This window comes from Electrophorus electricus, chromosome 3, assembly GCF_013358815.1.
Source record: "Electrophorus electricus isolate fEleEle1 chromosome 3, fEleEle1.pri, whole genome shotgun sequence".
NCBI lineage: Eukaryota > Metazoa > Chordata > Actinopteri > Gymnotiformes > Gymnotidae > Electrophorus > Electrophorus electricus.
In genome coordinates, this window is record NC_049537.1 from 14,418,739 (window position 1) to 14,560,000 (window position 141,262).

General features: G+C 38.6%; 6 protein-coding genes across 7 annotated transcripts in view; 1 reads left to right on the forward strand and 5 right to left on the reverse strand.

The window, feature by feature from the left end:
* Nucleotides 1–46,076: 46,076 nt before the first annotated feature.
* On the reverse strand, nt 46,077–63,912 carry LOC113571591 (RNA-binding protein 6). The gene is made up of 23 exons (XM_027000616.2): nt 63,548–63,912; nt 61,715–61,827; nt 57,982–59,554; nt 57,518–57,607; nt 57,351–57,420; nt 56,045–56,118; nt 52,032–52,106; nt 51,615–51,912; nt 50,871–51,028; nt 50,236–50,336; nt 50,050–50,113; nt 49,865–49,925; nt 49,673–49,737; nt 49,427–49,574; nt 48,716–48,813; nt 48,288–48,584; nt 47,997–48,143; nt 47,785–47,853; nt 47,370–47,612; nt 47,202–47,276; nt 46,951–47,027; nt 46,767–46,818; nt 46,077–46,627 (listed from the first exon to the last, which is right to left on the reverse strand). The coding sequence occupies exons 2-23, from the start codon at nt 61,759–61,761 to the stop codon at nt 46,535–46,537; spliced, it is 3,975 nt and encodes a 1,324-aa protein (XP_026856417.2). The 5' UTR covers nt 61,762–61,827; nt 63,548–63,912; the 3' UTR covers nt 46,077–46,534.
* Nucleotides 63,913–64,519: 607 nt separating this feature from the next.
* camkva (CaM kinase-like vesicle-associated a) lies at nt 64,520–85,327 on the reverse strand. Its single transcript, XM_027000547.2, has 11 exons — nt 85,103–85,327; nt 69,990–70,097; nt 69,767–69,898; nt 69,535–69,609; nt 68,820–68,958; nt 68,278–68,398; nt 68,089–68,164; nt 67,287–67,423; nt 67,093–67,171; nt 66,882–66,969; nt 64,520–66,788 (listed from the first exon to the last, which is right to left on the reverse strand). Exons 2-11 carry the CDS (start codon nt 70,082–70,084, stop codon nt 66,516–66,518), a joined length of 1,215 nt encoding a protein of 404 aa, XP_026856348.1. The 5' UTR covers nt 70,085–70,097; nt 85,103–85,327; the 3' UTR covers nt 64,520–66,515.
* Nucleotides 85,328–106,094: 20,767 nt separating this feature from the next.
* On the reverse strand, nt 106,095–119,755 carry mst1ra (macrophage stimulating 1 receptor a). Its single transcript, XM_027000687.2, has 21 exons — nt 119,564–119,755; nt 117,480–118,747; nt 116,059–116,223; nt 115,827–115,952; nt 115,222–115,392; nt 114,581–114,741; nt 114,317–114,452; nt 113,912–114,048; nt 113,638–113,814; nt 111,938–112,031; nt 111,605–111,814; nt 111,286–111,432; nt 110,999–111,152; nt 110,471–110,557; nt 109,824–110,030; nt 109,341–109,421; nt 108,942–109,123; nt 108,615–108,724; nt 108,337–108,502; nt 108,052–108,188; nt 106,095–107,602 (listed from the first exon to the last, which is right to left on the reverse strand). Exons 2-21 carry the CDS (start codon nt 118,671–118,673, stop codon nt 107,356–107,358), a joined length of 4,089 nt encoding a protein of 1,362 aa, XP_026856488.2. The 5' UTR covers nt 118,674–118,747; nt 119,564–119,755; the 3' UTR covers nt 106,095–107,355.
* Nucleotides 119,756–121,793: 2,038 nt separating this feature from the next.
* On the forward strand, nt 121,794–125,591 carry gnat1 (guanine nucleotide binding protein (G protein), alpha transducing activity polypeptide 1). The gene is made up of 8 exons (XM_027000654.2): nt 121,794–121,899; nt 123,343–123,385; nt 123,562–123,703; nt 123,849–124,006; nt 124,113–124,241; nt 124,634–124,763; nt 124,938–125,091; nt 125,401–125,591. The coding sequence occupies exons 1-8, from the start codon at nt 121,794–121,796 to the stop codon at nt 125,589–125,591; spliced, it is 1,053 nt and encodes a 350-aa protein (XP_026856455.1).
* Nucleotides 125,592–127,422: 1,831 nt separating this feature from the next.
* On the reverse strand, nt 127,423–138,393 carry edem1 (ER degradation enhancer, mannosidase alpha-like 1). 2 transcript variants are annotated; one of them, XM_027000702.2, is made up of 12 exons: nt 137,778–138,393; nt 137,193–137,265; nt 136,717–136,820; nt 134,179–134,350; nt 133,614–133,797; nt 133,350–133,524; nt 132,965–133,085; nt 132,335–132,505; nt 132,091–132,164; nt 131,862–131,958; nt 130,286–130,447; nt 127,423–129,788 (listed from the first exon to the last, which is right to left on the reverse strand). In XM_027000702.2, the coding sequence occupies exons 1-12, from the start codon at nt 138,239–138,241 to the stop codon at nt 129,699–129,701; spliced, it is 1,887 nt and encodes a 628-aa protein (XP_026856503.2). In that variant the 5' UTR covers nt 138,242–138,393; the 3' UTR covers nt 127,423–129,698. The 2 variants fall into 2 exon arrangements, with proteins under 2 accessions (XP_026856503.2, XP_026856504.2); XM_027000703.2 differs by lacking the exons at nt 127,423–129,788; nt 130,286–130,447 and having other exon boundaries at nt 131,891–131,958; nt 132,068–132,164.
* A 402-nt stretch (nt 138,394–138,795) lies between these two features.
* Nucleotides 138,796–141,262, reverse strand: part of arl8ba (ADP-ribosylation factor-like 8Ba) — an 8,774-nt gene continuing 6,307 nt past the window's right edge. Inside the window, exons 6-7 of the mRNA XM_035524721.1 lie at nt 139,964–140,034; nt 138,796–139,818 (exon numbers count right to left, since the gene is read on the reverse strand). Coding sequence (XP_035380614.1) covers nt 139,769–139,818; nt 139,964–140,034 — 121 coding nt within the window. The 3' untranslated portion in view covers nt 138,796–139,768. The remainder of the gene's footprint in view (nt 139,819–139,963; nt 140,035–141,262) is intronic.

Sequence of the window (141,262 nt, forward strand, 5' to 3'; positions counted from 1 at the left end):
TTAGATAATTTCTGTTTGCAGTGCAAAACCATTTTACAATTTTTTATTTTTAACGACAATCTGACACGTGCCTCGGTAGATTCTGCCATAAATTATTTTCGACTGATGGCACAGCCAAAAATGCTCCGTAAGTTCGGCGAACCAAATCTTATGAGGAATGAGAAATGTTTTATTTCCTACTTGCAGGTAAATGCGAAGCACAGCGTTAGTCGAAGTTTTCTGTTGCATCTTAGTTATAACTCAGTAGACACTGCGCTGTTTTGTTTTTTTTCGCAGAGATTTCAAGTTGATTTTATTTTCATTTCATTATGGTCTCAAAGCCCCACGCTGTTTTTGCGCATCGGCGAAGCAGAGCCCCAGCGTCAAAGTGTTGTGTAGACTGCGCGCGTGTGTGTCTACGCCGACAGCGCAACTTGATGCTTTACCAGGGCAGGTTTGTGCGAGCAGCTCATGCCTATCCAAAGGGGTGTCAGGCAAAGCATTTGTTGGGTTGGATTAACTAAATCACACACACACACACAGAGAGAGAGAGAGAGAGAGAACGAGAGAACAGGGGAAAGATCTAGTGCAAGATCTTGCTTGCTTGTTCATGTAAAGTATCATTTAATCAGAGAGAGAGAGAGAGAAATATTTATTTTCCAAGTTGAGGGTGTGTGTGTATCACAGTGCTCATTTGATCCATTAAAGCTCCTTTTGAGTGCAGTTTGTCTGTATCTGATGTAGCTAAAGCACTTTCCTCTTAGCTATACAAATCTTACCATCCACAAAAGAAAAACAATGAAGTTCTCATTCATTGTTTTTCTTTTCATGGCATTGAAACATTATCATGTTCTAACATGCGTGTGTGAGCACTTATAGTCACAACTTACAATTATTTAAACTATGCTTTAGCAAGTAATAAAAATGTATATAAAAAATCCTGCTTTAAATTAACCACAAAAGAGGTGTAAGTCAATCAGAATATTCTTGACTTTGACATCTGATCTCTGTCCTTTTGAAGCTGGATGTCTGTGCATGTGTGTGTGTCTCTCTCTCTCAGATAAGAGAGAATTGAATAAAAGCCAAGACATAGATAAGATGAGGGGTGTCCTTTCTTTCAACAGCTAAGTGTCTGATGGCATTGTATATGTGTGTGCAAGAGAGGCTAAAGAAAAGCAACAGAAGTCCTCATGAGCAAAGCCTTGCAATTCGCCCGTGTTTCAAATGCCCTGGTAGTGATGAGCCATCAGAGCAATCAAAAAAATATCTCCGCATGAGATCAGACTGAACTGGAGACAGAGCTGCCCCACTGTGCCTGTGCAAGTGAGAACATCTCTGCTGTGCTGCAGTGTGCGCAGTGTACCAACTCTGTCAAGGCACACGCACACAACAGGTGTGAAACACGGAGACGGCGACACTCAGAATCAGAGCAGCCTTGATCTTCACACGCCAGCCGAGGCAATTACCACCCAGAGCTCACTAAAGTATCTCATTATCTTGGTACCACTTTTCAACCATCTCTCTGCTAAAGGAGAATAGGGATCCATTTAAGAGCTGGTCAGTGTCTGTTTTACACTCACTTAACTATAGATGACCTGACTGTATGAGAAGACTTCAAATCAGACATTCAAGCTGTACTGTATCTATGTAATTTCTTTTTGTAGGACGTATATCTATATGTGACATTATGTGTGACATCTTGTCATACATTCCCTGTATATATGTGACATCTTGTTATGTACCTGTATAATCTTTATTGGTGATAGGTCAAGTATAATAAGGGCAGTGCAGAAATGCAGACTGCTCAACAAGTTCTTTTTAAAATAAGTGAATCATGTTCCACCCCCCCCCGCCAACTCTCCAAAATCCAATTTACAATCTTTATCTTTTGGATGACAATCTAGCCAGATGCTGTACAATTTAGATTGAATCCAAATGGGGCTTAAGGTGAGAGAGATTTCTGCCCCTCCCCCAAATCTGGAAGAAATTACATTTGACAGTAAGTGCAACCCCATAAGTGGGTTCCTACTTCTTCAGATCACTCTGGTCCAAGGATTGCTTAAGCGGGTGGGAAAGGCAATGGATCCAGAGGAGGAATCTTTATTAGCCGGGAGACAGTTCTACCGTTAAACTGTCGGAAAGTGAAGGCTCATTGGAAAAGACTGTAGTCTTTTGTGGGTTCCACCAAAATTAGGTTGGAGGAAGAGTGTGACAGAACAGAGTAGAGGGAGCTTGTGGTGTGCCAAAGACCAGCAACAGTTTTATTGGTTGGTACTGATTTGGGAGGTAACCTGCCTGTGCTCACAAAATACAACTTCTAAACTGATTGGCTCAACATTGTCAGCTGTAGGCAGTGGATATTGCATATGTAGAACATGCACACAGGAACACAATCAGGATCCTAGCCCTCTGAATGATTTGTATCAGTCATGGACGTACACAAATTCAGAAAATATTTCCCTAGGGTATACAGCAGTACTACCAACCAACAAAATGCTCCATAGTCCCACATTAAGATGAACTCTGTAAGGGCACTAATTTTCAATCAAGGTCAAGTGACTTTGAGGGCAATGGTGAATGTGGTGCATGACTTTACAGTTAATGACTTTACAGTTGATGAATTTCCCCGAGATCATATGGCATGCAGAGTGAAGTCAATGACTGTAACAGACCTGTGTGGTCATTTGTAACAATGTGTGACAGGCAAGACCACTGTTAGCTTCACCACAAGCACAAGGGCTAAGGTTAATAATAGTGGGCAGACTCGTATGCGATTTATGGTCTCTTAAATCTAGCTCGCCTTTAAACTTGTAGACAGTGAGTTGAGAATTTCTAAAGGCGTGAGACACATGATGGTCACTATACTGTATTCTGTAAGAGAGGTAGTTTTGAACATTCAGTTTTAATGCCATTGTAGGGGAGGGCTGAGAAAAGCTTGCCCAAGGGGATAGTATTAACAGGGCTGTGTAAGGGCTGTGCATTCAAATAGCCTGCACCTTATCAGATGCAGGCTACTTCAATCATTCAATTAATTTGGTAAATTTTAATATTTAAAGGTGATTTATTTCCTGCCCAAATATGGGCTAACATTTGATTATATGCACACACGCACGCACACACACACACACACACACACACACACACACACACACACACACACACACACAGACACACAGACACAAGCAGATCGCCTCTGGTGAATTTAATGATAGGACATGTGCTCATTCCTCAACGGCAATGCGGAGCCGCTACCTTTCCGTGTGATAAGACGTTAAAAAATTCACAGCCTCCGCTGCTACTTTCACCACGGCAACCCAATGTTCATTAGCATTTAAATGGGAAAAAGATAACACAGCAGTTAGCTCTAAGTCGTACCTTCCGCACTGAGCCAGCAAACTTCAGCAGGACTTCTTTTTCTCTTATGAAAGTCCTCTTTCCAACAGCTGTCTCACATACCCCTGAGAGAAGACCACATCCACTCCCTGTAGCCATCTGGCATCACAAAGGATCCTATGATATAATCACATTATCAAGGTAAGTCTTGCAATAGATATGTGTGGGCACATTTAATGCTGGATGCAGGGAAACGGTTTCAGACCTTGTTATAAAGCAACAGTGCATCTGCATTAAGGTACTTGTGCAGATTTTTAGGAGTAAGAAGCATGGGGCAGTATGTGTCCTTAAGCCACTGACCTTGTCTCACTGACTAGACAGAAGGCGGGAGCTGTTGCCAGATAGAGATGTTGAGTTATTTTTTTTGCTATGTGCTCCAATGACCTCTATACCACTTTAAAAGTGACAATGAGTCATTAAAGAACTTCTGAAGTGGGCTGAGGGACATATAATGCCGGGCCTTTTGAATTATGTGGCTTTGCATGCACATTTTACATTTACATTTGTGGCATTTAGCAGACACTCTTATCCAGATCGACTCACAAAAGTGCTTTAGTAGTCTTACTCAGAAAAGTATTTTTACCTAGCATGCTTGTGCTGATCCTTCCACAGCTTTCAGTACTGGTCTGTCTTTGTCTTTTGTTGGTCTCTGTTATTGCAAGATTTGCATCTCATGTAGAAGGACCTGGATACCTAGATACAGGGTTGGGTTGCCCCAGTCTGAACAAAAAGAGGGTGAAACTTGTGCAGTATTGACTCTTGTAATAAAGTGCCTATGCAGAGTAAGTCTCCTGTAGAGATTAATTCATGTTTGATGATAAAATGAAAGTATTTCCAATAGCATTTGAGAACTCCACCTCAGGCCATGGTCATCAATAAAAACACTGAATTTAAATCATCTTGTTTTTTTCCCCCTTGATCAGGTATATTTACCACAGCAAACCAATGAGAATGAATCCATAGAAGTGGCTTGCTCACAGTCTTCCCAAAGCAGGTAGCATGAGACTCCCAATTTCTCAGATTTTCTGGGTTTGGAGATTGCAAGCAGTTAGCTGGTCCTATGACTTGCAAGCAGAATATGACCAGCACATAGCAAGTAAGAAGTTGTATATTCACTCTTGACACATGAGAACTGTGTTTGATCCCTGGTCATTACGGAAAAGTAACCTGAATTACTGCACCATTAAAGCTAATATGATTTTGAGGGAATACAACTGATGTCTGTATTACCTCTGGCTTATCAGCCATATTTTGTAATATGTTTATTGTATTCTGGATGGTTTGGGGGTTGTTATTTCTGTTTCACTTGAGATCTGTTGAATATCACAAAGGGATTTTACATGGCAGTGGAATATACTGTTTATGTGTAGCAACAATGGAATGGAAGTCAAACGAAGCGATGCTTTTTCCTCCAGAAGCGATGAGCCTTATTGCGGCAGTCACATATGGATGTAATCACAGTATATTTGAAACGGGTGTCTCGAGAGCAAAAACAATGGCTTCGTTTTCAAAATGCCCCGGCATCCGTCTTATAGGAACGCTCTTCTCACAAGTGTGGCCGGCTGGGTTGTGTAATCTTATTCCTGTCAAAGCTGGCTGCTTCAACCCCAAGTCAAACCCTGTTACGGCTCGTTGTCCCCCCAGAAAACCACAGATGGGCCCCTATTTGGACCAGAAACTGAGTGTGTAGTGAGCAGACATGTTCTACATCCAAGCTGTAGACGCCATGAACAGAATATCACACTGTAATGACGTGGGAAATGGACTGGAGCCGAGAAGGAGTCCACTGAGTTAAACCCAGGGTTTAAGAATCAGAAAAATATGGTTATATCATTTGGCTCCATGGGGGTGGACGGGTGTGGGTTTAGTGGTCCCTGTTCAGTTGGGATCATATGAATAAAATTTGACAAGTTGTTAAGCGAGGAAACACTGGCAGCACAGTGTATATGAACTCATATTATATAGTACAGCACATTATAGATTTAAATGCATTGAAGTGATAGGATACAGGATACAGGAAGGTAGAAAATCACCTAGATTCTTCACATAGGACATGCGCTCCATGTAACTAAAACTCAGCTTACTCTTTATTTGGATGGTCCCATACTAATACTTTACAGATGCTTAGAGCAAACAATCTATCTAAGATACATGTGATCTTTGATTATCACTACAATTTAAAACTAAGTTCATGGTGCAGATGTTTACAGAGGTTATGAAGAAGTTAAGCTACTGAATATTAATGACCATTTAGCAGAAAGTGTTCTAAACCATCTGCACAATTTACACTAAACTATTCAGGACTAGCAAAACCTGTGTTGTGGTGGTATAATATTGTAATATCATATTACAATTACAAATGATGAAAATATATGGTCAACTCTTAAAGGGGTCCATTGGTAAAATTTACTTAATATTCTCTTCAATCCTTTTGCTGTCCCATTTCAATATTCAGTTATTCTGTTAGCCTCTTGAATCTCTGTGAATGAAGTCACATGACACAGGCTTTCACACCACCTGTTAGGAAACAGAACACAAAGGCAGAGAGATGACAGAGTATGAAGTTTAATGAGCTTAAACAGGAATCAGAGCATCGAACTAAAAAGTTTGTGTCTGTTGGAACGAAGAGCACACATCCGTGGGAGTATGATGGGTATGATATATCTGAAACAGCTTTTAGCTGATTGTCCTGAAGGGAACTGCACTACATGCATCCTTCTGAAAGGAATCCTTCCTTTGCCTCATACACTACCCAAAATGTTTTCTTACAAGAGTCTAAATTTTTCTTTTCAGTCTTCATCTTCTTATTCTTTCTTCTTTCTCTTGCTCCCTTCAATTTCTAATACATTCTGCTTTATCAGAAGCGTTATTAAGAAATTTCTTTTTGGAAATATTTGCATCATGTTCCGTTCCATGACTGATTACAGACTGCAGGTGACATGATGAATTTCAGCGTATATCTGTGTGAAGTTAAACAAACTGACATAGTTTGCTTCATACAGCTGTGCATGAATGTTCCATTAGAATTCACAGTATCACACAATCCCTCCCTAGATGTTAGCTAGGGGTGTGTGTGTGTGTGTGTGTGTGTGTGTGTGTGTGTGTGTGTGTGTGTGTGTGTGTGTGTGTGTGTGTGTGTGTGTGTGTGTGTGTGTGTGTGTGTGTGAGCGTGCATGTGTATGCATGCATGGATATATGCAGGCTTGTTAGCGATAGGATTATATAGGCTGCTCTGTCAAAAAAAATATCAAACAACATGTGGCTCTGATATTACAATGGTGTTACCACTGCCCTTCAACTAATCATGAAGGAATGTCTCTGATTGGTTTAAATGTGTTCCACATCTTCTCCTTTAGAAACAATCACAAAAAACACAAGCCTCTATGCAACTTTTGCTCAAAGAAAACTGTTCCTTCACTAAATCGATGGTCTTATAGCTAGATTTCATAGTTCTTTCAAAGCAATACTGATGACATAAGCATTTATTTATGTTTAAAAGCTGAAGACCATTGGGATATTTCCCAGGAGTACACAAACATCTGCTGACTAGTACAATATGAGCTCTTAGATTTTAATACATCATTTCAAGTATGCAAGTTCTGTGGATAAATTATTTCAATTTATTTACTAACAGGAGGGCATTAAGTCCCAGCCCAGCCTATAACACTGAAAATAGGTTTTGTCACTGGGTGTAGACAAAACAGTGTAAACAAAGTCAGCAATATATTTTTAGAACACATGCACTTCTGAAGCAATCAAATCTACTTACCTCTGTGCAAACTGCATATACAAATTACAATTTTCTGTAAGCACCTGATGATGCACAGACAAAAAGTGTCTCTGTATGCTGCCTGGGAAACGTGAACATAAATGTCCCTTTGTCCTTATCCCTATTCCTGGTCTGTCTTTCCTCATTGTGGTTAAAGGTTTGACCCAAAATATTAGCACTACAAACAATGAGTGAAATATTTCTTATTGTATTCCTGCAGTAATAAGACAGCAGTTTTTGTTAAATGATTCATTTACATTCTCTTTTTTCCTTTGATTACTTCCCTCCTGCTGTTCTGCACTTTCTGTCTCCATGTGTGTATGTGTGTGCAGTGTTTGTGTGAGTGTGTGCATGTTTTTTTTTCTTTGTGTGTGTGTGTGTGTGTGTGTGTGTGTGTGTGTGTGTGTGTGAGTGTGTGAGTGGCCTAATCAATCAGTTGCTCCCCAGTGTGCTAACTTCAGTGTTAGATGAACTCTCTCATTAGAAATTCATCTGCTCGTCTGGTTGAAAATTAGCATGTTACTTTTAAAAAACAGGACCATGCATGCACCCATCACCAGTGAAAGACATTCATAATTCATATATATTACAGATTTCCCCAACTAAGATTTTCAAAACAGCTCCCTTAAACATTTTTACTTGTTGAAAAACACAGGTTTTGTGTTCAGTGTCACCTATGTCACTGCTTAAAACAAACAAACAAATGTGTTACCATTTTAGTATTTTGAAAACTTTTGACAGTTTTGGCAGTTAACAGGCCAAAAAGTGTACAGTAGTATAAGCAAACCTACAGGCCATACACCTTGAACTAAAATTGTACATCTTGAGTGTGCACACGCATGCGCGTGCACACAAACACACACACACACACACACACACACACACACACACACACACACACACACACACAAATTTGCCCACACATGCCCACAGATACACACAGACACATATGCATGCAAATGCGCGCACACACACACACACACACACATATGCCCACACATGCCCACAGATACACACAGCATGCAAATGCGCACACACACACACACACACACACACACACACACACTCACAGATCAGTTAGTACACACACAGCCTGTACTGGTGTTAGTACTGAGCTCCTTAATAAAAGGCCATAGGTCACTTTTTGATAGACAGCGAAGAATCACCAGATTAGCATTACACAGTGCTCAAAGCTTCCACCCTCCTTCTGCCCTCCCAAGAGGAAACAGCAGGTTTCCTCTGCCACCTCAACTTCTCCCCCACACCATTATACATTAACTCTACCACATAATGGAAACACTAGACAAGCGTATTAGCAAATATGCTTTATTTTGACCTATATCCTGTCGTTTGCAGCTAATCTAAATCCTATTTGTCCTTAAGTTGCTGCTGTTCCTCAGGAAAAACTTGATTAACTCTACATTGCCAAAAGAAGAAAGTGTACAGAAGAGGTTACAGATATTCATAATGTGTTGGCATGGTCACATGTTCTAGAAGAAAAGGTGACTAAACCTGAAGTCTTGCTCTTTGCTATTTGTGAGATGTTATTTCAATTTACAAGGTTAGCTATACATGAGGTGCTTTTCTCACTTTGAACACTCTTAATCTTTATACACGTCTCCTTTTCCTCTCTCTCTCTCTCTTTCTCTCTCTCTCTCACACACACACACACACACATACACTATCATGTGTACTTACCTCTAACACTCAACTTCTCTCTCACCCTTTCTTTCTTCATTGTACTGTGATGTCTGAGTGAGCAGCTCTCTAACAATAGCCCTGACACCTATAATATTTGAATTCCATTTTTACAGATGTTCTATGGAAGCATAATCCATAACATACACTACGTTTGATTGGCACCTAGAGAGAGAAACGTGATAGGATCATTTGGCCAGGAAGAGGAGACGTCAAAAATATTCTGGAGGGACTAGATGCAAGTCTTCTTACAGTGAACCTTTATGGTGTCTTCTGAGCTCTCTTGCGTACCCTAAAATCTGAAATGTCTGTCCCTATAGCATCATGGTTAAACAGCTACTATATTAGTAGAGTGCAATGTTTTTCTCTGTCTCACATGCCTCTAGCAGTTAAGAGATTCCTTTTTACTGGGCCCTGAAGAGAATTGTGGGAAATGAGATGGCACTCTCTTCAAAACCGAGAAGGCCTTCTTCTCAGCCATGGCACATTTGAAGGGGTGCGTGTATGTGTGTGGGTTGTGAGGGTGTGTAATTCAGACAGAACCCAGTTTATTCACTATTGAGGTTTTGTTTTATCCACAGCAAGAAAAAAGGTCTGTGAGCAGAAGATGAGGCAACAGTTCTATCTCAGTATGAAAGAAAAGATACAGTATGCTCTAACCAGACAAAGAATCAAATTGGGCATTAAATACAATGCATCAACCAAATATTCACCATTTGCAGTGTTGCCTTGTAAAGCAGTGTAAAGTGACATTGTAAAAAACATGACCAGCAACAACATAGCTCAGTTTCAATAACTTGGAGAACCAAAGGAGCTACAAAACTTTTCAACACATTTTTTGAGGGGTCTGGAGTGCTTCGAAATGATGACTTGAACATTTCAAAATGGATATAAGTTATATAATAAAAAACAAAGTCTGTCCCCACCCCCTCTCTCTCCCCTTATCTCTCTGGCTGTCAGTCACTGTGGCAGTCCTCTAATCAGCTGTTGTCAGGCTGAATGTGAGCTGAATGTTCCTGGCCACTGAGGAGATCAGGCATCTCGCTGCTGTCGACTCCTGTTAGCGCTCGCTGCCGTCACACTCAGACATCCCGCCCATTAGCAGCGTAGCAACATACATTATAGACACTGTATACGGGATTACATAAACTGGTTGCCTTGGGCAGAAACAGGGATCCATGTACACTAAGGTAGCTGGTCAGGCTAAGGAAGCATGGCCAAAACCCAGAAAAAGGCCCTAGCCAAGATCTGGGAACCAAAGGGCTAATAAGTCAGGCCAGTTGTAGATGTTTTCACATCAGACAATGACAAAGCAGCTTTAAAAGGCTTCCAGGTCTGGTCCACTAATGAGCAGGCCAAGGGCGCATATGAAAGTCCTTTTCAGTGTCAGTAATGACCACTGGCATAATTATGCGCCATCTGTGAGCATTCATTCTACTTCTTCAATGATATAAAAGACGTCATGCAAAACACAAGCACCATTTACAATTTATGACTCTACTTAAAACTGTATATTTAGTGATAATTTCATATCAAGAATCTATATGAAAAGACATTTTGATATCTATATAAATAGTTACACATTATTTTTCATTTTAGATAATTAATATTAATTAATACAGACTGCCAAAACAGTTGAACAATGAAAATGAAAATCTATATTTCTTTAAATGTAATATATTTTGTGCCTTCTCTGAAAGACTGTGAAACCATGACAATTTCCCATTGTCACTAGGGGCATTTATTTATCGTACAAATGTTCAGTCAGCAACAGAGAGAAACAGAGAGATATTTTGTTTACTTTATTGATATCTCATGTTCACACTCTCATTAGCATTATGAGTTGCTGCTTCATTGCCATCCTTGTGTACTGGCAGACAACATGATAATCTAAATGCTCCCCCCACTGCGCTCTGCCATAAGTCTAAATTTGTTATGAACTTTTGGGCCACCCTGAACTGATGCTGCTATGTTGCATTTATGCTTAACCAGCATTCATCACCTTAATTACCCAAGGGTGAGGAAAGAGTGGAAGAGAGACGCACAAACAGGCGGATTGAGAAAGACAAACCCACAGACTGGTGGATTGAGAAAGAGAACATCTAAACTGGAAGGCTGAAACATTCCCATAGTAGTGGTGATTATAATGGGAGCTGAATGTAGGGGTAAAAGAATGAATCCTAGTATGTTACTCAAGATATCATCTACAGCAGTATTACATACCAACTGGCTTTTTCCCCTAGAAATATTAGCCTTACAACATAAAAAACCCATTTTAAGAGGGCTGTAATTTGAAACAAATTGCACTGCTTATGTATTATACTTGCAAGAATGACTGTTATTTTGAACAGTTGCATTTGTTCTATCTGTCGAGTTAATTTTTATTAACGACAGTCAAATCTCCATTACCTTGCACATGCAATGTCATTACTATGCTCTCACACGTATTTAAGGATAACACAGGCACACAGACACCCACACATGCACATTTACACACTTGGCATTTGCTTTAAATAGTGGCTAGTGTCGGGGGAGCAGCTGTGATGTAAACAGTGTCATGTAGCTTGATGTGTCCACTGATCCTGTGGGCATAACGAGGCAAACCCAGGGGAGCGTGCTAACAACTGTAGGATTTTATCCCCCTAGCTTTGAGTGACAGCAGACCAACTCCACCATTTCAAATGGAAAACTCCACATCTTCTTGGTGCAAATAAGAATTCTGCAATAACTACTAATAACAAAAGGTTCATTTCTGTTGGGGAATTTTTTAAAGCAGCAAACAACAATAAATTCCAGTCGTTTTTTCTCATTATTCTGGTAGGTCTGGGGGGAGGGAGCTGCCTCTACTGTTTTACAGTAAGATTTAAACTATAACGGCTGCCTTGGTAAGAGCCATTAGGCAGGCAAGGTTTCACTCATCACCATTACAAAGTGTCCTGCTTTCACACTTGGACAGCTATTACCATGTTAGGCAGTGCACTGGTCACAAATAAGATTAAAAACTGCACACGACAGGAATCTTATTTTTTTTGCAGGTTTGTTTTTCTTTTTCTGGGAGGGGGGAAGGGGACTTAGAGTTGGATTAATTCTCCCTTTATCCATGTCGATTCCCTTTCTTATTCCGTTGTAAAGCAACCATCCATCATCATCTGCTGGTACACTGACATTTCACTGGGAATTTCATTAACAGATCCGAACCACCTGGGCTTTCAGTGAATACATGAAAACTCAATGAGATTCAGTCCTCTTGTCTCTGGGAGCCAGACCGAGCCAGAGAGACAAGAGGCGTGTGGACAGCGGGAGGAAGGATGGATGCACGGATGGCGAGAAAGGGAAGGGCAGCAGGTCTTACCTGCCTGTGTTCAATTATTCAGCGGTGTGGCCGGGAGGTTGTACTCAGGTATGGGGAGTGCTGTGGGCTGCCTCCAGGTAACCGTTGACCCAACTCCATTACCTGCTTCATCTATGGAGTCAAGCTGCCATGGAAATGAAATAGTAGAGAGACTGCAATTAAAAGGTATTGTGAGACAATCCAACACACAGGCATGCACGCACACATGTGTGCAGCATCATGAGCCCTCACTGCAGCTCCTCGTAGATTGTGTTTCCATAGAGACAGAGGGGCGAGCATTTCAATGACTAGCGGGTGAGGTTGGAAGAGTAAACATTGTTGAGCAGGACTCATTCAAAGGCCCTCTGACTCTCTGAACCCACTGCAGCATCTGTAATAAAGCCCAGCAAACCTGAATTACAATGCTGCATGTTTTAAATGAGAGGTATATACACAAAGTTGAATATTCACTCATGTATTATGACACTGACAACCAAAGATATAATCTATATAAAAATATTTGCCATTAGAGATTGTGAATAATTATAATGCATGGACTGACAATAAGTTGTTTGAGCACATGATAATCCAAGTATACTCTATGACATAGTACTACTCAGAAGTTGCTGGCTGTTGAGAAGGATATTGAATATCCTCTAAAATAGAACCTATGGCTCCAATAACTTCCATAACCTTGAGAGTGGCCTTGATCTGACTGGTATGATGTCAAGAAAACAACCCTAAAAATATAAGAGAATCTCAGTGTAGACTCCTAAAGCACTTGCCAAATGGTACCCCAACTTTCTCTATTTTTGATAAATGTCATGGAGGAAAAATGTACAGGCAGTGTCCATATTCATTTAAATGACCATTAAAAAAATCATAGTTGAGGAATATAAGCAGTTTACACTTTCTCTAATCAACTTTTTAGCCGATTGCTTTATTTTTCAAATCAAGGAATTCAAGGTCACGACTAGTGGTACCACTGCACCACTCATGAGTTTTTATGGCCAATTCTATTTTTTTTTACTGCAAAAATTGGTCAATGGCTGATCTTTTGGCCAATTTTTGTTTTGTTTTGTTTTACTTTGTTTTGTTCTTTTTTGTGGACTAATTAAATACATGAAATTCACTAGCACATTTCCAGTACCTTTTATTACCCACATTGAAGTTGCAACATAAATAGTATTACTTGCTATTCAACTAGCAAAATTAGTTAAATTCTTGAATTGAATATCGCTTGCTTATTTTAAGAACATTAAATTAGATAGTTACAAAAGTACGCCACAGTAGGCTTTGTAATTCGAAGAAACAATGTTAAACAGTGTAACAGTGTCATCTTAAAGAAAACAGGTTACCTTTTTAAATCTAAATAAACAAAAAGTGACATCAAAATTAAAATGCCATTGGGAGCACAGTCACTGTGTGAGTGAGTCAGAAAACTCTTGAGTATGTAGGACAAATTTAGCTAATTCGAAGTCAGCATCAATTCACAGGGCAGTTAAATGAAGCATCGACATTAGAATTACTCCATAGATATATATGGAGTTCCATATATATCTTTTGCAAAACTGACTGCAGTGGCATTAGCTTTAAGTATATTCTGGATATATTTAAATGGATATGGATGGTAGAGTATTGTACATTTCAGACAGTGCTAACATGAAGTCCATGACTTTGTAATGGCTTTTACATTATTTTGACCATAGCGTTGGGTTTTTTGAAATACTGCATTAATGATGATGGAGTAAAGGGCAAGGCTTTTGACTCTTTGCTGTTTTAAGCTAATAGCTTTATAGACTCATTAATTTCACTGCCTTTGATGAGTTTTCAATGGATCAATCAAATTAGTTGTACTGAAAGACTTGGCTGTAGCTCCATCTTGGCTGATACTGATCCTGCATCTTTAGTCATGACACTTAGATTCAAAGCCTTGCCTGCAGGAAAACAAAAGTACTATCATAGTGTCATATAAGACAACTTTCTTAAATGACCATAAGGTAGGGGAGGGTGCATGGGCACATATCCATGCATCTATTAAATCAGGGATTTTCAACTCCACTTCTGTATTCTAGACAACTTCAAGATTTCCCTACATAGCACATCTGATTAAACTGATGAAGGGCTTGATAATTAGCTAGTGGGTGAGCTGGATAAGGTGTGCTTCAGTACGAAAAACCTGAAATAATGCAGGGCCCCAAGACTAATGTTGAAAGTCCTATAAAGACATTCATTCTCTTACTCCATTACATCCCTTTTGACTTTGTTGTGCTATGTAACTTATGTCCTATTTATTTCATTTACCTGACACATTTATCCAAAGCAACTTACAATTATCTCTGAATACAACTTGAGCAATTGAGGGTTAAGGGCCCTGCTCAGAGGCCCAACAGTGACAATTTGGCAATGGTGGGACTTGAACTGACAACCTTCTAATTACTAGTCACATACCTTAACCACTGAGCCACCACTGCTAAATATGGGGAATTCTAAATAGACCACTGTATCCTCAAGGAAGCTCTGTTGTTATGGAGTAAACTTTTGAACATTTCATGCTGGCGGATTCGTGGTTGACCAGTTTACAGTGCAGATGATCTTTTAGAACGTTCATCTGTTCAGGAACTACTCGAAACATTTCAACACTTTTGTTTCCTGGGTCACATGCAAAGGACTTCCCGCTAGCCAGATGTTTTGACTACCCAGAACACAGACTACACTGGGTTTACAGAGGGGAGAATTGTCTAAAGATTGTATAATTTAATGCTTTAGGTGAAAGTTGTAATTTCTATGTAAAAATAAATTTTTATGAGTGTTGAATCACCAATTGCATTTTTAAAGCAAAATTGGAAAGGTTTGGACTACTTTATCATAGGACATTTTGTAGTTTTGTCTGGCTTGTCATTACTGCACTAATAACTCTTTGGGTAACTAGATCTTGAGAGGCCTAGTCCTTGGACCAGTTTCATGGACACTCCAGAGTATGTTATTACATATCCAAAGAAGCAGGAAGTGCAGGAACCTTGGCATGGTATGGGGACCATGTCTGGTCTAGAATAGCATGGAAATTGAGGAAGCACATACAGGACAAAGGTCCAATAACATTTCAAACATGTAAGCACAAAATCCTCATTTGCTTGACTTCAGTTTCATCTGGGTTGTCATGGCCAAGAGTTTAATGTTCTTTGGCTCAGTGTTCACACCAGGAACCTGGCACAGTGCAGTGAATGACACGGCAGTGATATCACCGAGTTTAAATTTCAAAACGTGTCCTTCTTTTAAAACTGCATTATCTGAAAAATCATCACCTGTGGTTACTGAGAGAGGGAATGCTGCTGTTCAAAACACTACTGCTGCTGTCCCAAAGGCTAAATAAATGGTGTGGTTTGAGATATGGGTAAATGAGTTCCTTTACCTCCCACAGACCAAAGAAATTCACCAACAGATGTTAGTGGAGCATTGGTGCAGTCACTCAATTGCACTGACCACAGAGGATGTAGCCCTTGACCTTTAACCCCAAACTGTTGCTCGCTGTCTGGTTCGTGTTTCCATGGATGTTCAAGGAGGCAGGCAACACAGACAGGATTAATGAAGGAATGGTGGTTCAGTTTCAGCAAAGCATGTTGGGAAGGAACAGCTCCTGCTTACATTTTTGCCCTGTTAACTTTGTCAGGGTAAAGCAGGGATCGAAGAGGACAATGAAAGAGTAATTAGATGAGAAGAAACAGCAGTAAAGTGAGGTTTGCCTTGAGATAAACATGGAAGGGAATGCATGTGTAAGTGCTTTAAAATCTTCTGCATACTTGGTGGAAAACACTGAAGCCAACAGTGACCAGTGTCAATATCAGTCAGCTTCACTAACTATTCCTGTGACCCAAACACACATTCAAACGTACACATACCACACATCATTACTCAAAAATAAATAAATAAATAAATAAATACCACAACCTTAATATCCCCATGACTACTAATTCCTTGCTAAATAACAATTTAAATATTCCACCCTTTTGTGTGAGGGGTTTTAATGTTGGTGAGGTTAAAACTGTCCATGTGTTTATTTGCTGGACAGTGCTTCCTTGTTGAAAAGTCCCCTTACTTTCCCTGACCCTGCCTCATGAGGATCAGGTGGCACTGACAGTCCTATAGTTTCTACCCGGCTACATTCAAAAGAGTGCAAAAGAGTGATATTGTACACACATTCACACCATCTCTCAATCCTTCATATTGTTTGCAGAACCAAAGGGTCAAGTGCTTATGAGAATTCTAAAGATGTGTTTAATCCTTGTCACCATTGTTAGCTCTGAAATCTTTAACTCCATTTTAGTGTAGATACCAACCATGCATCCCTGAAATAAAATGCAATTTGAAATAGCCATGCTTCTTAACTATGACTCTGGAAAGCTTTCTCTATATGTTCACTGTTATCCGCATACAGATATCCATGACACACAATATCTCCATGTACTCTTGTAAGAATGGGTGTTCCTACATCCTCTCCATCAGGGTTTGTCAGCTTCCCTGTGCTGTCTGATTGTTCCTCCCTTGGGAAATGATGTATCTCATTCCAGAATTCTTCACCTTGCCCAGAGTGTCAGTAACGTCAGGCTCAAATAGCAATGCTTTTATTTCCTGCTATCCCCCCGCATCCCAGTCTCCCTCCCAAGCAGTTTCCCTCCTAATATGTCTCACATGCTCCTTCCAGTGTTTGACATTGCTGTCTTTGCTTGACTTCCTTGGGGATGTTTACACAAGGGCTCAGGTTTAAGTCTTCTCACTGCTTCTCATTGAGTTGGCCAGCAGGGAGAGAGACACAATGAGCATCGTTTACCCAGAGAATGAGTTTCTTTCCTCCAGAGAGGACAGGATGGACAGCCACTGATCACAATGGGCAACAACTTTTAAAGAAGAGCAAGAATGTGTGCTTTGGGGATAAACTGAATTTTTAAACCAACTTCCAGTCCAATTGCAGTTCCCACTGGTTCAATGGGGGACAGACACACAGCAGTAAACTACAAATTCGGACAGTATTAGGTGAGAATTTTATGCAAACAAACCGCAGCTCCCAGTTGATTGCAATAGACACTCATAATCTCCATCATCACTAGTTGATTACTTTTACAGGCAATTACAAGTGGCTTACTACAGGCAATAAATTCTCATTTGACATGCACAAATTGTAAGGAATCAGCTGCACCTTCCAGTTCCCCAGGGAAACGATCAGCAAGCAAATGAATAATGATTGTAATAATACATTATTTTTGAACCTCATTACATTAACTGCATCCTACACCTCTGGTGTCGGTTATGTTTTTACAATTCACATAAACTCAAGAAGCCCTGGGAGCAGGTTTTTCTAAAATTTTAATTAATGAATTTTTTTTAAAACCATGTTTACTATGCTGTCCCAATGGGATTTAAACCTGGTCTCTGCTTGTATTACTGAGCTGGAGAAAATTGCTTTCAGCACAATGCCATCTCCATAGGGAAGTGATTAATTATGAGCTCCTCTCGCAGGACACATCATGCTGAGTGGACACTGTCGGCATGGCTCCTCCAACCCAGAGAAACAGGCATCGCGCCATTACACTCACGACAGGAACCCAGGCGACATTAAACGATCTGCGCTGAAAGTTCAAAGGGTTCCAAGTTGTGACTTATGCTCTGCGTGTCCTCCACCGAGCATCTATCTCTGTGATGTGCTTGGTACCGAGAACAGGACCCAAGTTTTTTGACAGGGTATGTACTAGGCTAGACTTTACCTGACCAACAGCAATGATTTGGTTTTGTTTTCTTTCATTATCAGCATTTTTCTGTGTGCCGTGCTGTCCCCCTCTTCTGCCAAGATTTATTTACAGCGTTTTATAAATGGTAGCGTTGATCAAAAAGGAGATTTTTTTTTCTTCTTTATTTAGTGTTATTTGTAGAGAATAACATTATTATGTATATGGGATTATGGGAAAATCATATTATGTGGCCTGCTCAAAGTGTAAAGCCATTTAGGTTTATCATAAGTTCAGCTGAAGCATCTGCATATTCCAGTACAGAGGAGCTGTGCAGCAGGCACAATCCAAAAACACGCAGACCAACATTTGGATATGGTGTAAATGTCATGGTAAATTTAGGATGAAAATGACATGTATTTTAACCCTCTAGGCTATTGCCTTTACAAAAGACAGAAAATTACAACAGATGACAAACAGTCTATATCAAAGTTAATCCTATCCAATTCTCAATAAATGGTAATACTTCTGTCTTTGAAACAAACTTGCTAATATTATTATTTTTTTTTATCATCAAATCATAATTATCGAGTGCCAACTGGGGAAAAAAAAGGGAGTTGTCCACAAACTCTCCAATGTCTACAAGATAAAGCTAGAAACATAAAAAAATTATGTTGTATTATGTTGCATTATATTTCAAGATAAGACACCACAGATAATTATAGATCAGTGGTCCAACACCACTAAAAAGCAGACAGACAACTAATGCAATACTTCCCAGAAGAAACATGGATATGTTAAATACAGTACTCAAAATATACACCATTCTCCAATCGCTCTCTTTAGGATATCCATTGTGTTAAACTGTCAGCACATTGGAAAGTGCTAAAACAACCACCAGCATACAAAGACATTAATCCAGGCCTACCATGTTCTGAAGCGAATTCAGACACGGACACAAGAAGAAAAAAGCATGCATCACCTCTTTGGTTCACAACCTCTCCCTGTTTGAGTGATATGAACATCTTCTAAGGGTCACCTGAGACAGGTTGCACCTGACCTTGCTTGTCAGAGCACCTCTCACCTTGTTGTTGAGTAGGGAATGGGAACCCTGGTTTGTGAGCTGAAGGGTGTCACAGGGGAAATTCAGCGATAATTACTAGAAGGGGGCTTGAGCAGCCCAGCTTTAATTTCATTTCTTCTCCAATACAGGCCAGTTAAGCATGGGTGGTGGGTGGGAGAGGACTGGCGGCTCCGGGTGGTGCAGTACTCCATGCAGTCCCAGGCTACGGAGACATGAGCACAGTGATTAGTGAAGAGTGATTGGATATGTCAGAGACAAGAAACCCATCAAGAGCTCATCATGTCCTTCACATTTCTATTTCTCTATCTCTCTTACTCAGTCCCTCTCATTCTCTTGGGTTCAGCCAATCACCAGTGATGGTGGAGATCCTCTACACTTTGCAGTGAACGTGAGAGGATTCCCTAGATGGTTACTATGTGCCTGTATGAAGCAAGCACGCTCACACACACACACACACACACACACACACACACACACACACACACACACACACACACACACACACACACACACACAACCACACCCACCAATGGTGACATTACAATTTAAAAAGGCACACGTTTCTAATCTAGCAATATTTAACTTCAAATAGTAATTGCTACTAATAACAAATGCAAGCATGTGCCAGATAGCATTACTGAAACATCATGCTAGCATTCAACTGATTGCTAGCCACATTTTTGGGTAAAGTTTTCTATTTAGATACCACTGTCTACTCAAATACTGGGATTATCCATATAGTGTCACTAATTCCAGAGTGATAGCAATAAAAAAAGAGATTATCTCAATGACATGCTAATTGTATCCCGCATTGGTGAGCGTGGTTTTGTTTTAGACCAGGTCGTTTTTTTTACCTATCTATTTGGGACATGATCTTGTTGATTACAAGGGAGGCATGAATCTAAAACAAAGCAGAAAGATGCACTGCCTTGTCTCCAGGATTCTTGCACTCTCACTGCATGGCATGCAGACTCGCAGCCAGGGCTGCCTTTGTTCTTCGAGAGGAATGAGGGTATTTGAGTTAGATCTTTTCTGATAGTGAGAGAACAAACCTAAAGAGTTTGATGGATTAGCCTGGACAAAGATCCTGGACAAAATTGTACATATACATTATATTCTACACACATAGCATACTTGAGAATATATGTAACTGATTACAAAATAAAACCATTAAAAGTGATACTAGTCATTTGGTGTTCTAAGATCCCTAGGCCTATAACTCAGCTAAAGCAACATAATCCACAAACTTGCCTCCCATAAATTTAAGGGAGAAACATTAACTTTATCATAAAGCACTGACGACTTCCTTTTTTAAAAACATTGACTACTCAATTTTGGACTGCTAATAACTGTATCAAACACAACACCACAAATAAATGACACAGAGGGTCTACATTTTCCCCCTTTGGTTGCGTGATTGGATGTGTTATTGTTGCTATCCCAGACTCAGCCGACAGGCAACAGAGGATAACTATGTTTTGATGACATCGAGCTGATATTGCTGCCAGCGCTTGGAGACTTGGAGAGTCACGCTATAGGTTATCAAATCATCTCTGACACATTTGATTGGTCTACTTCCACAGATAAAACAATACCATCCCGATTCTGTCTGCTTTCTATAGCACCAGACACACTTTGAGGTTTCAGAGTATTGCATGTGAGTAATCAAACATGTGATTTTAAAGTTGTTTTCAGTTGTTTCATCTTTTCTTGTTTCTCTCTAAGCCTCTTTACCTGTTATCTTGTCAGAATCAGCTGGGCCATCATCCAGTCTCAGCAGTCTGAAAACAGACACCTAAAAAATTCATCAAGAAATGATGATCAGAAAAACTACAGAATTTTCTTTGCTAAACATTTACACAAGTTGGTCATGTTCATAAATGAAGAGACAGACTGTTATGAGGGAGAAAAATAAAGGGACAATTACTATTTCATTCAAACTAACTTATGTTTAGAAATGTCAACAAGCAGTAGCCCAACGAAATGCCATGCATTTGCTGTACTTCCTTCAACAATAAATGCTCATAAATAGAAGATCCTGTAGCCAACGATCACTTTAAGAAGCATTTCAGCTGTATGAGAGTGAGCTGATACTCATGCATGGCTGGTCACATCCAAGCAAAAAGGAAACCACACGCTTGAATCAGCCTGTAGACACGAAAGGCATTTCTCCCAGATTACACACAAGTGTGAGTCTTCACTTCTCCTCACCATGTGATAATCTATTGCAACTTTCATGTTGCTAAGAAGCCTAATTTTTATTTGTCTTAACACTCCGCCTTCAAAGTAATTATCACAGGCATGTTTTCAATGTGGGAACAACTTCTCAGGCTGTGGCTGGTGTTCAAAACACAAGTGGAATGATTTCTGGAAGGCAAGCCCACAGCATAACAATATGAGGCTAGAAGTTCATGCTTTTCTGGCCACATCTTGATTGTGGTAGAACAGCATTTTTTTTTTTTCTCTCAAATGAGTCCTCTGTATGAAAGTCTACTTGCTTTATGTGCTTAATTTTATGGAGCTATTTTCCTCCTAGAAAATGGCATGTGGTCACATATTCTACAAAACATACTTCTTTTACTCTCACTGCTGATCTTCTCCCAGGCCAGAAGATAGCCATTACCACATCACTACTTTGCTATACAAACAAAAGCATAGGATACTACAGCTGGGATTTCCCTCTGAACCTTCTCAATAACCACCTCTCATTTGCAGTTCTCTCCAATGTCCTCTTTGTGTTCTGTTGTTCACCTATTTGTTTTTGCAGTGTAGTAGCACATTGCTTTCGCATTGCACCCCCAGCCTTGGCCTTATTTTTTGTGTCACCAAGGGAAAATTAGAGATTGATATGCTCTGGGCTGCAAATCTCCCAGAAGTGCTCCAACTCGCATCTGTCTCTGTAATGCTGAGCAGACACAGGCTGAAATCTGCCCCAGAACCACTTCTGGTCAAATTCTTCATCTTGTGCCAAAGCTTCTTTTACCAAATGCGGGTTGTGAGTACGAGTATCTCTAGTATAAGATATACTATCACTATATCAAGATTACCCTTGTTTCTCTTGTGCTAATCAAGCACTGTGATAACTAATCAGCCAAAAACAATTCATCATCTCAGATGGACATGTCAGTGATCTGCACAAAACAAGATAATGGGGTAAAAATGAGGATGAGGGAAAATAGAGAAAAAGAGAGAAATAAATACACTTTTTTTTCCAGAAGAATGAGACAAAGCAGAGAGGTTTGATGGACAGGCATGGCAGACAACAATGAGCGTTTTCTGCACCTATAGATGACAATGCACTGCAAATTCATACACTTCTATCTCAAGTTACCCATGGAGTGATCAGAGACATTGCTGTATACAGAGGCACCTATCTTCCATACATTCCTGCTTGAGAAGAAACACCCTATCTGCTTTCAGCTTCAAACAGAAGTGCCAACGGGCCTGTCGTCAGCTAGAATCTCACGGTGCCTCTGAAACCTGACCTTGGGGTAACAGATGGATGGGCTGAAGACTGCAATAAGGAACATGGAGAAGCCTTTCTACAGAGAGCAATGAGAAGAGACTGGGATTGCAGGGAAACTAGGGGATTGGTGGGGGTTATGTGTGTGTGTGTGTGACTGGGGCACATTTTGGATAATCAAACACAGTTATGTTCAGATGTGACACTGCCTGGTCTAACTGTTGTGATTTCAGAGGTCCAACGGAAAGGGAACAAACTTCAAGGCATTACAGGATGTAGAGTCTGCTGTCGACCCTAAGAGAACTTCTAGCGAAAGTTGCATGCCATCTAAGCTTCGTTTATCTTGGAAGATTCAGTAACACCTTTGCAATTGTGGATTTTCATATATATGCAGTGTGGAACTAATTCTGGAGGTGCTACAGGCAGCTGGGAGGAAAGGGAGTGACCCTGGACTTCCTGCTGAGGAGTTAGCCCACAGCCCTGTGCGGAGGCCCAGTCAGCTTTGAAAAGTGAGGCTTAGCATTTGCTAAGACACTTGAGTTTCACTGCAGCTTGTTGCCTGGTACTAAATAAACTTACGCATGCTTCATGGACAGTCAATCCCTAACCAAAAGGGCCAGCCATCCCAGAGAGAATCTTAACACCCACCTCCCTCTCCCCTTTATCTGGGTTCAGATGGCTCTCCTGCCCCGCCACACCCCAACTACAGAGTGATCACTACTATCTGCCTATCATCCCCATACACACTCTTATACCCATGCATACACTCACACAGTGCGCAGTTCTCCAGGGCAGCCTGTCAGTGCTGTGCTAACGAGACATCCTGCGGAGGTGCTGTCCATCTCCCCAGGCATGCTGGGTGGAGGAGCTTTGGACAGGCTGACAGTCAGAAGATACTAGCTCTTCAACAGTGTGAGAGTCCAATTGACTTGTACCTGTCAATCATCCTTGTCTTTGTCTTTTTTGTCACTTTGATAAGTAGGGGTCATTGTTGACTCAACTGCAAGCTCACAAGTTCACAAGGTAAACTACATGACTTTGACTGAAGCACAACATTCAAAGAAATTCAATATAATATGTGGCAATGCTTATGAGCATTCAAACATACAGTATTATTGATGCAGCAGGTGCCACAAAGCATTTTTACCATCATCTAATAACCAATTCAACATCAGCAGTGAAACATGCAGACCCACATTAATTATTCATAGGTTACAGAACCCGAAGAGATTACCTTGATCAATTGCATTTTTTGCAGCAGCAACAACCTTCACTATCGAATGGGGAGATTTAGAGAAACAAGAGCACGCAGCAGGCAATGGATTCATTATGATGAAGCTGCAGAGCAATCGATTTCACCAAGAAGAGTGGGTTAAATGCAGAGTCCAGTCTGAAGCCTGCTAACCCAGGCAGAAAGAGCAAACTCAAAAAATCGATAGCTCCCACCTGGCCTTCACCTAGAAGAGTGAGAAACAAGGATAATGAACTGAAACAAGGCCAACGAAACTAGGCTCTTTCTGCTCAAGTGCGGCATATAGCTGTCAGACAGAACTTTCAAGCTGGATGGTGTTGTTTAGTTCTTATTTCAAAAGGCATCAGAACAGCTGCATAGCAGTAAAGTCAAGCCTGCAGAGGAGGGAAGACACGACCCAGCTCTGTGAGCTTCTCCACACATCTGTATGGACGGGAAGATCTGGACCTACAAACGGTTCAAAAATACATAGATATGGAGGGAGCAGCAACAAAAAAGATGACAAGTTGATTAAAGGCATGAGGAATGCATACCCCGCCCCCCCCCCCCCCAAAAAAAACCAAACAAACAATAATACACATAATGAAACAACAAGAAATGTCAGAAGACAGCTATTAGATCTTTTTCAGCTTGTCAGCATTATAAGTAACTTTGCATTCAACCCACACCATCCAAAAAGGTCTTGCTATCTTATCTCTGTCTGTGGCCTGTTCGTCAGGCAGATGGCTCTTGGCTCCTGTCCTCGTTTAGACTTTAACAGCTCTAAGTTCTCTTGACAGCTGCTGCAATCAAAAGGATACAGGAATAACAACAGCTGGGTGTTACTCACACTGTCAAGACTCTCTTTCACCCAGCCATTCATCCATCCATCTGCTTACTGGGTTTCACTAGCTCACAAGGGGTAATATTTATTCAGCAGTACTCATTTTACTGACCTTAAACCACAAAGAGTGCACAAAACTTTCCTTCTCAATTTCTATGTTGTTTGGCTGTGGCTTGTGTAAAAGGTCTGAAGCTGTTATTTATTGTGTATCAGGTGAACAGAGCTGTTCTAAGGTGACTTCATTATTTCAGTTTAGTACCTGCTCAATAGATTAATCTTACAGTGTATGTTTTTAATTTGAGGATTATCTATGTTACATACAAACTTCAAATACCCTATCTCCTTTGTTATCTCTCTTCCTTACAGCACGTAAAATGCAAAACTGGACAAGCACTTAACACATTATTATTACCCGGTCAGCAAGCTGAACTTCACTCTATGTCTTCTGACACATGAGCTGGGGAAACAAAACCTGAATCTGTCTCTCCTGCTGTTCTCCCTGGGCCTCCCGTGCCCTTCAGAACCCTATGGTGGCATTCCGTACTAGGCCAAAGATGGACTCCTGTTGAGTGGGGCTTTGGTTCACAGAAGTGCCTCCCTTTTCTTTAGACACAGAAAAGGAGAGGAAAACGTAAGCAATTTCTCACACAGTCAAGAGGAGTGGCAGAGAAAGAAGAGGAAAGATCAGCTCAGCTGGAGTTAAGCCTGTCGCTTTGTTTTTGCGACCGTGGGTGTTGTTGATAGGAGGCTATTTTAACCCTCAAACCTTCCCTCTTAAGGACTCCCTGGAAACCAAGACTTCACTCTGTATCATCTCCATTCATTTAGCATCGAGTCAAATGGTTGAATTATTTATAAAGGCGCCAGAGCCTTTAATGGTTCCTTGGATGGAGTCTGTTGACACTTGATTGCAGGGGGAGGGGAAAAAAAGAAAGGAAAACAACAGACAACAACCCAATGTTCAGTCTTTAGACGCCTGAGAGAGTCAGCTAGTGGAGGATTTAGTGCTATACTTAGAGAGGTTATGTTTACGTTTAGGACAGGCATGAATGCAGACTCTGCAAAATGGTTGCAGCTCATTTCAAGATGAAATAGTTTCAGGTGCAGAAAAGACATTGAGTCACTCTTCCAGACTCCATGTTTAAGTAACATAGTAGCAACTAGCTTCAACTTTCTAAGATTTTTTAAAGACTTTGGCATTTCTGCTTCCATGATCTGCAGATAAGTGAAATATGTTGTTTCCTTGATATGAATTATTTAACTGCCCACAAGACATCAAGCACAATGTAGCCTTTCACATGTTTTCTGTCTTTGTGTGGCACCTGACAACAGTCAGATTGCATCCCAGGCTACATAAGATCCAGATGTGACAGTAGAACTCAGGAGAGATGGAGTGAAGTTTAGGGCAATAGTAGTTATAAAGTTGATTAGAGACTGCTGCAAGATAGCAATGTGTGACATTCTCCAAAGGGAAATGTGAAAAGATGTCATAAATAGTCATCTTTTTCTTCAGCAGAATCCAGTAGAACGAGAAAACTCCCATACTCACTAAGTTGCTAAAACGATCCATCAGCAGGTAAACAACTTCAGGTAAACAACTCCTGCTCAAAACACAACAGTCCTGAGCCAGCATGCTAACAGTACATATCAAGTAATTTCATTTTAAATCCATGCAACAAAACCCATCAACAGAAACTACTTGAAAATCAGACTGAAGTGTTGAAGAACAAGGGAGAGACAAGAAAGAGAAAATACTGAAGAGTCTTTGTCCGAAGGGAACACATTCTTTATTTAGTGCTGCTATTTTCTCTAATATGACAGGGCAGGGTGATATGGGATGTTTTTGTCAGGCACTGATACTTTGAAACACCGACAGAAGAAACCTAAGGGGATTGAGAAGTAGAAAAAAGAAGCCAGATGTCATGATTACTTTTCCATTCTAGTCCTGAGCTGAAGAAATGAATACCAGCACTGTTTGAGGTTCAAGAAGAAGAAAAAAGATGTGGATGTTAAATACAATTTCATTTATATTCTTGTTTTGACATGGAGATTTATTCAGTCTCCTTACAATTATTATTATTATTATTATTATTATTATTATTATTATTATTATTATTATTATTATTATTATTATTATTATTATTATTATTATATAATCACTTTCAACTCAAACTGGCTATCAGTAAAATTTCAGCTTAGGTTGTGTGTGTGTGGTGTATTATAAGGAATAATACCTTTTGATTTCTGTGGTAAAACTCTGAATTCTTGAATCCTGTAAGCATCTAAACAGACATGACCCTTCTAATAGAGTTCAGATTTTCATTTTGCAATGCAGATAAGAATATGCCAGTAGACTTTGAATAATCGTCTTAAACAACATTAACGATAGCCTTTTCTTGTTTATTTTCTAATAGAGATAAGAATATGGCATTCCTGTATTCAAGCAGACTTTGCCATGCAGGATGTTTATATGTCTTCTCTGGGACAAACACTGAAATAAAAGATTGAAGTCTGAGGTGCCACTTCAGGTCAAAAGTTTACAACTTTCATACGGACTGTTTTATGTGAATTTCAATTTGAGAACAGAGCAATAACCACAGAGCAGCAATAAATGATCTTAGCTAAATCAGGCAGGACACTTTCAAAGTTTACATGTCAGACCCATAAGGGCAGAATAACTTTGTGGCAGTGCCTGTTAGCATACAGTAGGCACGGTGCAGCTAATTGTGGCCTCAAGCTGTTAGAATTCAGTATTCAAACCCTCTAGCTACTAATTTTGCATCTAAGAAACATTCACAGCACACAGCAGCTATTACCCTTTGGCATGGCCTTCAGAGGAAAGCCTTTGTAGGTCTTCCATGCCCATAGAAGCATCTGGAATCCTACGCGTGAAGATCAGAGTTTGTGAAAGGTGAAAGAGGTTGTGACGGAATCATACTTTCGTTTCCTTAATTCCCCCTCATGAGCTGACCCCCAGTGCCTGGCCCTCCTTTTGTATGGGATTGATATTATCCAGATGGAAGCACTGCCTCAGTATAGCCCGGACAGGAGGGAACGGATAAAGGAAAGCTGGGAGGATCCTTCATCTTAGGGTGAGCGTTCAAAAACCTTTCACAACCAGATTGCAAAAATATTAGTATTGTAGACGTTGCTTATTTCATTTTAACACCCAACACCAGCAATCATATACTGGGGCTAAGGAGCAGCCCATTAAAAAGATCAAAATGCTAAAAACATTGAATGTCCAGAAGTAAGGAGTAGAATAGGGGTAGAGGGAAACTTTAGAGTGTGATCAATGTGACTCCATTATATGCAAGTGAAAGAAAGACATTCCTTTTACTGACAGGTCATTGAGATTGGGCTAAGAAGCATGTGTGCTTTCAAATGAAAGACTATAATGAGTTCTGATTTAAAGGCTGATAAATTTGATAAGCGTTCAGAGGTTGTATTCGCCATTTAAAGGACAACAACTGTTTTAGATCTGAAGGGTCACTGAAGGGCATTCTTAACCAACATTTCTAACAGACACACACACAACCAACATTTCTAACAACACAGCCTTGACACATTACTACTGATTATCAGGAGCTACTTTTATTTACATGAGCTAATGTTGTGGCTTGACCCCCTTTAAACTTGGAACAATAAATTGTAGCCATGTCCTAAAAATCTTAAATAAACACTGTTGGGCCATTAATTAACTATGGGGATAGAATGACCATAGAGTAAACATTACAATCTCTGCAAGGTAACACCATGCTATTTTAATTTACTTCTCATAAATTGCACTATTTAATACATTTCTTATAAATCATTAACCACTAAATCTGTCTGTCATACTGTACATGTTCTAAAACAATCAGCTCACCTATTGCAGTCCGGCATGTCACTTTGGGGCTAGGCCTGAGTTTGGGCTAATATCCTTTGCATGCTTCGTGTCTTCACGGCATTGGAAAAGCAGACTGGATATTCCGGAGGACTTTGCCTCAGGCGACAAATCCCAAAGACATAACAAGGGTCCCTTCACGCCGATGTTTCACGCAGACACATCTGTGGTGCACATGTAGACTTAGCTTTGGCGTGACGGTGAGATTTCAGGGTTCTCTCCAGGCATCGGACATTCTGAAAAGTACAAATAGTATTGTTATTAGGAAGCTCATGATGTGCCTGGTTAGATGTGGTTCCACCAGTGTTGGAAAAGCAAAAAAATGCACTGTGAGTAAGAGCAAGGTTCAGTCTCCCTCTGAGTATAGCATTTGAGTACAATTTTAATATAACCAACAATTTAACAAGTTAGTAGATTGTAATATGAGAACAAATTTCATATCTACAATGTTAATGGATCTTAATAAATTAGGTATATGGGATGTTGTGGAATTTTGACTGAAATGACTCTATGCTGAGAATATAATTGGACGCCTGAATAAATATAGCAAATGACCATACTTTATGTGTTTAATTACCTTATTAAAACTACCTTAAACTGATAAAATCCAATGTCTGGATGCTACCCAAGTTTTATAAATTCATTCTAATTAATATGAATCTTTCATTAACATAAAATTTTAATATGAATGAATGTGAATCTTTCAAATAAATAAATACTAAAGACATAGTAAATTTCAAACAATGCATACTGTCATAAAGGAAAAATTGAACCAATATGTTGTGTATGTGTTATAGTTGTGTCAAGTTGCAATGCCCAGTAGTTGACCTTGGGTGGTGATAAAGTGGGTGGAATACATAAATGCCCCCATTGTGTCTGTCAACAGCAACACTAATGAGCCACATGTACACAAACATACGCACACATACAAAGATATGAGAGAGAGAGAGAGAGAGAGAGAGAGAGAGAGAACAAACACTTCTGATTCATAATTTTCATTAATTAAAAACAACTGTTCCTTGCTGTACAGTAGGAACAGAGGTAACAGAAAGAAAAGAAAAAAAAGAAAAGAAAAAAGGAATAAGGAAGAAAAGAATGAAAACAGGAATAAGATTTATGTCTAGTGATGGAGACAGCAGACTCTTCTTGGGCAGGAAGTGGGTGCATTTGTTACTCATGCTGTCTGGCTTCAACTACTCTTTCAGAGTAATCTTGCTTAATTTTGACTTGAATATTAGGTATTTAGAGCATGTCAAGGAATTACAATAACAAAAGTGACACCAACATTTATTTAAAAAAAAACAACGTAATTAATAAAGAATAAACACTATCTGTATATTGCCATTGGACTGTTTTGCAGCAATGGATAGATAAAAGAAGAGGGCTTGCAGGAAAGAAATGAGAAAGGCAATGACAATGAAAGGCATCAATGTGCCTTATTGATAAGAAAGAGTGCGCACACTTTTATGGATGCACTCTCAGTATGCTGAAATACTGTTGCTGTTGACAGAGAACTCTTCATATAAAAAAGTAATAAAAAAAAGAAAAATGTACCTATTACTTGTTCCCATAATGCTGTTAAACTTCTCTTTCCACAAAGTCAGCAGGATCTAGTAAGACCTTTAGGTTAAACTATTTCATACAAGAAACACATATATTCCCTTATATAGCATAGTAGACATTAGAAGTTCAAGTTTGCATTGTCATCTTTCAGTGTGAACTTTCCTGGATTAAAATAAATATGCAGACATTCTACAGGTCTCTACCTGCTTCTGAGCGCACAATTATTGGGGCACAAACCTTTGCCAGTGAGCACTGTACCTGTGACACACATCAGTATTCCACAAAGAGCCAAATTCTATCTTATTCTGACGTCAGTGAGGGCGACGGCGGTAATTAACAGCCGCAGCCGAGCCCGGCGCCCTCTCAGACAATGACAGTTGACACCTAAATTACTGTGAAGTGCAGAGCAATTTCAGGCGCCCGTGTCAGAGCACGCATATCTGTGCGAAAGCAGCCTGACGAGGTTCATATCAGAACAATGGAGGGCATCAGGAGAGACTCTAGGCCATGGAATAATGGCGGCGTCACAACAAAGGAAGGTTTATGCAGACGGACAGATCAGATGGTGCGGTTTTAGGGAGATGACCTTCGCAAGGGATGCGGCAGTGTAAGACAAAGTGAAGGAGGATAAGGGTTTACACTGTACATAATTGCCAACACATTATTGGTTACAAACAAAAAAGAAAGAAAGAGTAAAGTGATCTTCCAGTGGTCCCAAGTCTCAGTCTGGATGCCAAGAGTGGCACATGTTTTTGCGTACCCCCTTCTCTAACACACCTAATTCAACTCAGGTAATTAGCTAGCACTTCATGAGCACAGTGTTAGAGCTGTGAGTGTTAGAGCAGTTAGTGCATTATGCACAGGCCTCCCTTGACTTGAGCCTAAGCACTGCTGTTCCCTTCCAAATAAAGGTAAGCTACCAGTGTCAACCAAACTCCTGTCCTCTTAAAATAAAACACAGCAAAGAATAGCAGGAGACATTTTTCAATGGCTGTGCACCCACTGCACTTTTGTCATAGTCAGAAGTGGTCTAGTGCACCCTAGGAAGGCAAGTCCAGACCCTGGAGAGCGGCCACGTGGAGTCGATCGCTGGATTTAATGCCGAGGACCTCTGCAGGTATGGGCAGAGACCTTTGTGCTGCCCTTGCTAATACCTGATCGGGTTTCTAGGCGTGATTTATATGAAGACAGCTGTAAGCATGCTATGTGCTTTCCACACAAACTGCCGACATAAGAACACTAGGTGAGAGGCTGCCCTGTAACTCGACTCTCAGGCTTAGACTACCAACTCGTTCCCAAAGTTCAGAAAACGAGTGATAATAGTCCATGAAGGTAATTGTATTTTTATGAAGAGAGTTTTAAAGAATCTTCAGTAATGCTGGCTTTACACCAAATGGCTTTTCACTGTCGATGACAAATTTCCAATGCTAGTATAAAATCAGTTTTGCTAGAAGTGTGGCACATGCCTGTCATCTACTGTAAAGTTGTCACGATAAGTTAAGTCAGCGTTTAATCTTTTTTCTCATCTTGGTCTTCCTATAAAATCATAGTTTAATATTATCATGAATTTTTAGACTTAGTGATATTACATTGTCAACAAAGGGTGAGCTCTCTCCAGCACCAAACAGGAAGCAGCAAAGTGAGTACAGGAACATCTCTCGTAGGTAGAAGAGACATGAGAAATGGAGGAGACTCCAGGGAGGGCTCAGAAGCTGCGGTTCTGTTTTTTTGGCTAAGAGTGGCATGGAATTGGGTGAAGTGCCATCAGCGATTAAAACAATACTCATATACAATAATTTCAGTGGCTCACTGTAACCCCATAGGCCCACCAATACACAGTCTGATCTAGTACCATACCTGTTCACTTACACCTTAAAACCTGAGATGATTACATCATAAATGCCCACAAACCCATTTATTTGCAAACCTCAATGCAAGAATTGTGTAAGAATTGTGATTATGAATTAAGGAAAAGGCTCTGCGTTGTGAAACACTCCTGTCTCACAAAAAGTATCTGTGTACATCCACGAGAGACCTAGGCTTAGGGCAGCCAAAGGCCCACAGATGTCTACTGCTGAATCAGATCAGATGTTCAGGTAAGCTATAAGCTGTAACATGGAAGTAATTTCTAGCTACCTCAATGGTAGTGAACTGTATTACCACAGGCAAAAAAATCCCAGTCTCTTTACTATCACATCTGACTAAGACATAGCATTTATAGGGGCTCAGTAGTTAAGGTACTTGCCTTGTAATCAGAAGGTTGCTGGTTCAAGCCTTGCCACTGTTGGGCCCCTGAGCAAGGCCTTTAACCCTCAATTGCTCAAATTGTACTCACTCATAATTGTAAGTCACTTTGGATAAAAGCATCAGATAAATGTAGCATTTAGCTTCTATGCTACTCTTAGAACCAACTGTCAGTGAATCTTAGAGGTGCATAGATAATAGACATTCTCAAGACTAAAAGCCTACCTATTTGATCAAACTTTCAGTTAGGTTTAAGGCAATTGTCATAACTTTAAATTGTAATTCTTTAAAGCATATATTCTTTAACATTTATTATTAATTTCTGACTTCTTCCAAGTGTTATTTATAGCCAGACTGTACTGGGACAGGAAGGAACTGTGCTATGCTTTCCAACCATTGACAATACAGCTAGCTCTCAAGGAAACAGCAGACACAGTATGGCTCAACTGGGACTCAAACTTGGATCACAGCAGCAGAGTTCCCCTCTGCATTATAGAAATAACCGCCCGAGTCCTATAACATGAATTATATGCAGTAATAATAACTTATCCCATCCTGTGTTCCGGTGACACCCCATACACACATATACACACATGCATGCACGCACACAAAGTTCAGCACCCTGTGTGGCAAGGTTGGCCTCGAGGGTCCACTTATTCTCACTGTGTAGTCCCTGGTGCCCTGTTCAGATTACGCATAGTGGGAGGTCAGCCAAGAGCAGGAAAAGTGGAGTCATTATCCCCTTTTGACCCTGACGACACCTCCGGACTCCTGGCTGATCCATCAAACACACGTTCCCATTCCCACAGTACCAAGACATGTGTCCCTGCACTCACACATGCCTGCATGTATGCATGCACACACACACAAAACACACGCACACAGAGTTTTTGGCATGTTTGCCATCCTGACCAGATTTGCTCATAGTGGACCGGGCACATCGAGTTCACTTTGCTTTACCCTATTAAAACCTCATAAGAAACTGAAATTTGTGAAATATCACCTATGTGAAACTGCTTGAGATATGTCACAATCTTTTTTTAAACGTTAATTAGTACAAACGCAAGCAGAGCGAATTCCAGAATTTATTCGTTTTGTATTGAGGGAAGGGAGAAAGAAGAGGAGAAAGGAAATAAAAAAAACTGAAAGAATGCATGAATTAAATAGAGGGATTTCATAGCCACCAGAGTTCTAATGAAGGCATAAAGATACACACACCTAACTAGGGATAATGCACTGGTGAATGTGACAAGCATGCTAAGGGTTTTGAGTTACATAAATAAGACCGAAAAAGAGAACATATTTACTTAGGCTTCCAACTGTCACTATGTCTCAAAATACTGAAGCATTCACTGAAAACCATGGTCATATGCATTGGAAGAGGCTGGACAAGGCCATTTTCAAATATACTTCAGCAGGCAGGTATCTTAAGCTGTCTCCAAATTTTCAATGGGCAAAAGCTACCTTCATCTTGACTTACATTATGAATACAGACTGTGAAACCAGGGCCTCAATCTTTTTGGCTTTTAAGCAGGAGGTGTCAGAAAGGTTACAGATTTGTGGCCTGTTCATAGCAATGTCACATTTTGATCCTTCATTATCATCTTACTGTCAGTGTGAAGCAGATACAAAAACACTGCCATCAAAAGCACATCTCTCAGTAAATCTAGGCTCATCAATGCTACACATAAACCTAAGTGACCACAACAATAAGTTACCACATGGATAAGTTCCTATGTCATTTGTACTCTGTTAGGCCGGCACATCTGCAAATCAGTAGCCTCAAGGCCCGAGAATTAATTCTAATTAAGCAGACACAAAACACTCATCAAGCATAATTATGGAAGAGGTTTACTATACAGTCATGGTCAAAAGTTGAGACTGACACAAATTTTGGTTTTCGCAAAGTTAACTGAGGCAGTATTTTTTTTTCAGATCGTTTTGTCGGATAGAGAAATTCAATTATAAGCATTCCATAAGTAACTTTTTATTGACAAATACATCCAGTTTACAAATGTTGACCCTTAATTTTTTAAGACGTTTGCAATTTGCATTGGTATGCTGGATATCAGCTTCTGGGCAAAGTCTTGACTGGTGGCAACCCATTCTTGCCTAATCAGTGCTTGGAGTTGATCTCAGTTTCTGTGTTTGTTTGTCCACCCCATTTTTATAGATTGACCACAGGTTCTCAATGGGATTGAGATCTGGGGAGTTTCCTGGCCATGGACCCAAAATGTAAGTGTTTTGTTCACTGAGCCACTTGGTTATCACTTTTGCCTTGTGACATGGTGCTCCATCATGCTAGAAAAAGCATTGTTCATCACCAAATTGCTCCTGGACCATTGGGAAAAGTTGCTCTTGTTTTTATACCATTCCTTATTCATGGCAGTGTTCTTAGGCAAAATTTTGAGCAAACCCACACCCTTGGATAAGAAGCAACCCCACACATGAATGATCTCAGGATGCCTCACTGTCAGCATGACAGGACTCATGGTAGCACAAATCATTTGTCTAGATGTCCCAAACACTCTGAAAGGGAGCTTCAGAGAAAATATCTTCACTCCAGTCCTCTGCAGTCCACTCCCTATACATTCTGCAGAATGTCAGTCTGTCCTTGATGTTTTCTTGGAGAGAAGTGGCTTCTTTGCTGCCCTTCTTGACACCAAGTCATCCTTCAAAAGCCTTTACCTCACTGTGTATGCAGATGCACTCAAACCTGCCTTCTACCATTCCTGAGCATACTCTGCACTGGTGGTGACACGATCCCATAGCTGCATCCTCTTTAGGAGACAGACCTGGCACTTGTTTGACTTTTTTAGGCACCCTGAAGCCTTCTTCAATGCCATTGAACCTCTTTCCTTGGAAGTTCTTGCTGAGTCAATAAATGTTTGGTTTAGGTGCTATCTTACAAGCAGCAATATCCTTGCCTGTGAAGCCCTTTTGATGCAATGCAATGGTGACTGCACATGTTTCCTTGGAGGTAACTATGGTTAACAGAGGAAAAGCACCACCACCTTTTTAAAGCAACCAGTCTGCTCATCTAATCAGCATAACAGAGTGATATCAGCTGCCTTGTCCTCATTAACACTTTCTCCTGAGCTCATGAGAAGATCACTGAAAAAAGGCCATTTTCTGGCAGTGCTGAAATGCAGTGACTGGAATGCAGTAATGTTCGTGATTTAGTTCATTTTCACGGCAAGGAATGACTTCACAATCTAGAGTTAATGCAAATTGCCTCCATAAAAACAGAAGTACCAAACTTTGGGGAAACCAAAATTTGTGCTAGTCTCAAAACTTTTGGCCATGATTGTACATCATTCACCTGTTAAAGTAGTAAGGTAACCACACATAAATATAGTCAGATTTATGGCTTAAATTTTGAGATGATGCCGAAAGTTTAAGGCACGGGTATTACAAGTTTTGTAATGTACCCCTCCCCCCACATCAGCATCATCACACCTAGGGAAGGTAGACTAGGCACTAAGGGTTTTTAATAAAGACCTGATGAAATACTTTATAAAGCTATAAAGTATATAAACACACTGAAATGAAAAAGTTCTGGCCTTAAAATAGGGATTGCAATACCAATCTTTGCAAAAAATAAGACAAAAAAGTCCCCTCAGGCTATTGTGATAGCAATCATTCAACGAAATACCTAACTAGTGAGGAAATACTTTAGAAAAAAGTTCATGCAACTTAGAGTCAATATATTCACAGAGAAATGTTGTCACAAGCAGCAGGAGTTACAAAGAAATTAACTGTGGACAAAGATGGTCTTTGAGAAGGCGTCATTTTATGTGCCTTTAATAGGTGTTATTATGCTCCATTTGCAATGATTAATAGTGTGATTTTCTAAACTCCTGCAACTTGTTTGTTTTGTTTAGTATTGTGCAGCTGCGGATGGCTCTAAATTACTAAAAGGATTGTGACACTGATGTTACAAGCACATGAAAAGGCCTGTAGTGTAACTTTCAAGATCTGTCAAAGAGGTTACCAAAGCCAGCATTTAACCCAAGATCCACAAAGAAACTTACAAATGAGATGGCATTTTTCCTTAAATCCACCCAGAAGGACCAAGTTATGAATGACTATGATTAAAATCTTATGCACATTTGCAACCATCACAGGGGACAGACCCCTGAGATGAATCCACTGACCCCTATTACAGGAAGTTCACTCCAGCTCAGGACGCTGAGCACTTAGAGCGTACCTGAACTAGCCTTAAGCATCAAGTCTATAGGTCTGTGTCAAGATGGGTGGAAAATTCCGAACTGCATTTTCAAAGCTGTCAGATACATTACTTCAGCTGCAGAAAAATCTTTTAGATGACCTGACATATGAGAATGGGTCCCTAGAACAACTTCTTGCCAATACAAACAAGTACATACTGTTTCTCAAGTTACTAATCCCATAAAACACCTACTTCACTGAGATCATTCTAAAACACTCTCTCCATGGAGAATGATCTCTCTTTTCTTCTAAAAGGCTAAACGGGATACATGGGGAAATCCTTTCCTGAGGCTTGGGAGGAACTACATGTCAAGAAGCAACCTAACCACAGGCTTGACAGCAAATGTAAAGAGTACAAAAATGAAGGCAGTCAAGACTTAGACACACACAGGTAGGTCATTAGAATGAGAACACTCCAATTTTACATGGTAATGAGATACCTATTCTGGGTCTTGTCAAAAGGAAGGGACCCAGAACAATAGCACTCTTATGTAACCTTTACCTTTAACACTGAAATACATGTGAAAACTAACTGTTAGACTGACTGCATTGAAAGGTTATACTGTAGTTAAGAGGGTGGTCTTTGGCAGAACTGCTCTTAACACTCTAGGGGTCATTTACGGCTGTCATTACAAGTAGCAAGCAGTGGTTAGAGTATACCACTTTAATGGCCAATGCTTATCTTTGGATCACACACTAGTATGGCATCATACTCCCTAGCTTTTTAAACCCCATGGCAGCAACTCATATCCCATAATATCATAATACGCTTTTAGCAGCTTCTCACTACGACAGCAATCAAAAGAAAAAAAGAAAAAAAAGGAGTGAATATGAAATGGAGGAATTTTGCATCCAGTCACCTATCCAGCTGTAATTTTATCACTATGGTGATGTGTACCACACACATTGCAAACTCAACCTCCCACACACACCACATTCAGCCCCTTGAACCTTTTACAAACAATTATGAAAGAACATGCTTCGGTAGGCCAAAACCACAGCAACGTGAGAATCCAAGAACTCAGTAGTGAGTCTGTGTGCATAGGACTAAGCCCTGTGACACCTTAAATAGACACAAAAAAGTCCAACAAGACCAGTGCCCCTACAAAGTGTTACCAGAACCATTTAATCTGCTCAGGGATTATGATGTGTAAAATGGAAGTGTTTTTAGTATTTGGTTATAGAATACCCCTCTGTTAACTATAGCTTAAGCTCATGTTTTAAAATCCACTGCAGGGAATGAGAAAACATTGTGAATAGGATATAGGATAAGCAAACATCAAGCCATGGAATTTAGTCACAGAGCCCTTATGATCATCCATGCATATTAATTCATAAACTGCATTTCTTAATAAGACAAACAAATTTAATTACAGGTTTCAGTACAGCCACCCCAAGTATATATATATATATACATACACACAGGAAGCACAAAGCACTAGCTCTGTTCTGATTTACTATAAGTTATAGAGATATTTTTATAGAGATATATAGAGATATTTTTACTATAAGTTATAGAGATATCTCTCTCTCTCTCTCTCTCTCTCTCTCTCTCTCTCTCTCTCTCTCTCTCTCTCTCTATATATATATATATATATATATATATATATATATATATATATATATATATATATATATATATATACATACACACACACACACACACACACACACACACACACACACACACACACATTTTTCAGGCTATACTCTCAGGTGACAGGAAGAGTTTTCCAATCCAAGGCATTCTAGAGAAAAAGCCAGAGAGAGAGAGAGAGAGAGAGAGAGAGAGAGAGAACAGTGAACAATTCCATCAGAGTTTTCTGCAACAATCTTCTCCCCTGGACAGTGATGATAGATTTCTCATCCGTGGAATGATGAATCTGAACAAGATGATAAAACCTTGTATGTTCTTCTGCCAGGGCAGCAGAGCAGAGCAGAGCAGAACTGGCTTGTTTTCAGCTAAGAAAGTCTAAGGTGCCATGTTACTTTCCCTTCTCTTTCAACCCATATTTTTTAAATTCCTAGGTAGCTTTAGGCACTGTTGGCAGACTCCCTTTAAAGTGAAAGACCTGTCATTCTACACATGCTCACTCTGTAGGTGCAGCTAGTAAAGTAATGGCAAACCAGGTCATTGAGGCTTGGTTTGGGACGCAGCCTTAAATGGAGGCCTGCTGCTCTAAGCCCTTTTCAACACTTGCCTTATTTGGTACATGTTTAGGGGCCCAATGCAGTTAGGTACAGGCTTGCAATGCAAGCAATGGGGCCTGAGTGTCAGCCATTTGTGAGAGAGCCTCTCACTCCCTTCTCACTGCCTCCCTCGTACATACACACATAGGGATTAACAATTAGTCCATCAACACAAGACAGAGTTGCAAAGCAATCCAGCAGCTGTTGTGGGCTATAGAACAAATGCTAGTGTCAGGAACTAGCCCCGTGTGCATTACCTCCACTCTCCAAGATTCGTAAAGACAAAGAGCCGGATTGGGTTCGCAGGACTTAAAGGGGTTGCAACAGTGAGCTGAGAAAGAAAGTCAGTGAGAAGAGAAATAAGGAAAGCAAATAGGAGACAGAATTTGTACTTTTCTTTTTCACAATTATAACGCTGAATAATGTTTTTAGTGCACTCGAACACATCCAATCTTAGAACGCAAAAGTTTGACAAATTACTGGGAGCAAACAGCTCTGTGTCTGTGAAAGAGACAAAAAATGTTTAGTGATGTTTCAAGTGACCCCGTTTAACCCATACCCATATCAATTTGGCATGATGACAGACTGCGGGCTTTCTTTTCTCTTTCTATCCCTTCATACATCTCCCCCTCCCTTCTGGAGTAGTGTTAGGGCAGGGAAAGAGGTGCCATTAATCTCCTGTCAGAGGAGATTATGCTTCATTACAGAAGGCCAAAGCAAATAACAGACATCAGACTCTTCACTGACAATGGAGTTGGCAGATATGATTTCTTTACTTCGGTATTACTTTATTTACACTCATAACTGTAGGTGTGGTAAGCATCTACATGTTTTAATCAGAGATAGGTTTAAGAATTAAGATGCAATGCTTGAAATTAATATAATGGGCAGAGCTGGCTATTTCGCACTCAAAAACTGAAAAACATATTTGATTTTGTAAAACTGAAAAAACAACCTTTTTGTGTATCCCTGCGATCCACCAATATTTATGGTGCACTGTTTTGGGATTCTGATTTCTGATTCTCTTACATGGCCAAAGTGGGATACACCCCAAAGGTAATGGAGAATGATCATACTAAGATCCTGTGGGACTTCCAGATATAGACAGACAAAAATGGTAATGGCTAACCATAGTAGTGGTGGATAAACAGCATAAGAGGGCCGAAGTTATAGATGTGGCTATCCCAAACAATAACAACATCAGGAACAAGGAACATAAAAAGCTTGAGAAATACCAAGGGCTAAGAGAAGAGCTGGAAAAGATGTAGAAGATGAAGGCAACAGTAATCAAAGAACTAGGGTCTGTGTCCCCAAACTGGCAGAATGGCTCCAGCAGATCCCAGGAACAACACCTGAATTTTCCATGCAGAAGAGTGCAGTCCTGGAAATAGCTAATAGCGACTATGCTGATACTACACTGAAGGCTGGTGACATTGATTTAATTAATTTTTCAAATTAATTTATTAACTTATTAATTAAATTAATTTATGTGTTTATTTACATATATACTGCAGTACATAAATTGTGAGGATTTGGACCTTTGTAGAGGAAAGATGTAATTGCAAACAGTGCCAAAAACTCCTAGGCAGTCGAAAACTCCACCCCCAAATCATCTCCTAATACATTTTCTTTTTTTATCCTATGTCACGGGGCCCCTACGAGGCATGGGGCCCATAGGCTGGAGCCTACTCTACTTATTTGGTAATCTGGCACCAATTGCAAGGACGTCGCTTAAGATTGTAGAGAGTGCAGTTTTACTTTAAAACTCAAATGTTACATAGTATATTGACGTTAACAATAATAAAAGTCATAAACCGTAATATCCTGTTGAGAAAGAAAAAAAAACAACTAAAACTCCATGTCACTCTTGAATGACTTCAGGTTACAGAGATTTCCTTGCCGCTGAAAGCCCAAGCCAATTTTAGCTTTAGCTTGAGCTCTGTTGCTTTTTCGCTTTGTCCATTTGCTTACTGGCTGTCTGTAGTTATAGCTAGAGTGTTTAGTTGACCTCGCACAAAGCCACATTAAATTCACTAAACTGTCATTTATACCAGCACCGTTAGCCATGTACCCATACTTGGGTATGATGAAATCAAAGAAAAATGGAGTGGACCTAGGTTTTACATTAGAGAATCACAAAAATGAAAGAAAACCATTTAGTAGATTTTCATCTATTAACTCAGTAAAATGGTGCTCTGGGGTTGTAAATCCAATATAACTTCATGCATATTCAAGACCACCAATAAACAACAAGAATGTGAGCTTTTCACATTACAATAGAGAAAGCAAGTCTATGCTTACCTGATTGGATTTTGAATGTAATTAAGTAATCTAATGCACTTATCACATTAAAATCAAGGTTTGATTAGGCTCAGCTATGTAAAAATTGTTATGCAGTGAGCTAAGCTGCTGTCTTTACCAGATTCCAGTAAGAGAGCAGAATAGTTGCACTACACATTATATTATACATAGCAACTAAAATGACAGCACTGTGACAACAAAGACAGGACCCTGATTTATGTGCATATTCAAAAACAATTAAAAGGCTTTATTACTCTGGTCATAAAACTGATTGACTGGAGAAGAATTTGATCAAAAAAACATACTGAAAAGATGCATATAAAATAAGAATAAAAATGCATCCCACCATCAGGGCTTCTCTGTTCTTGTGTTAAAAACCATTCATACCAGAAGTCTCAAAACTTCTTCAATCATTTTGACTTCATCTGAGAGCCTTAACATGAGCCTTAACATAAGTGCCTACTGGATCCAAAGTAAAACATGTTATATTGAATTTTAGATTATTAGAAGTCAAAATTTGACTGCCAAACATTCCCCCTCAATCAGAGTTTTGTCACACACCCACTACAATGTGCTGTACAGTGTGGTCTCCTATCCTCTTCTCATACAGATGTACACAAGCTTGACACCATTCACATACATATCCCTAACTATTTGCTTCTGGATCTGGGTCTGGATTCCACAAGTGACAATGTTGCTATACATAGACATTACATCCGCTATTATACATCAGTACTGTGACTCTCCTACTACAATAGTTTTTACTCTGACTTTACACCAACAAAGTTGGTGTAGCAGAAATTATGAAAACTATTGGTCCACTATGACATCAGAACAGTGTTTTTTTTACTAAGACTTGGAATACTGATGACAGTTGTGCTTATATCTTAATTTAACTTGGCACAGGGACCTGTGGCCAAGGCCTTCCCAATTGCTAATGAAATATCAATGTGATTTAAGGAAAATTCAAAGATATTAGGCTTTTGAAGCTCTATTATGTGTAGAAAGTCTGGTGTTTCACAATGACTTCATCGTTTGGGAGTTTTTCTTGATATGAACAGACCAGAATCTGCTGGATAAAAACAGCCAGAGAATGACATTTCAAATATTGTTCATTTTTGTGACAGATGCCTCTACCTATTAGGAGTGGGGATGGAGGATGGGGAACAGTAACATGTAAAGCACACAAGAGTCAAACCACATGTCAATTTAAATTGCAAATGCTTCTTCAACGAGAGCTATCATTTGGTTTTCGTTTTCTGTCCCTCTAACTGTGCGCTCTTTTGAGGACCACCTCAAGGCTGGCCGAGGACCCCCTCTGGTCTCCGTCTCTCTCAGAGAAAAGGAGCTTTGACTGGGGATAATGAGGCCCCCCGTACAGCCTCCACATACACTCCTGCTGTCTCAGAGAACTCAACAAGCACATGTGATGGATACAAAACCCCCACACCCCCAAAGTCACTCTCCCTGGCCCCCTTCTTTCACCCTACACTCTGAAGGTCTTGGTTTGTGCTGAATCCCCATAATTTGATCTTCTATGAGATAATTAGGAAAGAGGTGCGATATTTGTCTCACCAGGGAGAAAAGGAGATGGAGATGATAGGAGAGATGCAAATGATTATGCAAAGCACACAACAAAGCCAAATGAGCTACATCTCACTGTTATATTCTGTTTACTCAGATATATATATATATATATATATATATATATATATATATATATATATATTTATTTACTTATTTATTTTTTTATTTTTATTTTTTTATTGTGTGAGGTCTTTATATGTGAATAAACCCTTGTAAATACTAACAATTTCTGCCTACTTGGGGAGCTCAGAACTCATTAATTCAATTAGTATAGGGAGAAAAATGCTAATACTACCAAAGAAGAATCAGGTTGCCACAACACATTATAAGGATGTAACCAAAATTGATGACCAAGACTGGAACAGACTAAGGGAGAGACAAGAGACAAGAGACCAGATTCATCGTATGGTCTCGCACTATGGAGGAACCCAAGTCCTATGGTCACTGCTGGGGCATAATGCATGAAGCTGAACTAATGGGTTTTTTTGTTTTTTTTTTACTTTAGTATAGAAAAGCTTAAGTGGCAATTTAATCAGAAAAAAAATGGTAACAGACAACATAGAAGAACATCACACCATGCTAAAGGCAGGAACTAAACTGGTAAAATTATATGAAAGAACAATTCACTGAAGGTGATGGGGAAAATATCACTCTGATTCTGATTCTGTAGCAGCCTTCAACAGTGAGCCCCATGTGTAGAAGAGATGCTAAATTGAGCAGAATGCAGGAGAACAAAATGGTGGGAGCTCATCAGATGACTAAAGTCCTTTTCTCAAAAACACCTTGACCAGAAGAGATGCTAAATTGTTTGCTTTTAGTAATGACTAATTAAATAGCCTGTAAAACTGATCTTTTCCATTATTTCACATTATACACTGTTACCAGCAAAAGTCATCTACACATTAAAGGAAATGCTGAAAAAAATGTAGAAAACCAATACTCATTCTGCAAATCTGTATAGCCTTATTCCACTAAATCAATTAGATGAGATATATCCAGGACTTCACTCTTCTGGACAGAGATCTAAGATGTTGTTCCTGTTATCTGTTAGTGCCATTCTCCCAGTTCGATGGTCCCAGCCTCTGTTGCTCCAGTTACCACAGGAACCAGCATTGCCTTCACCTTCACTTTTCCAGCTCTTCTCTCAGCCCTTGGTATTTCTTGAGCTTCTTGTGTTCCTCGGCTTTGATGTTGCCATCACTTATAAAATGTATTTATTTGGAGAGTAAAAGGGTAGTGGTGGTGGTTGAACTAAACCAAATCAAGAAGGTGGACAGGTTCAAATCTCCACTCCACCCCTTCAGCTTATTTACTTTTCTTTTCCCCCCATTTTGCCTTATCAGTCATTCAGACATGATCACAAAAACAACAGTGTGAAAGTGCACATTCTTCTCATTCAGCAAGCAAAGCAGAATGGATGGAGTGCAACATTTGTATTCGCTGAAGAAATGTTCACTCACTTGTAGCATGATTGGGGGCTTCTCTTGTAGCAGGAATTGGCAATGTATTAGCAAATGACCACCCTTGACCTTTACCCTAACTGCTGTGACTAAAGATCCTGGAGCCTCTGCTCTCTTTGACTTGTAACATGTGTTCATTATGTCACTGCTTCAATTGCTACAAACATGTCAGGGTACAAGTGACCTGCTAAAAACAAGAAACATGAGGCTCATTTAAGGAACATTACCAGACCCTGTTCATAAAACAGTGTTTCATGATTGGCAGAGCCTGAAATATGTTAGTATTTTTGTGCTACCCCTAATTATACTGGGAAATAATACTAAATTTCAAAAAGAAAATACAAGTAATTTACCGGGGACTGCACAAGACCCATCTTGGAGCATTGGTCTTCACTTCCAGCCATGGTGGGCCACCGACTGTGTAGTTCACTACACTAGCAGCATTCTGAGCTCAATTAGGGGAAACACTATACTGCAGAGGCATAGACCTCCAAATCTCAAAAGAACTCCACCTTTAACAGTAAGGAATTCACTGGCTGTGTTAAAAAAATTACAGTAGAATTACATGGCTGTATTTCTTTTTTGTCCAGATTGCAAAGTAAAATACCATTAGTTTGCTTACATCATGATGCCAATGGTCTTTTAATGCAATAGACCTTTTAATGCCAGGTAGTGCACAGCAGAACAGCTCATTACTGACACCCAGAGGAGAAATCAGGAAGACATCAGCTGCTTGGCACTGATATGTGCAGGGGGGTTGGTTTCTCAGTCTGAAAACTGTGGAGCCATATTAAACAGTATATGTTGATCAGAAGTCATTACTTATTGGCACCAAACATAAACAATGACAACATACATGTAAGCTTTTCTTGGGCCCCTGTCTTGTATCCGTTATTTTCATCCTTTTTTGAAAATGAACAAGAAGTACCATCAGCCACTCTAACAGCCTTAATGTGGGTGGCATCTCAAGGGCACTGTGACGATCACTATGACAAAGAATGCTTAAAGTTATCTTACAGCACATCACTGTTGTCCAGCCTTTATCAAGTACAAAAACCAGCAGCCCTACTGTCTAAATGCTCATGCTAAGGTATTAGGGGACCCAGGGGGTGTCAAGAAAACATTGCAAACACCATTCCTCCACCAGCCTGATCTGTTGATACCTGACAAGAAAGGATCTATTAATGCTACTTGTGCCAAATTCTGACCCTCCCATCAGCACAGTGCAACAGAAATCTGGATTCACCAGTCCAGGTGTTTTTCCACTGCTCAATGATTTCTGTGCCGTTTTGTGCACTGGAGTTTTGGATTTATCTCTCCCTTAGACACCAATAGCAATCAAATAGGCTGTCTGCTGTTTTAGCCCATGTTAAGGAACAAGTTGTGGGTTCAGACACATCAGTTGGAGCACCAGCGTTGTATTTGGCTGTAATCTGCTTGACTTTGCACTGCCTATTTGTCAAAATGATTCTGACATATTACCGTCTCTTCTGTCAACATGTTTACAGGCATGGGAGCCTCTTTTGCTGCATGTTGTTCCTCGATCAAACCACTCTTGGTAGACTCTGGACAACCATGCATGAGAAGACCTCATAAGTATAGCAGTTTTTGAAACACTGGCCCAAGCCAGTCCAGCACTTATGACCATACCTCATTCAAAGTTGCTCAGATCACTCAATTTCCCCATTCTAATGTGGATTCACACTCAAACTGATCCACGGAAAACTTGCTAACCTGATTTTATGCTGCACTCTGGAGTCAGGTATCCAAATTTCATAGTGGAAATTTCCAATCTTCAAAAGGACAGTTGTCTCTAATAAAGCAGCCATTCAGTACATGTTAACTCATTACCCAAATATTAGACCATAGTTTTTTTTTTCTGGTCATAGCCACCGCCATCCTGCCCAAGTCACTGATGATAAAAATTCCAATCACACAGTAAATTCAGGTTGTGAGTCTAAGCAGCAGTAGAAAGAAACACCAGAGATGAGGTTGTTCTTTGTTTCCTTGAATGCTGCCGACATTCCTCAACATAGTCATTCAACAATCACTTGAACATCTCTATAGCTAAAAAAAAAATTAAGATCAGACTTAAAAAGCAGATGTTTGCAGTCACATGGAGACAGTTTATTCACACATGGACTACTACAGTTGTGATAGTTTTATGTGAGCTGTGAACTCACACTTGCATTAAAAAAGAAAACGAGAGAGAGAAAAAAAAAACAAAAACAACAACAACAAAAAAAAAAAACCTCACACCACCACATGATAATGTTGAGATCAGGTAAGAAAAAAAAATTAAACGTTTAAAAGCCCTGAACAATAGAGCTACAAAAATGAACTGAGAACTTTTGGCGACTGGGAGAAAATGTATTCTTAACAATTACAGGCACACAGATATAACACAAAATGGGGATCAGTCGAAATGATTCACCAGGAATTGTCTGTTAGCGGACAAAGTAAAGCTTGGAATGAGCTGCCTACAGAAATACTTTCTACTGTGTGTGTCTGCCAGTCCGTGTTTAATCCATTTTTAATCCATTTATCTCCCTTTACGGCAATCATTCCAGTTCTTTAAAACGGGCAAACATAGCCTTTCGTACGGCTTGCTTGTATGTGGCATAGTTCCAGACAACCGGTTCCTTCTTCTTCGGCTGTTTTAGAGGGGGACCAAACAAACAAAAAATACATGAGTACGCAGAGAGGAAAAGATAGTCCAAAAAGGAAACTATAAACTGCAATAATAGGTCATTTGCTTTCTTCAGGGCATGAAACCCATGGGAAGCAGCTCACCTCACTGGTCTCCAGACCTAGACCTGGTCTCTCACTGACTTTGTGTGTGTCCCTATAAAGCACAGAATGATTAGGTCTAAGGTTAGCAGCTGGTCCACAGACATATCTCAAAATAGCCAAAGGCAACCAATTGTGGTGCATCACGCACTAATTGCAGCTAAAAATGGTTCCTTTTAATGTGTACCTGGAACTGCTGCCCCATGTGTTCTGTGGTTTTCGTCTCTTCGCCTCAGGTGGACTGTTAGTCTCCTTCATACTCAGCTAAAACACCAGACTCAGAGTCAGATGACAAAGCCAATGTCAACTAGACTTTGCTTCAGATAACCGATTCAAGAAATAATACTAATTGGCCACTGTTTATAAAGTTGTTATACGTTATAGGGAAAGATGTGATCACACCACTGCACCTTAAAGCACAGAAGTGAAACCGCTTACCTCTTTTTCTTGATTTTCCAAAGCTTCAAGCTCCCTTTTTGATCTTTTAATCTTCTGATGAATCTCCAAATTTTGCTACCAATAAAAAAAGGTGAGTGAATGAAGAGGAAGAAGTCAAAAAAGCAGAAGGTGTTTGTCTATAGGCCACGGAGATGAGCACGCAAGTACCTTGTGCAGGTCTGAGAGCTGCTGGTGGCGGATGAGGGCGTCTTTGTTGGGGAACTGTCTCCTGCACAGTAGGCAGGCCATCTTCTTCCAGTCCGTCAGCCGGTCTTCCTTCTCCTCTGGCTGGCTCTTGGTAGGCCCTTCATGTTTCTCTGGCTTCTCTGGTTTCTCTGTCTTCTCCTCTTCCTCTTCATCGCTGCCTGCAGCATAATCAGCTGCTAGCATTCCCAGAGAGCCCATAGGGCGCTGCCAAGATAGGGTTTGAAAAAAATAGAGGAAGAAGCGCTTTGTAAACAACTCTGATACAGTAATATTTAATGCCAAACATCAAGCTTGGTGAAGTTACTTATGAGAGCTTTTTTTGTGTTTTTTGAGTCTGGGGTGTGACTGTGTGCATATGTGTATATCCAAAGCTCACTTTTGATCCTTTCTCCTCTTTCTTTGGTGGGGCAAGAGGCTTTTTGAATAAGTCATCTCCAACTGTGGCCTATGCAGGCAAAACAAAAGGGGAGAATGAAGTAATTACCACCTACTGGATCACACATTGAGAGACTAAGGGACCAAGGTACTAAGGGATCAAGGGACTAAGGGACCTCTTAAAACAGCTGTAAAAATCAGAGATCCCCTGACCTTCCGCTCAAAGACGGCGAAAGCTGCATCGGCTGCCTTGGAGGCCTTCTTGTCCTCTGCCCCACTCTTGAGGACAGGAGATGGAGCTCGTACACTCTCCTTCTGCCGGTTCTGGATTTTGGCCCAGCGCTCCATGTCTTTCATAATCTGATGATATCCAACATAAGAATTCAACACCAAACACACTGGTTAGTCTGTCAGTCAATTACATGAACACTGGAGTGCAATTAAAAATAAAAGCTTCTTGAGTTTGAGTGCAGTAACAGGTTTAGGACTGATATAGGATTGCACCTTGAATGCTGCCAAACTCCTGGGTTTGTCCTCCTTCTCTTTCTCTTTCTTTTCCAAGCGTGGTGCAGCATCCTCATCCTCCTTCCGCTCTGGCGTTCCATCTGGAGCCACCCGGACTTCCTCGACCAGAGGTATGGCTGGAAGTAGAGCAACCTCAGGCATTGCTGCCCCATCCACAGAAGCACTAGCCTCCATATTCGGCTCATGGACATCTGCACTGGAGCCTTCCACTGGTATGTAGGTTTTCGAGGTGCTGTCCCAGTAGAGGTATTGCTGACTCTGAGCATTGTAGAAATACTAACACACACACACACACACGCATGATATAGCCTTTTTAAAACAATTATAAATTCAATTACTAAGCCCATACCAACAATAATGCTCTCAAGTGCAAGGATCTAAGGACATAAAGCAATACATCAACCTACTCTTGAGTTGGGATCATAGTACAGTGTTGTCTGAGGGTCATAGTAGAACCCAGATGTAGCATCATACAAAAATGCAGACAAATCCGGTGTATCTGAGCCTGAGGAAAAAGACAAAAGAAACCTGAGTAACGTTATTAAACAAAAACATGGGTCTGAAGACTGATAAAGTAACATGCCCTGTAATGACCTTTTCTTTCCTCCCTTTTTTTTTTTTATTATTCCTTCCAGAAATTAAACACACATGGAACACTTCATGCCAGCTCAGCTACGCCTCCCAGTTCAAGTCATTGCTTTTGTTGAAAAAGTGAATACTTCTACTGAACATCCAAGAAACCCTAGGGATAATTTACAACATGTATTCATGTAACTATTTGTTGTGGAATATTTCACAATAATGAAATAAGTATAAATTTCAACCCAATCCATTCAATAATAGGCAATCTGTGATGCTTATAATACACAGGCAGAGAGTTGGAAAAGTGATTAAATTTAGCTGAGAGGGCCATGGTCTAATGAATTTAATAGAAGTTTTCACTTTTTTAAAGAAAATCCATGATGAACTGGAATGCCTAATTAGCATGGAATGACCTATATACAAAAGTCAATATGTAAATAAACAAATAAAAATACAATGACACAAAGGCAACCACCATATGATTTTTAACCCAAACATTTTCTATCAGGTGCACTTCAGACTGAAAGGTATCTTACCATATGTGTAGGCCTCAGATCCCTCTGCAGGGATTGTGAGAACAGGGTCAGGTAAAGGTAAAGGTAAAGGTAAAGGTAAAGCTACAGCCTGGTGCTCTGTGGCCTGCTCCAAGTGCTCCACTACAGGGGTCTCAGAGTACATCACACCCTGCACAGTGCCAGAGAGAGGGCCATGAACCTCCACTTCACAGAAAGCTTAAATGAGACTTGCTTCTAAACAAATGTGTGTGTGTGTGTGAGACTCACGTGTGCTAGGTTTGAGCTCTGGAATGTAACTGAAGCAGAGGAGGAATCTGTCCCAGCTACACACACTGCGTCAGCAGGGGTACACACCCACCCACCCACACACACACGTTATGTTTTGTTCTGCAAATACATGTCGGAGGAAGTAGTTTAATTTCAAAAGCATTTTAAAGGCATGCCCCGCTGGCCCCATACCTTGCATGGCAGGTGAGACACCCAAGACTGTGTGGGAAGGCTGAGAGTAGCACTGCTGCTGCTGTACCAGAGGCAAAATGATAATTTGTAAGATTGTATTGCTTTATCTTGAATGTAATCATTTGATTTCAGATACCAAAATATTTGTTGACTAACAAGAGCTGCCCTTCAGCCAAATTACCAACCTCCATCACATCAGGTGGGTATCCTAAGAGAGACGTGTTGGATTTATCATAGTCCCTCCGGTAGCTGTAAAAACAAACAAATACTATTTTAGTGTTTTTTTAAGAGAAGGAATGAAAGAAAACAAAAACACCACAGATGTAACTAATGAACTCAAGTCTCTGGTTATGTCTGATATTTGAACTCACTTCTGATTCTTTAGAGGCTTGGCTACCTCTGCATATACTCTGACTCCATCAATCATAATAGGCCGAGGTTTGGTCAGCAGCTCCACCAACCGTGTCACATGCTGAAGGATAGTAACGATACAAGGTTGCAAAAGCAGTATATAAAAGGGCCATGGCTAAGTCACGTGTTTCATTTACAGACTGCATATTTATTACACACATGGTGGGTCACCCTCAACAAAGCATCAACACTGACAGGGTATTGGTGAGCTATGTGTACAGAGCTGGTACAGGATTTATCCAGCACAGCAGTGTTACTTTTCTTTTTCCGTGTTACTTCCACACGCACCATATTTAAAATGTATTCATCCATTCAATGTATTTTTAATTTTTATTCTAACTGTGGTCCTGTGGTGAGGAACTTAAAGGACTAGAGGATGGCATCATAATATTATGCATGGCAACAGACTTCCAAAAGGTTTACCTAGGAGTGTGTCTAAAAGTGGCAGGTCTGTGTGTGTGTGTGTGTGTGTGTGTGTGTGTGTGTGTGTGTGTGTGTGAGTGAGAGAGAGACTAGAGCCTGATTAGATTAATAAAAAAAATAATAAAAAAAAAACAACAAACAAATGACAACTACAATTTAAAAAGGACTCTACCTCATGGGAATCCATATCGACAAAGCAAAAGCATTTGGATCCAGGTGCTTTCCCTTTGACCAGACGGACATTACGTTCATCAAGGTAAGCGAAGGGATCCAGCACCTTCAAGATTGTCTCCACCGTAGTGGTGGGTAGAATGTTCTTAATGATCATTGCTAATAGGACAAGGCAAAGAACAAAAAATGGTAAAACATTAGCTCTTAACAGTTTGACATGCTTTTGCTTTTTTGCCAAAAAATAAAAAAAAAACCCTCCAATGTCAAAGAACAGTTTAATCAGCATTAAAAGCATTAACTTAATGCAGTTTAATCAGCATTAACTTAATGCAGTTGAATGAGTGAACTAGAACCTCGGCGATTAATTGTGAAGGAGTCAATGAAAACTTGCAGGATGTCCCTGTCTTATTACTTGGTACGCTGGACAAGCACGATGCCTTACCAGTCCTGCTTTCTTGCCAAATCCACATATTGCAGCTCATATGTTCCAGTGGAAAGTGATGACATGCATTAATAATAATCCATTAACATTCAGACAACCCCAGAGCAGTAAAACATGATCAGGTCAATAACATTTATAAGCTTTCTGTTCTTTATCAATTCTCAACATAAAATGCAATTAACAGATGTTGGTGAATTTCAAGTGTTGGTGAATTTAAAATGACATTGGCAGTAAGTTAGTTTTTCCAAAGAAAAAAAAAATGTCTCTAAACACTTGCAGCATATCAACAAAGCTTTTACTCACTCTTACTCTCTTTGAAAATCGGATCGGAGTGCTGTAGGTTGTGCTGGGAAACTCTCTGGCTGGCCCAGTCCTCAGTCTGCTTCTCGGCCTCCTGCTGCTGTAACTGCTTGTCAACCTGCTGTTGCCAGGCCTCAGGAGTCAAAGTGGAACTTCTCTGCCACACACCCTGAGAGTCAGGGTCACTGGATGGCTTGGAGTGGCCTTCCTCCTTCGCGCTCAGGGGTTTCAGCAGGACTGGACTTGGTAGCAGGCCATCCTGGCTTGTTGGAAGGACTTTAGGTGGCAGATCCTGATGTTTCTGTCCAAAGTTAACATTTTTTCCTATTCAACTTCAAGTGGAGCCATCTGACATCCATCCACCACATATCCATTAAACCATTAATCTACCATCTTGGTACACAAAAAGGAAAAGTTTACCTGTTCTTCTTTCACATTTCTCTCTGGCTGAATATACTTCAACAGAGCAGTCTTGCTACCAACTTTAACAGACCCCTGTAAAAGAGGAACAGTAAGTGACCATAATCTTGTCAATGACTATTTTTCCCCCCCTACATATGTGTCTGGGTAAGGCCTGTTCCAGAATGCATCAGGTCTGGCTCTTTAAAAAGCCATGAACAAGGACACATTACGAAGGGGAGGCAGCTGTCACAGGATTTGGGATCCTTCTTTAAAAAATAATGATAATTAAAAAACAAAACAAAACAAACAAACAAAAAAAAACCCCCAACAACACACCAACTTTAAAAAAAAACCAAACAAAAGAAAAAAACAAAACAAAAAAAACCCCCAAACCCCAGCCCTTCTGACATTTTAGGAAATTAATATCCCATTAGTGTAATTGCCATTTCTTGTCTCTATTGGACAAGACACATCATCAAGCATAAACTGAATGAGGAGCATATGAAGACCTGTGTAAATTAATAGTGTGAAGACGGTATGGAGGAAATGAGCTAACCGATTCACGCTGTAACGAGACAAGCAAGCGGTCATGAAATCTGACGCCATGTTTAAAGTATCAAATTTCTGGCTTTGCATGAGACCATCATAGAATTCAAGAAAGAAAATTAAGAAAGAAAAAAGTCTGGGAGGTAGGAGACAGTTGACAGTTGGGTTATATCCAAGGGGAATGAAAGCTCCAGGCATAATATACATAAAAAGGCATTATAATCTATAAACCTAGAACTTTGCAAAGAAATATGATCATTTTTTAGAAATCCATATGTATTCTTTTCAGAACATTAACTGTTATGAGATCTGCAGATAATTGAGCTTGTGTGACCTTAAATTAGACTTTGTTTAAAAATCTAAACGTGTACTTCTAGGATATGACATTATGATGTGGCTCACGCAGGTGTATTAAATTATGCAGACTAAAAAGTGATAACACTAGTTATGTATCTTTCTCAGATATCTGAGAATATGTTGTTCACCCTTGAAAGGGAAATATCAAAGGACAGGGCACAGATTGATCATTTCAAAACTAAAAAAATGAACAATTAAGACAAATTCACATTATGAATTTCCATTTGAAATTTTCTCTCAGAACATAACATTCTGATGCGGTCCTTTTTTCTATGAACAGCTTTAAAACTTTTTTAGGCACCAAAAGACCTAAGCACTATGGCCTTGGTTTAACTTTTCAAAACTCCTTTTGAACATGCATGCCTAAAGAACACAATTATTCAGGCTCATTTTCCTCTGGTGTACACACCCTAAAAACAGAAGCATGGAGTGCAGCATGTCATGTGCTCCACATAGCAATACATTTGTAAAATATCCCAAACCTGCTTTTGCAATGTTCTAGGATACAATTGACTGACTCTGGCTCCTCAAGTCCCCTTAAAGGTTTATATGTCTGATTGCCCTAATGAAGCCACTGCAACATGTTAACTTTAATCATCCTGTTCCTACCTGATTCTGACTCTATGGTGAACAAAACACTACTAAGCATTCAAATATTAAATAAAACATATGATAGCCATTACAAACGATTCTAAAAATAATTGTTTATTCATTCAATCAGTCTATTAAATTAATTTACTTTTTGCATTTGATGCATTTGTTTATTAAGATAAAATTTAAAAATAAATAAAAAAAAAAAACAAAAGGCAACTGTAAGGCTGTATGTATATAAGAATGCTACTACATTAACCCTATTTTGGCCAATTGCAATAATAAATAAACAAACAAAACGCTGACCTGTACTTCAAAATGTAGGCTTTAAACACTCCTAGTTCCCTGTATCCAAATCAACCATTTCCAAAGTGCCCAAATGTCAGAAAAACTCCTTAGAAATCTTTAAACCTTCCACATAAAAGAACAAAATGCCTATTTTACTGCTAGCTCAACAAAACAGTAGTCTACTTCAATCAATATTTTAAATGACGACAGTTTAAACAGTGCAATCAACCAAGAAGCATTTGATTTACCCATTATAGCATTGTACTGCAGTAAAATATGAAACTGTGTATTATAGTGATTGTTCCAGCAAGGTTAGCCTGCAATACCATTATTTCATTGCTGACATGTAACGAAGATTTGAGGAAGGTGTAGCCTGCCAGTAAAATATATGAATCACCCCAAACCTAACAGTTCTAATTTTAATCCTTTTGTAACAAGCAACAGACAGAGCTCAAAGATGGAACCAACTGGACACTGAGCTCACCTTGAAAGAATACTTGTATGTACCATGCATACCTTTTGTCCCACAAGATAAATTCAGTACCTATTCACTTCACTTAAACTCTTAACACTCAAAATGTCTCAAGACAGGCAAAAGGTTGACTAAACAAAGATGCATGAATGGAAAGTTAATAAAAAGGATCTCAGTACCACGAGACAGACATTTCTAGATAGGTGACCAGATAAAAGTAACTTGCCTTTCTTTCACCATTTTGCCCTGTGCCTTTTGCTACAACCATTGCCCTGTGCCTTTTGCCCAAACCCTTGTTACTGCAATTACTAAACAAGAAGATAGAAACATTATAAGAACACTACACATTTAGTGGTTTGCTAGCAGATGTTAAAACTAGTAGACAAATTGTTAAAGAAAATCCCTATAGGTTGATACTTGTCCAGCTAACAGGAACCATGAGGACATGTATAATTTCAGCGACCATGTGTAAAAGAACCATCACCACCAAAACTTTAAAACACACTTCACATCAGTATCAAAAATATGGGGGGGAAGAACAGCCTTAGCTTTGGAAAAATGTTAAATTCACTCATTATAAGTATAAAACCAAATAATATAGTTACATACAAAACCAACAGATCTCAAACTGAACCCTTAAGGAAACATACTGAGAAACAACGATCAAGCCATTCAGGGCAAACAAGAAAAGCAGAATTCCACGTGGTTAAAGGCAATGGTTAACAAGTCCTAACTCAAAAGGAGAAAACCAGGCTGATTCAAGTCTGTGGTGGCGGCAAAGGACAAGAATAAACCAATAACGAAGGCCGAGTTCACCAGTGCACTTTGTACCATGACAATACTTTTGAAATACAGAGTGAGGTCAGAAAAAGTGACAGAATTGCAAAGAATCAAAATGCTGGTTATTAAAACGATGAAAGCGAACAAGAAGTTGAACAAGAAACTGGCAGGATATGTAAAGAATGACTGGTACCACAGTACTACAAAGAAAAAAAGCAGCACATCACTGCAAGCAGGAAGGCTTCAGCCACAGATGGTTCAGAAATCAAATGTAGTGCCAGTTTAAGATAGGAAAAAACAAGATATAGATATTAATCCCAGGAAGTCCATTGCCAGATGACATCCAGTAGCCATTTACCATTTTTTCCATGGTAAACTTCAAAGAAGTTAGGAAAAATTATAATGAAATTTCTTACTTGTAGCCCAGCTAAGCCACAATTTCTACCAAAAAAGATAAAGTCTAATACATAATGTTAAAAAACAAATAAATAGTTGACAAGATGCCAACATTTAAGAAATCGAAAAAATGGGATACAATATCCGTTTATGAACGACATTACCTTGAACAGTTCTGCGTCAAATCTTATTTGTTCGGTACAGTGTTTGTGAGCAAAAAACTTGCAATATCAAATAAAAAACTGTCGTTTCCATGTCATGCACATTTACCAACTCATCCAAGTTCTGAAAAGTAATGGCAAATCTAAATCTCATTTTATTTATATATATATATATATATATATATATATATATATATATATATATATATATATATATATATATATATATATATATATATATATATGACTGCTGCTTATAATTATATTAAATTTCAGAGATTGTAAAAGCTCTTAATAACTCTAACTTAATCATGTAGCGAAATATGACTTTTCCCTTCCATCCCATTTGCTGTCAACCACCCATTTTATCCTTGGCCCTGCCCCAGCCCAAGCCTTCTTCTTTTGAAGACAGCCGCTGTAGAGGGACAAGGATGGGCCACCTGGTTGGACTCCATGAAGTGGACAGCATCCTCGAGGTTTAAAAACTCCACATAGGCCGTATCGGAGCTGTAACCTGGGGACAGCATTTGAAATACAGATGGGTTTGCGTTAGTTAATGCCAGTCAAAATAAGAATCGTGAAGAAAAAAAAACTTTCGAATCACGGAAGTTATAATAGCGACTTGTTGTTTAATGTACATATACTTGGGGTGTCCATCAGTACTGCGCGAGTAAATTTGCTTTCAGTATATGCAATTGCACAAGGAACTGTTACAGCTCATACCTTTCAACATACCCAAAATAAATGTATTAGGATATTTTCCTTGTGTTCATCATGTCTGATGGGTGCTTGAATCAGTGCAATATATGATGGATTACTAGACTGCAGCTCACTATAGCCGGCAGAAATACACACGTACAATGTGTGAGTTAATTAAAAATTTCTACTGTAATCTAAACAGCATTCAAGTCTCCAAAATTCAACATGAAATACACCTTATATATGCTCGCTACCTGAATGGTCTGTTGTTGAAAACCACAAAATTGACCAAAACCTCATTGCAACATGAAAAGCGATCTGTTTGTATATGCAAACAGAAATCCCTTTGACTCAAACAAGCCTGCAAGTTCTATTATGTAAAGTTGCCAGTTTCAGAGGTTTTTGGTATTCTGGAGCAGACACAATGGAGAAGACGATATGAAACCATGTTTTCATGTTTAAAATCACTTAATGTGTGACCCAAAACAAAAATTCACATAAAGTAGTATTAAGTTTATGCTTTGGTACAGGCCCCACTTTGCCTTTGGTCAAGCAAAAAACATGGAACCATTTCCAGTATATATATTAAAAGTATACGGAGTGGGAAATTATTCACATAAATCGATAGCTAACGATTCACAGCTGAACCAAAAAGAGGCCACACGTGACACCCGTACACCTTACTAAGAAGCAGGGATGTCACATAGGTGTTTTGGCTACAATAAAAAGAATTGTTGATAAAGGGAACCATGTTAGGACATTCTGAGTAGGGTATTGGAAGGTCTTAACCCACAAGCCATTTTAAGATGGAAGGTGCTCAGGGAGAACTGCACAAGTTCCAGCACAAGAACACAAAGGATGGACAGGGAACCATTTGTTTTAACAAGAAACTAGCACAAAGAAAACCAATCAGCATTTTTTTGAAGTCTCTGTCTCTAAGGCACAGAAAACAGTGTCAAAAGAAAGAACAAGGATGAGCGTAGGATTCAAATAGCGAAAAGCGAAATGTTGCGAATTCTACAGAAGTTTCCAAATGCAAAATCTCACCTGGAACAACATCCCTTATCTTCATTCCTTGCATTGGCACTCCATCACGAATGGCAAAGGCATCCAGTATCTAAGAAAGAAAACTTTTTTCTAATTAGAATCTATAACACTGTCCTCTACTGTACTCTGTTACAAATATCAAGATTGACATTAAAAATCTAGCATACCTGCTGCATTGTAGCAGTTTTAGGAATTCCAGAAATGGCAATGGTATTTGAGACTTTATCCTGAACACCAGCACTCCTGTAATCCTGGTCCTTTGGTGTAGAATGTACAGAATTGTTCAACACCAAACTTCATATTGTAACAAAAATAATGATTGCTGTCAGTCAAGAACCAGCCAGTTAAACTTCCTTTGTTAAGCGTAAATGCAATTACTTACAAAGACCAAGGAAAATAAACCCCCCAAAACAAACAAAATGCTGTAAAAGTAACTCATTTTTTTCCATAAATTTGTTCAAGATATCTTCAATAAAAGGTCCAAGCTTGTAATTCTCCAGGTATACATAAATCTCTACTCTATATTAGAAATAGTACTACATGCATGGAAGAAAAGATAAATATACTACATATAAAATATTACTATGAACTTCCAGGACAAATAGCACAGACATAAGACTTATTCTCTGACCTGCGAACTAGAGTCATTTGGTCTTTCAGGTGCAGTCAATTTAGATTCTTTCAAATTTTTTTCTGCCCCTTGAAGATCACCAAGGATGTAGTCATATTTTCGCCCTGAACTCGTCCTATAGTCAATGTCTCTGTAGTCCTGGTCTTGTCTTTCTCCTCTGTTACTCTGAGGGTCCCTGGGTGCTGGTGGCAGATTCCCTTTCTTGGGGCCCTGCTCAAGAGGCATATCCTTAGATCCCTTAAAGGTTCCTTGATCAGTCAAGATTTGGTTTGGCAGACTCTTTTCTGGAATGAATGAATGTCTTCCACTTAATGGTAGAGTGTTTTCAGGCTTTTCATCTCTTGACCAGACCTGACCATCACTGTCTCTGCATGGATTTTTTAGTGCTGGAGCCAATGGCAAGAGTGGTGGTTTCTGAATAGTTTGAGGTGCATCTCTAGCTGGAAAATCTGTAGGAATATTCTTGTCCCAGTTTGGTACAGTAGAACCTTCTCTTTCTGGTCGAGAAAAGACAAAGGTCCCACGATCTTTTCCTGGTAATACGACAGGTGGTCGATCTATATCTTTAAATTGGGAAGGCTCTCCTAACTCACCTTCCTTGCCACGTCCAGGTAGAAATCGTTCTTTCATATCTCTGGGGAAAGACGAACTATTCATCATTGGTGAAAAACCATCGCGATCACGCATGCCATGCTTGCGCCACTCCTCTGAGAGTGATTTGTTCTCATCTCCTCTAAACTCTGCTGGGTTTTCATTTGGCTCAGGGAACTCCCTGTCCCTTAGAGTTGGTTCACCTACTCTAAGCATAGCTTTCTCTGGATCACGGCATTCTAGAGGCATGTCAGGTCTTGCCCTGACATCCATAGGAGTGCCATTATTGTCTCGAAACATTTGAGGAGATCGGTCCCTAAAATCACCTGAGGATCCCATACGATTTCTAAAATCCATATCTGATTCAAACCTTCCTCTAGAATTCAAAGGAGGTGCAAAGCCTCGTCTCTCAAAGTCCATCCCTGATCTTTCACGTGTAGGCATGTCTCCTCTGAAGCCATTAACATCATTCCTGCCTATTTGTTGCCTCTCTTTTTCTCTTAAATTGTCATTTCTGTCCATAGGCTCCATAGGAAGTCTTCTCCTAATATCCATAGGAGACATACCGAAGCCAGGCATGTCCATTCGAAATCTGTCCCTCTCTCTCATGTCCATAAATTGATCTTCAGAACCCCTCATGTTCCTAGCCTGCATGTTTCTGCCACCCATATCCATAGGTGGCCTACCCTGACCCATAAAACCGGGAGGATTTTGTGGGTTGTTTCTGAACTCCATGTCAAAACGTCTTCTAAAGTTCATGTCAACTTCATTTCCAGGCCTTAAGAAGTCTCGGGGAGGGTCTCGTCCTCTGTCAAGAGGACCCATGTTTCGTGCCATCATATCAGGTGGACAATCAAATCTCCTCATATCCATAGGTGGTCTGTCCTGAGGCCCTGCTCCCATGTTCATGCCATCTCGTCCTCTAAAGCCAGGCATTGGTGGTCCACCTCTTCCTTCAAACATCTCCCCTCGAGGATCCCCACTGCAATGACAAGTGGCTTCATCACAAACTGTGTTTTTGGAAATGTCTATCAAAATTTACTTTTTCAAAAATGCAAATAGATTACATGCATGATATAAAGCTTGTCTGCAACAACCCAGGTCTTGTCAAGCTGTAAAATGAAGTTGAGGTTAGTGGCAAACTGGCAATAACAACGCCTGAATAAATGTTTTTTTTTTGCACAATAGCACCTTCTGAATTTACAAAATGCTCTCACAAGATTGGAAACACAGCAGTACCTGTGTTCAGTTAAGTTATGTAGAATTAATTTTCTAACAGATAACAGCTCTTTCTATTTGGGTTAAATCCGAAATGGAATGTGAAAACAGAACTTCAGTAATGTGTTTGGTTTCTTTATGAAGGGTTTCTAACAACTACCGTATATTAAAATGACATTTTAGAGGCAGGGTTGTCCTTAATAAGAGAAGTACATCTAGGGACCTCAAATTTAGACTGGACTAAAATTTACTAGTGATTCACAGTAGTGATGACTACTTAATTCCAAACTGCCATTGATTAGCCCATACCCAACAAATACCGAAAGATCTACCAGTCATGACCTTTAAGACATGTAGACATGATGTATTATTCAGATAAATAATTTTTCATTTTTATACATAAAATAGAATAAAAAGAACATGGCTTGGAATAAACAACTTGTGTCTAACTGACCAGAACATCACCAACATGTGTAAGTACTATTTACTAATTATGGCAGCTACTCTCCAAGCACAGGAATTGCAAACTCTTTGGCAGATCAACTGCAGCTGAGCAAAGATGAGATAATCACTGACAAGATAGTGAATATTTGGAAAAACCTAATCTCCAATACAGATGACCAAATACTGGAAAAAACATCATTTGGAAACTTGACAACCAAGTACCTGGGCCTTTTTAATGTTTTTATGCATTTGACGCAGTAGAACAATAGGTTAATGCAAGGATTTCCTGCGCAGATAATAGTGAGGTGGTTCATGCAAACATCAACGCCATTCAAAAACAGTGCAGACAGGGTGTTGCTTAATACTCCACGTGCACTAATTTTGAATGGCACTGAGGACAGCATGAGATGTGACAGGTCAGCTCTATATTAAAAAAATAAAAATAAAGGCCACAGAGATACAGCTCTGAAGAGCATGCTCACCATGCCCATTAAAAATCACACATAGGTCTGTCCATATGAATATACAGAAAATAGTTTTAATCAATAGCACTTTCCAAAACCTTTTTTAGTTATCCAAAGCTGTTTTCATGTGGACAGAGGGCCAAAGTGTAGAGAAAATCTCTCTACATTTTCAAAAACATCCATGTTTGTTTGTTCAAGCAGGCCTGTGTTTATTAGTATACATTCCACCCAGATAAACATTTTGCTGTGTACCTTATCGCTTGAGCCAATGCTGCTCATTATATTTGCTAAACTAAAACAGATTTAGTGATGTTTTGACTTCTGACTACAATTTTAATATATCACCATGCTGCATTTGTGAGTGCAGTATCTGTGTTTTCTATCAGATCCTCATGCCTGACTTCCATGACACAATGCCAGGCAAGCTCAGAATTACACAATCTTACAATAAACCATCTTTTAGATAACAAAAGGGGCTAAATCTGTGGATCATTAATGACTTTATACTGTAGTGTCCACTACAGCCATTTTACCTCTTTCAATCACATGACTGAAAAGGAAGGCCATTAAGTCATTAATCAATAACATGATAGTTGCAATCTATTGTTGCAGCCCTAAACCTAAATAGAATGAGCTAATTGAGGTCTCATCTCACTTGCTACAAAATGTTACACCATTAGCATAGCTATTTTAAACATTAAGAAAAGTGTTTCCTTTATTTTTAAAACAGTCTAATTGCTAAGTGCAGGCTACAATTCAGGGAATGTGTGTGTGTTTGAGCTGTATTCTCACTTTGGATATTTTTAGACAGAACCAAAAAAGCTGATTTTTACTTGCATATATGAACCTGCTATTACCTAGGTCAGTATTTTCCAGTGTTAATTGTGGGGTATTATATACCCATTTTAAATACATGTTACTGAGGAACTCAGTCATATGTCATCAAAGAGAGAACATTAAAAAGTGCATTCAAAGGAAATTACAATGTTTTGGCATTGTGACATATGATTCCTTACCGAAATGGCATTCCTCCGCGTGGACCAGATCTTGACCCGTTCCACATGATGATCCACCTTCTATTGGAACTCACCTTTAGCTTACACAACCCTCGAGTATACAGTTTGTTTACCTGCAAACATGCTAATATTATTATTATTTTATTTTTTTATTATCCCCCCCGCCTAAGTCCATAAACATTCCAACTCTTCAGTCTAACAAATGTAATGCTCACAATTTGTATGATGGCAATTGACCGTGTTTTAGCCTAACATTTACAGCTACATGTTAAACAAACAAGCAATTACACTTAGTCATCTGTCTGTTAATGACCTATAGTACCACAGGCACTCAAACTAGGTCCCAGCAACTATGTACACCTTTACTTTGAAGCAATGATGGGTTAAAAGGGTTTAGACTTAGCTTCATTTATAAAATCTCTTATTGGGCAGCTTAAAACTGCTGCATGCGCGCGCACACACACACACACACACACACACAAAAAAAAAAAAAAAGATATGGGGACATCACATGCTACAATTACATTTTCACGCCCAATGAAGATTAGTTACTATAACTAACAAATGAATGAAGTTGAACATTACTGATTAGATTTCAGATTTCAGTTCAATGCATGTATATTTCTTCCAGGGTAGGCTTTCATATTGTTCCACAGTGAAATGGGGCAACTCAAGTGACAGTTGTCATTACTGAAGGAGACTACCTAAAACACATTTGCCTTTAGGCCCAATATGTTGTCTTCTCTCATAACACCCTATAGGCTAGCCTATAAATGTTAGCTTGTTGTTTTTAAAAACATGACTCGAGTAACAAAGTTACTTTTCATGGGTGCAGTGAAATATATAGTGGATCAATACTGCATGGTGTACTTTCCATTACAAACATTGCTACATTATAGCTAGCCTAACCCAGCGTTAGATAAGTTAGCCTATATCCATCCATTTTAGTTGGAGTTTTCCTTCTTAGACACGCTGCCGTGACTATAACAAAACCTAGCTAAAATAGCTAACCTAGGTTAGCGAAATTCGAATTGCTTCGCTTCTAGTGAATGTATTTTCAAGAAATATATGCCAGGTAACGTGATTAAGCAACAATACATGTAATGTTAAGTTATCTGTCTAGCTAGCTATCCAGTAATGTAGTTAGCTAAGCTAACTATCATAGCTAGACTATCTAGCAAGTATAGTGACGTACAATGAAGCAGCTAACGTTACTGGGCTAGCATTGTCTCGACCAATATGTTTGCTTGTATGTTACGTTAATTTCTTAACATTTAGCTAGATAATGTATCAACTTGCAAACGAAGCCCCGAATGGTAATGTTAACTAACTAGCTAGCTAATAGATCTGTGTTTATAATTTGCTAGAACATCTTGCTGGAACTGTAACCTAGACAGCTAGCCAGCTAACCAGCGATATCAAAGATAGCTAAACTAGCTAGTTAGCTTTAGTTACGTACTCAGCTAACGTTAATCAACTAGTGCCAAGTCAAACACCACCAAGTGCAGAGATACTAGATACCAACATAAATTAGATAACTGACAGACGTAAAGGTGTCAACCAACTATACATTACATTATATAGCTAGCCAGCCGGCCAGTTGGCAGAATTAAAACTTTGGAGCCAACCCAACTGAACAGTTAGCCAGACCGCTTGCTAGGTAGCTAGCTCACAAACATTCATGGCCCCTAACTAGCTAGCTAAATTGGTTATAATTATTATCCACGGATAATACATTTCTATTCAATCGTTACTGGCAGTATCGTCCCTCGGGAATCGGGGGGGGGGAAAAAGTGACCTTAATCTCATGAGAAGATGCATTAATCAACTCACCCTGGATCCAGGTTATAGTATCTATTTAGCAGGCGAACGGAAAGAAGCCGACTAAAAACGCTCCAGTTCCGGTGCAAGAACACTGTTGAAGCGAGATCCACGCTGGAGCAAGTTCAGCACATAAACATTTCAGTTAGCTGACATCACGCACAAGCAGGTCAGAAAGATGTGTGTGGCCAATCTTTAGATGCGAAGTTCTTCATGGAACTGGGTTGTAAATCGCTCACATAATCAGTCTTAGTAAGCAGTTGTGCCGTTGCGGTGACACGGTGATGCCTCACATCAATACTGTCCTTGTTAAAGAAAGTATCCTAGTTAAAATGTTTGATAAGCAAACTGGACAAATACTGCAGCTATTTTCGTCACGTGCATAATATGCATTTTAATACTAAGTTTATGTAGACAGCTATGCAAGCCAGCTAGCTAAAATTAAAGGTGGTATGTTGGTTGGGTTGGAACAGGTTACTGGCTGCTAGCTAACAAATTGTTTACAACAAAGCAAAGCAAAACAAAGCAGAAGAGTTTACGACAGCATGGCAGTATGAATCCATGTAGCTAACTTTAGAGTTAGATATTGAAATCGAGTCTAACAGAACCTTTAAAGTGTGGACGCAGAGTATGAGTAAAACTGAGCATAGGCGATGAAACTTAATGCCTCGCCGTTACACATTTTCGTTACACCGCTTTTTCCAGCAGTGTGTGTATGTGTGTGTGTGTGTGTGTGTGTATATATATATATATATATATATATATATATAATTTCATTTTTATTTTTTGCCATTGTGACATACCAGAGGACTGGCTTTTGATACAATCAGTAGTTATGCCAATCCTGGTAAAATTACAACACCTTTTAATTAACTTTTTGTAACGTATTCATACCAAAACGTAGATAAACAACTTATCAATGCCTGCAACATCTGTCCACATCTTCAGCTCTCCATCTTTTTAATAGGTCGAATAACAATGTGCACTGAACACTTAAGCAGTTCCTTTATTTAAGATGCAATTTAATCACAGACATGATACATATAAAATGAATATGGTTTTGAAAGTGCTTTAAAATCACTGTGTACATAAAGAAGATAGACTCAGTGTAGATTAAAATAAAGTATGAAAAACTAAGCATCTGAAATCATAGCCAACAAGAAAATAAATATCCTGACCAAAACTAGTGACCAAATAAAATGGCCACATCATTACCGATCCATTGTTTTTGCAACTGTGGAATGAATTTGATTCTGAGGGAAACATAATCAAAATAAAATCACTGTGAAATGTTTTAAGTTCATATTGTACAACCAACTGTGAAATGTTTTATATCTTAATGTACAATTAAGAAGGAAAGCTGAGCTTGCCAGAAACGATCTGAATGAAATGGCAAGTGACCCTCTACATCAACAGTATGGCAGTTTCACAGTATCACAGCAATAGAGATATTGCTCAGTTTGTACTGTACATTAAACAGAATTCATTAACAACCCAGTGATGGGCTTTTTTTACTAGTAAAATACACAACACCTACTGTATTCCGTATATTATGAAGTGCTCTGTAAAATACAGTACATACATCTACAGTTCACGTCTATAAAACACAGATTTATGGTCAAATTCAATCAAACCAAGTATCACTCTGAAATCATTGTGTATTTGACCCAAGTAAAAAATACTTGGTTCAATGGTAGAGAAACCACCAATCAGGTCAATGATGGTGTCAACTATTATGTTAGTATTCTTTGCTTGGTTATCTTACATTATGTTAAAAGTACTATGACATGTTTTATTGAGCTGGCAAATGTCTTAAAATTTCATTAGTAAACTGAATTGATTGAATTAGGCCTTTTAAAATAATTGAGAAAATATATAGACATGAAGACAAATTTTTCCTTCTAAAGCATAAATTCGTTACAAAACACCAAAATCAAACAGGACAAATGCACATTTTCTTTATTATGCAGTCCTCTCTTCAGTGAGAAATGCATTTACAGCTGGCCTCTTTGAAAGCCATGAATTTGTCATAGGTTTAGGGCACATGTTGATGTGCAATGTTTTAGGTGGTATGCCATAAAGACACTGAGAAAGGCATAAATATGAGATGAACAAAATAAATGGCATTTATACAGCAATAAAAATGTATAATAATACTGGCAATTAAAGGTGCGGTATGCAGAATTTTTACATTTATGCTTAAAAGTAATCAAATCATTAAATTACAGTCGCTAAGTGACATGTCTTGTTGTTTCTAAGGAAACTTTTGCATGGCTCTTGGTAAATGCATTAAAATATGAATGTGTTTATATGTATAGTCACATAATGAACACTGACTAGGTGTTAAATGGTGATCGAACTAGCTCAAATGCTGCCACAGAAAGTTTACCTGGCAACTCTAAAATTGTGCATTTTAGAAAGAAAATATGTTTATATGAACTCACTGAGGAATTCCATTTCTTGCAGTATCATAGTACAATTAAGATTAAATTTAAGCAGGCAAGCACTTAACATTTACCTTTGTCTATGATTTGCTTACTAAGTAATGTTCGCTTTAACATTTAAAAACAGCTAGATGTCAACAAAACCTAAAATAAATTATATTCATTGGTAATTGAATGGACTGGCCTAAGGTTTTTGCTTGTTAGCTAAAAATATTTTGTTGCTGCGAGTAGTATATATGATAGGACAAAGAGTAACACATTCCTCATGATTGAAAACACCTTTTGTTAAAATGCTAAATAATCTGTTCTTTTTTTAATAGAAACACATAAATCTTATAATTTTATCAATATTACAAGTAATTTTCTAAGCAAATATTAGCAACTCAAAACTTTATGCAGGAAGCGAACTAAAAAGGGAAGGATTTTCACAAATGTAATGGATGTGGGTAACATTATAGCTAGGCCTGGCCATTAGCTTTCAGTGTGTCTTCCTATGTACAGTGTGTGTGTTTGCGTACATCTGCATGTATCGCCCATTAGCCGTTCTGCTCCTCCCTTGTCTCCATGTTGAGCTGTGGAGGGGACAGCATCTCTCCATTACACCGAGCCACATTAGTGGTATCCTCCGCTCTTGCACCCTGGACCTCCAGGGAGGTGTGGGAGGGCTCAGGAGTGGCAGCCACAGGAAGAGGTGTGATGTTGGGAGTGACGGGCCCTGCCGAGGCCTCCGGGGCTGGACTGGAGGCCCCAGAGTCACTCTGGTCTGGTGCTCGCAGCCTCTTCATTAAAGTGGTCACTCGAACTGCTTTCTGCATGCCACAAGTTAACATAATGTATGTCTTAACTCTAGACTTATAGACAGTGGCTACACACAATGGCTTGAATGTTGATTGCTGTCTCACCTTCCATTTAGCTTTGGCAAAGTTCTTTTCAATCTGAGCACACACACCATCCTTGATGTTCTTGTCTGAAGCAGCATTTCCAGATATCCTAAAGAGTGAATGTACAAAAAGAAAGCCATCACATTACCACAGTATTTAAAAGGTCAATGGTCCAAATGGCAGCAATAGGGCAAAAATCAAAGCATCTAATTTATCTGAAGATGGTGTCTACCATTCATGGTTGATAGCCTCCTGTGCAGTAAGTCTTTGGTCCTGGTCCACTTCCATTAAGGATGCAACTAAGCTTTTAGCTGAAATATAGAAAACCCATTTTTACTGTAACAGTTCTGAGTGGACATGGTTAAAAGTGTTTTAAACTGTCAGCTATTTTTCAACTTAATTATAGACACAGCGTTGTCACCATACCAGAATCAGAGATGTCATCCCAGTAGGGTGAGTCAAACTCATAGTCTCCTGAAAGAATTTTCCGGAACAGGTTTTTGTCGTGACTGTCATAATCATCATCATCTGCCTCATCATAAAAAGGAGGGTTTCCTGACAGTCTTTTAAAAAAGATCATAGAAACATCATCAGAACATTCATTTTAGCAATGATTCCAGATGCATCACATTAAAAAGGGGTTCATAACAGTCTTTAAAAAATACTAAAAAAAAACAAAAAAACAAAATACTAAAACCATTTTAAATACATTACTTTAGAAAGGAATACAAATGAACAATAAAAAGAATAAGAGTGAAAAGTACATATAAGATATAAATACATATACAATGACCAATAAACATGTTGCATGTACATGTGTGTGCTGTAAATGACATCAGAAATCATGTAACCCCAAAACAGAGCTCCTTATAGATCTTTGTAATACTAATATAATAAATGATGAATGAACATATACATGAAGCCAAGGCAGCATCCTTTTCCATTTCCATAATTGCCCTGGACTCTCGGTTTTCTTTAGATCTGTCCTCTTATTGGCAGGCTGAGTTCCGTGCCATGGCCTCACATAAATTATCACATAAGTAACACTGTTGATACCACTGTAGATGGTTTAAATATCTGTGTATTTAGGTTTGCTAGTGGGAGAAAAATGACTATATCTCTGCTGAATGACATCCAGAGTATGTACATATGGTTGATGATTGAGAATACAAACATACACAGACAAATAAGACATAGCCCTGATGCAAAGAAACTGCTTCACACTCACAGGATGTACATGACTACTCCAATGGCCCAGCAGTCCACTGGTCTGCCATATCTTTGTCTGCCAACTACCTCTGGTGCTGAGAAAAGCAAAGACATCATGGTTGAATAAACAAACATCTTCATATGGATTGTTACTTATGTGTGTAACCATATATCTGCAGACTAATAGTAACAGCCTGACAGTTTTTACCCAGGTACTCTGGAGTGCCACATGGCTCTTTAATGAGACCGTTCTCCAGTCTGGCCAGGTGAAAATCACTAATGACAATTTTAGAGTGCTTCAGACGATTGTAGTAAACAAGATTTTCCAGCTAGAAGAGAGAGAAAAAAATAGGCCATGGTTATCATAGTTTGACATATTTAAGGTGCCCACCTCCAGTGCTGGAGATGCCAGAACAGCAGAACAGCTGTCCTGAACAGCTTGGTGATTTCCCTGATCTAAAGAATCTTCTAAACTTTTCATAAATTTATGAGTTGAATCAGGTGTGTGTTACCATGGTAATCACCAAACTGTGCTGAGTTGTGCCCTGCTATGGCTACAAACAGGTATGGAGAAAAACCTATATATATATATAGGTTGTATATATATATATATATATATATATATATATATATATATATATATATATATATATATATATATATATATATATATCAGGTATTGTGTATTGCAATGGGTGTGGATAGTACTACCACCTGTAACCACTTGATGGGAGTAAAGCAGCAAGCTACCTTCAGGTTTCTGTGCACGATGCGGAGAGAGTGGAGGTAAGCCACAGCCTCCAGCACTTGTCTGATCACATTGCTGGTGTCACGCTCTGAGTAGTAGCCCTGGTCCAGGATCCAGTCAAACACCTCTCTGCCTGTGGCTCTGTGAGAGGTATCAAGACATAAGAGAGTGTGAATAGAACTAGTCTTAATCATCATCCACAGATTCATATTTGATTTGACACCCTATAATGAAAGAAATACCTTTTATTTATGTACAATGAGATACAAAATGTTGACCAAAATAGAATACTTATTTGTTTATCAAGACAAACAACATTTATTTGCTCTTCAAAACATCATTTGGTTATTATAAAAACAGATTATATTAGCTGCTTTGCTTTAAAACCAGGAATATTGAAAAGAACAAGTCTCCACATATTAGTGACAGACAAATGAAGCAAAAAATGAAGAAAAATGTTTTATTCTTTTCCTTTAAACCTCTACACTATAATAAAATGACAAGAGAACTCCAATTATACTCAAGAACTGAATAGAAGTCGGTTATCTTATACCTTAGTAACAGCTTTATTTAACACATAATTATTAGCTGCAAGAAATGTTCACTTACATGGGTAAACTGACTCAGAAAACCACCCAGAAACACACACACTTGTGCAAATTCACTCCACCCCCCCCCCCCCGCCCCAAAAAAACCACACACTTCCATAACACTCACAGTTCCAGGAAGAGGAAGTACTCTTTTCTTGTCTCAAAGACATCGACCAGCTGGAGGATGTTATGATGCTTCACCCTGTGCGGATAAGAGAGCAAGAGACAGCCTGTGACTGTGAGACAGGAAGCAGAAGAGAAAGAAATGCACAAAGAGAACAGTAATCATTCACAAAACAGGGGAAATAAAAAAACATTCCCAATATGCTCATTTAGAAATTCCAGCACCACTATCTTACATTTTTAAGATGAGGATCTCATTCTTGGCAGCCTTCCGCACTTTTCTCCCATCTTTTTTCAGGAATTTCTTGCAGGTGTACATTTTTTGTGTGTTCTTGTCTTTCGCCCGAAAGATCTCACAAAACTCCTCCCTGTTTGTAAGGAGGAACAAACCCATAAGAACCACTGCAATTTAGCTGCATGTGGAAGGGTGTAAATGAGATTCCCGTGGTAAATACTTACGATTTTACTACCTGTCCAAGGTCATATTTATCAGTGACCTCAGAAGGACTGTTGTAATCCTTCTTCTCCCCAAAGGTCAAACAGCCAAATGGCATGGCTGCGCTGGTCCTTAAATAGAAGAAAAAATAATGTTCTATTTTCCTACAATATTCATAAGAGGTTGTCAGATGCTGAAACAGTAATTACATAGGTATTACATAATTGCACAGGCATTGCATAATTACATTCTAAAACATAAGAAATATATCAAAAACATGAAAAACATATGGTAACCATAACACTGCATAGCTATAATATACCACATCACAATTAAATAAGATCAAGCCATAATGATCTCTTTCATAACATAAAACAACAATGTTCTCAAAGTAGTAAAAGCTAGCTCAAAGCACTTTATACAACACCCAATGCACAAATTTAAGAGGCTGAGAAAATGTCTTCTGTATGATGCTCTCTCTTATAAAGGCTAACAAACATAAAATCAAATCAATCACATGGATTGTGTGGAAAGCTCATAATTGGAAAAGCAATCTTTACACTCAGAATCCAAGGATCTGCTCATAATTGAAAAAAGCGAAAGGATCTGAGCCTTCATCATTCATTACCTATTGTGATACAAGGAGCTTTCTTTTCATTGAGCAGTGAGTCCATTTTGTGACTCTTTCCTTTCTCTTGTCCTCTAAGCAGGAACCCAGCAAGTCTGCAGTGCTAAGAAATAACACTTATTTGACTGAGGGTGGGAATGGTTAGTTTTGCACATGAGTTTACTCTGAGTTTTAAACTGAGTTTACTTCAGTTTACTCAAAAAACAATCAGCTCATTGACACTGGACACTTACCTCTTTGACACATGATCTACTAAATGAGCCCTTTTTGCTAAATAGATTGTGGTAGAGACAGCAATAAAGCAGTTGGGACACCTTTTAAGTGTCACTGATGCTTGAAACCAGTGAAGAAAACTGTGGATTTATGTCAGAAAGTCAGAGGCTAAATCCTATTCTACTGCTCCACTGCTCTTAGTACAGTATAGTCTTACAAGCATCCTCCAGCCTCCATTCTGGTCAGTGATATTTACCAACGCCTGTAATGCAAATTCACTATAAAACTCTATTTTCACTTCTGCTATTTTGATATTAGCCTTTCCCTCAGGGCATCACTGCCTAGACGGCTAAAACTGAAGAGTCTGCAGCAATCTGAGGGAGGAAGCTAAATGAAACTGACAGAGAGTGTGTGAAAGAAATCCAATTCTACGCAGAAGCATCTCTGTCTGCAGCCTGCTTCCTCTGTCACTGGTGGCCATTCCTTTTTCCTGGTTTCATGGGTGCTGACATATCACATGAGGGAAATCATCAAATTTCATTTTCATTTGGCATTGGATTGGTACAGGTTTTTTTATGAAAGTGAAAACCACCAGAAAGCTTCAAACCATGATATGCATAATTATATTTATTTAGTGCAGGCAGGTTTAATGAATTGCAGACTTGCAGTGGAAACAACAGCCTTGTTTTCACTGCCACAGCCGGTTATCTAACAATCCAAAGTTTTGCTGCTCTGCTCTCCCCTGTATTAACCTCCCCTCATTCTCTGGCAGGCTCTGTGCTGCAGGCTTCCGTATGCTACAACCCAGCCAGTGGTTGTCTCGTAGAATTTCTGAGAAACTAGACATGCAGCTCCAGAGTATGCAAGTAAGACACATGAAGATCTTAATCCTGAAAAAACTGGAGGCTCCATGAACCCTACATGCAGCAAGCAAGCGGACAGAACAGGCTATTAAGCACTAACACATTTTCACTTTTCAAAAAACTCTTTCACAGATCTGTACAAAGTGAAGCCTCAGTTCAACCCATGTGGCCAAATTCAGTAAATGTAGGCTAATGAATGTCACTACCACAGCCAGTTCATCTCATCTGTCAAAACCTACCCTCAATCACAGCTTTTGGTTTCTTCTAAAAAACAAAGATGGATTAATAATGTAAGACCATGGAGGATATCCACCATCGATCACTGCATGAAAAGAGAGCTCCAGAAGGCTTTCACAAAACAAGTCTTTTTGTTTTAGGCATACCTTAGCCTCCATAACAGTACACCCCAACCTTTAAGCCCAACTGCTCAACTACAAGAGAATTCTTCTCGAGTTTCTGTAAATATCTTTGAAGGATTTTTTTCCACTTGGAAAAACAATTGGAAAACATTTCCAATGTTCCATTTGGAAAAAAATAGTCTAAAATTGGATGCTAAAGGATTTTGCAATATGACCTTATAAAAACTGGATGGCATTCATGAAAGTGTCCAGATTAAAGGAAAACAGCTTGAGATACAAGAACCATATTGGTTAACGTAAAAAGAAAAAGGATGTGTAAGCTCCAATTGCTGTCTTTACTCTGACATTTGAAAAACATTGATATAATCAGGAATAATGTTTGTCCAAATTGAACTAATATGTGGCTTTTTCTTTGCCATGAGCAAAATCCAGTAGCTAGCAAAATATCCATATTGTCAGCAGCTGAGTAGTAGCATCACCAAACAAGGAATTACACATGTTCTTATGTATGTTCATGTTCTCTTGAGAAAATAAAAACAAACAAACAAAAAACAATCCTAATAAGCATTGGCTCAAAATTACTTTTCTCCAGTCTTTTCTGAACTGATATACAGGTCTAGTCTACTCTTAGAATAGCACCCAGGTAGCAGGAGTACTGGTATGCATCAGTGCTGCTCTGCCAATGCTACATGTCAGATGCATGGAAATGGCAATTTCTGAAGTCTACCAAAAAGGAAGCAAGTCATTACATAAACAGTTAACTCAGAGACAGGAGAGTCACATTGCTTGTCAGATGGGCTCTGGGGTCTTTAATTAATCGTCCTTTTCACCCATTGCTAGGTCCACTGATGCATTGCAAGTCAAGAAGAATAGCATTATAATGTTGACATTCTCCCATATACTCAGCATCACAATCTGCTACTTTGCCATTTATTTCAAGGCAAATAAAAAGGAAAAGAGGCATCTCCAGCAGCGTGTGTGCATACATGTTTGATGTATGCATGGTTTTTCCACAGTAAGCTGTCCTCATAGAACAGCATTCGGTTCGAAGCCCTCTGTCTCTGCAGAACTGCCAGCCTAGCCTCAGCTTGCTGCCACCCAATCGTGTCTGTAGCATATGTTACTTTATCTATTTACCTCTTCCCCTCCACACAGCACTGAAGGATTCCGACTTTGTAATCACTTTCTGTGTTGCATTTGTTTGGATGCATGCATCAGTCCTCTGCTATTACATCAGCCCTCTGCTATTATCTCTTCCTCCATTGCTAATTCACTGCATGTTTAAGTCAGGTCCATGAAATGCAGAGCAGGCAAAAACATATTTTTAGTCCTAATACACATGGTCATGCAGTCATAGACAAGTACTCAAATAGAAATCATACAGTTTGTTCACAGTATTGTTGTCTTATGCCACTTTAACTTGTCCTGTAATCAGGCTACTAAGTGCTCAGTTTCAGTTATCTGTTTTACTTTCAGCTCTTCTAAAAAAAACAAAAAAAGCAAAAACAAATACAAACTACACTCATATTATTAGAATCAAATGATCAAATAACATATATCAATTTTCAATGTAACTTCCACATTATCCACAGCCATTATTCAAGACTGTAATATGCTAATAGGCATAAGAACAAACATTCAGACATTATTCAGGTTTTCTGTCAGTTGTCCCACCACTGATAGGTTGTCCTACCATAGGTGTTGCCTTAATTGACTGTAATGGACTGAGGTCACAAAGTTACACTTTACAACAAAATGACTTTGCAACAGCATCAGGTGACTTTCACTGTAACACAAATATACCAGTCTTACCAGAAAGCAGCCATGATTTCAAAATACTTGAAAAGAATAGTTGAAAAGTCTCTGTAGGGATGTCACTTAGTCCTTGAAAGATTCAATCTGTGCAAGCCCTCTTTCTGAGGGGGAGAAAGATCAATTGTACCTACCTGAGAGACCTAGAAACCGGATTGATGTAAATTTATATTGAATTAACTAAAACGGAAAGGTACACAATGAAGTTACCCAAAAGCCTTAGATTTTTCATGACAGAGAGGTTTACCAGAGGTTTCCTCACACTAGTTGGTCAACCAACAGAAAGCCAATGATAGAAGCTTCCTTTACAATACAAGTTAATACATTACTGAGGTACAGTCATGGATACAATGATATGAATCACACTATGATGTTACTGTTTTGATCCAACTTGCAGTATGCCACTTGGGTTTAATAACAAAACAAGAGGATGTTAAAAACAGTAGAAATGTAATCAACACATCCAATGTTTTTAAAAAGACCAAACTGGCTGGACCATTCACAGCCATTAACTGTGTTTTATGTACAGAGAGGAGCTCACATTTTACTCTAACAAGATAACATTGAGAGATTGTCCTTGGACTGCCATTCTTTCCCTCAAATAAATCAAATAATAATAAAAAAAAGTTAGATAAAAAAAAACACTTGTCCTTCATGGAATTATATGCAAATATAATGTGAACATTTGAAAGTCAAAGCAATATCAGATTTTCTTTTTTTTTAAATCAGAGAACTATCTGATGTCTGAAAACATTTCAGCAGTGATTCATTTTTAAAAGTTTTTCATGTTGCTAGACTAAAATCAGAACACAACATAAGTAAGCAAGATGAAAGGTTTTCTTAAAATCCTCTGTAACTTCTAGACAAATCCAAACATGCCTTTTTATTATTTACATTAAGAAGAAATAAAAAATTGCTTATTGACAGAAATTACCAGAAATTTGTTTCAGAGATTAGCATTCAATTTCTCAAAACTCTCTCTCTCTCTTGTCTCAGTTTTTCTTGTATCTTGTGTAATTTCTTGCAGAAAAGAGAACATTAAAAGGAACTTCCTTTTTAATTCATGAGTTAAACCTTTCTCAAATCACATCTCATATAAATTCTAGATCCTAGCTCTTCTCTCAGGTCCAGCTCACCATCAACAATTGCAATTGTCTAATTTTGCTGTCAATATATGTTAAATGAAAATCACAAACATAAAATTTATTTTTGCTACAGAAAAAGGTATAAATTATAATTCATTTTATTAAACAGAAGCACATATATAACACATTTCTAAGTTATATATTTATGAGACATTTCTGAGTTATATATTTAACTAGGAAACAAGCAGCAAATAGAAAGCAATGCAGGTGACAAGCACATACAGACAACTGACTATGGTATGCTAATTTGTGTTCCTGTAGCTCAACTTACAAGGTGCTAGTTATATAAGCAATATATTTAAATAAGAATATGAAGCACTTTGCTACCACAGCTGATGAAGGACGTCTGTCCGAAATGCTCTGTTTCTTTGGAAACCTTGTGTACTTCACTGCAAATTTGACTAATTATATATATAATTGCTATAAAAGAATTATGGTCCAGTAATATAAGATATTCATAAATGTGGGACAGATTTTATTATATTCTCATTGCTTTCCATTTAAAAAGGTTGGTATAATGTAGTAGGTAATCACGCTGCTTGCCCTGTGTGGGAACAGGTGTTCAAAGCCCATCTGGGCCAGTGCTGTATGCTATACCAATAAATCCTTGGACAAGACTCCTAACACTTATAATGTGTAAAATAAAAAATCTCAGGTATGACTTATCTCTCAGAATTTCAGCTTTTTTTTCATCTCTTTATTGCTCATGAGAAGGTTAGGTAAGTTTTAAATGAATTCTAGATTATCCTAAAATTTGGAGGATCAGTCATGGGAGATCAAAGAGATATTAGTGAACACACTGTTCCTATGGCTAAAGTGCAGTTTCACATGATATGCTGCACATTCCCTTTTGTGCAGTTGCTGGCAATTAACAGACAGTACAATGGAGGCCATGAACATTTTTCAACAAACCCCTCCTCATTCCATGACGCAGTCCCGTGTTTGGAGCAGAGTCTTGAAAGCCTTTTTGAGCACCTATAGAGGTCCATCAGTGCCCACGGTGGGTCTGGCAGACAGCAGGGTCTTTGGACAGCTTCAAAGGCTGAATGTTATCAAGCTGTGGTGAGACAGTGCAGATGGCTCAAGATGGCGCCAAGCTGCAGAAACCTTTTGCTTCATGATCTCACAAGACAGTAAAGTTGGTGCTCTTTGATCATTACTTTCTCTTTGGTAAAGAGGTCAGAGATGTGGCATCTTGACAGGGGAATACAGCTGCGGTCATGGCAAGCTGCTGTAGGCAGGAAAGATTAGCAAGATTAGCACTACCAAAATATAGACAAGGGCAGCCCAAGAAGGAGCTGCTCATAATGAAAACAGTCCATTTCACCATGAACAGAGATGTGCTTAACACTTAAGAGACCGTGTCAAACCAAACGTACAAACTGAATCAAGCCTAAGATAAGATAGAACACAGATTTTGAGGATGGAAGAAAAGACATAGGAAACAATACTCACCAAGCTGTTTGAGCCTTATAAACTCCAATTTTCTACTAAAACAATAAAACCCGCACTCCACCTATCGAGCTCCCACACATGCCTCTTGTCCTTATAAATGGATTTTTATGGACTAACTGTTTTTATGTCTTATGTCACTTATAACACTATTAAGCATTAAAGGGTTTCTCACAACTTTCACAGAGGTGACTATGTGCTATCCTACCAAAACTTGCCAGTCTGTGCAAGACTGCTGCAGACTACATGTCTGACTGAAAAGCCTTGTGAGCCATCTACCAGTACCAGCTAACAGGGAGAGAAGTATGAGCTTTAATGTATTAACAAGCTTTGCTTCTCTTTAGACCCAGGCGACTAATCTGACCATTCTGTTTCTGATGTTGTTTGTTGCCTTGGTTACCAAGCCCTACAGAAGCATCTGCAGCAGAGTACAGTATGTTTCTTTGAGAATAAAGCCAGCTCCAAGAGGAAGGGTGTGTTTGTGTATGTTTGTGTTTTGTGTGGTTGTCCATCAAAATAGCATCATATAGCCTAAGGAAGCAGACAAATTCTTAAAAATTAGGACATGTCATGTTCACATCTCTCTATGGGTTCATTGGAAGCTCACCAAAACTCTAAATTTTGTCTCATTCTCTCATGACCAATAGGAGTTAGCTCTCTATCTGTGAATGGTTCAGGAATTGTACTATTTATAGAACTATGGCATACTACTGCATTTTTCTCTTTCATGTACACAGATGAAGAACTGCAGAGATTGTAGTTGCCTCTTTTTCTGTGCCATTACACACGGCCTATCATCTGCCTTTGTGCCAATTTTCATAGTTTTGCTACTCTCCTACTTCTAATCAGCAGTCAAAGAAACAAAAACACCTCAGCTCCTCATAACCAATATATTTTCTGTTACACATTAAAGAGAGGAATAAAAAGTAGCCTCTGTACTGAAGGAAGAGTTTACAAGAGGGAAGAGGGGAGTGTTGCTCAATTAACTTCACCTCATGACTTTCCTGGGCATGCTTCCATTAAAAAACACTGAAGGAGGAGGGTTGCTTGACGGCAAGCAACTGCCTCATAATAACATGTTTCCCAGGCAACAAAAGGGGTGGGAAAAGCAATAGTGGATTCCAACAGACTAGAAAAGACAGCTTTTTTAAAATCCCCATGGGCACTCTCACAAGAATTAGCAAAGACTGAACTTACTGTGTCTGAAACAAAATTTAGCTGCTGTAGCCTTGCTCTTAGCATGATATCAAGTTGTGTACTCAAGCTATGTTAGCATTAGCAATTGTTCATTGATGTTGCATTGTCCTATTCTATCTGCTATTGACTGATAGCAGCATTACTTTATTGCCTCCCTGTGACTTCTTAAAAAAGTTTTATATTTCCACTGCACCACGGACTTATTGGTTAAAAGGCACCATAGCCCATGAGCAAATTCAAACAGCTCATATTCCATCTCTCATTGAAATGATCCACATAAAACTGTCACAAGTATACATACAAAATCAGGCACTGTAATGGAATCTCTTAGAGGTTTCAGTAGTTCATAGATCCTAATACTCCACCAAACTCCATCAATAGTAAAGACTTTAAGAGATTATTGCTACCATCTCTGTGGTAGTGCACTGACTGTGCACTCACTGTGTTCGTTAGCCTGCCTTCACTAGAATTGCATGAACTGATGCATCACCAGATGGGCATGGAAACGTTGACTGTGTAGCAGCATGAGCTGAGAAGGCGGGTGAAATATTCATTAACATCTCTATTTCATATTCCCCTTTATATCCATCATCAGATGGCCAGTCACTTAGGCTAAAGCCCCACTTTGAAGCAAGCTGCTACCGCCATCAACAATTTTTAGTCATGACTTCAGACCTGCTTTTGATTTATATTCAATAGAGCCATTCACCTTTACACAAACTAGGGAAATAAAGTATGAAAATGAACATATCCTCTTGATTGTTTTACTGAATTCAGTTGTTTAAACATTTTTCAGTATTGTGGACAGGTGTGAAAAATATCTCTAATAACCCGAAGTGAAACGAAACACAATTACAAACACCACCTTATCCAGACCTTGTTTAGACCTGAGTCTAAATTTTGAACTTTCAATTTAACTTTTATAATGTTACTTGATCTCATTGGTTAACTTGGTTAATTTTGGTTAATGTTGGCTTTTGGGTATTCCCAAAACAAAAACTACTGAAATACATAAGGAAACGATCTGCTGAGGCCCTGCTCAAACTTCATACCCTTATCAGGTGAAGGAAAATTCATCACACAAGCATTTAGGTTTGCATGAATTTAATCAGCAGCAGTTACATGATTTTTTCCTGAGTAAACAGAATAATATAGATGCACCGCCTTTGTAAAAAACTATTTATTGAGATAAACAAAGCATTTATTGAGATAAATCAAATGTGACATCTTCAGCACTTAGACCATAATTTCTATATTAGATATTAGTTTTAATATTATATATTATCTTTGGTTGTATTTGTATGCAAAGGCATTGGAATCACCTTCTAATCACAGAGGTAAATAAATACAAAGTAATTTCTTCACTAAACAATATTGAGAGTTTTGTTCTATATTTGGTATATAAAATGGTATATCCAGGAACAGCAGAGTGTTTAAAATGAAAACAAAACATGCAGTAACACAGAATGTAACAGTATGTAACAGAATGTAATATTTTTTCAGGAAATGTTCAGGCAACCTTTCTTTTTTAACAACTGTACAACCTTGATATTAGTATATTTAGTATATAGTATATAGTATATTGATATATAGTATACAGCATTTTATTCTATCATGCACAGCTAAAAAACAGCACTAATCTATAAGAGTTAAAACGCCAGATACATTCAGTAGTGTCCACTCTGAGTCCACTACCAAAAACTTGTTTATTGAATAATTTATCAAAAATGAATATAAAAGTTTACTTAATTAATCATTATTATTCATAAAGCCATTATTTAAAGGAAATTCCATGTTTAACTGTTTACGAAACGCCCTTATAAAATTGAATTTTATCTGAATATTCAGTCTGCATATCATTTACTTCAGTTTGCTGTGAAATCAAATATTTAAGTTTGTAAAATGTGTATGCTGCTAATACTGTGTTAATAGTTGTTACATCTTAATGACTAACACTATACAGGAAATCAATTGTTATGTTTTTTCTCTGTTACTGGGGCTACTGCAAGGTTTTTAGCCGATTAAGGGCTTTCAGCTGTCAAATTAGCTTTGTGAAACAGTCTAAGGCCAGTTTGTTCTCATGAGTACAGAAGAACTACCAACAGCAAACTGTTCAGTAGTGGATTCAGTCTTTTGAACTGTACTTTTGTTGATTTTAGTTTTAAAAAAGCACAGGTAAATATATGTATTTGAGTAAAAGTAGGATATTTTGAAATACCCAAATGACCCTAAAGTGGTCCAGGAGATGTCTTTAGGAGAAATGATTCAACACTGGAATCTTGGTGAGATAATCCCTGAAAACAAAACAGGCAAATAGTCAAGGAATGCCAAACTTTGTAAATGTATTGCTGCATAATCTACCTATCTGACAAATAATCATTCGGATTAACTGAAATTCTGTAAAGATTTTTGTGCTCCTTTTGTTTGTGCATTAAATCTAAGGCACAGATCAGACAGAGGAATACATCACTAACAAAATTTCCCAGAATAACACCTGTTGTTTCTAAATTCAGGTTAACTCAACTTTATTTGTACGGCACTTTTTTTTTTAGGACAGACATTGTCACACTGCAGCTTTACAGCAGTCTGGGTCTAATGAGCAACCTCAGGGTGACAGTAGCAAAGAAAAATCACACAGCAAGGGGAAGAAGCCTTGAGAGGAGCCAAATTCAAAAGGGAACCCAACCTCCTCTGTGCAACAGAGCGGGATTGTGATGTGAAAGACTTTCCCAACCCATCCCATGTCAAATCTGTAAAAAAGGTATGAAAATAGAACAACCAAAACAGGAAATCTGTGAATGTGATAACACCTGTATGCTGTCTAGGGAGCTTTCCTACACTCAACATCTATAAAATCCTTTACTGAAAAAAGCCAGCAACCTGAAAAGACAAACTAGTGAGCAATACTACTGAACTAATGTCCACTAGGGATATGCATTTAATCTTTTAAAGTACTTATCTGTCTGTCTACTATTCTGAGCTTTTTATACCCCAAGCATACAAATAAGTAACAAATACAATTATACTATGCATACAATATGATATGGCAGAAATGACTGTATCCATTGAAAAATGACCATTTATATATTGTAATACATGTCATTAAGCAAAAAGAAGCAGATAAAATTCTTTAGTCACAAATGTATCTAGGATTAGATTCTGCATGTGTACTTTACCTTACTGCTTATCAGTGGCATTAATTGCCACCCATGGGAATACTTTGCTCCTCTGGCAATAACAACTTTGTATTGAGACATGAGTCTTGACTTTAGCCCTTTTTAGGAATAGCTCATCATTATGTTTTTCATGTCAAGGTTTAAGTACAGGTATGTAGAGGGTAAAGGTAGAGTGAATCTACTGGTCATCAGACAGGTATGATTAAAATGGAGCTTCAGTTAGCTGCAGTTTGCAGAGCACTCTTGCGTTGGCATTTCTCAGACTTATTTGCATTTCTGTGCCTTTGCTTTGTGTGTGTCTACTTTGATTGCATTAGAAAACCTTTCTCAGATATCAGCAAGTTACAGAAAGATTAGTTTCTAAAAACATGTCATTTGGATCAGTGGTGTTTACCATCAATGGTAAGGAAAAGCATAACTGACAATGCTAAATGTGATTTTAATATGCCTCTGTAGTTAACCATATCACTAGAAGACAAAAAGGTAGGTGCCTAATTGATAGGTTTGGCCATTTTTAATTGGCAGACATTTGGAAACCAAAGCTGGTGTTAAAAAACACTTAAGACATAATGAGTCTAAATCTCATTCTTTAATGCACTCAAAGAAAGCAATATCATCTGCCATGTTTTCTTTGTGCTTTTGGTCCATAGTAACCTCTGGGTTCATGATAAACCATGGCTCAATTTTTGATTAGAACTTATATAATAAGTACTATAGGTGCTCTTATTACTGATTCATTTAGAAGCAACTTCATTTTCAGATATTTTGTAGAAACCCTTTACACCATTTACACCAAAACTGGCAGTACTATTTGTTAATACTAAATATTGATGGCTTGATAAAGGCTGCCTGAAAACAAAAGGGTTTAAAATATAAAGACTAACACCAACTTAAACAAAACAGTTTTGGGGGGACTATGATAGTTGGACATATGACTCTACTGTTTAATTTTTCCTGTTTTACTTTGTTTTTTAAAATTACTTTTAATGAATGTGACACAGAGGCAAACAGCTAAAATGTACACAGTACACACTGTATACTAGAATAGGACTACAAACAAATCCTACTAAATATTTTTCCCTTCAGATACAGTTCCGTTTTGCATTGCTTGACATTTAAATGACCAGAGGTTATATGACCAGAGGTTATATAATCTGGCTGGGTCAGATTAATTTAATCTATTTCATCTTCCAAAATAAACATCACATCTATTACATAACTATTGTTCTTAGATGCTATAAATTCTATCTATCCTAAATAATTATGTGTTCAACAGCAGACTAATACTAGACTCAAATGAAAGCAATCATCGACAAATCATCAGCCAATGGGAGATTCCTATTAGTCTTAATTCACAGGTAAGGAAACCACCTTAAAAATAGGCATTATTAAAAAAATATGATGTGGCAATAATTAAAAAAAAATAGCCATTTGGGAAATCTCCTATTCAGAAAATTATTTATATGAAATAAAAACAAACTAACAAACAAATAAAAAACAATACCTGTGTTTTAAAAAGACATTCTGGGGAACATTGCAGAATGAAAAGCAATTTCAATATTTTTCAACATTGAATTTAATAAAATAATATAAATGTATTTTTATTTAAATATGTATTATTTTCAAGGTCTATTAACTCTGTGTATATACACTGATGTACATATGATTTTTTTCTTTCATTATTTATTTTTTCTGTTTTTAAAATTGGCACAAATGGCATTCCATAGTTTGTTCCTTTTGTTAAGCATATCTTAGCCAGTGCTGCATGGTGGTGGAGGTGGGACAGGTGTAATATTATATAAGGGGATGACAGGCCTTGCTGAGAGCCCTACAGAACAGGATGAAGCTTCTAAATAACGGCGGTGTGGGTGGGTGGTGTACTGCTCTGTGGGCTGCATTCATACACACTGTCCTGTGTTTGTCTTCGTGCTTTTGTGCATGTGTGTGCTGATGTTTTATGAGAACTATCATAAGCCTTGGAAGACCTACCTTGCAGATCAAATCATTTCAACTCTCATACCACAAAGCATTAAAGTAATTTCTTAATAAATGTAATAAAAAATGTGCAGGTTTTCTAAAAGCACATTGTTGATGACAAGCATTGAAAAGTCAAAGGAGGTGCATTCAGCATAATGCTCCAAGTGACTCCAAGACCATTAATGGATTGATTTTATCACCTATGCCTAGCATTAAATTGGGAGAGATGGAGCCAATCAGATGTCAGTCCAGGTAATTCAGTCATGAATTAAGATTCATGATGTGGAAATAAAGAAGGCTAGAATCAAGATGGAAGTGATGCAACAGCCATTGTCTGTGTGTACACAATTTTATGAACACTAACAAACAATTAATTGTCCTCTTATTTATTATTGTCCTCTTTCTAGAACAATTCTGTGGAGTGCTTACTGTTCATAATGGGGACCAGTACCTTAAAAGCACTATTTTACAATAATGGAAAATACAGTGTACAATGCACAACGTTCAAATACATCACTCACATTTTAACAAATAGCCTGGTTCTTACGTAACACATAATGGCCATTCTGGAACAGTATTTTTAGGGGTGTGATGAGCAAAAGTGATTAATTTAAATAAAATCCAATGCTAATTATATCCATTATTAACAAAATCAGATAATAAATTCCTGTATGTTATGTGATATAAACAATTAAAATATATAATGCAGGAGCACAAGAAAAAACACAACATTTATAAAGAATTTCAATGTAATGGAATAATAATTATTCAATTTGGAAACAATTTTTTTAGCTGCTCTGTTCAACAGTAAGCACTTACTGACAATTTAACAAAATGGTGAATCATCATTCTGTTAATGACCAGATTAAGTAAATGCCACTACCTTTCAGCATTATGCGTCCAACAAGCTGTTTAAAATAAAAGGTCATAATGACACCAGAAACAAAAATAAAACACAAACAAAGCTCAGTCCATATGTGTGTGAGAGAGTTAGCAACAGGAAAGTTAACTTGTACAAACAATATCACACAGCCATCAATAATAAAGACACATGGCCTAAGTGTATATGACATATACATATACATATACATATACATACAGTATATACTATTTCAACCAATACCACATACACACTGACAATCTGACTTTATACACCTCAATCACAAGGCAAGTTACCATTACACATCACCTCATTATTACAGCACTGCCAAAGGCCAATTATTTATTTATTTTTAATAAGGGTTCAGAAAAGAAAGAAAAGGTTGCCAGTAGAAGGTAAGATAACCACAGATCCAGACAGCAAAAAGGACACTGCCATCTATCCTTCCCTTAAAGAACATCATATTTACTTGAAGAATACCAGTCCAAGCAGCATATGGCATGGCTGTGAATTGTACCTCAGCTGTATGACATTACACAATGCCTAATAGCCTGCTTCATGCTGCATCAAGAGGAAGCCATAGCACCTTTGCATTTAAGCAAAATTAAACTTTGTTCTAGTTTATATGAATATATTACATTGAATCTGTGTGTGTGTGTGTGTGTGTGTGTATGTATGTATATATATATATATATATATATATATATATATATATATATATATATATATATATATATATATATATATATATATGAGACGTTAATAATCATTTTCTGATTCAGGCCAATAACTTATGAATCCATATTTCACTTGCTCTGAAGTGCACAGTTAAGTAAATGACACCAGGTATGTTCATCTCCCTTGCTCACCACAGAAATCAGTAATCTGACTTCCAATCAGTGACATTATGGGCGGAGATCAATTTAGTAAATTTGGTAAAAAAAAAAAAAAAAAAAAAAAAACAGGTTCGCAAACGCAACAACTCATTATGTCTCCAGGACATTTTTGTTGCGACGTTCGCCATCCGGAATATGTATGCGATAATGATCTACTATGACTCAGTATGATGTCTGACTTGTAAAAGCATTTAGCTTTACAATGGTAAATTCATACTGGTGTTACGTGTTCTTTCTTGTTTTTTCACTATTACCAAGCTGGCCTGTTTGAACATTCGATAACTTCCAATGCGAAGCTTAATCCTCGAAGTTCTATTTGCTGCGCGCGACGACGACCGAAAGTTCTACGTCTCTTTTATTTGGCACAGCTCCGTAGTCACAGGTGTATTGCTCACTAAAAGAAAGCGCTATTTGCGTAGAATTGTGAAGACTACAGCCACTCTGCGAGAAAGTGCAATCATCGAATACAGAAACAATTCGTCGTGAGACCCCCCCCCCCCCAATTGTAAATTTCAATTGAGATATTTATTTTACTTACCAGATTACTTGCAAATCTCGATGTAAGTGGATTTAGTCTATCCGCGCGCAGTGTTATCCTGTGGTCTTCTCTCCTGAGGAGCTCCTTAGATTTAAACCATGGGATTAATGTATGGAAATTAAAGAAATATTCCGAACTATAATTCAATCGGTGACGCACCTCACAAACCAACTTCGACTGTGAAATGTGCGCAAAGGGCGAGTAGCACGCCTCTCTCTGTCTCTGTCTCTGTCTGTCTCTCTCTCTCTCTCTCTCTCTCTCTCTCTCTCTCTCTCTCTCTCTCTCTCTCTCTCTCTCTCTCTCTCTCTCTCTGCGTGTGGTAGAACAGCACAATGCACATGGAGCTGCAGTATTATTCAGTTCACAATACTGATGTTCTTTCTGCAAAGTAGCCAGCACCCTAAACTAAATTTTGAAGGGGGAAAGTTAGATATATCGGAAGGTTTCTGTCTACACAAAGTCCATGTAGCAGGGCTATGATAAAATGTTTTCATTCCTCTCCTTTGCATTCAGCAATATTCACCTCCATCCCAGTGCCACAGAATATTTTCCAAAGTGCAAGGAAACATTTTGACCTAAAATGCCATGCCACCCACTCCCAGCTGCCAGCAAAATGGTGGTAAGAGGGTTTGAATAGTTAGGACCCAGGGAGTGTGGGGAAGAAAATCTGGAATTTACTCCTCTTAACGATGACTCTTCTGCAATCTCCTGCAATTATCACTCCAGAGGGCAAGACCTATTGTGATGTAAAAGAATGGCTCTGTTGCTTTTTTCAAGCTTAAAATTGAGGCTCTGTGGATGTGTTACATGGGCGTAATTGTGGTATATGTGGCATTTATTTGCTGTCCCAATTGTTTTCTTGTGCGGTGACTTCTCTGCACTGTTGGCAGTCTTCCTGTTGGAGGAGCAGTTCTAAGTATATAATTTAAGCACGTCATAACGATAAGGTTTTCCAGATGAATGTTAAGCCAAGCCTTGTCTAACATGCTCTGACAATGGCATTTTCTCACTGAAAACTTGACTAAGACTAAAGCATATTTTAACTTTGACATATAGTAGGAATATGCCACATATTTGACATACCTATTCCTGCAAGACATATACTGCAACTTGGAACTAATAGGTTGGAAAATGAACAGGGCCATAAAAAGAATCAAATAGCAATGCCCTGAACCACCTTAAGCACTGGCAGTTGCCATACATTTATGGCATTGACTCAACAAGGGTCCAATCTGACCATACAGGTATCTTATTGCAACTGCTCATGTTTGATGGGTGGGCTCTTACATATGCTGCATATGAGTTCATGCCAGATCTGTTACATGGATCAATATTGGGATTATATTGACCCACTACCACATCATTTCATTTGAGTATTTCTCAAACCACCCTTGGACAATTCTTGCACTATGATAGAGAGTTTGTTATCTTATATAATTAATTGCCATAGGATTCATGTCCTTAAGGATATATGGTGGCCATGAACAGATGAACCTGGTTTGCTACAGCATTTGGATAGCAAGGCATTAAGGCACTGATCTACAGTTAACAGAACCACTGTATGCCAGATAAATGTCACTCTCAAATGCCCCTGTACAGCTGTAACCATGACGGCTCCATCACCTAATGAGTCTAAGAGCTGGAACTGAAATTCATTAGCCTGGACAAGCATTTTTCAGTCATCAGAAGTCCAGTGGTAATATTTTTTAGCCCACTCTGTGGTTGTCTGCTATTATACCCCATAAAGGCAAAAGTGTGACAATACTGCTCATTAAAATAGAAATACTTCCATATGTAAACTTAACGAAATGCATCTCTACCTGTAGCTTTCAATCAAATGCAGAGCTGTAAATCAATCTCAGGTATATATAATATACACATGCATTCTATTATTATATAATATACAGATGCATTATTATATAATATACACATGCATTCTATTATTTATCAGGTATCATAAAATAAAATAAATGGACATATGTGCAAGTCTAAGTACATCATACTGCATAACAGGAGTACAGAGAAAGCACCACATGAAACAACTGGAACAGTAAACAAATGCTACATAATACCACAATTGTAACGCATCACATCTGTTACATTGCTACATTAAACAGCATATATGTTAATGCATTTTGCAACCATGGAAGTCTGTCTGAGATTATAATTGCCCAATCTGTAACTTTAAAACCAAGTATCTGCCAAATAAACATGGCAAAAGTATTTTTAATTAAAGTGGATGTTGACAAAATTCATGGTTTTAGGGTTTCAAATCGGAATATTTCTTTGATGGTGTCACGGAATGTTCGCGTTTCGCGAGTCGCGTGGTTTGGCCAGCTACGTGCTGTAGGAGGACCCTCGTTTATGGCCACGCCTGCACACAACTGTACCTCGTTTGTCTATGTTTATTTAAACCCACTTCAGGGTGTGCAGCGTCGTTGGTCATTGTTAATGTCGCGTGTTGATGCTATATGTTAGCGTCGTCGTTACTACAAGTATTCCTGTTTATCGTGTCTTGTTTATTGTTAACCATTTCATGTTTGTTTGTAATACGTGTGAATGCCGTTGTGTTTGTTTAATTTAAATGTTCGTCGTTGTCGAGGAAGTATGTGCGTCCTGCCTCTCGCCCTTCGGTACTGGGGCCACAAAGCGTTACAGATGGTACTACTGTAGCACTGCAGTTTACTATTACGGCGTATGCCACCCAACATTTCCCATGTTCATTCACCAAGGGCCGCCTCCCTTATAACACACATAGAAGCCACTCTTCTGACACCCACGAATGGGCCTTCTTTGCGGTAGTCCGTTAGATCATGCTTTTATGCTCATTCTCATAATCTGTTCAAATGCCAAGTAAATGTGATAATGAAGCTGCGTTTGCATTTATTTGTTTACACAGTTACACATATGCAAACAGGGAGAAAGAGGGGGCCCAATCTTTTGCTGGCTTATATATTTGTCTGGTTGCTGAGTGTATTTTGGCTTTGATGTTTTAGTATTTGCATTTAATACTGTGGGGCACTGAATGTTTCTAAAAGGTATTCCTATCTGCTGTAATGATAACTATAAACAGTGTAAAATGTGACCTATTATAACATTCCGGTAGAGACTGTATAAATCTGCATATTGCAGTTGTAACCTAGCACGTTTAGCAAGGAGATGGAGGAATGCTATGAATATATACAGAATATCCTTCTCTTACAGTCAGTTTCAGCAGACATGTTCTATTGGGACTAGCCTGAAGCAAAGAATTACACATTTAGTCATGTCATTTCACTGCTGAACATACACAGAAAAAGTCTGTGAACTCTTCAGAATTACCTAGATTTCTGAATTTATTGCTCAAAAAAGGTCTTATTTCTAACAGTTAAAACAATAGGCAAATGCTTTTTCTTGCAAATAATGAATACATAATTTTAAAAATTGCTAGCACAGGCTCTAAAAACGTATATGAACCATTTCACTGAGTAACTGATATAGCCTTCTTTAGCCAACCTTCTTTAACCTCTCCTAAACCTTTGCTAGAGCACTGACTTCGACCTGTACAAGGAATTGGACATATTTTAGATTATTCTGGCAGTCGAATAGTAATAGTATATTGGAGACATTTCCCTTTAAATTTCACCTATGATGTTTGCAGGTTAAAATTTGCATTTTGTCCTTGATTTTTGTCCTGTATGATACACTTATATCACCTATCAATGTGTTTCAGTGAAAAATCACTTATTTGACATTTTTATTAGATGCTGTCTGGGTGGTGGAGAATAAATGGCAGTGCTTTGATGGTGCAAGCAGAATGTGTTCAACTTTAGGATATCAGAAAGCTTTGAGTATAATGCTTTTTTCACACACATAAGGACTCAGAATCCTTCCTTGACAAACACGCATACATTACTGCTTCTCCTTGTTTTCCACATTGATGCAACAGATTCAGCTATACACAGTGTATATGCACAGGGATAACAATGACTCAGAATCATGTCTCTACATCCTCTGATGGCTTCAAACTGCAAAAGAGAAGACAAAGATCATTTTGTGGATAGCATTTTAATAACACTTAGTACCAATGCACCAAAGCTTTAGTTAAATATAGATTTAGTTTAAACTTTAGTGAACATAGATCATTAGTTAGCATGGGCAGCACATACTCCTTTTGGCCTCATACAATTAAATTTGCATTTTCCAGACTGAATTTATGTTTGCCAAAACTTTCTCCTCTCCTTGTCGTCCTCCCCCTGATTTGGAGATGTTTTGTTTGGATCTATTCCTGTGAAGCCAGTTGGAAGCAACAACAGTGTCAGGGTAGCTCGCATACACGTCAGCATAGTAGGGCACATAAAAATGGAGTTCTCAATTATCATGATCCTGTGGTTTAAGTAAGTCTGTTATAGCCTGCTAATGTATTTATTCAGCAAAGAAAATTCATAGTGTGTCATTTTGTATGGACACAGTTGGGAATGTTGTCTTATGGACAAAGTTGGGAATGCTGTATTATGAGACAACAATGCCTCAATGACAAACATGTGAAAACTAAAATGAAAAGAGTTAGAATCTGAAATGGAAGAATTGCTCTGAATGTGTTTTCAGCTTGACTAATAACCTCTCTAATTCCTGAAAGATTTATAAATGTAATAGATAAAAGGAATTCTGACATCGAACATGTTGATTCTACTTGTTGGCATTTCAACACATCAATGCATAAAACTTTCTTTTTAATACTTAGCTTTTGTTTTATTACATTGGGAAACTATAGGAAAGAATATCAGAACTTATAATAGAGGTGCTATGAAGTCATGCCACCCATTTCCCCAGTTCACTACAACTCCCAGCATTCTGATTACAGCCCAGAGGAAAACCCAGCCAGTCATCGACAATTCACAAGATCTTCATCACTGGACTATTAACTCCACCTCTTTACTCTATCTATTTATACCTGCCATTTCTTTAAACTCCTTATTAAGCATTGCCACTGTTTCCTATAAGTCCATATAGAGTGTTCTATCTGTATGTCTTAATGTATTGCTGACCCTCTTCCAACTGTGCACTTTTGATTTTGCCTGCCACCTGTTTCGATTTGTCTGCCTGGTTATACTATTTTCTGGAATTATGACCTGGACTGTTCATTTACTCTGTGATGCTCCCTGGTTCTGTTAATCCCAAAGTGCTGGTTCTGACCCTTGACTACCATGTTGGATTGCCCTCTTCTGAATAAAAGCACACCTCTTTTTATCCGCAAACGTCTGGCTTTATCTGAAACATTACAGAAATGTGTAAGTGTGAAAACAGTTATTAATGCTTGACTCTCTCACCTTGTTCCCCCCCCCCCCATTTTTCTTTCAGAAGGGCCAGATGAATTTCAAGATAACATATTTAGATGCACAATCTGATATAGTCATGAATGTCAACACAAGTTAATAAAATTGGAAGTCTTAGAAAGTTTCTAAAGCTGTTATTTGTGGAAATTGCCAAATATTTTATGACACAAGCGGTCTTGTGGCACAAAATGATGACTACTACATATCCAGTAAAACTGTGTCAGTAATCTGTGAAATTCAGTATTGAAATAACTCTGTATACTAAGGATATTGATTCTGCCATAAAATAATTCAGAAAGCATTTTGTTTCTGGTGGTATACTATTTAAAGTGCTTAATATAATTGGTCTGGTGCCACTTCAACTGTTGACTGAAGAACTCAAAACTAGTGCTGCTGGTTTTATTCTTTCCGCAGACATGCTACTCACACACACACAAACACACACAAAAAAAACATCTTCCAGTACATGATACAAGGTGAAAGACATATAAGGCACTAAAAAAAAAGTTAAGGAGAACATATAGATATATATGCTTAAGTAACTGTTGTTATTTCCTGGGCTAGTAAACGAGCCCCTTTTTCAAATGATATCATCTGGGAGCAATGGAGACTGCATACTTTCAGAAATATTTATACATCTATGCATAATTGATGATGTAGTGTGTGTGTGTGTGTGTGTGTGTGTGTGTGTGAGTCAGCTAGTTGGTAAGAGTTTTTCGGGGGTTGGCCACCTGTGCAATATAGGAACAACGTGGGTGGACTTTGATGATGCGTACCAAACTTGTTTCACTAGTGACACCATCCTCAGACCTTCGTGTGTGTGTGTGTGTGTGTGTGTGTGTGAGAGAGAGAGAGAGAGAGAGAGAGAGACAGACAGACAGAGACAGACAGAGAGAGAAAGGGAAAGTGAATTTTTTGTGTGAGAGACAGAGAAGAAGATTTTGAGTGACAGAGAGAAAATGTAAATCTAAATTAAATATAAGAGTGTTAAAAGAAAGTGCACTGAAGCGCTAAGATATTGATACCCCTTCTGCAAATATTTACAGTCCATGTGATATGTTTCACATTATACCAATTTCACAAGTTAGGCACTTGAGATGAACAAATACCAATGTCAATTACATGGAATATGGAATTAGTAGAGGACATTGAATATCGTGTTGATACTGACAATACTCAAAGATGTGTTAATTTTATCTTATGTGATTTACATAACTATTGATACTGTGACTGGGGGCCAGTGATTAAAACAGAAAAGCCATTATTGTATCTGTTAGTATCTGTAGTTGACATCTGCATGCTCTTGAAGCTCAGTAGTTGTCATCATGCCCTACTCGACATAGGTATTTCACAGTCCCCAAACTTCTCTCACGTAACATTAGTGAAATGTAAGCATTGGAAGTTCATTTTTCACTTCAAGGAAAGATTAAATATTAGACATGAAGTATATGTTACAGTTATCTGTAATCACAGAAGAAATCAAATGGATAATGGTATGGATAATATATTTCTACTTGCATCAGTTTAGATTTGATTTATAGAAATTAATTTGGGTACATTAACATTTTTTTCCTGAAGTATAATAACTCTGAAACACAGAAGATCCATTTTATGGGGTGAATATAAATATTCTTTTTAATTTATGAGGGAAAGATTATAAATGAAGGAAGGAAAAACAGTCTTCACAAATCAAATAAAAAAATCTTAAAACAACAACAACAAAAACACACAGTAATGCTTCATAAAAACAAACCATTCTGAAGGATTTCCAGAACAAATCACTTACAGGAGCAGAAGAACAAGTGAAGCATCTAGAATGTGCCAGATACTGGCATGCTGTCCACACCTGGTCCAGCCATTACAGGACACCAGATATGAACTATTTTGCCAGGTATATTTGGCACAGGAAGAATGTAGTGTGAGTTCGAATGTTTAACAAAGACTCAATTATTAACAAAGTATTTTTAATTTTGTAGATTATTCAACACTTTCCAGAACCAAACACCAATATCACTCCACTATCACAAGACATGTGCAAAGACAAGACATGGACAAGATATCTGAATCTCGGTGAAATCACCTAAACATGCTTGCTGTATGCAAAGTAACCACCTGCATGTTTTTTTGTTTTGTTTTATGTTTTGCAATTTTCACAAGGTTCTGGACAAGGAAATACAAATTAAGATTGCAAAATCCACCAGAGCAACTGTGATTTGAAATGGACCATTAGAAACATCCACATCTCCTCATGCTCTCAGGTAAGAAGTACTTTTGTTGGCATGCATGCTAGCAACACACACAATACAAATATTCAATCCATTTTTACTAAAGCATCAAAATGTGAAAGTACAAGAGTAATAGAGCTAACAAAAATGTAGAACTTAAAACTATTTCAGGAAGGCACACGTATGATCACAGGATATAACCCGCAGGATCCATGTAGTGTCAGAGCTGCTCAGTCTTCTAATCACCACCTGTATTTCCCACGGGTGTTAATTCATTCATTGACAATTCACAAGTGATATGGAATTAAATAATTCATAAATTTTCACTGGCAATTACTTTACAGCTTGTAGAATAACCTTTAGATTGTAATAATGCCAGCAATTCTTTACAAGGATGGAACAAGATAATAGAAACACCATATGAAGAAGGACTTAAGCTAGGACTTAAGCTTTAGATAGCTAGAGGTCTGATACTCAGTACTTTGATATGTGAGTTTTCAAAACTAAATGAAACAACTAAAAGAGTTCCAGAGACATTACAAACAAAACCTGCATTGACAAAGAAGAACAGTTTTTGCAGTTTGAATGTTACCAACTGGGTAGATAGCTATTTAACAAGATAGTTTCATTATCACAAAATGACATATGCAAAAATTAAAAACACAATGAATACATCACCTCTATTATTCAGTCTCAGTGCAGAAGTTGCCTGTGAGGCATACACACAAAGCCACAGGTCCTGGGGCAGAAGTCGAAAACTCAGATGCCTGAGGGATGGAAAAGGGAATAAGGCCTTTTTCATCCATCTTATACACTTTTTCCTTCAAACAGGTTAATTTGGAGAAAGCCAACAGGTACCTTCATGAACCCCCAAAGACGAGCTGTGTGCTGCTGTACATCAGCCCAGATGTTTGAGGCCTTTTTATAAAACTAGATGCATCCGGGGTGCAAACACTGATGCCTTGTTCCCATGTTCCAAGATGACAATGCTGTCATGCATACTACTTAACAAATTCAACAGTCCATGAAGCTCATGAAGACCAGAATGAAGTTAAATGCCCTGCAACTCATCAGATCTAAACCTCATAGCACCTCTATTATAAGTTCTGATGAAAAAAATGCCAGCAATTTTCTACCTCCTTCATTTCTCAAGGACTGGAGGATTTCTTCTTGAAGAACTGTTTAATATTCCTCTAATGCACACAGGGCTTGTTTGATGCATTTAAGGGAAAGGGTGGGCTAACTGCTTATTAGCTGCTTTATATTTAAATATTGTGAGGTTAATTTATTTACCCCCTAAGTACAGACAGAAATAAAACTTTTTTTCTGGCCATTAGGAGTGTTACATTCAAGAAATACAAAACTGGAAAAAACCCTGAATATGGAGAGAAATAAAACTGGCCATTACCATAATTTTCAAGGAAGATCTAACACCAATTTTTTGCCATAAATTAAAATTTTTGTGCAATAACTATAAAATCTTTTGTGAAGATATCTGTTCACAAGATGCAGTATATGTTATAACTTCCTTTTCTACTTGTATGACAATCATTATGAGACAACACTTGAGCCTACAAGCCTGTGGTGAGACGAATAGTACAGCCACTCATTATAACCTCCAGCTTTTACTGTTAGCATTACTTTTAAAGTACACAGGCTAGGTCATACTTATTTATGCTCACTGAACACTGGAGTATATGAAATTACATTTATTATATAAATAAATCTTGTGTGTCACGTTTCACAGCTTTTGTTTTTCAAGAATGAAACAGTCTTTGCTGTTCTGTTCTGGTAGGGTGCTCCAGGCAAGGGTTGCATATCTCCCCAGGAACAACACACATTGGGGGTCACCAAAAGGCACCCCACCACCCCCCAAATCCAACAACTCTCTCTGAGGAAGAGCTCAGGGGGTCTCTCCAGTTCCCTCTCTCTCTTTCTTTGCTACTCATTCACTCACCTCATTCACTTATTCATATTAATTATGGCTTCTCTGTAATTCAATCAGATGAACTGTCACTTACTTTCAGTGGTGGATTACAGACAGGGACATCAGTCTAGAGGGAAGACATGTTCCATCAGTGTCATATTAACACTCCTCATCTTCAGCCCTCGCTCTGTAATCACACCAACACAAATATTCAACACCAAATGCTCCAAAGCAGTGGCCTAAATCCAAAGACATTAATGCAGAAAAAAAACACAGAATGTTGCCAACTATGCTTTTCACAAACAAAATGCAATTTTTATAATATACATTTTTAATGCAGAGATGTGCTATAAAGCCTTTCATCTGAAAAACCCCTTTTCACAAGATACTTTTTGTACTACATCAGAATTTTTCCAACCTCACCTTTACCAACCTTGTAGTTATTTCCTGAACCTACACACAACATATATAGTAAGCTTAGGCTTATTAATTTTAAATATGAAGAAACCTATCTGGGCACAAAACTGTGATGAGAGAAACTGTTGTGGCACAACACTGATAATGGAGAAAATTTAGGGGTGCTGTCAGCAGGCACACACTAGAGCAAATAAGTAGAATTATCCACTTTCTAAATATCATATTAAAAGGTTCCCGTAAGTCTTAGCATAATTGACTTGAGTTTTCAAAAGCTTTCCATTATGGGTTCTGGTAAAGACGGTTGGTTGGGTGGTTTCCTTGACAACAATTGTCTAATCTTCTGCCAGTATCATAACAGTGTAGAGCTACAAAAAAGGGAAAAAAAATAAACCTTTAATAACTAACAAGCAAAGCACAGTGAGACCACACTGTCTATATCACAAGTGTTTTATGAATCAATTTAATACAGTGAAGAAAAAAAAGACCAAGAGAGAGAGAGAGAGAGAGAGAGAGAGAGAGAGAGAGAGAGAGAGAGAGAGAGAGAGAGAGAGAGAGAGAGAGAGAGAGCAAAGACTAATCTCATAGCAAGTTGGATAGTGCATTATGTCAGGGTGTCACTGCCTGAGTTTTGTATCTTTACTCAATCTCTGTGCCATTACATTTAGTACAAATGAATCAAAGTGCTTTTCACTGCACAGTCAATAAATAAATGTGTCCATGAAGCACTGACTATGACTATGACTATGTCATATTTAATCTATGTATTCAAGCACACAGTATATGAAATGAAACAATGAGGTTAAAATAAAGAATAAAAGCTTAACTTCAAGGGCATTGTTTGAATCACACAGGAATCACATTTTTTGCACACATTTCGGAGAGCAATCACTCATTTGCATGACCTTGATTGTCACATTAAGTACTTGTTGAAATCCTTCACAGGGAATGAGTATCTGAAGTGTGTGATCCCTAAGTTGCTGCCAGGTCTGTAATGAAGCTGTCATGACCTCCTGCTTCCTGTTTGTTTCTAGGGCTTTTTCTCATCGGTCTTGTCTTCACTAAGTGAAATACAGTGGGGTTCCTGCCAGGTGAAAGACTTTGCCTGACAAGAACATACGCTTGCTGCTAAGAAGCTCCATAGTTGCCTGAGTTGTATTTTAGGTCATGTCCTGCTGCAGGGGAAAGCACAATAACCTGATCTTTGGGCTATTTGGATAGAACTGACCAATTAAGATTCTGTAACACATATAGAAATTCACTGCTGTCAGCAGTCCCACCATCTATAAAAACAAGTAAACCAATTACATTGGTTTCATAGATGAGGTGCTTTGGGTTATATGCGATTTTTCTCCCGTTCCCTGGTACAAGTGCTTTACCTCATCATCACCAGGCTTTGGCCCAGAACCCCTCAGGTTTTTAATGCACTTTTTTTTTGCAAACTTGGCTTTTCAGTTCTCAAGGCTTACCCGTTTTTGGCAGCTTGTGGTAAACCCTCTGGTTTATTCTCTTTATGATAGTCTTTGACACGACAATGCCTATAACCCCTTCTGCTATGCAGTTTGCTATTGCTAACCTTACCAGTGCACTCTTTCTTCTTAAGTGTGTTGTTGATACTAACACGACAAAGAAACATGAGCAACTGACTGTCCAGTTACTAATGGAGCCCTAAAATGGTGGGCTAAGTTTAAAATTAACCTGGAAATATCCTCAAATGAATCCTGACTTTCTTTATTTGAACCTCATAGTCAGTGCTTCATGGAGTACAAATCAGAACAACAACAAATTATATCACCGTCCAGTTACTTACAGACTTGAAACTGAAATTACAGTGAGTCTACTAGAGCATTTAACAGTGGAAGTGATTTAAAAAACACACATATACAAATACAATGTACCAAGCATTTCCATGCATTATGATAATCTCTCTGCCTTCTGGTATCGTTAACCATACAGATTGCATGTGTGTGATGCTACAGAGACACAGACACTGCGAGCTTACTACCCTCAACACTTAGCCACTGTGGGTGACAAACTCACATGTTGCCATGGTTACCACAACGCAGATGCCCCAGTTACGTCCAGTGAAATGAACAGTGGCACATTCCCTATTACATGTAGTGTCACTTGCCTTACAAGAGAAATGTAGTCTCAATAAACTAAGTATTAAGAATGAATTTGTTGTTAAATTGTAATACTCAAAACACACCTCTTCTTCTTCAGAAAGGATTCTTAAGGGTAATCTCTATTTGCAAATAAACCACAGTAAGTGTGACAGTGAGGGTGTCAATTCAGTTATGGAATTTTCTCTTGTTAACATGTTTACTGAAAACAGTGCAAACACTTGGCATAGAAGCAAAACACTGGGTTGAACAACAGTTTTGACAATTTGCAACTACATCTGGCTGGTTGTCTGCAAATAATTAACAAATCAAAAAGGTGAACTCCATCAATTAACATTGCAGTGAAACATATGTTTTTGTGAATTATTTACTGAAATATTTTTGTAAATTATGATAAATCCGTAGAATTTAAAAAAAAATGTAGGGGTAGGTCTAGGCTGCTTTTCTAGAAGGAAGAATTTGTGCTAATGTGCTAGCCTATTGCCATTCAGAACAAAGCAAAAACCATTCTTCCTGATTGTGGATGAATACCATAAAAACTTTGGGACAGGGTACATATCAAGAACTATGTTTTACTGCTCCAGCCTCTGAAAGCTGCATAAAACTACAGGAGAATAGCTTTGGTAAGACATTCTCTCATGTTTGTCTCACCCATGATACTCTGATAATACTGAGACTGTAAGCTTTATATTGGCATAATTATACATTTCAAATGATTATTGACAGGATTCACCAGCTGCAACAAGGCTTCCATTATGGGTGTGTTCAGAGTAGGTTTATAATTTGTTTCCACAAATAAGAAAACATCTCAAAATTGATGTACATAGTAAACCATCATATGCTACAGTTGCAGTAGATTGATGGTTGAAAAAAGATGGAAAATTCTTTTGACACACACACACACACACACACACACACACACACACACACACACACACATGCATACACACACACACACAAAGCAAACAATACCATTTAAGTCAAACAACGACTTTCATATTTTTACCAAAGTCAAAATATATTATATTATAATATTATATTATAATATCAGCATTCTCCCCTTCAGGCTACATCTTGTCATAAATATTTTGCAATATCTCTAAAGAAAGAAACTCATTGCCAACCTGTATCCGGTGCTTTCTACAGATGTGATGAAGTTTTGACAATTCGCCAGAAATAACCAAACACCTCTAACTTGTTATGTTACTATAGAACTTGGTGCAGCTACCCCACATGTACAAAACTGCATCAGAGCGTGGAGTGACGTTCAGTGTCAAGGCATGTGTGTATGTGCACATGGCTGAAGTGAGCAGGGTCAAGTTCACTGAGTTTCAGTTGTAAACATATCTGCAGTATTTGAGAACAGCTATAGCGTTCTCCCTAGGCTATAAATATTTAATTTTTTTTCCCTATAGATCTGCCTTACCACATCATTGGAGCAAATTCAGAATCTCTGTACTCTTCGAGGCGAGGAGCAGAAGCACTCAGCCAATACTTTTATCATTACAGCTCAAGATCACAGACACTCTAAGGCCAACACTGCATTAAAAATTTACTAATAATGTAACTACAATTCCATATATTACATTAAGTTCTCAGCAGGACAATAACAACCTTTACTGCTGGTTTTCTCAATATATCTAATGGGTATATCTAATGTCAAGATGATGAAGGTATATTACCTTTATTGGTTTTATTATTTAAAAGCCTGTACCATTTACTGTATTCCAGATTTCCAAATCCAGATGAACCAGTTTCTCATATGCTTGAAATTAAGGGGGGGGGGGGGTCTCTAAAGCATTGCTTTTTGCCTTCCTACATATTCAGCGTCAAAGCAAGGTTGCCATAGCAATAAGCTCAGAAGCCAAAACAGGGTCCTTGGATGACAAGTGTACGTGTGCGTATGTGTGTGTGAGGTGGAAGGGCAGACCAGAAGCACTAGATGTATCCGTAATGGAATTAACCCTTCTGTGGCCCTTTTCCTCTCTCTGCACCTCAGGTCCCATGGATCAGACACTACCTCAAAACAGCCTATATACAAGCTTCATCTTTTTTTGTGAACAGCTTTGATAGGTGTTTAAACACAACAGACACGGCGAATACTGCAGTCCGTCTCAGGCTGGCTTTCAGTATAGTCACATATGATGCGCCTTCTGCACAATTTAACTCTGTCCCCTTCATCCTGGGCCCGATCTGCTTTATTGTCCTTCGCACCACCTGCGTGCACCTGGCACACTACAGACTGGTTTTGTGCCAGTGACCTGCCATGCATGACAATGACGGCTCATACCACAGCACTCTCAATCTGTGTATAACCCACTGACATGCCTTATACTGAGTTTCCAACAGGCTTGTCAGTCATCTGTGAAATAGAATCATGTATTAGTTCCTTGGGAGTCAGCTTAAGGAAATATTTTTTTGAGCTTTTGAGAATGCAGACATTCTTCCCTTCACCCCATTAAAGTGTCCAAAAAATGCCCATCATGTGGATATTGTTATTTATGTTTCCTATACAATTTGATCTGATTTTTTAATACTTTGCTGTATTCCCAGATTCTAGCACAACTGCACAAGGATTGCCCACTTGGTTCTGGTGTGAGAGAAGCAGGGCCAGAGAAAAAATCTAGATTGCTTGGAGGTCTATGACAGCTGGTTTGGAAAACACAGCCTTATGTTTTACTTTAACTAGTGGGGTATGCAACTCCGGTCTTGCAGGGGGGGAAGTGCTGATATACACATGATTCAACTCATTAGCCAAATATCTGGTTTAGTATGTTGCATTAGAGCAGAGGAATCACAGCCCTCCACACTGGGGTTGTGTACCTCTCTATCTTTTGTATATTTTGTATCTTCTAAGCCTCTGTACTAACATACAATGTTAGCATACATTACTAGGAGAAGCTCCAGCCAGGCTTTAGCAAGTGCCTTTTGAAAAGACCCACCTGACCCAAGAAAAAAAAGATTATAATCTATTTATTGCACATCAAAGGCAAAATAACTTCCCAAAATGCTATTGTTAACCTTTCATGCATTTGCTCACATACAGTACTACTCCATTTACAAAGTATTGGGAGTGCAATAGAAAAACCTGCTCCAAAATCATCTAGTAGTTCTGCAAACACCACCACCAAAAACGATTTTGTTTCTGAGCTTTTTTTTTTTTTTTTTTTGCTGTTAGTGATGTTTTCTTCCAACATGCATCCCCAAATGAGGTTCCAGTGCACCTCTGTAAGGAAACCACTCAGGGATATACCACTGTCATGCTAAGCAATGTGTTTACCTTTAATAGACATATTAGGCATTCACTCTGCTATAGGTCAGCTGTAAACATGAGGACACTGGAACAGTAAAGAGACTGACTGTTATAGATGGGAGCTGTGAAGAAATGTGTTTCTTAGTCATTGGTTGGCCATAATGGCTATGACTCATCCCCGCTTGTCTCCCTGGGAGAGATAAAGAGCTCACAGAGGCTTTTAAAGTAAGATAAGCAAGTTCCACTTGGACCACTGAAATTAGCTTGATACAAATTCAGATAAAGCAAAACTACTTAATACTAAAAAAGGAGATTTAAGTGGAATCTGAATAAGTAAATGGATACATAAAAATGCAAAGCTGGGTCAGATTTCCTTGAGGGTAGTATATATCCACATATCATTAATATTATATCCTCTTAAAGCTGCCAGACATTCAAAAGGTTTAGAAGACTACAGTGACTAGCTTGCTGCTGGTGAAAAAAAAATCAACTTCTGCTGTTTCCAGGTGGTTTATCTTCTAGAGTATACTGCACTGATCTCTGAAATATACTAACTTCAAGCAAGAAACTATTTGCCTTAAGCAAAAAAACATTTCACTAAGCAATTTCCCTCTCTCACATACACACACACACACAAACACTCACACACACAGAAAGAGAGAGAGAGAGAGAGAGAGAGAGAGAGAGAGAGAGAGAGAGAGAGAGAGAGAAAGGATCAAGCTGTTGACCTTGATATTTGATTCTTTAGAAATTACTGCAAATAAAAACTGTAAAAATTCACAACTCAAAAGATTCAAGCATATATTTCTACAACAACAGAGCAAAGAATGTATCTACATTCTTATTACTGAGATTTTTTTTTCTTGAATGAAAACCTCTTGTCCTTTTAAAAAAGGTTTCGTTATTCCTTCATTATGACAGAGTGACCACAAAATGAGAGAATCTAACCCTTTTCTAATGTCTAAGCACTGGTCAGAGCTTGTTGAAAGGTCTGTTTATGACTGAATGTCAGATATATTTGTGTTCTTTATACCATTGCAAGATTAAAAAAAAATCTACCAGTGTCAGTTTAACTTGTGATGCTGTTCATTACCATTTATCTTTGGTTCGGTGAGTCGGTAACAGTTCAGTATGCTGCTCCATCTAATTGTAATTTTGAAATACAGTGGATATTCTTCCCCAGTCATGGGTGATTATGAAAAAAACAAACAAACAATGATTGCTTTTACATTTACATATTTGTTTGCTAAATATAAATTTTACACCTTAAGTACTCAAATGAACATATTCATTCGATGCAACAACTATAGAGAAACATAAAACATCTGAACGTTTGATGCTATGTATATACACTAGTGATCAGTAGAAGAGGGATTCCAGGTTATGTTATCGATTTGAACACATTAATTTGCATGACCAGTGCTATTTTCTACCCCACTATTAAAGATCCCACTGCACAATGTTGTGCAAATCACATTGTGGTTGCATTCACAAAAGAAAAGAGAGTAATTCCTCAATCATACAATATTCTAACTCTAATGAATATATAGTATTATAGACTGTGGAAAATGAATTAAATAATAACTTATGTCAACTAAAAAAAATTAAGCACTAGCTACAGAAATTTTTAAAAAGCCCATCACTTTAAGGATTACATTGTACAAGCATCTAAGAAACTCCAATAAGCACACATGGAGTAAACATTTGTCTATATGTTTGGTGACTTCACACATGTGATTGGTGATAGTTATAGGTATTAGTCAATGTGATGTACAGAGCCTAAGTTTGCACCTAGGTGATGTGCACCTTGTTTGTCAGCAGACAACCAACCAACCAAACAAACAAAAAAAGAGCCCAGTCATTATTTATTGAATTGATGTGTGCACTAAGTAAATACACCTTTCTTAAGTGAATTAGCAGTGAACAACCTAGCAGAGTGTAGTGCTGGTTGTGTCATTTACATTTATGGCACTTATCCTGAGTGACTTACAAAAGGCCTTTGGGATGTCTCAAGACATCAGACCAATGCAAACAGTACACTCTCCAGGTCACCAAAGTAAGACAAAGCCTCACAACACTGACTTATATAGGTCTATTGCTAGTGAAATCTAAATTCAAAGATGTGGTCTTGCTAAGATGGTATCAACTTATTTGGCTTGTAGGTTACTGGTTTGCAAAAACCAAAAGAACAGATTTGACTTTCTGTTGATTTCCCAAGCTGCAAAACAGCATACTGAGTCAGATCCAAATCTCTTCAGGACAGTCACTTACATAACTTGAACTGTTCGACGAATTAACATTGTGATGTTCAAATGTCTGCAACTTAATCACATGAGTTGCCTATTGGAGTTCTTTTGAGGAAATAATTTTCAAAAAGGGCTCTTTTTTTTCATTTTAACGTGTAACTCGAGTGAGAATTTAGAGCTGAATGCGTTCTAATCATGTCAACACATTTAAACAAGTGTTTCTCAGTTCCCAGGAGAACCCTGAACAGCGGTATTTTATCTTTGTTCATCTCATAATATTTAGGACTGCAATTAGCTGATTAGATAAGTTGTGCTAGAGTATACATACTAGTGTAGTACAGATGACTATAAGGGTCTGGTATTGAAAACTGAGTTTTAAAAAAAGTTAAAGTTTCCTTGCTTGTATCCTTACTTTTTGGTAATACACAAATAAGTGTTCGGAATGCATTCCGTAAAGTGTTTCATAAGCATTGCTTAAAAGGAGAAAAACCTTAAGGGGTGCTGATCTTGTAGGGTAAACTAAGCTCTGGCAGAGAACTGCTTGTTCTTTCTCATACGACTGAACATTCTGTCACTGGTGATTTTCCAGCGACCTAAGCGTTAACAATTGCTCTATTGGCTCGCGCAACCTTGAGTCTGTCAAAAGCCTCTTTTCATGTCGCAGCAAACATTTTTCAATTAGCCTAACTCCCATCCAACTCCCATCTTCAGACAAATTCAACCACGGAGAAGGCTCGAGTCAATACCAGCCTTGTCACCCTGTGGCCTTCATTCTGTGGAGAGTTTCTTTATAATCTTCCCCGCCGTCGTGCGATAATAGCTACAGAAGAGGTGTGGAGGATGTAAAGAAATGTTCCTCCCAAGCCTGTGTTCGTTGGTCACACACCGGCTCAAGGCTAAAAGACGAACTGATTTCCGATAGAAAAGGTAGGGGTAAAGCAGGGCTAAAAAATGGCCACCCAGTCGTGACACTTAGGATTGTTCACTGATATGGCTTGTCAGGTCACGAGGAATGGGGAATTTTTTGAACAAGGCTGGTTTACATAGAGATTTAACATACAACCATCTGGTGCACTGAAAATACTAAAGCTTTAAGTGTACAGTCGTGGCCAAAGCTTTTGAGACTGACACAAGTTTTGGTTTTCACAAAGTTTACTGCCTCAGTTTTTTGTCAGAAGTTTATATGGTATAGTGAAGCACATTATAAGCATTTCATAAGCATTTCAAAAACCTTTTTATTGAAAATACATCCAGTTTAAGCAAAGATTTAATATTTATAGTGTTGGCCCTTCTTTTTTTATAACTTCTGCAATTTGCCTTGGTATGCTGGATATCAGATTCTGGGCAAACTCTTGAATGATGGCAACCCATTTTTGCCTGATCATTGCCATTTTTGCCTGATCACAGTTTCTGTGTTTTTGTTTGTCCACCCTCTTTTTAAGGATTGACCAGAGGTTCTCAATGAGATTGAGATCTGGGGAGTTTCCTGGACATGGACCCAAAATTCCAATGTTTTGTTCATCGAGCCACTTGGTTATCACTTTTGCCTTGTGACATGGTGCTCCGTCTTGTGGGAAAAAGCATTGTTAATACCAAATTGCTCCTGGAGCACTGGGAGAAATTTCTCTTGGAGAATGTTTTGATGCCATTCCTTATTCATGGCAGTGTTCATAGGCAAAACTTTGAGCAAACCCACTCCCTTGGATGAGTCTTTGCTCAGGAATGGTAGAAGGCAGGTGTGAGTGCATCTGCACACACAATGAGGCAAAGGCTTTTGGAGGATGTCTTGGTGTCAAGAAGGGCAGCAAAGAAGCCACTTCTCTCCAAGAAAACATCAAGGACAGACTGACATTCTGCAGGAAGTAAAGGGATTGGACTGCAGAGGACTGGGGTAAAGTTATTTTCTCTGATGAAGCCCCCTTCAGACTGTTTGGGACATCTGGACAAAAGATTGTCCAGGGAAGCAAAGGTAAGCGCTAACATGAGTGTCATGCCAACAGTGAGGCATCCTGAGACCATTCATGTGTGGGGTTGCTTCTCATCCACGGGAGTGGGTTTGCTCAAAACCTTGCCAGGAAACTCCCCAGATCTCAATCCTATTGAGAAACTGTGGTCAATCCTCAAAAAGAAGTTGGACAAACAAAAACACAGAAACTGATCAATTCCAAGCACTGATTAGGCAAGAATGGGTTTGCCATCAGTGAAGACTTTGCCCAGAAGCTGATACCCAGCATGCCAAGACGAATTGCAGTAGTCATAAAAAAGAAGGGTCAACACTAAATAATAAGGCTTTGCTTAAACTGAATGTATTTGTCAATAAAAAGTTAAACAACTTATGGAATTCTTATAATTGTACTTCACTATAACATATAAGCATCTGACAAAAGGATCTTAAAAAAAACTGAGGCAGTAAACTTTGTGAAAACCAAAATTTGTGTCAGTCTCAAAACTTTTGGCCACAACTGCATTCAGTTTATTCATTGCTTCAAGTTATAGCGTGATTGTAGGAGAACATGCTGAGTTATTGAAACAACGGAAATGTATGCTACAGGGCGATTTTAAAGTTTTTTTTTTTTTTTCTGGAACCAATTGTCACATTTCTTTCAATGTGTGCATGAGATGGTCAAAGCCAAAACTAGATAGAAACTAGATATAATCCTAAGACTTCTTTTCCATCTCTGCATCCTGCCAGCATCTGGAGAACAGGTTACATACTTATCAGTTATTTATAAATCAGGAGAAAGGCCTAGCTCCCCCAAGAGCACTGCTATGAGCAGCACACTCCCTTGACTCAGTGTTACTCTCAAAGGTCTATGGCAGTATCCACACAGACTACAGTACAGAGCCCTGTTTCCCAAAATCAGTGTAGTGTTAAGATCACATGAAATGAGAGAGTGTTCAGTGTAATACTCGCTCTACCATGTAAATATGATCTTCGTTTTTATGTTGCTTTTGGGAACCCAGCCCTGAAGACTGTGGTTCAGCTAGAGCCTGTGTTCAGAGCACATGTAACGACAACTGTCAGGAAAGTTTTGGATACTGCATAAAGTGCTCCTCTATGTTTTCTTTCAGCCTTTGGTATTAGTATTGCAGAATAAATAAATAAAAATCTACAAAATTAATTAAAATGAAAACTTAAAAATCTGCAATAGACAACCATAGTGCATATGTTGAAAATTCATATTTTGACTTGCAGTGATGATGGCACAGCCTTACCATCTATGCCGTCTCCACTCATGTACTCTCCCATGGGGAAATAGTTGAACATTGTCAAATGACTGAAAGGATATTGACTGAAACTGTGATAATGTGTCTGAATTAAGGAAACAGTCTGATTATGTAGCCCGTGTTTGTACAAGCTGTACTAACAGAGCTGCACGTGTTCATTTAAGACTTTATTGACCTCTAGTGGTGTTTGATAAACCTTACAGATGCAGGTCTAGACTAACAGGAAAATAAACTAAATCAAAAACACAGTGTACTTCAAAGACTCATGAATGTTATAATAAATTTGTGCCTCATTTTTTAAAATTAATTATCCCACAAATCTAATCATTCAATATGCATACATTCTAAATAGGTCAGTATGTTGTTTAGGCAATCATACAGAGCAGTTTTTTGAAAATGTCCCTTTGGTTTTATTCAGTCTTTTTGTGCACATAAAAAGTAGAAGCTTGCACTCACGTTTTGGTCCTTTTACAGTTCTGGGTAGCTAAAACATCAACCCTATACATTTTTACATTAATTAACCCCAACAGTGTAGCCTTCTAATTTGTACTTGTGTGTTAAGAACCAAATTTTGCATTTTGGCCTGTTACATCTTTCAGGAATTTTGTCTGGTCCACTAGAGAATGGGGCATATAAATAGTCAGTACACCAAAACGCAGGACTAGAACTGATAGTGGAAGAGCACTGAGGAAAAGATTCTAATTATAATTGTCTGAACTGACCATTTATTAGTCTTCAGCTCAAATTAGATTTGAAACATGTTTGTTTTGATACCTTGCTATTTGTAGCCATATGTGAGTTATTTGAGCATACTGTTCAAAAATGTCTAAGTCACTGTTCTTCTCCAATTCCCTACTTTTCACTAGAGCTTCTTATGTCATTATCAATTGAAGCTTACCCTTAAATTCATCAGGTAATTTGAATTTAGGCAAAAAAAATAGTACCATAAATTTGGTAATTGATTTTTTTTAGACAGAATAGTAGTCTTAACATATTCCAACAGAACTTCATTAGCTGTACAGTAAATGAAATTTGATTACCTGCAATTTCATGTTATCATTTCTCTAAATTGCTACATTCAATAAACATGAACTTACCATTTTTACCTTTTTTTTGGCATGTGTGTGGTAAGGAACAAATGAAGATCATTTTGTTTCAGCAGAAACATTAAAATAGCATCAAGTCAAACCAATAAAAACAAATACTTAATTGCTTATCACTGCAAAACAAGACATGTATAGTCGCAAGAAAACAAAAAAAGTAAACGTCTAGTCCAGAATGACTAGAGCAACACCTGAGGGACAACACAGTACCATACTCATGTTTGAGAGGCAGTGATTAGGCCAACACCCTGCTCCAGCAATGTGAGGTTCAGCATAGGCTGAAACCACAGACACTGCCATTGCTTTGGTTACCTTCAAAATGGACATGCGACACTGTCCATGGGGGCTGACCATTTATTCCTGCATTCCACAAGGTCCTTTACATAGGTGCCTCACACTTCATTCCTGCTGGATGGTGATTAGAGGTCTATGGTGGCATCCAGTCGGTCCAGGGTCTCTGTGCTTTGGCCCTCGAGGAGCAAGGGCATGGCAGAGGCGATGGCCGGGTAAGGCTGGGCTCGGTCCACGTTGACGTAGGTGACCTGTAGGTTGACGTAATGCTCGCCTTCCAGGGATGAGTGGATATTCTGCAGATCCTGCACTAACTCAGAGAAGGTCGGCCTGAAATCAGGCTCCGGGTTCCAGCACTGCAACATGATACACCACCTGTGGCAGCACAGAAAGAACACATCACAAAGGGGGCAAGGCATGTGCACACTGCAGACAATTAAGTTGTTGAAGAAACACTTTTTTGGAAATTGGCCAACATGACCTTTGTGAAATCTGTGCTACCTAAAAGTACCCAAGTTATATGAAGTTCAGCTTTAATTTTTTCTGTTTTTGATTTTGTGCTATTATATTATATATTTTATGTTTTTTTAAAGAGAAAAACCTAAACATCCTTAAACCTCAGAACATGAAATATTTCCAAACGATCAGTTCATTTTAGAGCTACCACATAAATAAGCATATCCATAAATATTGGAACATGACTTTATTGTTTACACTGTCTGATCAGCTAACTAAAACTCTGAACCCAAATTATGAACCAACAAGGTGACACATCTAATTAGCATTTAACTGTTAGGTTGGAAAACAACAGAATGCTCTCATACAGGCTGTCTAGGCAGTACTGAGGCTGTGGCAGTCGCCGTCCCTGCAAAAGATACTGAGACATGTCGTAGGGGTCCACATCAGGATATGGACTCGCTCCTCTGGTCAGCATCTCCCACATTAAGACACCAAATGACCACTAGAGGGCACATCAGAGACAAGGCATCAAATATGAAATATCTGGGATCCGGGAGTTCATAAATCGTGAACTGATGACATATCTGTCGTTACTCAGTTGTTAAACATAGCAGAAACACAGCCCTCAAATGGTTCTTGGACTTACTTACCACATCAGATTTGGTGGTAAATTTCTGTGTCTGTAAACTCTCTATGGCCATCCATTTTATAGGTAGTTTTGCTCTTTTATGGTCCTGAATGCTGTAATACTCTTTATCAAGGATGTCCCGGGCCATGCCAAAATCAGCCACCTTCACTGTAAATGTCTCATCCATCCTGTTTCAATGATTTAGTAAAGCCTTGTATGAACAGTCATATAATACTGTGATACAGTGGGCTCTCAATGAACTCTCCTTTTTGCCTATCACCATCTAGAAAGGTCTCTCACATGCAGTTACGTGCTGCCAGGTCCCTGTGCACAAACTTCTTCTGTGCCAAATACTCCATCCCTTTAGCAACCTGAAGCCCAAAGCCAATCAGGTTCTTTACAGTGGGACTCTAATAGCACAGGATAATAAACACATTAGTCAATACAGAAAAACAATTCAAATGTGCTATAATTATCTTTCTAATAATATAGAATATATTTATATTTAATTTCTATAAATTAGATTTAATATTCTTACATAAATCTTCTCATTTAAAAGTGTGGAGTTACTAAAAAGCTGCAACTGGACTGAAGTGTGAGATGAAATAAAAGGCTTTTCACACCCACCCTTTCTTTAGAGCGGATGAAGTGGCGGAGGTCTCCATGTTTCATGTACGGCAGGACCACCAGGGGGAGCCCTTCAGCGGGTAGAAGAATGCCTAGCAGTGACAGCACATGAGGGTGATGAAAGGCTTTCATCAGGATGCCCTCTCTCAGGAACAGCTCCACCTCCTCCATATCTGTTATCCCTGAAAGTACAAAACACAGGGTTGTATACTTGAACATGGCAATTGTGCTATTGTTGCTAAAAATGAGAAATATACTGTAGGCAGTGGCTAACTTCAAGAGTAAAGATTTTCTTAAATTCAGATATATGAAGAACAAAAGAGAACGCCACTTGTTGATGTATCTTTTGATGTTACGTGGTACTGTTTGAAAGAAAGTCAACGGAACAAATCAACTCACTGTTCAAGGACTTTACTGCACAGTGAATCTCATGGTTATGGTCATCCACGAGGTAGCCATGATACACCGTCCCAAAATGACCTGGAGAGATTTGAGGAAGAGATCTGAGAAAGGGAATTTAAGGAAGGGAAGAGGAGTGAGTGTCAGACAAACAGGGAATGGACTTTAGCCCAAAGATGAGGAGTTGTGTCCATACAAAAGGTGGTCCGAGAGATAAATTAAAACCATAAATAAATAAGCCACAAATAAATACTAAGCGCAGACAGATAGACAGATAGACAGATAGATAGATAGATAGATAGATAGATAGATAGATAGATAGATAGATAGATAGATAGATAGATAGATAGATAGATAGATAGATAGATAGATAGATAGATAGATAGATAGATAGATAGATAGTCACTTTATTAATCCCAGAAGTAAATTCACAGCAGCAAGCAAAAATAGAGTGAAAGAAGTTTTCCGTCAGCAGAGACATACCCTTGCCGATTATCTGGTCGTGTTGAACATTGAGCTTCTCAGGAGGGATCAGTACGTCCTTGACCTCCTCCAGCAGCTCTGGCAGCAGCTCGGACGCGGAGAACCCCCGTGGGGACACCAAGGGAAGAGTAGAGGTCTCCAAAGGACCAGCATATGCAAGCCCCGAGAAAGCCATGCCTGAGCCATATGATGTAGCACGCGACAAATCTACTGGCGGAAATATAGCTGGTCGCATGTGGCTCTGGATTCATAAATGTCTCTCAGATAATGTGAAACTTGATGTTAGCATGTATTATACTTTATTATATAAAATAATTTGACTTTATTTTAGCTCAGGCAACAATGTTTCATTAATAAAATGTTGCTCAGGTAATAAAATAATGTTTTACATCATGTTATTTCACTATCTGAGTTTTAATCTAAAAAGTTTAGGGCAACCAGGGCAACCTTTTTTCTTTTTTTTTTCAAGCAACAAGTCTGTACAGTGATCTAGCCGTAGAATTCAAACAAACTATCAGAGCACTGTTACTGATTTTTAAGCATCTTTCATTTGAAATCATATATTAGGATTATGTTTAAATTATTATGAAATGTCCAAGGGTGTAATAGGGGAGGTTTATATAACAATGGAATCCTGTCTGATTTACCTCGTCTGTAATCTCCCACAGGTGATGTTTCTGGGTTTATACCATTCCGGACAGAATACCGTGCCAGACGCGCCTCTGCTAGAACAGCTACAAACAAGACATAACTCATCCCAGGTGAACTTCCAACAGAGTTTTTTAAACATCATTGCTACACATTGTATTAATTATACCCTTTGTATTAACATTGTATTTACATGAAGCACTTTTCTGTAATAATATTACATACCTTCTATTAATACTGTATTATGACCTACAATTACTTACCAGATAGAAGTGAAAAGGTTTGACCAAAATGCTAGCATTGTCACTATATAGCTAACATCATTCAATCATGGATAATCATCAACATTTTTTCTCAGACTATGCCTTCAGACAAAACCTATGAAGGTTATCACCAAAATGAGTACATGTTCCCCAGACTCACACAAAAATAACATGTATTATAATTACTGATAAAGAAGCTGTAGAGTGATATGGTAATCCACAAAGAAATGCACTTTCTCCTCTAGAACAGAAGTATAACTTCACCTTTCTTACTCTTACGCAGGTGAGTCATCACGGCGTATGCTAACCCAGCCCCCACAGCCAGTGCAGCCAGTATACCAAGCACGATGCCAACTGTAGAGTCATTCCTGGCATACACCACCCAGCCAACCTCATACAGCTCCCCATTCACCACCACCTGGAATGGAGTGAACACCAGAATAAAATGCTGGTTGACTGATACACTTGTTTGTCTCAGCCACTCCGAAACAAGGAGACATGAGCTGCGGAACATGATGGAGGCCATCTGGGCCTTGGGCTGACTAGCTCACCTGGACCACCGCTCCCTTAGGAGGGATGCTCACGTTCTTGGGGATTCGGCAGAAGATCTCGTTGTCCAGCACTTGAGCCCTGCAGTCCACATGGCCTACTGTCATGACGATCTCCATGCAGTGACTCACCGCGCTCAACTTCTTGTGCTAACAGCGATAATCACAAAAGTGCTGAGTCCATTGGAACAGAAGGTGGACTGACAGACACAGCACAAAAAAAAACACAGCACAGGACCCATGCTCCAAGGACCACATGCCTAATTGAATGTGCATCTGTGAACTGAAGAGCATTTAGCATGCAATGCATCAGCGAACGCACGTGCAGTGAGACTTTGTCTTGCCCGGGGCTGAGCTGCAGCACGTGGTCATCATACTCGAAGGGGATGGGCGCACCGTTGGGGTGGCAGCTGAAAGGCTGGGAAATGAGATCTTTGGCTCCATCCATGTCCACCGAGAGGATTCCGTCTGAGTCCTCACACACCGGACTCATGCACTCCATCTGTGTGGGGCTCACTGAACCCCCACACAACTGAGGGATTAACCAGCAAAAGGTGTGAGCACATATAGGCTGAATTTTAAAGGAAAAAGCCAGAGGAATATTGTGCATACCATTGAATGTTCAGTAAAATGGGCAATGTGTCAAAATGCTTACACTCTGCACAGGACTGGAGTTCTTGGGTTTGTAGGAGATGGTGGCCTGTGACACAGTGTCCAGATTCTGTCCTGTGATAATGATTCTGGACCCTCTTCATAAGGTGGGAAAAAAAGTTCAAGTAAACAAAAAGACCCTGCATGCCATTGTGCAAGTCTACTTAAAACTGTGTAACTGCAGTCTTATTATTTCTTTATTTTATATTGTAAATATAACAGTGATCATAACATGATAATAAAAATAAACTAGTGAAGATTTTATTTGATCTAATCTAATATAGATTTTAAATGTTTCGTAACATATTTTGTAAATACACAAGTGTATGTAATACTATATAAATATATAAGGTATACAGTCATGGGCAAAGGTTTTGAGACTGACAAATTTTGGTTTTCACAAAGTTTGCTGCTTCAGTTTTTTTGCTGGCAATTTGCTCTAGATGTGAAGAGTGAGCAGATGAATTGCAATTAATTGCAAAGTCCTTCCTTGCCATGAAAATTAACTTAATACAAAGATTACTGAATTCCAGCCACTGCATTTCAACCCTGCCACAAAATGGCTTGCTAACATCATTTCAGTGATCTTCTCGTTAGCTCTGGAGAGTGTTAATGAGGACAAGGCAGCTGATATCACTCTGTTATGTTGATTAGAAGAGCAGACTGGTTGCTTCAAAAGGATGGTCACATTTGAAATTTTCTTCTGTTAACCATGGTTATCTCCAAGGAAACACATGCAGTTGCATCAAAAGGGTTTCACAGGCAAGGACATTCCTGCTTGTAAGACAGCACCTAAATCAACCATTTATCGAATCATCAAGAACTACAAGGAGAGAGGTTCAATTGCAGTGAGGAAGGCTTCAGTGTGCCCAAGAAAGTCAAGCAAGCACCAGGACCGTCTCCTAAAGAGGATGCAACTACAGGATCGGGTCACCACCAGTGCAGAGCTTGCTCAGGAATGGTAGAAGGCAGGTGTGAGTGCATCTGTATGCATAGTGAGGTGAAGGCTTTTGGAGGATGGCTTGGTGTCAAGAAGGGCAGCAAAGAAGCCACTTCTCTCCATGAAAAACATCATGGACAGACTGACATTCTGCAGGAAGTAAAGGGATTGGACTGCAGAGGACTGGGGTAAAGTTATTTTCTCTGAAGCCCCCTTCAGACTGTTTGGGACATCTGGACAAAATATTGTCCAGGGAAGCAAAGGTAAGCGCTAACATGAGTGTCATGCCAACAGTGAGGCATCCTGAGACCATTCATGTGTGGGGTTGCTTCTCATCCAAGGGAGTGGGTTTGCTCAACATTTTGCCTAAGAACACTGCCATGAATAAGGAAAGGTATCAAAACATCCTCCAAGAGCAACTTCTCCCAACGATCCAGTAGCAATTTGGTGATGAACAATGCATATTCTAGCATGACAGAGCAAATTGCAGAAGTCTTAAAAAAGAAGGGTCAACACTGTAAATATTAACTCTTTGCTTAAACTGGATGTATTTGTCAATAAAAAGTTTTTAAAAACTTATGAAATATTTATACACTTTTGACCATGTCTGTACAGTCCAGCAGGTACACAAATTTACCAAATTTGTTTTTGTCTGGGTGTGGTGATTATGCACTTGTTCATTTATTATTATTATTATTATTACTAAAAAGTCTGATTATGTATTGCACCATTGATTTTCTACTTTACTGTTTTTTTTTACTCACTTGTTAAAGCTGCAGGAGGGCTTCACATCAGTCACCATAGGGTTTTGCCTGTACCTGAACTGTTTGGCTGCCAATACCATTGCCTTGTCAATCACAAGTGTCACATTCACCTCTGCTACATCCTTCACTCCCTTGGACACAAACTGCACAAAGGACCAGGTCCCATTGGAAGACACTCTGTGGAAAATGCCACAGTGCACCACTTCATAATCAAAAAGCCACAAATAATGCAACATGAACAATAAATAATAGACAATGCTGTGTTGATGATAACCTTTCAACTGGGCAAACCTGGTCCCCCAGGAGAACTGCCCTAGTTGTTCCAGCATCCAAGTGTTTCCCGGACAGCGTTATCAAGGTACCACCGACCTTGGGCCCATAGTCTGGACTGATTTCTGTTATTACTGGTACCTGGTAATAGGATTTTTTTTTTTTTTAAATGTAAAAATAAAACAAGAGTTGGAGTACTACAAACATCCCGGGTTCAAGTTTAAACCAGCTGCTTACCCCATTTCATTAAACTATTTGGATGAAGTCTTTTACAGGTACATTGTTACAATTATTACAGTAGCACAGGAAAGGAAAAAATCACCTCATTATAGTTTTATCTTTATAACACTTTTTACAGTAGTTGTTTGTCCTAGAGCTTTGGAAAAGCAGAGGAGGTTGTGCTTATTACCACAAAGCTGAAGCCTTGCATGTGAATCTGTCCAGAGATGGAGTAACCACGTTCCACTCTCCCTTCCTCCACAGACATGCTGAGATTCACGTTTCGCTCCAGGTATGACAGCTGAGGAAGGATCCTGCATACCAGCCTGAGGAGAGACACGACATGTCGGTGCATGCATTTGTGTGCCAGTATGTGTGTGTATATTTGTACACGCATGTATACATGTGTGCACATATATATATGCGTATACATGTGTGTGTGCGTGTTACTCACTGGGTGCTGTTACTTTTCTCTGGTATAATGGAGCAGCTGGTCTCTCCCACGCTAATTTGGTAAGTGTTTGCAGTAATGGCAGGTTTTGTGGGAGATTGGAGGTCCCAGCCACATAGTGTGAGCAGTGACTCACCATCAGGGGGTGCTGTCTCTGGGAAAAACTGTCACAGTATACACTCATTAAAGCCACAGAGGTTACAGAATGTCTAAAATTGTAGTGCTGACACCTGAAGGTTTTGTTTCATCTTCATTTTTCATTGTTTTATAAATAATCGCCAACTTTTAGCAAATTAAATATTGAATATTATTTTGTTGTTGTTATCTTTGTCTGTGTAAAACTATCCATGTCACTCTGTAATGAAGTGAGATACCATTGACATACCATGATGAAAACAAGTAGTGATGCAGTATTTTAGTTTTCAAAGTAACACCATATTAGTCAGTGTTGGTATCATTTTCTCTAATGTGTGAGAGTGCTTTTATGGCTTTTCGGTTATACTAACATGATTAAATCAAGAGTCTAGTTGTTTTGACAAACCTCCTACTTGTTTTCCCAAACCCAAACAAATGTACTTCCTTACCAGTGAGCAGAGATTTTGTGATCTTTGATCCTGGTATGTCAATGCAGGGCCATGTGTTACCTGGGTGACAAAAGGAGGGCAGGTTCTGTTGGTCCACTGGCCCGTGCACTGGGCCAGGCGGGTACAGGCCGAGCCGCACCACCCACAGCCTGTGAAACGTGGGGCACGCAAGCATTCTGAACAGGTCAGCAGATGGGCACATCCTGGACCTTTAGGTGACACACTCACCATCTGTATACAGAGAGATGGTGAGAAAGTCAGCCAAGGGGCCCTGCTACACGTGCGTGTGCGCATACACACACACATACATACATACATACAGATGCACAGACTGATGGGCAACAAGATCTAAGACTAAAGAAAAAGTAAGCAAAAGTTTCCAAAAGGAAAATAATAAAACAATAATCCTTTTCCAGAGGATGGGGGGTGGAGTATAGATCCAGCAGACTAATAAAAGAGTATTGCATTCACAGAGAAGAAATCACTCACATAGTCAGGTAAAAATGTACATTCTTAAAGGGTACAAGACACATGCAACTTGATTACTGTGCCTAGATACATGTTTTTTTTCTATCAATAAATAGCTAAAACAATAAGCACCAGCGAGAAGGAGAAAGAGACAGGAAGTGAGAGAGAGAGAGAGAGAGAATGTAAAGAAATGGCACCTTGTTTCCAACTACAAACAGTAAAGACTCCTCAGACTGCACAGCAGCAATACGTGACACTTTCTCCTCCTCTCCCACAAGAGAATAGTTGGCAAAGACTGTGGGGTTCGACCTCGACAGAACGACCTGTGATAGAAAATGCATTCTTAGACCAATCACAGATCATAGAACTTTTATAAAACAGCTCTAATACAGGACGGCACCATCTTGGAAACAATGGTGGAGTGATCACCTGAAGCAGCCTCCCACGGTCAGTGCCAATGTGAGCCACAGTGTCGTTACCTATAGTGGTGACCAGAATGGAGGTGAAGAGTTCATGCATCTGGCCACTGAAGAAGTCAGTCCTAAAATGAGGCATTGCCACCAGAGTAGCCATTCTTTCACACTGTCGTTCATGCTAGAAAACACATAGTTAAAGGACTACAGTTAAAGGATTACTTTGCCAATCAATCAATAAATCACTCCAGCAATAAACAACATGATGCAACCATTCAGGAGCAGATGTGAAGACACCTTTGCCATAGCATTAAAAAGTGTTTACATGTTTTTTGTCAAATGTTTGTTGTTAATCTTGTAAAGTGTATAGCCCATCTGGAAAATTAAATGAGCACAGTGAATGTAATTCAGCAATCAAACATAGTGATGATCCATTATATGATTATATTACTATATTATTTTTATATTATTATACAGCCTTCAGTTGAGAGACTTTCATTCTCAGCACCTGATAGCATCACACACACATGCTTTGCATTGTGGTGTCTTTTGCCTCTACCTCATTTGTTATTTAATGATATATTTGTTGGACATCATGTCTTACAGACATGCTGAACCTTGAAATATAAACATTCCAAAATACCAAACAAAACACTCCAGTGGGAACCTGGCACCTGTAGTGCACCTTAGTTTCAAAAGATTCTTTGTCATGCTCAGCTTCAGTATAGTATTAGTACCACCCCACTGCCCACACCTGATATCTTAACCAGTTGTTAGTCAACAATCACTGTATCCATGCTGTATCTATTTTCTTAATACTTTCTCTGTCCACTATTTTCCTTGCAGTTGCCTTTTGACTGCGATTAGAGTGATTTTTTCACCTATGAGTTATTGCATGGAAAGCCAGAAGCCACAGTCCAAAAAAAAACTTGCAATATCATGCAATAAACCTGAGATGCAGTGTGTTGGAAAAATCAAACATGAGACTGACGATAGCTGTGCTTTGAAATTAAATTACTGCTCAAATTTATGACAAAGTTATTGAGGCTTTCCAGACTTGGTCTCACGTGGTTACATAGGTCAAATGCAATACTTGGCCCTCGTAAAGTACTGCGTAATGCATTTCTGCCTCACTTGATCAAACACCAAAAACTATATGAGTCATTTCCTGGTGCTGGTTACTGTTTTAACCAAAATACTTTCTCCACCCACTACTGCATTCATGCATACCTTTATAAACTCTTTACCTAAACAGTACAAGTTACTAAATGGTCAAAAAGAACATTTGACATACATAAGACATTAGTTTACACCAAACTGACATGTTTTGAAATCCATGCAGGAATATATTTATAGCAGGAGGTCATATTTCCTGCAGCATTTATCAGTCTGTTACCTACACTATTGGCTGATAACACACAATGCGGACAGTCTTACCTCATGAGGACAGCTGACGCAGGGCTGGAAGTGGCACAGTCCCCGGGAGAGTCTCCCTGACCTGGGCTTGCAGCAGGCTTCCACCCCTTGCTCAATGACAAAGTTCACATTCTCTATGGGGAATGCGCAAAGGGCGGATTTTCTAGAAGGATTTCCCTCGTCATCTGTAACAGCAAATACCATGTACAAGACTCCATTCTCATCTTTCATGCCTAGTTCATTTGCTAGTTCCTTTTCTGCTGTGCTAAAGTGGGCTGCTTGAACCACGTTGTACACAATGTTTTCCATACTCCGCTTCTTTCGCTTGGGCCTGAAATGGCACTCCAAGACAATCTCTCGATACATCCAGGTCTCAGTGTCTTTTATCGGCAGCCGCCCCAGATGAGTCTGGAGCTTGGAAGTATTGTCTTCAGGATTCTCTCTCTGTGTGGATAGGAAGTAGGTGTAGGTAAGTGTGGAGAAGGTGTAGATATACTCAATGGGATAGGAATCCTGGAACGTGGGAAGCACTGTCAGGCCCTTGAAGTTGGTTTCAAATCCATCCTCCGTAGCAAGCAGACGTTGCACAGATATGGAACGCCTGCTGTAGTCTCCTGCAATTGTACTGTTAATGGTGGCTGCCACGAAGAAGTAAGATGTTTGCCCTTCTTCTACAATGCTGACTTTAGTACCTAGAGGACTTGCAATGCAGTCAGGACAATGTGAGGGTGAGTTAGCTTCTTTATTGAAGAGACAGTTAGATCTGGGTGGCTCTTCTTTTGTGAGCTCATGAATGGTACAAATACCATATTGATTACTTCCACATATGTACAAAAAGGAAAGAAATGGTGAAGGGTCTAAAAGGAGAACTTGATTGTCTGTATCCACCAACACATTCGGATCAGTCTTGATATCACAGTTGCAGATCTGACATTCCGAGCTGCCAACAGGACCAGTTCGCAGCTCCCATATCTTCTCAAAGTTGCTGTCCAATGCTTCAACCACATTCTGAGATGCTACATACACCTGAGACAGGTCTTTGTTGACTTCTATGTTCTGAATGGATTTCAAAGTTTGGAAATGTAGGGGTGAATAGACAACAGTAAAATCCACAGGTTTATGTGGGATTACAGGACAGGTTTCTTGGGTCAAGATCACGTGAATTTGGAGCCAGACACATGCTAACAGCACCTGGGCTGTGAATAATATATCCATGTCTGCTGTCTTAAGCACAGCAAAAGGAAAACAAGAGTCACTCTTCCTCAGAGCATGGTGATCATCAGTAGGATCTAAGAATAAAACCAGAGAGAAGGCCAACTGAAGTACACACACAAGCATCTTAAACACTGTGTTAAACACAAGTGTCACTACTTCAAAAACAACTTAATAAATGATGTAGATGAATGAAGATATAATGTAGTTCCCTTAACATGAAAGAAGCTGTTTTCCATGGCCAAAACTGATGTTGCTTCTAAGGCTTGAGGCACATGCTAATTATTTACCAACTTAGTCTATTTACTTATATTCATACACAAGACATGTTACTCTTAAAAGAGCAAAGCACTGGAAAATGTGATGCCATCACTTTTTATTTGTCCCCCACGTTCAAAATGAGACGATGGTAAATTGTAATTACTAAAATGAAAGGGAAGTGGATAAGTGGTGTTGTCGTACAGGAGCGATAACATTTCGAACAAATGTGTCTTCGATTTTTTCCACTAATGGATCTGAGAACTTTTTAATACACTTAAGTGATTATGCTTCCTGTAATCACTGCCTCAACCACAACATCATAAATAAACCAACATATAATCGCCTTTTGTTCCACTGCGAAATACTACGTTTGCAGTCAGCTTTTACTGAAATTAAGACAACCTTTCAATAACCAGTTTACACCAGATATTACACAATCATTATGGATTAGGCGGCCTACCTGCACGATAAACTTTAGATAACATTCGTTTAACAAGAAAATAAATGTTGCTTGGTTTGTAGTAGCTCTTATTTACAATAAAGCTTAACAGCAATATTATAAAGAAATTCGATGAAAAAAACCGACGATTCAATCCGACGATTCAAGTCACTGAAAATTACCTGAAACCCACCTTTGACAGTACCGCCAATGCTCGCTCGCTTTGGCAGGAATCTTGCGCACACTCCAACTTTGATTCAATGACGCCGTCTTTCAGATGCCACATTTCATAACGTTCGGGTATTTGAAAAAGCCATACCAGTTAGTTAAGAAAAGAAAGTTGCCAAAACGTAGAAACTAACAGGAACGAGGCTGTAAAACTTACTTCTTTATCTTTAAACATAGTTCTTTTTTTTTTCTCCCAGATTACACTCATTCTTGGTACACGCCTTGTCTGTGCTTCATAAGGAAGTAATGTTGCACAATCGTACCTCCAGTATTCATCCCGCGAACGGGACTGACTGATTTAAAAACATACCCCAAGGCTTAATTATGAAAAAAAGAGGTTTTTACCCGCTTACCGTAGAGTGTAATAAAGTTGCTGATTTCAGTCTAATAACGTTGTTCCAAAAAATGATCGGACCATGGTTTCCTATATTTACTTGTAGCTTCTTTGGGAGAGGGCAATGACAATCTAAACAATTACAGCATGTAAGATACCGCCGAGTTTCACGGTCCTTATAATGACAGCAGAAAAATAAATATTTTAGCTTAAATAATATTTTAGCTGAAAATAAATAAATAAATAAATAAATAAATTATATATATATATATATATATATATATATATATATATATATATATATATATATATATATATATGTATATATATATGTATATATATGTGTATATATGTATATGTATATATATATGTATATGTATATATATATATGTATATGTATGTATATATATATATATATATATATATATATATATATATATATATATATATATATATATATATATATAATTATTATTATTATTATTATTATTATTATTATTATTATTATTATTATTATTCCACTGTACCACAGTGGTGCATCCTGATAAAGTGCAGACTGGAGCAACAGTGCAGAGGGCTGAAGCATAATGTTTACAATTTATATGTATTTTGTATACATGTGTGCATCTTTATTAACATTACAGTGTCTGGAGGTTTGACATAATATAAATAATATTTTTGTTGTTCTTGTTTGTTTGCTTTATTACAGATTATGCCAAAGAAGTACACCCAGTTTTGGTCCTCCAGTTCAGATCTAAATCCAGGCCATGCCATAAAAAATAAATAAGATGCAGTTTCCATGTTAGCCACAATCCTCAATACATCATGGGACAATTAATCATTGTCTTATATTATCAGTGATTTTCTGACTCTCCCCAGTACATACCATTCGCCAAATATTTCCTCCTCCTCATAAACATACAATATATTGTATCTATCAGTCTGTAAATTGAGGTCAGTGAGCTCTCTCAGGTGAAACTTTTAAATGCATCATATCACAGAGTGTGTATAGAATGCAATAACAATAGTGACTGCTCTTGTGAAGCAGTATTTTATGTGGTTCAATGCATCATTGTTACTGGTCATTTTAGCATAATATAAAAATTATAATGAAAAATAATGATGAAAAAAATATTAAAAATGAAGTGGTTATAGAATTGTTAAAGGTCATTCAGTTTTAAAAATGCTAACTTGACTTATCAGTATCTTGGACAGTACTGATAGTCTCAAAGAAAGCTGAAGGCAAAATAAATTAGGATAATGTAGTTTGAAGTTCACAGAACAAAAGTCAGAATAGTGGGAGAAAAAAAAACCTTTAACCTTTGGTAGAAAAATGATAGATTATTAGGACATACAATTTCCGATTCAATAAAAGTATCTTGGGTTGTATATCTTATCAAATAACATGGCCTATTACATCAATAATTCCACTGATGGTATTGATAAAAGTTACATACATAAAGTATGTAATGTATATGTAACATCAGATCTCATCACCAGCCTATCATCAGTAAACCTCCCCATATATCTAAGGCTTGTCCTTTTAATGTGTCTGAGAATACAGAGGCCAGATTAGCATTTTCTGCTGACCACAGCATATTCTACCTAAATCTCAGGTGACCTGCCAAATCCCCTCCATCCCCTCATCCTCTGTCCTTGTTTCTAATTGGCCATCATCTCCCAGGAGGTTGGTCACATCTCCAAAATCCAAAATCCCCTAAGACTCGAAAAAACTGACCAACCCACCTTAGCTGTATGGAAAGCAGTTGGAGCAAGAACTGCATAGTTGGTAACACCTGGTGGGCCTTGAGGCAAGCGAGTGGTCATAGTACTATTGAGTGACCCCTGATCTAGAGTTGATATGGGGGCTGGGGCGAGTGCTGAAGAGAAACACTCCAGAGAGCTGGAGAAGAAACTGAAGGAAGATGCAGATAAGGATGCCAGGACCGTCAAACTGCTGCTACTGGGTAAAGATCATAGAGCCCATGAGTGTGCCTTGATTACATCCATAGCTTTAAACAGTAAAAGGCTAAGTTCATGGTTAGAGATAAACTCGATTGCAAATAACCTGGTTATGTTACAGACCTACTGAATGATGGGGTAACTGAAAACATTCCTTCATAGTGTGCCATTTATAGAAATAACATGCAATTTATGTATTCTAAATATTAACTTAAATGTAGGATATATCTCAAATGGCACAAAAGAAAAATAATCATATATTCAAATTCCTCATACAATAGTGCTTCAAGAAAGATGTAGAAGACTTTTGAAAACAAACACAATTATTTCTTGATATTCAAAGTTAATACAGTGAAGATTTAAGCTGCTCAATACATAAACACATTTAGCACAAATAAATCACATTAAATACTCTAGGCATTCAAATTAAGACATACATATTTGTATTTGACATATTTTAATAACTATACTGAGTTGGACTTTGTTGTCTTAGATCTAGGTCAGGGATAAGGAACTTGACAGAACACAGTCTTCACACACATCATCTTTGTGAGGCTTACGACTGAAATAATGATCCTCGAAGCCTCTTATTGTGATCCTCCTAGATATTCATACAAGATAGGAGAACAGTTTCAAAAGAACATTCCAAACATATTCTGCAAGGAGAGGAAAAGAGAAGAAATGAGACAGGAGGAGACTGATGAGGATAGGGAATTAAATTCTTGGAGGTGGAACGATACCATTTTTTTAGTGTAGATTTTGCTGCTCGTTGTTTATTGATTGCATTCTGGTGTATCTGAGGTCCATTAAAATGATCTCCACACCAGCAGCCCCATTTTACATTTGGATGAATCTTTTGTTCTTTACCAGATCTCTGAGACCTAAAGCAATGTATAACTCATTCAGACAAGTCTTGTTAGAACTTGAAACTTGAGCAGCATAGATGTGTAATGCAAGTTTTGTTTTGCTTCATAAAAGGTCAGTTAGTCTTGCTGTTGTGTATTGAAATATTCCACACTTCAGTTTACATAGTTCAAACATTCAATAGCCTAAAATTAACAATGTTAACTTTGACTAATTTAATCACATTTAAGTGAACTGAGTCAGACTCTTGGTAGTAACTTGGTAGTCATTTTACAGTGGTGATTTCACCATTAAAATGATATCAAATTTGCTGGTCTTGAACTTTTAACAATTACTGATTGAATGTATTCCATAATACAGATCTCTACAAAAATCCTTCATCAGATCAATGAAGTGGGTTGTAAACTTATAATTTATTTGATCCAATGATGTCACCTAGTGGTAATAATTTGTGTTATCTGCTAAAAACATTTAACATGTCTGTATAAATCAAAATATATCAAAACAATGGATAGATTCAATTACATTGTTTATTAAGTTTAATAAATCCTAGTTGCTTAATTCCTTTGTATTATATATTTTAGGTGCTGGTGAATCAGGAAAAAGCACTATTGTCAAACAAATGAAGTAAGTGTTCAGGAAATGTGAAAAAAAAAAGTTGTGTGCATTTGGTTAGTACTAATAAAATACTGCCACTAGTAACATTTATCAAGGTGCCATTTTACCATGGAATTGTTTCATAATAATGGTAAACTTATTTCAAATCTTCATAGCTAATCTAAGTTAATTGTTTCCTACTAAAGAATTATCCACAAAGATGGTTACTCCCTAGAAGAGTGCTTGGAGTTTATTGCCATCATCTACAGCAATACTTTGCAGTCAATTATGGCTATTGTGAAGGCTATGAACACTCTGAACATTACCTATGGAGAAGCAGCCCAACAGGTACCGACACTGACATGGTTTCAAAGAGTTCTTAGAATGGTCTGTTTAACATTTCTTCATTAAGATAATGCACAGTTAGTCACTTTAACATGGATCACAAAAGCCACCACTAAAATCATTGTAGTGTATGGTTTGCTTTTTGTAGGACAATGCCAGGAAGCTGATGCACTTGGCTGACACCATCGAAGAGGGCACCATGCCAAAGGAGTTGTCTGACATCATTCTTCAGCTGTGGAAAGACACTGGCATTCAGGCATGCTTCGAAAGAGCTTCAGAATACCAGCTGAACGACTCTGCTGGATAGTATGTTCTAGTAACAGTGACAAAACTTGACCAATTAAATCTTAAATAGTCTTTGAGCATGAAGGCACAGCTGATCAACACTCAGATTGATGGCCTTTTCCTTTAGCTATCTGAATGACCTAGAGAGGCTGATCCAGCCTGGTTATGTCCCCACTGAGCAAGATGTGCTACGATCACGAGTGAAGACGACTGGTATCATTGAGACGCAATTCTCCTTCAAGGACCTCAACTTCAGGTCATCCAACAAAAAAACATAGATGCACAACCTTAAAACAGTCATATATGGATCTGATTCATCAACAAGAATTGCAGTTCCACATTATTTATTATATTTGCTATTAATCATTAAAAATACTTCAAAATACTTTAGAAGATTAGCATATATAACATTTTAAAGCAGCATTCCATGTGTCTAACACTGTTAATAGATGGTGGAATCCAGTTGACTTCCTTTGCCAAAACCTGACCAACTTCCTCTAGCTCTTATTTATTATTTGCAATATTAGCTTTACTCCTGGACTGAATAGCCACATTAAATTAGCTATAAAGCTGGATTAGCCAATACACAGAAAACAGCACTGTCCACAGAGCATGTCCAAAACAAGCATATTCAGTTCTCTTGTGTAGGATGTTTGATGTGGGAGGTCAGCGCTCAGAGAGGAAGAAGTGGATCCATTGTTTTGAAGGTGTCACCTGCATCATCTTCATTGCAGCCCTCAGTGCATATGACATGGTGCTGGTAGAGGATGATGAAGTGGTGAGACTGCATAATCATTAGCAAAAACTTACCTGATGTTCAACACACTATCCTAAGCTTCACGAGGCCACCATCAGATTTGTTCTCTTTAGTTGCAGCACAGTTACTCATAGCTTCATGTAGCACTCCAAACCACAACTCTGGTCAGCCATTCTCTTCATTTGTCTCTTCAAGAACCGAATGCATGAGAGTCTACACCTGTTCAACAGTATCTGCAACCACCGCTACTTTGCCACCACCTCCATTGTACTCTTCCTCAACAAGAAAGATGTGTTCCTCGAGAAGATCAAGAAGGCCCATTTGAGCATGTGCTTCCCTGAATATGACGGTAAGGCTGGAAAACTACCAACAAATACAGTATATCATAAATCTACATCTCACCAACAGAAAAGACAAGAAAAGAAATAACCTCCTCCATGTATCCTAAGTGATGAGTAAGACCTATCTGAAAACAAAACAAAATTATCAGAACTTCTTAAATGATTTAACATGTTTTCAATTGGCACTGAATTTATGGTAAGCTTGATGTTGATCTATGTTTGCAGCCATCCTACATCTTTTGTGTCATGCAAGAAAAGGTGAAATTGATTAATAAAATGTAAGCATGTTCTAAAATTGCAATGCAATTACCTCCAAGGTCCAAACACCTATGAGGATGCTGGTAATTACATCAAGGTGCAGTTCCTGGATCTGAACATGCGACGAGATATCAAGGAAATCTACTCGCACATGACCTGTGCTACGGACACAGAGAATGTCAAATTTGTGTTCGATGCTGTGACAGACATCATCATCAAGGAAAACCTCAAGGACTGCGGTCTCTTCTAAACATATACACTTGTCAGAAGCGGTAAAAATGTATGTGCTTTTAAGTAATGGTAAATATTCTCTACTTATAGTATTCAGTATGTATACCTCATTTTAAAAATGTCATGCCTTTAAAACAAATTAAACAAACTAAATTATCTATGCATTGAATTGCAACCTAGATAACACATGTCCTGGAAAGGTAAAATAGCATGATAGGGGAACAGTGGTAGGTCAGTGGTTAAGGTGCTTGACTTGTAATCAGAAGGTTGCAGTTTCAAGCCCCCTAACTGCCAAACCTGAGCAAAGCCCTTAATCCTCAATTGCTCAAGTGATACTCAGTCATAATTGTAAGTTGCTTTGGATAAAAGTGTCAGGTAAATATAGGAATAATGTCATCAAAATCCTTTTTTGGTAGGCTTGGAGCAACAAGTCAATCAACATTACCCCAGATTCTTACCCCTTTTCTACATTCTTTCTCCAACGCAAATAAAATATTGTCCATGACACACGCATGCACACACGCACACACACACACACACAGTCGGAATTCTAAAATCACAAGGTCACTGAGATCATACTGCTGCCCAGATGTAAGAGAGAAGGATCCCTGAAAGTGGAATAGAGCTAAATGCTTTTGGTAATTTCATTTCCTATGCCACCTTCGAGATGCTGCACAGTAAAAGGTGTCCTTTAGTGTATGATTGTGGTGGAATATAGATGTATCAGCATTTTGCCAGCTGCTCACTGAGACAGCAGCTTTTGAACAGTTTCTTTCAGCTATCAAGGGCTTAGACTATGTGGTTAGGCATTTGGCTATTGTAGTTTCTGGCAGTGGACTGCCATAGCTGCTCATTAAAATAAAATTGACATTGTAAACCCCCTGTATGTGCTCTTCAACAAAAAAGCAAGCGTTAAAAATGACAGCTACATATCAGGTCATATATCATAGCTGTTACGATTTGTGTTCATACTTAAATGCATGATCCTTTTTCAATAAGTGTTCAGTGTGAGGTCCATGAACCAGACTGTCACAAAAAGATTCACTGTTTTAATAAAAGTTACAAAATTATATTTGATGAAATTGTTTCGCTTACAGAACTATCACAATTTAAACTAAAGAGGCTGAATTTGTAACAATAAAAATATTCATTTCATAAAACAATTATTTTGCCTTGTAAATATACTAATAAAGCTTCTATAGACACTAGCAACACTTGCATTTTTTTAAATTTTATGCATGTTCCAGTCGATCAGAACAGAAACCTATTACACACACACACACACACACACACACACACACACACACACACACACACACATATATATATATGCATGCTTGGGTATTTAGAACTTGTTCCTGTTCTGCCATGATTAGTGCTTCTGTGCTATCTTTCAACCCAGCCTTTTCTAACCATTGGTAGAATTTCTCCATATCACCCACTTCTACTATTTTCTGGTGGTACATACCATACAGGGGTTTATCCTCCCATGATGGTCATTATTCTTCCACATTTCCATCCTTCCCACATATGCATATGCAGAGGAGTTTCCACATCCTCCGCATATACCCCCTCACACTGGGGTTGCCTGTGTAGTAGCATAGTAGTAACAGTATTCTAGTCTCCACTCTTGTCCATGAGTGTCTTGTATTTGTTCCAGTAGTCCACTTTTCATCAGATTGCCCTGGTCCCCCAGCATCTGACAGAGACCTTGTTGACCTGGGCAATGTCCAAGCCAGTGTGAAATTCTTGTTTTGAATTCTCATTGTTAATGTGGTAGTCAGATAGCATTACATACTGCATATATGAATGACTGTATCCTTTAATAAAAACCAGCTAGGTCAAAGAAGTTGAAGAAACTGACAGTTTATTGTTCATAACATCTTTATACATAATGTCACATATTATTTTGATCTTCAAATATTTGTGCAACAAGAGCTCTCTTCAACAGAGTTGGTCTTAAGAATGCACAGACAGTTGGTTTGCACTACTCACTTATTACTTCAGACACATGTTAGAATTAGGCCTACATCAGAAATATTTTCTATGATCATCCCTGAGTCTCCTCTTTAAAGTCAAAGATAAAGAATGTCAAAAGGAATTCAGAGGAATTGTTAAAACAAGTTTTTTTTGTTTTTTTTTTAACCATGCATGTCATTTAAAATGAAGTTGAGAAATTAATCATTTGATCACATTACACTATTCCAATTCTAACTCTAAAAGTAGGCAGCACTGAATTTTCCATATTTGATGTTGCAGCTTCAGGGTAGTAGTCACTGAAGTAATTGAATTTTGTTAATGTAATTAATAAAACTCTAGGTTATATGGCAATTTCAAGATCGCACATGCAATCTAGACTATATATATTTTTAAATCACTTAAAACATGACAGGTAATCCTCAGCACTTTTAGAATGGCCCTGGAATCACTATAAATAAGTCAACAAGATAATCAACCACTCAAATCAGACCAAAATAAAAATCAAAGATAAATATTAGGCCCAAAAAACAATCTTTAATATTATAGAATCTGAATTCTCTGCAAAAATGTTGATCGATAGTCCCTTAACACCTTCACAATCCCTTTTAATGGCTTTGTGTAAAAAATCAATCATACATCAGTATGAAAATTATGTCAACAAGAACTTGGAAGTTGTCACACACAACTGCCATGTTTCGTGTCTCAAACACAGACTTCACTTCAATATTTAAGAAATATAATCATATGGCTATTGTTTTGACAAACAGTATGAATATGACATGAGAAAAAAAATAATCAAGTTGATCCTGAGGTCTATCTACAGATTCCTAGTTATATAAGGCACAGACTGGCCCCAGGAATGCATCTACTGCACAACCATTAACGAGTGCTTTATGGGATTTAAGGAGAAAATAATAATAATGCAAAGTGATCTGTCTGCAACGTTTGAAGCTTGTTTAATTTTAGAATCTGCCTGATTTCAATATAAAACATATACTAGATAGTAGTAAGATAAGCAAAAAATAAAAATTAAAAAATTAAAAATCGATAATTAAAAAAGTTGCCACCATAATTACACTCAGGCACCTGCATAGACGAGGGAACATTTGAGAAGCTTGTTTGGCCTGTGGCTGTGTAGCTCAAACCAAGCTGCAAAGTACCAGAGCAAACACAGAATTACCAAGTATTGCCAAGAGAATGAACATTTTGTAAACAATTTGTGAAGTCTGTGTTCCTGGAAGGCATATGGTACAAAAGAGTAGGAAGAGTTTAACAGGAAGCTCGGGTTAATCTAGATCCTTACATGGAAGCAGAAGATAGGCCTACTCAACAATTATGCAGAGCCCTTTGTAACTATAAAAAATGGCACTGAAACAAAAAAATGTGTAAAACATAGAACTACATAGTGTGAATGATGCCCTCTTTAATTAAAAAGAAGGGAAAAACCCAACCCAACCAAATCCTTGGATACCCAGAAGCACATTCTTGCTTCATCGCAGCTCCTGCAATAGCTACACCAAGTCTTCAGTGTTTTTGATTGCCTGGCAAAAGTGTACTGCCTGGGGATCACAAAAGACTGGACTGGAAACATGACCCTAAAGCACCAGCCAGTCAGCCCTGAATGGGAGTTGGACAGTAGAGAACTTTTTGCTGAAAACACATCCACACCTGATAACACTGGATTACACTCAGAGAAGTGTTACTTATAGGAATAATCTACAAAAATGCTAAAGTGATTAACAGTAGATTAAACCCAGAGACTCAGACCTTTACAAGCATTTATTTACTACTAAACATACTAGCTGTGTTATTTTGGTGATAAAAATTTCTTTAGGACTCACGTCACCTCCCCTGAACTTTTGGCTTGTAATACAAACCTGTCCTGAATGCAGCAGCAACACGAGATGACTGGAATAACCATAGAATAAAACAAAACAAAACAAAAAACAAAACAAAACAAAACAACACAACAAAGCATGCTTTGTTAAACAATTCTTATGAGGTTCAATGGCCAAAAAAACCTTATTGTACAAACAATAACAAAAAATAAGTCTAAAAATGTTCTCAGTTAGGAGAGCCACACTGCTGAACCCCTTCCAGGGGGTTTAGCGTTGAAGCCTCTTGGCCTTTGGGGGCAGTGCTGAGCTCAGGAAAGGCCCACCATGTGGTCAATTTGTCTCATATATGCACTCTTCAAAGGAAGCGCGAAGCGTCGCTCCTCAGGGATCCGTTCACACTACAAGAGATGTACGTAAAGACATAATCTAGGACTGGGCCTAGAATTATAAAAATACAACTCTAGAAAATTTGTTTTCTTGTCAGCTAATGAAAATTGTGTTACTGGATTATAACATTTTCTTAACACCATTAAGTGGTGCACATATGCTCTCAGCCATCTAGGGCCAGTTTCACAAACCCAGGTTAAGCCTAAACCTAAATCAGTGGGGGGGAGGGGGGTATCTAGTGGGGATTCACCACACAAACTGCAATTTAATCCACGAAATTCTTGTCTAGGAAACTGATTCTAAGAGCACATCTAAGAGTACATCAGGCCTGTATTCTTCACAGGTGCTGGTAGTTTAAGCAATGATAAAATGTGCAAAGAAACAAGAGAGATACAGATAGAGGCACATCACAACATGTCTATTACTTGAAATTGTGTTCACGGCATAATGAGTAAAACTGTACACTAGGCTACAGGTTTAACAGTTAACCTTAGATTTGTATTCTCACATTGCTGATGTTGGCTGGAGGGTCCTTGCTGGCCTCCTTCCAAGGTGCCTGCTCCTCCCAGGTTTTCTCCCTGAAGCGCAGGTCTATGGGCACTATGTGGCCCTCAGTGGTGAAAATGTACCTGCTCCCGGACTTGTGCAGGGGGTTGTCCTCATCAAAGAGCTGCAACAGAGCAACAAAAGCCAGCCAGGGGATATGAACATGCAGCCTTCACATCGAACTAAAACATATGACCCACAAATGACTGAGTTACAAGCCAAGATAGTAAAATTGTTGACTGGTCTGTTCCCCAGGTCTATGTTGTATAAGAGGGATTGTTGCAGAAAATTACACCTCAACAAATGTTGCATCTTTTACTTCTCCTATAATGTTCACTCACATTTCTAGAACTGTAGGAACATAGTAATGCATTAATGCTTCAGGTACTATTGGTGCTATTGTCCAAACACACATGCACAGAAAAGCATGAGCTAATGCATCCACTCCAACTTTTAGTTTAAATATTGACAGGGAGAGCAGCAGAGGATACAGATGTGAAACATGAATGCCATTTTAAATGCTGACCAGGGGGTATTCCACAAAGCAGGATTTCTGTGCAGCCATGTACATTAAGCTCATAGTGGATGATTGTGCAATACAAGACAGTCTTGTGGGGGGGGGGGGGGGGTGTGTAAAAAACTCCAACATCAATCTATTCATATAGGCTACGTTACATATTATTGATTACTACAAGACATGTTTTTATCCAACTCTGGTCTGATGACTCTGATCATTATGGCTGCAGAGACTCTCACAGCAGTGTACGGGCTAACATGCTATTTTGAATGGTTCCATATATATGTTAGCTAAATAATAGGAAATTAAATTGAGGATTTTCTGATTTTCTAGTACATACTCCTCTAATTTTTCATTGAAGGCTAGGATTTTCAGTTAGGTACACCACGATGTTTCTCACCATTAGTAGTTAGCTGCTTAGAGGAGCATGTACGTAGACAGTGACCTTTCACTAATAATGCTGCAGCCCCTGCTTCAGAAAATCCTCAATTTCATTTCTTGTTATTTGGATAACATACATTAAAGAACCATTTAAAATAATTCAGTGGCCAAATTAATCTTTAAATCAGAAAGGAAAAAGTGTAGTGTGTAGTGTCTACTGTACGTGTAGTTTCTGAGGTATGCCTGGTAGCAGCCTGTAAAACACACAATACTTTTGTCAACTCAATTTTTACTGTATTTTAAGGATTGCTGTGTTGTATTTTGGAATCCCAATTGTAATTAAAGGTTATTCTTAATTATTTTTTTATTCTTAATTGTTTTTTTGGGGGGAGGGATATTTATTAATACCTTCACACATTAAATATTTTCACATTTTGAACCCTGCTTCTATATTTTTGTACATTTTGTAAATGGTATATTGTAATATATATTTATTTTTTTTACATGTGATTTTGGAGTACTAAACAACATTAAGTAGTGGTGAACCTATTATGTGTGTGTTAAACAAAAAGTCTATTTAACAAAGATATACTGAGTTTCTGTGAAGTGGTGAAGCAGTTTGTGGGAGGCAAGCACACACCAGGTAAAGGTATTTGCAGGTCTCACTGAGGAAGAAACTCTCCATGCGGTCCTCCTTGGACTTATCCACCACGTGATGGAGTGTGGCATAGCCACACCTGTAGAGAGTAGTCTAGCAATTAACAGCCATGCAGATGTACACCTAGAAGATATCTAGATCATAATGAAAAGAGGGTTCCAGGATGCCCCGTGACCTGTAACATGAACCTGAAATATAGCAAGCTGCCTACTTGACTTTGGTATCCTTTTCAATGCTCTGAAGGATGTGCATGCCAACATGAAGATAGAAGGGATTCTTGGTGGCCTGTGAAAAATAATAAGAAAATCCAGCACGATTTTCAAAAGCTTAGGCTCTGACCTTGTCATTTGCATCCCATGAATTATACACTCAGGAGGCAACTCCCAGAAGTCTGTCACAGAGAGAGCACCATGGGCAGAGAGTGAGAGAGAGAGAACGCAAATGAGTATCTGCACCTGATAGAGCAGGTATGTGGACTCCACTAGCTCGGGTCTTAAAGGGTAGAAGTGCACATCTGGGGCCTGTAGTTGCCAGTTGTACCTTTCTGGAAGTGCCCCAAAGCGCCTCCAGATTGCATAGTAGAAGGCATGCAGACAAATGGCATTCTCCACATCTCCAATCAAAACCTGAGAAAATGGGGCGAGAAAAAAGTGGATGACTAGATATGGGGCCAGCTCTCGTTTAGTGAATTAGAAAAACAAAGGCAAAAGCAATTGCAGGAGCTATGTTTACAGTTGACTTGAAAATAAGTGCGTAGAAAACAGAAGTTCTGGGAAACTGAGAAATTGTGGTCATTTGCATTTTGCACTCACATAGGAAACAGCACACCCAAAAGACAGTCCACATTGTTGCCCTAACCTAGAGACCAGATATTTAAATGTTCTCAATAGCCTGCCTCAGACATTTTAGGAAATGGGGTAAAGCAAAAAATATGGACTGTTTGGTTGGCCCTGGGACTAGAAACATTGGTGTACAGGACTGCAAACAATGTTCACTGTCAGATTAGTGTAACTAGTGTGAGTGGGCTCAAAGCAAGCGAGATGTGGAATGGAGGATATGCCCAAACCCTGTACAATATGACATACCTGTAGGCCAGGAAAGAATGCCTGAAGAGAGTCAATCCAGGTGTTCATGATCTGTCCATTAAACATGTTCACATTTACATAGAGGGGAGGATCCCCTTCTCCTTCATTACAAGCCTCTCTCCTGTAGAAACAAACACACGCATGTACGCACACACATGCACGCACACAGCTACAGGTATAATTTTCATCTTTTCTAACAATAGGAGCACCTGTTTATTAGGATTCCTAAGACTTTAATGACAAAACACATTCAAGCATGTCTGATTCTCAACCTAGAGTGTACTGTTGTACTGTTATGGAAACTATTAGCAGGCAGTCCTACATGCCTCTCAAAGACCTCGTGTCCTAATGGCCCATATGCACAAGCACACACAGAAGCACACACCCTCTCCTCAGGTGGCTCTGAATGCTCTTGTAAGCTGCTATGAACATCCGGTAGTCCTCCTTCTCCCCGAACAGGATGTAAGACTTGAGCAGGTACTCATAGAAAGAGTCCATCCCTGCACCCAGTCCGCTCTGTTTGCCCACCCACTGGCCCGTCTGGATGTTCACCACGTTCCCTGAAATGGAGGTGGAACGCAGCTCGAAACATGAGCAGTCTTTGTGTACTATACACTGAAAAGAGTACAAGTGGGGGAGGGGGCTTTACCCAGCAGCCCTGTTTCATTGCTCCTCAGGCTCCACAGGGCCCGAACAGCTCGCCGGGCCACCCACTCGAAGGTGGAGTCGCCGATTAGGCGGCTCAAGATGCCGAATTCGACAAGCAGAGAGCCCGCCCCCGCTGTGCAGGTCTCGTTGATGCTGTCAGGAGGCACTCCACTCTTTAGGTTGACCTGCACACAGCATGTGTAAAGCAGAGCGAGCCAGGGGAATCGTGTTTTAAAAAAAGCAGGTTGGCTGGAGGAAAAAGAAATAACAGACCGAATACCACCGAACAAGATAATTATGTTTAAAAACAGTTGCTCATGTCACAAACTTCTCCATAGGTAAAATTAAATAGTAAGAGAAAGCATTGCTAATAAGCATTAGTATAATGTTACTTTGAATATATACTACACAGTACATAATATTTCAGTCAAGATACTGTAAGGGCCAATAACCAAGTCTAAAATGAGAAAGAAATTAAAAATAAAAGAGACAGATAAAAATGAAGACCAGAAGTAACAGACACAGGGTATATAACTACAACAGGGGATATTAAGAGAGTGCCTGACCCTAGGGTAGGGGATGCCAGTGCTTGTGTTCTCAAAGGCAGGCAGTAGTCGCACGGCCAGGTCGTGGGCCAGTCGCAGCAGTTCATCATCATAACCTTCCAAGCCCACGTCTCCAAAGGGGTGCCGAGGGTCAGTCAGGAGAATGTGGGCCGAGATGAGGCTGCCTAGGATTCTGGGAAATGGTGAGACAGGAAGACAAGCCAATAGGAGGCCTTTAAGGCTGGGGAGTGATTAATTTGGTCAGTTCTTAAACCCAGTCCCCATTCAGGTCTAACTGCAAAGTGGTAGACAAGAGTTTTGTACTTAAAGTGTACCAAGAGTAATTAAAATTTACCGAGAGCAATAACTTTCATAGTATGACCACAAAACTGTGCTGAGTAAAATATATGCCACCCTGGTTGCTTTAACTGTGGTTGACTGCTCCTGGAAATCAAAAGGTAACTGCCCAGTAATATCCCTTTAGCACCAAGCTTAAGACCAGAGCTAAATAAAAGTTGACTATGTTGAACTACAAGTAAACAAAACTCACATCCACTTTTAATGACATACAGTGACTGCCATGTCCCTTTTTAATAATGCTGAATGCCCATTTAAAAAGGTTAGGCAGTTATTATCCCAGGTCCCATTGCAAATTTCTATGTCCTGGTAACAACAAGATTTGTCTCGCTGATGCAAAAAGGATCACATAGATTAAACACAGGTCAGTGGTATAAAAGTGGTAAAAGATGCTTCGCATGGAGGAGATACCAAGACATGGCCACAAGGAAATCTGGACCCAGCAGCTTTACCAGTATCTGCTCCTTTGTGTGAGGAGGAACAGGAGGAACACTGATAGAAACCTACAAAATTACCTCTAATGGGCTACTGTGTTATATCTGTCAGGAACAGACTCCATGAGGGTTGCATGAGGGCCCGACATCCTCTAGTGGGACCTGTACTCACAGCTCAGAACTGTGCACCTCGACTGGCATTCGCCAACACCAGAACTGGCATACAGTGAAGTGGTCTGAAATCCAACTGAGAGCTTCTGTGTCATTATGCATCAGTGCATCTGACACCACCAGGTAGTGCCATAGACTGTCCAGCAGCTCACTGATGCCCTGTCTAGCAGGTCTGGGAGGAGATTCACCATGACACCATCCAACGTCTCATCAGTAGCAGGTGCAGACATTGCCAGGAGTGCATACAGGCACGTGTGGGTTTTACACAATACTGATTCACATTATGAGTTGCCATGATGAAATTCACGCAATTTATGGCAGCCTGTGGTGTCAGATTTTTACTTGAATATTTTTGAATACAGCCCTCAATGGGTTGATGATTTTGGTGTCCACTGACTATTATGTAATTTTGTTCTCAAAAAAGGACAATGAATGCATTGTCTGTATACACATACAATTTTGCAAGTGGAAATGTATCTACTGGCTAACTCCTGTTGGTAAAGCAGACAGGACTGACAATGGATTTTACCAATAACTTGCAAAGAAGCTAACAAGCTAGCTACCTAGCAAATGGCAAACATCATTTGTATGCTTTAGTTAGTAATAACATTAGTAACATTAGTAGCTAGTTAGGTAATTTGCTTCACCTAACTTCACAATGTTATGCCCAAATATGTAGTCAGAATTACAAAAAAAGCTTTCAGAAAATGGATTGATTATGTTTTAGTAAAAGATAATAGCCCACGAGGAACCATGTTTACAGCAGGTTTCAGCAAGTAAAACAGAATTGATGTATAGGTTGGAATGACATTTACATGAGAAAATAAGATCAGCTCTCATCTGGTCACAATGGGGATACATTTTAGTGAAAAGTGTAAACTTTGGGATGCAGCCAAAGTAAATCCAGATACAATCTGGATATGAAACATGTTAATGCCAGGTGTAAACAAGCTACATGTAAATGGCAAAGCCTCATATGAGGACAGCAGATAAACATTTTAGACATAACATCTCAATGGATCTAGTGAGCTTTCCAAAGTGGCAGCTAATCTCACAACCTCAAGCATGTGGGGGGAGATCGTACAAGTTTAAAATAACAGAGCAGTAACTGTCTAAATACTCAGGTTTTAGTGTTTCACAGTGTCATCTTTTATTTAGTTTCACAGTGAAATTGCATTTGGTTGATTGCACAAATCACATGAGATGTTTTGAATAGGAAATAAGTGACATCCTAATATGTGCAGAGTTAATTTATTTTCTGTAAGATTTTTAAATTCCAGTATCCTTGTATTAGGATGTGGGGAATGAACAAAGGTGTGTGAAACTTCACATGGGTAAGCTCCTGTAATTGGTTAGTGTTTTGATGTACATCCAAATTAACCTTTTTTTCCCTAGTGCTACCTTAATTGAAGTCAAAAGGTAACACATGAAGCCATGATTGTAGTTTTGCTTTATATGCACAGGAACAGCCATAGCGGGCCACAAAACCCTGCGACTTCATTCTATATATAGGACTCTTGTCTGCCTGAGACACAGTGGATCTTGTAAAGAAAGGTATACAAGGGATCCAGGGGACACAGTACAATGGATGCTGTACCTGATGTTGGCCTCAAACACTTGCACGGTAGAATCCTTGTCAAAGGAGACAGTGTCAATCACCAGCCTGACAGCCCGATGGAATTCAGACACATTGCCAAGCACCTGCAGAGCCAGGAAAACAACAATTGTGTGCATTTAAGTTTGAAGCAAACTTCCTGGACTAAAAAGGTTTAAATGTAGGATTGATTTATAGATTCGAACTCAATCAGCAATCCCATGTGTCCTCACTTGATTTGGTTAATTTATTTGGGCAGAGTCTCAATGATCAAAACAAACCACACTGAAAGTGTAACGTAAATACTTAAGGTCTTTATACAACGATGCATTCATTGTGAATTTTATTTGCCAGGAACTCTACTCCAAGATCAACAGCATTTCAGTAAATATTTCCTAGATCTATCATTTCCTTACATGCTAAGACAATAAACTCTAGGCATATGTGGCCAATACGTCGTACTTTAATAGTCTACTTACCAACAAAGTATCAAGAGTGTCAATAAGCGTCAAGGAATAGTTGCCAAGGACATCGTTGATGTTGATGTTTGATCTGGAATTAATATATTAAATGCAAGTGAAATGTTTGAATATGCTAATAACTGGTAGATTTGATTTCTCGGGCTATAACAAGCAACTATCCTAACTCTCTGAAAGTTACACAAAATTTTCTTCTCTCTTTGAAACTAGCTAGCTACTAACACACATTTCGAGATCTGCCGATCATTGTCATTCAAGACCCTGCTTCTTTGTCTCTGCGTTCAGTCCATAATACCATAATTTTGGCTATTATATTCCTCTCTATAAAAACCTCATATTTGCTCACACCTCATCAATAATTCAATGCACTGTGGTTATGTAGATTGTGCATAGCATCTAGCTAGCTAAAGCAATAAAGCATCACAACCACTTTCACAAGGCAGCTATTGATTCACAGATGAATGAAGCTAGCTGTGACAAACTCTTGAGGTGTGTTACTAATATAAGTAGCTAAGGAATTAGCTAGCTACCCAGATATCCTAGCTAGGTTAGCTTGCTAGTTAGCTATCTTAGAAAGTAACTTACGGGTTCAGAACGTCTGGTCCTCTACCTTCACAATCAATAGGGTTAAGTTCGTCCTCGGGAAATGCGTATTTCATGTAGTTGTCATATCCAAAATAGAACATGTCTTTCGCCATTCCCCTCATCTTAATTTTAAGAGCATCGGAAAAGGAACTATATTTCCTATCGTATTCGTCTCTGCTAGTCTTAAAGAAGCTGAGGTATGACTTCTTTGGTATATTTTCACTGATTTTTGAGCAAGTCTTTTCTTGGTGGTCTCGATTATCGTACACATTCTGGGACCAGGCGTTAGTTCGAGACGTTGCCATGTCTCCATTCTTGAGAAGTTCGATTTTGTGCAAGTTAAAACTGAATTTAATTGGGAAGTTAAATCCCCAGCTAGGTCCCAGTCCAAACGCGAGCCAGAGAACACAACTCAGGGCCACCCTTAACACAAGAAGACCCACTACTATTGACCTCCATTGCATCTTTGCTTGCTAACGGCCTTAAAAGTCATAATTCAAGTGGACGCAGTTTTTCGATTTATCGACCCTCAAATTGTTATCTAGCTAGCTAGCCTACTTTTCTTTAATTATTTCTGTTTCACATAGCTAACTACAGTTCCTGTCAACAAACCAAGCCTTTCTTTGGTCTCATTTCTGATTGGTACACTGTTACTGTCGTCATTAAGGACGTTGTGATTGGCGTGTTCAAGTGTCAGTATTATAGGCCCATAAGTCTGGATGTCGTGGCAAGCTGCTCGATAAAACGAAACTTAATTTTTAGACCAATAAGAAAACCACAAGTAGTTTGTGCCTCACGAAATCACAAGTGACGCTGCAGAAAACCTCATTAGTACACATAAAAAGAAAGAGGTGAAGGGTCACTTTGTGTTTCGTTGGGGGGAACACTACTCGGGTTAAAAAAAAAAGCATATATGTAAATAAAAAGCGAAAAATAGGGGAATTTTTTAAACAACTCCAATAATTAATTATTCTTCATATTGTAGACAAATTCAAACAATTACAAAACAAGCTTCCTGTTAGATGTCAACAATTATTTATTTATTTATTGGCTCATATTTACAAAAGTGCATTGATAATAGTGGGGTTTCTAATATTTTTTGCCTTTTCACAGATATCAAAGCAAAGATTATGTCGATAATGACAATGGTGCAATAACCTACTTTAAAAGCATGCCTATTTTATTTTTCTTTAACTTTTTAATAGGTTGTCTTCTTCCTCCCAATTCCAGGCAGGCACACCTGGCATACTGTTTCGCTTGAGAGAGAGACAGATGCACTGCACAAGGCACTTTTAATTTCTCCCATTCTGTCTCCCAGCGTACCAACAGCATTCAAGGACATCATCGTGTTAAAGGAAAATTAAACCTAAACCTTCCATACATTCACTTAAATACATTTCTGCTCACTTTTGTAAAAATGTTACATGATCAACATTTGTATTTACTTGTCAAGCGATTTGCTGGCTTAATCACTCCTTTCAGTTATATATTACATACTGTTTTCTCAGGAGAAACATTTTTGCCAACATGAGAAACAGAGAGACAGAGAGAGAAACAAAAAGAGAGAAGCAACAATCATACATAATTACACTCTCACATGGGCAATACCTGACATACCTAAGGGCAAAGGCAGAACTTGATCTGATAGTCTTTATTGTCCCCTAACTTTTTGAAATAGGGTTGTTTTGGGGGAAACCTGTCAAGAGGGACTGACAGGTCTTGGTGTTTATTACAGACTGTTACATCCCATCATAGAGAAGAAACCGTTAAGCTGCTTAGTTTAGCAGGCATGAGATCTTCTGCTCTGCTGACAATGTGTTGTCAAAGGTGGAGAAGGCTGTGACAGGACAGAACGGGATGCTTGTGAAAAAGAGCAGGAGTAGTGTGATGGGATAGCAGGATAGGCAACTGTACAGTTTCACAGAGTGAGCAGGATGGACTGTGAGTAACATGGCAGCAGACAAAGCTGGAACGCAGAGGGAGTGGCGGTTTCAGCTCCTCCGTGTTTTTGAGTGTTGAATGAGCCACTGCAAAGTGATGTCTGGAAGGGTGAGAAGGACAGCAGTGTTGAACGACTCAAACACATTTGGGACAACATAACAAACCTTGCAGTCCAAAGGCTAGACATATTTTAAGCCAAGAAAGCTTGTCTTGGGTCCTCATTATGAACCTACATGGCTACTTACCAATGTTGTCTTTCTCTTTGCAAGAAATGGAGTAGCAGCAGATCTCCCTGTCTTGAATAGCAGCCAGGTTCCTGACAAAAGACATTTTTTTTTTATCATACCAGTTCCCACATGAGCTCATATGTTTTTGCATAGCTATAGTAATGCATTTGGGACAGTAACCCTTAGCGATTTGGTATCAAGCTACCAAGTTAGGTGAATAAAAACTGAAGCACTGCTTAATACAAGATTACCTGCTAAATGCCAAAGATGCAAATGTTTTTAGTTCTGTACATTAATAGTTGGAAGCGTTCTCTGGTAATTTTTGTAAATATTTTTGTAAATATTTCTAAATTATTTTCTTAAAAAGAAAAATGTAATCAGTTCTGCAAAAATGTCCTGAGTACAATGCATGGCAGAAAAAGTGTCCAAATTGTCAATAAATATTTTGTCTCAGTCCATGAAAAAATTATAATTATTATTAGTAATACATGTATTATTATTACCATTACTACTATTACTACTACCGTGGAGCTTCCTGTTATGCATCCAGGTTAAAAGTAAATAGTGCCCTATAGATGGCAGCAATTCTTTTGTAAACTTCAAGAGAGAAACATGCACAGAAATTATTAGTAAGTTTCTCAGTGATATACTTCAAGGCTACATATTCTGACTCACTACACGATCACTATATGTTATCAGAATAATAAAGTCACAAAGGAATCCCCCTTTGGGAAGATGCTTTCACTACTGAAACATCTGATGACTCAAAACAAAACAGGGACTGACCTGTTGTCTTGTCTATAAAATCTAGAATTATGAGCTCGCCAACTTCCTCACAATCCATGTATGTTACAGTTGCATGGTGTGGACAAAAATGATTGGCATCATGATCATACAGCTACATTTTGCAACTTGCAATATATTTCATTAAACCATTGATTTGACATGGTTAAAATTAGCCTACATTGTTTTAAACAGCCTTATTTCCATTTGCTGAATCATATGAATGCTGTGATTCATGAAGACATTCATCTGGAATATCTGAGCTTGCTCAGAGTGCACACAACACATAAAAATAAACATGTGATTTGTTTCTTTTTGTTATGTAGGCTTCAATATTATAAATATTGCAAAAGGTCAATATTATGCTAATGATGAACAATTCTCATATTTTGTGAAGCCCAATGTACATGTAAACAAGCAAAAATGATTTTGTAACCAATTTCCCCATTTACCCATGATTACCCACATACACACAACCTGTCATTGATCTGTAAAGGCTCAGAATCCAACAAGATAGAATATCTTAGTGAAAAC

Bases quoted from the DNA above. Each gene is read 5' to 3' on its own strand.
- LOC113571591 (XM_027000616.2), bottom strand. From the start codon at position 61,761: ATGTGGAACGGGTCAAGATCTGGTCCACGCGGAGGAATGCCATTTCG. The intron at 59,555-61,714 runs GTAAGGAATCAT...TTGTCATTGCAG, and splicing joins CGCGGAGGAATGCCATTTCG to TGGGGATCCTCGAGGGGAGA. The intron at 49,575-49,672 runs GTGAGTCTCACA...GGCACTGTGCAG, and splicing joins AGAGCTCAAACCTAGCACAC to GGTGTGATGTACTCTGAGAC.
- camkva (XM_027000547.2), bottom strand. From the start codon at position 70,084: ATGCCATTTGGCTGTTTGACCTTTGGGGAGAAGAAGGATTACAACAGT. The intron at 69,899-69,989 runs GTAAGTATTTAC...CCTTACAAACAG, and splicing joins CTTGGACAGGTAGTAAAATC to GGAGGAGTTTTGTGAGATCT. The intron at 66,970-67,092 runs GTAGACACCATC...TTCACTCTTTAG, and splicing joins GAGGCTATCAACCATGAATG to GATATCTGGAAATGCTGCTT.
- mst1ra (XM_027000687.2), bottom strand. From the start codon at position 118,673: ATGGATATATTATTCACAGCCCAGGTGCTGTTAGCATGTGTCTGGCTC. The intron at 114,453-114,580 runs GTGAGTAACACG...GTCTCTCCTCAG, and splicing joins GAGAAAAGTAACAGCACCCA to GCTGGTATGCAGGATCCTTC. The intron at 107,603-108,051 runs GTATGAGAGCAT...GTGCTGCCACAG, and splicing joins CAGTACTGCCTAGACAGCCT to GTGGTGTATCATGTTGCAGT.
- gnat1 (XM_027000654.2), top strand. From the start codon at position 121,794: ATGGGGGCTGGGGCGAGTGCTGAAGAGAAACACTCCAGAGAGCTGGAG. The intron at 123,386-123,561 runs GTAAGTGTTCAG...TTCCTACTAAAG, and splicing joins ACTATTGTCAAACAAATGAA to AATTATCCACAAAGATGGTT. The intron at 124,242-124,633 runs GTCATCCAACAA...TCTCTTGTGTAG, and splicing joins TTCAAGGACCTCAACTTCAG to GATGTTTGATGTGGGAGGTC.
- edem1 (XM_027000702.2), bottom strand. From the start codon at position 138,241: ATGCAATGGAGGTCAATAGTAGTGGGTCTTCTTGTGTTAAGGGTGGCC. The intron at 136,821-137,192 runs GTAAGTAGACTA...CTGGCTCTGCAG, and splicing joins ACACTCTTGATACTTTGTTG to GTGCTTGGCAATGTGTCTGA. The intron at 132,506-132,964 runs GTATGTCATATT...CCATTTTCTCAG, and splicing joins CATTCTTTCCTGGCCTACAG to GTTTTGATTGGAGATGTGGA.